This window comes from Vitis riparia, chromosome 4 (assembly GCF_004353265.1).
Source record: "Vitis riparia cultivar Riparia Gloire de Montpellier isolate 1030 chromosome 4, EGFV_Vit.rip_1.0, whole genome shotgun sequence".
In the NCBI taxonomy this organism is placed as follows: domain Eukaryota; kingdom Viridiplantae; phylum Streptophyta; class Magnoliopsida; order Vitales; family Vitaceae; genus Vitis; species Vitis riparia.
Genome location: NC_048434.1, coordinates 18,794,808 through 18,930,409, shown reverse-complemented (window position 1 = coordinate 18,930,409; position 135,602 = coordinate 18,794,808). Strand labels below are relative to the sequence as shown.

Below are 135,602 nucleotides of genomic sequence, written 5' to 3'. Positions count from 1 at the left end.
TATGTTTATTAAAAATTGAAAATTTCGAAAAATTGTTTAAAAATCAAATAAAATTGGTAAAAATGCATGCTAGAAGGAAAATGGTAACAAGTTTCTGAAATTGGGATTTTTGGTGACCTAAAACACTAAGGAAGAGTGAAGAGTTATGAAATTAAAATTAATTGAAAACCAGGGTGGAATTAATTTTTTTAAAAAAACGGGACTTTTGAAAATCAATGTTTGAAAACGTAGATAAAGAATTGAGAAGATAAGCGCATGTGCTTTAGGGTTTGCATGGCGAAGGTTGCCATGCACGGTGAGCCCTTATGCATGTGGGAGGAGGACACATCAGAAATGTTGTTAAGTATCTCAAATTCAATGGTTGATTTGGGTCAAAACACTATCAACATTTCATAATAGGGGTTTCTCTGACACTGCGTTGAGTCTACCTATTTCAATTTCTGCAGCTTGAGGGTTGTCCTGCTTTTCAATCAACTTCCCAATATCAACGGTTTGCATCTGCTACAACTGAATCTACACATTAAAGGGTATCATCTATTTTGAAAAACTAAGGTGTTCCTACTCAGAACTCCTGACTACCAACTTTGCCACTTGTGAAGATTCCCATACTACTATCAACTTGTCATTCACCATTTGCTTGCATTATCTTCGGTGTCATTAGTGAATTACCAGCACCTGAAAGTGAAGTAATGAACCCTCACTTTGAAGGAGGGCCTAGGTTCTCAATGAATTGCTACAGTTTGCTGCCTATTTTTATCTGGCAGCACACAAGTAACCCATGCAGGACTTCGTTCCAAAGGCTCATTTGGAGTATTAGAATAGACCTTATATTTGCTTCAATTATGATAACAATGCCCTTACTAGGTAGTTCTCCTTAAGGAATCTGATTGGAAGATGAGCTGGCTTTATTTCCACTTGATGGCTCAAAACTTTCTCTGGGTTAGTTTGTTTGTTTGTTTTTTTTTTTTTTTTTTTCATATTCAGATGAGGAAAACAATGAATTATTCTTAGCACTTCATAATACAAATATTCGAAGCTTCATTCACATCGGCTTGGGTGCCCTTGGTTACTTGTCCTTGAGTAACTGGGGCATAGAGAGCATGGAGTGGTTAGGGAGTGAGACTCATCTTCAACTATTTGGAACAACCGCACTGCATTTGTTTCTTCAATTTTGAAGTAGAATCCTTGTTAAAGTTGTTTATTAGAGTTGTGGTAGCTTTCTCACCCTCATATCATGACACGAAGTCATCTCTAATGTGCTTCAGGAAAACCATGGGAGATAAAACCAAAACTTTGGCTTTAGAGAGGTCGGGCAACGAGAACACAGGTGTTGTCACCAAAGTGAGCACTTGAGATTCAACGAAAAGGCCTAGGAGTTGCAGGCTTTGAAAATGACACACCCAAAGGTGGCCATGCACTCCTATGCACAAGTGGGAATAGGGTGGGAAAAAACTCAGTGGATAAATGATGTAGATAGGTTGGAGCTAGGAGACCAAAGTTGGGTGGTGTTCCAGGGGTGATTTGTCACGACCCAAATTTCGGGCGACCCAAAATTTGACCCGTGACCCCAGGTCAAAGGTTTGACCCTAAGGGTTCCTCCTATTCCACGTTGATAGTCAACCAAAACACTCTGGATTTTTTTTTTTTTTTTCACATACATCCCACTAGAATTCTCATAAACTACAATATCTCAAAACTACTCAAAACAACAAGGTTTAATAAATATTCATTATAGTCCAAAAATAAAAGTTCACAATTACCAACTTAATCAAAATAAAGCTTCATAACAAATCCATAAGTCATAATTACTAAAACAAATCTCAAAATCCAAAGAAACACAATAAAAGAAAATGTCACACTCCACTAGGCCGCTCCAGGAGCATCCTGAAGTCTTCCCTACCCCACTTGTGGATCCTCAGGAGAGATATCTGCATCTAAAAAGGTGTAAAAAGGAAAGGGTGAGCAATTCCACATTGCTCAATAGAATGCCTAACACCCAAGGGTTAAGGGGATTACTAAGTTCCAAAGAATACGAAAAGAACACTTCAACACAATAGAAACAATTCAACAATATCAATCAAACCACATAGTTTAATATATAATATTATACACAATTTCACAACATTCAACAATTACATGAATGCACATGAACGTGTGACACACATTCATACAATGCACTATTGTTCTCGGGTTTTCACCGAAGGATACGCGTCCGCACCCAAATACACTCCCCATTCGGAGTCTTCCCGGGGTAACTTTTGGGTCTTTCACCTTAGGGATCTCTCTCCCTTCTTAATTCGCCTCACACGGGCTTTCACTTTTCATCACTATTTCATTTTTTTTTTCCATTTCATACACTTTTCACAATTTTCATAATATTTTTTTTTCACATAACCATGATGCAAATGAATGCCAAAATTCCAAAGTTCCTCAATAATTTCAACAATTTCAACATTCCCCAATAATCCAATAAAATAATTTTCCACTTTAAAATTTATGAAAATATCCCAAATAAATATTCAAAAATTTGCATATCAATAAACTTGAAATTATACCACACTTACGGAACTTTTCAACCATTATAATAATTTCTAATATTCGAAATTAACTAATTTTCCACCATAAAAATTCCAAAAATATTCTAACTAATGCCCAAAAATTCACAAATCACTATTTTTTAAATTAAACCCTAATTTCGTAATTTTTCAACCATTCTAATAATTTTTAATAATCGAAATTAACTAACTTTCCACCATAAAAATTCTGAAAATATTCTAACCAATGCCCAAAAATTCACAAATCACTATATTTGAAATTTAACCCTAATTTTGGAAATTTTCAACCCTTCTAATAATTTTTAATAATTCAAAACAATTAATTATCAATCAAAATCAATTTCCCGCAATTACAAAAATTCCAAACAAATTCCAAATAATCCAGAAAAATTCATACAACACCCATATTTCCTACTTAACTCATAATGACAATATTTACAATTTTTTTCAAAGGAAAAACACATTAAATTTAAGTTTTAGGGTTAGGGTCCCCTACCACAGATCTAAGAATTCAGCCGTTAAAAATATGATTTGCCATTATAGGATTGTTCCTCTCGTCGAGTACAGCACCCTCTCAAAATCTGAGCTGAAACGGAGGTCGTTTGACCACCTAAACGGTCGGTCAAAGTTCCGGCAAGATGAAATTTCCCACAGTGCTGTCGCCGCCCCTTTCTCACACGATCTGCTACTGTTTCCCTTCCTTTTTACCAAGCCCATTTCTTTTCCTTTTAATCCACTTACCACTAGTCCACTAAAGCCCAGCCCAAAGTTCAAAACTTAATAACTAATTCCCATGTTTTCCTTTCTTTTTACAATTTTAATCCACTTACCAACAGTCCACTCAAGCCCGACCCAAAGTTCAAAAACCCAATAACTAATTCCCATTTTTCTTTTAAAACCTCATTTCATCCAAGCTCAAATTAATTCCTTTTCATTTTTGTTTTTTTTTTCTCTTTATTTTCATTTGGTTATTTTCTATTTCCAATTTCATTTCATTTTTTTTTATAAAACACACAATTTAATATTTTCTCAATTTTGTTAATAAGGAATTTAATTTAATTAATTAAATTTTTTATTAATTCTAATTAATTTTAATTAATTAACTTTTCATTTTCGTTTTCGTTTTTCTTTTCCGGAAATTCTCAATTACTAAAATCCTAAGAAATTTCCACCCTAAGGTTGACATGGCATAAAATTTTCAACTCGCCTAATTGACCAACACAATAAACTGAATTTCACCAATCCAAAACTAACACGTGTTCTTTAGGTACTTTTCTTTTTGACTTTTCAACCATCATTCAAAATAAGACTTTTCAAAATAGAAATGCTAACGTGGCATAAAATACTCGGTCATTACATGATTGGTGGGCATGATGATATGGGATAAGTTGACAGTGGTGGTTTTGGTGCTGGAGATAAATTGAAGGTGATGGGTATGGTGATAAACTTAGTGGGTATGAAAGATAGGAAAGTGGTGAGCTTATCGGGTGTGAAGGTTGGGGAAAATGGTTTGGCTTGAGATTTGGGTTTGATAGAAGGAGGCTTTGGATGTTGCTACTATTACAGCATGCACTGGTACTTTGCATGTGCAACGTGCTCTGAATTATGATCTTCAATGTCCAGGTTGGGCGGTAAGGAATGATGAGATGACTTGTGAGTCCAAGCATCATTGAAGGAAACCAATCATCTTCTGAAGAACACAACAAGAAGATTGTTTAGATAGTTTCCAGTGTTCCATCGAGACGGTTTCAGTTTCAGACAAAGGTGTAAGCAAATCTTCGTAAGAATCTGTCGACACTGACGAGACCATTAGCAAAGGAGGCGAGAAGATATCCTGCTTTCTCTTTTACCCAAATCCATTTTACATACTAAGGCTACAATGGGATCAACTTCAGCATAGTTGGTGACATCCTCCATCCATGGAGACTTGGCCATACCCATATGCTTCATTTCCTTGTTCAGTTGTTATTTGGAAACCCGTAGAAACCGGGGCATGAAGTTATAGTTGAGACAAGTCACCAGTAAGTCCAAACTCATCAGACTCCTCCACGTGAGCATGTTGTCTGCTTCGGGCCTAAATCCATTTCTTAACGAGAACTGAGGAACTTGAGTGGTTCTAACACATCCAGTCCTTCCACAAATAATAACAGTTGTGTGCATACTGGTTTGCGAATTGTTTCAGCAAAGTGCCAGAAATTCTATCCTCTTGCAACCTTAACCAGTGTTCTGTAAGTACAAACCACAAGTTACATAGCCAGGTGAGCCAATATTCCCAGGAAAACATGGGGTGAAAACAATGTAGAAGAAGCGGACTACAGTGCATTGTGGGTTTCTCCAATAGGATAGATTTTGCTTCTAAAGACAAGTGAGAAACTAGTCCAAATATGATTGAGAATACTTTGCTGGGAAGTTCAACTCTTTTGAATCACTGCTTGGTTTGCTGTAAAGAGTTTGTCTTAGATATTCTTTAGAATTCATGTTCCTTACAAGTCTAATGATATGCTCCAATCCTAACCATCCACCTCAAAAATCTTTTTTGAATGAAATGAACTAGAGTTCTCGTTGAATGTCACATGCATAGGTAGTAAGCTTGATGATCTAATGAGTTTCAAGAAATCCAGCTTTGACCATTCTGGTTCCATTTTCGCATAAAAAAAGGCTGAATGTTCTCAATTTCTGTCATTCTTTAATGCCCAATTGTAACTTCTCTTTATCTTTTTAAAACACAATGGTTATTGCCCTGAGAATTGAGATGTGGCCTACTCTCTTTGTGACTATGGGCTACTAATGGGTGTAAGAAATGTTTCATCCTCTTCTGTTGCTCTTTCAACTCACAAGTAACATCTAGAGTAAGGTGCAAGAGCGAAAGAAAAACAGAGCAACACAACTAGGAATAGGGGAAGTATATGAACCCAAACAGAGCATCATTAAAAAGATCAAAACCAATGAATCATCAAATGAAGTTCCATTTCAAATTGAAGGTACTCCTATGGTTCCTTGAATACCAGCTTCTTAATGGTGAGATTTGCCCGGAGAATGGATGTTCTTATGAGGAACCTCACCGTGTATATTTCAGTTTGCACGGCCTTAGCCGAATGTACTTTTGAAGAGACTCCAGCATAGGGCACAGTTGCAGGAGATACAACTGAAGTGGCTCTAGTAATGGTTAGAGATGTCTTGGTGAAGAAAATAAAAAGAACAGGACTATTGCAGAAAACGGAGTGCAAACCAGAAAAATAATGTTAGAAAATTCTGGATTGAAAGAGTGGAAATGTGTTCTTTCATTCATCATCTGATTGTTTTACATGTGTTTTTATATCTAAATTTCTAGAATCTAACTCTAGTTACCAACTAACTAACCATAGTTATAGTTACATAGGTTAACTAACTTCCTAACTAAATTTGGTTAGCTTAACACTCCTCTTAAGCACAACCTGGAAAGACAACAAGGTTGGGCTTGGTTAGCAGATATTGAAACCTGAGAATAGACAGAGGCTTAGTGAACAAGTCAGCCACTTGTTCTACAGAAGGAACATAAGATACCACTAGTTTTTTATCTAGCACCTGCTCACGAACGTAATGAACATCCACTTCAATATGTTTCGTTAAGGAAGGAAATACCGGATTAGCAGCCAATGCACTAGCGCCTTGATTGTCACACCATATGATAGGTGTATTGACAAAAGAAATTCCAAGTTCTGAAAAAAAAAAAAAAAGCATAGCCATGCTACTTCAATTGATGCATGAGCGAGGACGCGATACTCTACTTCAGTTGAGGATCTTGCAACCATGGATTGTTTACGGGAGTTCCATGTGAGAAGATTAGTGCCAAGAAACACACAGTAGCTGGTTGTAGAGCAGCGATCATCAATTGAACTAGCCCAATATGCGTCTATGTATACTTGAAGATGTAGAGATGAAGTCGGAGTGAAATGCAGTCCATGATGAACTGTACCCTTGAGATAACATAATACTCTCTTACACGTTGTCCAACAAAGCTTAGTAGGTTGCTGCAAGTATTGATTGAGTTTGTTTACAACAAACGCTATGTCCGGTCTTGTGTGAGTCAAGTATTGGAGAGCACCAATGGTGCTTCTATAAAGTGTGGGATAAAAAAATACAGGGTTGGAAGTTGCATGAAGTTTAAGGGTTGCACTCATGGGAGTAGGAACTAGTTTAGTTGAATGCATATTAGTCCTAGTGAGAAGATCAACTGTGTACTTTGATCGTGTAAGATGAAAACCAATTGTTGTGTGAAGAACTTCAAATCCAAGAAAATCTTTCACAAAACCCAAGTCTTTTAATGCAAATCTATTATGAAGATCTTGAATAAGAGTTTGAATAAGTGGAGCATTGTTGCTTGTAATAAGTAAATCATCAACATAGACTAACAACAAAATAAAATTGTCACTGTGCTTGTAGATGAATAGAGACGTATTTGATTTGGAAGAGATGAACCCCTAAGTATGGAGGACTTTCTTGAGCTTGTGGAACCAGGCACATGGTACTTGTTTAAGACCATATAATGCTTTATGTAGCTTACAAACATGTTGGGGATGAGACGTGCTGACAAACCTAGCTGGTTGGGAAATATAAACAGTTTCTGCAATTTCTCTATATAGAAAGGCATTGTTGAAATCAATTTGATGAATCTCCCAATTATGTGTTACAGCTAATGTAAAAACGACTCGAATAGTAGAAGCTTTAATCACTGGACTGAATGTATCAGTAAATTCCACACTTGTATATTGTTGAAACCCTTTGGATACTAGTCTAGCCTTGTAGTGTTGTATGGTACCATTGGAATTATATTTGACACGAAAAATCCATTTACTGTCTATGACATTCATGGATGGATGAAAGAGAACGAAGATCCAAGTATTGTTTCGGAATAAGGCTTGGTATTCTTCAACCATAGCTGTGTGCCAGTTGTGATTTTCAATGCTTGACTGACAGTGGTAGGAAGTTGGTCTAAGGGTGAAATGGAAGTAGACAGGTAGGTAATATGATCTGGGTGTAGTTTGGGTTTAAATATACCCACTTTTGAACAAGTAGTCATGGGATGAAAAGAGAGAGCAGAAATAAGAGGTGAGGGTATAGAGAGGGACATTGGTCTTGATGTAGCTGGACACATAGAAGGATGAGAAGAGGTCTGTGACATGGTTTGTAAAAGAGCTATATTGAAATATGTAGATGAAGTATGTGAAGTAGGACTGGAACCATTCATTGGTAGAGATGAATAGGGAAATGCTTTTTCATCAAAAATAACACTTCTTGAAATATAAACTTTCCTGGAAGGATGCAAACATAGGTATCCTTTTATGGGAGAGACTATATCCAATAAAAGTGCATTGAGTAGACTAATATTCTAGTTTATGGTTTTTGTAAGGTTGCAGATACAGATAACAGACACAACCAAAAGTCTTCAAGAATAAAAAATCAGGTGAAGATTTAAACAAGAGTTCATATGGAGTCTTACTATGTAGAATTGGAGTTGGTAGTCTATTGAGAAGGTAAGTTGTTGTAGAGAAGGCATGTCACTAGAAAGTAAATGGCAATTGAGATTGAGCCAACAAAGTCAAGCCAATTTCTATAATGTTACTATGCTTTCGTTCCACCTTCCCATTATGTTGATGAACATAAGGGCAAGGATGACAGAAGAGAATGTCTTTCTTCTGTAGTAGAGATTGAAGGGGATGAAACTCTCCACCCCAGTCAGTTTGTAGACACTTAAGTTTGGTAAGAAATTGTCGATAAACTAATGCTATGAACTACAGGACAATTGATGTTGCTTGGGACTTTTGTTGCATGGGATAAATCCAAGTATAGTTTGTAAAAGCATCTACAAATGCAATATAATATTTGTACCCATCACAAGAAGTTGTATGTGCAGGGCTCCACACATCCGAAAAAACTAGTTCAAATGGAACCTGTGTTTTATTAATAACAGTAGGGAATGGAAACTGTTTTCTCTTGCTTAAAGGACAAATAGTACAAAAATTGAGTTCATTTTGGAGCTTGGACTTAATGTCTAGTCTGTCAAGTACTAGAGACACAGTTTTGTTGCATGGATGACCCAATCTTTGGTGCCATAAGTGTCAAACACCCGTGTTGTTGTCTTTTGCACATCTTGTAGATTCAGTTTTATTTACTTGCAGGCTATATTCAATAGATGGAGTAGTTGGTTGCTTGTTGATAGTAGATGGAGTAGTGGCTAAATGAAGTAGGAACACATTTGCATCTTCAGAGAAACCTACAAACTGTCAGTTATATGAGACCTTGGAGATATCCAACTAATATAGGCCTTCCTTAAGGCTGTCTTGGAGTAATATCTCTTTGGACTTCTTGTCCTTAACAAAACAGCAATGAGAGTCAAACTCAAGAATAACATCATTATCTTGAGTGAATTTAGCTACACTGATTAGGTTCTTAGTAATTTGAGGTACATAAAGTACATTGGTAAGATGTAATGACTTGGAAGATTTATATGAGGGAAGAGAAGTATGACCAACACTAGATATATCTAGTGTTTGTCCATTTCCCACCACAACATTACCTGTGCCAAAGTAGTGATTAGAGACATCAAGAGTATTGGAATCAATGGTCATGTGGTGAGTAGCATCACTGTCAATGAACCATGAAGAGTTTGATTCAAGATCCGGAGCAACAATATATGCATAAGGAGATGTGTTTTTTGAATCATGTTGTTGTTGTGAATTCTGAATTGGATATGATGGTACCAACAGCCTTGTTGATTGGAGCCAAAATATGTGCTCTAATGGCACATATTCCATATGATTTGTGCATCAAATGACATTCAAATCACCTCTAAATCAATGCTAAGGCCCTAGCCATGAGGTTAATTTGTACTTTAGAGACTAATCTCAGGTTCAAGGGAAGAAAATGGTGCAAATTGAATCACTTTAGATTTTGAAAGATCAAGAAATGACTAAATGAGAAAATAAGTGAATCAAGACTCATGGACCACAAGGAAAGGCAAGACGAGGACATCATGAGTTTGGAAGATGAGAAATGACCATTATGGAGTAAGAAAGAAGGCAAGAAAACATGGGAAATGAGGCATGAAGCAGGATTCAGCTTCATGGAAATTCAGAACTCAAAAATCTGATGGTAATATATACTCTGACTTTGAGGACAAATTTGGAGCACTTTATGGAGTTCATTTTATATATGCTATATATCATTTCGAAGATTGGGAAATCAAGAATCCAACACTTCAAACAGTGTGTAAATCAGAGCTAAAATGAAGAAGTTATGGTCATTTGAAGACAACTGCACCAAGCTGATGTTGATTGAGAAAATCTTGGAGGTTTTGGTAGTTTATCAATGAGAATTTGATGTAATCGATGTGCTCTAGCTGCTGGTAATACCTGAGATCGCCATATTGTGTAATTGTTCCTCTCTAGTTTCATCGAGATCGGATGAAGAGTAAAAGAAATTTGTCCCATAAGAATTGAAGAAATTGTCGACGAGTTTCTTACCAGAGATTGGGGTCCTTGTGAGGACACCTTTGGTGCAGAGAGATCGATGTGATCAGTCACCATTTTGGATGTGTGTCAATGGAGCTCTGATACCATGTCTTGTTGAAGAAAATAAAAAGAACAGGATTGCTACAGAAAACAGAGTGCATACCAGAAAAACAATGTTAGAAAATTCTAGATTGAAATAGTGGAAACATGTTCTTTCATTCATCATCTGATTGTTTTACATGTGTTTTTATATCAAGATTTATAGAATCTAACTCTGGTCACCAACTAACTGTAGTTACTAACTGACCATAGTTATAGTTACATAGGTTAGCTAACTTCCTAACTGAATTTGGCTAGCTTAACAGAGAGTGACCCATCTTAATTTCTCAACTATTCCACCAACATTTGTGTCCCCTGGGAAGCAAACTAATGAAGTGTTGACAACCTCACACTTTACATACATATCTGCTAGTGCATTCCCCAGTAACAAGCCCGATACCCTATTCTGATTGATAAATCCATCAACCCACTTCCCCAAATCAAGTGTATCAAAAAAACTAAAGAGAAAGAACAGAGACCAGAACATAGGAGAACCAGAGAAAACAACAAAAAGCAAATAAACAATACAAGAACCAAGAAAAGCCACATCTCATGCTCTTTCAATGGGCTTGGACTGGTGAGAAAAGTACTAACAGATTCAAACAAGAAAAAAGGCAACCAATATCCCCAAATAAGGCAAAATGAGACAGAGTTTCACTGTGTTCAAGTAATACTAAAAAGAACAGTGATTGAAACAATAACAATGAGCACATGAACAAATAAAAAATCAGCAAAACTCATATGGCCTCTGTCATCCACAAGCAAGCAAGCAAACAAACAAAGCCCCGAACAACAAGAGGAGAAAATAAAGGATAATGGAAGTGAAGATGAAACAAGAGATACACCATGAACTTACCTGAGAGCTCCTCCGAAGCAAAGATTGCTTGACTTCTCAGTGCTCCTCCTCCACAGCTCCTGCCCAGCCAGAGAATCCCTCTTCTCTCAGACAAAACTTCTCTTCAATCCTCTTTCTATGAACTTTTCTTCTTTGCTGAATGCTCTCCTTCCTCACAGCTCAGTTCATTCCATATCCAACTCAAAAACCTCTATACTCTAATCTTTCCCATTCTCTCTAAAACCAATCGAAAATCACCAAGTTTCTCTCATCTCTCTCCACTCTAAAACCCAGAAAGTCCCAACTCCCTTTTACTTTTCGTTTTCTTAGCAGCTCCCTCACATTTTTATGTTCTCTCACATCTTCTTCTCAAATCTCCTCTTAACTCACTCTTTAAAGCCCAGGAAAGTCGGTAGGCTCACTTCCTCTCTTCACAGCTCAATCACCACTATAAAGAATATCCCTCATCTGTCCTAACCAACCTCCTACTCTGAAGAAATTGTCTCTTGCCATTCTCCTCTCAAAAACGTGCTCCAAAAAGGTGGGCCCAAAAAGGTCCTTGTACAAGATTGAAATCAAAGACAAAAGGATGGCTAGGATGAGGACACGTGTCCTCATCCCAACCAAGCTGCCCAAAAGAGCCCTGTACATAAATGATATTTTGGAGTTAAGAAAAAAGATACGCAGATGTGAGAAGGCTTGATGCTCAAAGAAAATGGTATTTCTAATAAATAATTTAAAAATATAGTCAGATTATTATATAATTAGAATAAATAACTTTTTTGTTTTCTTTTTTATAATGACTTAGGTTTTTTAATGTCTAATTTTTAGTTTTATCAAACAATAATTTTTAATTTTATTTGGAATCATTATTATGTTAGAAAAATAAAATAAAATGAATATATTTTTAATAATATTATTTCTGAATATTTATTTATTTCTTTGCATAGGTAAATATAATCTTAATTGAATATAAATTTGTAAATTATATAGATATATTTTTAGAAGTACTTTACTGTCATGTAAAAGGTATTTTTGTTAAAAAAAAAATGGAAGAAAATTGAAGATTATCTTTCTAAATGAAGGATTATTTTAATCCTTTCAAACAATGACACTTTTAATAATAATAATAATAATAAAGCAAATATTGTATTCATAAAATGAAAAGTATTTTAAAAAATAAAAACTAGAAAATGTTTCTCATCTCAGATGAAAAGCAATGTTAATTTCCCATATTGAAAATCTCAAAATTAATTAATTAATTTCAATAATTTAATACACATAGAAATTAAACATAATTAAAAATTCTAATTACTATCAACTTATCAATTTCCTAATTTATTGCATAATATTCATTATAATTTTTTTTTATAATCTAGTTTGGTATTACAAAACACAAAAGTTAAAAGCATTTTCCAAATAGCTTTTATTCCAAATGCTAGTAAGTGTCTATGTGTTAAATACATTAGGAAAATTCATAAGAAAACGGAAAGAAACGAAGAAATTAGAATAGTCTCACTTAAAACCTGTTTTCCTTTAGTTCTTATTTGCTTTTTGATAGAACCTTCCTAGACATATACTAATTACACAAGTAAATGACCTAGGTTCTATTGTCTTAAACTTAGTTTTGATACCATTATTATGAAATGATACCCACAATAATAATTTGAAAACAAAATAATAAAAGGAAAATAAAACATTAAATAAAACAATTGATAAAAGTATTTACATGGCAAAACCCTCATAATTATGAGGAAACCTTACTGGGAGAAAATCGAAAAAATATCCATAATGAAGATAAAACGATAACCTCTCTCAATAATATAAAAGCTTATAAAATGATGAAATCTCTTTTTTAGATGAATAGTGTAGGGGGTGGAGGCTTTTTTTTTTTTTTTCAAAAACTCTCCCACTTTGACTCCTAACCTATGCAGGATGATTTCAACCTTGACATGAAATTTATAAAAGGATAGTATTTTTAATTTTTTTTAGTTTCATTAGTTTTACCATTTGATTTGATTCATGAATGAGTTAAGTTTAGTAAATAATATAAATGAATGTCCAAAAATATATGTATAATTTGATTTTTAGAGCGATGCTTAGTTTATCCATTACCATTTTTCTCTCAACTAGTAAGTTGTCCATGTTTCCAACAATAAACAAATTTATGATAATTGTGAGCTATAAAAAGTAGATTTTTCATCAATTAAAATTTTAGATTTTAATTCTCAAGTGTGACCTCCAAATTGGTTAGATTGGATATGTTAGATTTTTTTTTTATATCATATTAGATATATAGTATCAAAAAACATATAGAAGAAAAAGACTTGGGTATTAAATTTGTAGGTATCAAATTTTGCATGTCGATCATTTAAAGTATAAAATAAAATTCAAGTTATCAGACATTACACTATCATCATTTACAAAAGATAATAATAAAACATTCTATTGATTGATTTAAAAGAATGGATAGAGAAAGTGTTAAGAAGGAATAAATGAGTTTTAGAGTTGATCAAACCTCAATTGATCAATGATTGGGTGAAACGGTCTATCAAATGTTTCAAACTATGCCCTCCTACTTATCTTGAACTTCTTTTATTCTTTTTCCACCTTACTCACGAGCTAACCATTCCAATATTGATAGAGTTTAGGGTTAGGGTTTCTTTGGTTAGCTCGTGCTCTCTCCATAAAACTCATATTTTCATTGTATTTGTGATTCTTTTGATAACTAGACTCTACCTGGTATCTGATTTACTAAATTGTTTATTTTTTTATAAAAATGATATGATTAAGGTATAAAATAATGATAGTAAATTTTGTTCAAACAATGAAATTAAAGTACATACAGGGTTAGTGTTACCCTGCCCCCAATTGTACTTTTTTTTTTTTCATTTTAATTGAGTCGGTCCGTGAATGAATAAATGATTGGATATGTCTCAAGTGAATAACTCGAAACAAATTGAAGGAATGTCTAAGGTGATTTAAGATATATCAATTTACCAATCAGAAACACCGAGGTAAAATCCCCCACAAATAAATGCGCGGCACGCTGTGATTGGTGAAGGCCACAATATAAATATCGACTCAGTAGACAGCCGCCCGTGAGAGACGCGGAGAAGATGACTTTGGGTCTGATCAATGCGAACCCAGTGGTTCACGCCAAGAAGGAGAGGGTCGCTCGAACCGAAGACCTCCATGGCGACGATGCCGTCGATCCTCTTGAAATCTATGATATCCTTTTTCTTCTAATCTGAATTATGTTTTTCGTCTGTCTTCTGTTTGGCTTCCGGAAACTAAGGGAAATTAAAATGAAATGAAAACTTGATCCGGAAGGGGGAAAAGAGTAAAGTCGAGCCTATTAGTTGAATTAGGTTTACTTTCTCGGCTACCAAACGGGGCGAGCCTGAGGTGTCGTGTTGTTTTACTGTTTGCTTCTGACTGTTAACCGAGGTTCTTGATCAAAGTTGTTGCGATCTTTAACTAAAATCAATACATTTTGTAAGGGACATTAGAGATCCGGAGCATCCGTATTCACTAGAACAGCTTAGTGTGCTGTCGGAGGAATCCATTACTGTTGATGAGAAGCTTGGGCGAATTTTGTGAGTATTACCCATCTCCATTTTTTTACGGTACATAGTACACTCAAAATTACTAAAATATGAGCTTTGTTTTAGGCGTAGAATGTGTAGTTGAAGATTTTTTTTAGCATTATTTTTTTTATGTTAGCATCAAATTACAATTCTGTTTAAAGAAATTATTTATCACCACTCACGGTTTGATCCATGATCCGAAGAAAGTGCCTGTGAAGTAGCAGAGTAGAAAATAAATGGCTATAACTCTTAACGCTTGGGAGAGATTGATTCATATAGTGGCTATTAGTTCACATAGTGTTAAAGAGATACAGAAATTCAAAAAAAGAAATGAAAGGGAAGGTAAATAGCATCCCTTTATGTTCATTAGATTGATATGTTTGTGATAATCATAATTTTAGGTCGGTTTTACTTCAATGATTTAAAGCTCCATACCAATTACCTTATCAATCAATATTGATCATTTCAAGACGAAATAGGACCCAAAAGATCCTTTCTATTAATGTATGTGGGTAAAATTTGGAGAGGAAATATGAAAAAGAAAAAAAATGTGTTCAGAGTTCTGTTTCCATTTTAGAATGTAATCTGTAGAGTCACAAGTGTTGCCTCTGCTGGCTGATACTGGAAATGCATTGTTGAGTGTCTTGATTTCAGAGGTTAGCCAATGTTGAGTGATATTTATAAGCTTTCATAGTAATTGGTTGCACGAGGACCAGAGAAATCCTAGCCCTATTATAATCATCAATTATTCTGTTTTTTTTTTTTTTTTTTGGCCAGATAGTTCTGAGCTTCCAATGAGAAATCTTAATCATTTTGAGGTACTAAAGTTCCATTGATTTGTAGGATAACATTCACTCCAACAATCCAGCATTGCAGCATGGCGACAGTAATTGGCTTATGTCTGCGAGTTAAACTAAAACACTATTTCCCTCCACATTTTAAGGTCGGTTTTTGTATCTGCACTGTGTTCTTTGTGAAAAGGCAGGCTAGAACCTATACTAATTGGCTCCTGAGTAATTGAGTCACTAACTTATCATCTTACCAATTAAGGAAGCATATAGCCTTCTTTTCAACTTAATTGTGGTGTTCACCACATAACACATCTGATTTCTGATTCATCTATATGTTCAATCTTACATCTCCACATTTTAAGGTTGACATCAAAGTATCTCCTGGATCTCATGCAAATGAAGAATCAGGTAATGTTGAAAAGAGCCTAGCCTCTGCTTTGCAGCAGACATAATACTTCCTTCTAGTTTTTGTTGGATAAAAAGGATTGGTATTTTTAATATTTTTAGCAAATCAATATTTTCATGAGGAGAAAGTCCTAAGGAGAACCTAGACATACCTGTTGGTCATTTCATGTGGCCCACATGCGGGGATGGAAATATTTCTTTTTTTTCCTTTTTTTCTTTTTTGTCTTTTTTATTCTTTTATTTACGGAATAAATGGCAGTGAAACTTGTCAGCACATGTTATGCATAAGACATGTCTCATAGACCCAATTCGATCAGATTGGGTTTTCCATTCTCTCCACTCTCTCTCTCTTGTTTTAGGCAATACAGAGAGCAATAGTAAAACTATCTAGAAAGGAGGAAAAGATGTATATTAATTCGTGTATTTGATATTCTTAGATCCATCATTTTCCCTATAATATCTTTGCTTAGATCAATGTAAGGGCACATTTCAAACTTCTTGAATAGGAGCCCCTGGAGCGTAGCTCAGCAGCAGTGCCCTCAGACAATGAACCAGAGATCACAAACTTGAGCCTCCCTAGTATTTAATTGGTGTAAGGTATTTGCCTTGCAGTAAGTTGGAATACATGCTTCTCCATTGAGGTGGATTCCCATGATCAAAAAAACAATAGTGGGCAAGGAGAGTTTACCTTCTTTGGATGCTCTTATCATTCCAAGAATATTTAGTATGCAAAAAAACAGTTTCATCTTCCTCCTTACTAACTGCTTTCCCTCATTCCCCTCTTTAGTCACCATAAAATAATTCTGTATCATGCTATTTGTGGATTTTGTAGTTAATAAGCAGTTGAATGATAAAGAAAGAGTTGCTGCTGCCTTGGAGAACCCCAATCTTCGCCAGCTTGTGGATGAGTGCCTCTACTCCAATGAACTCTAATCAAGTACTGTTGACCCATGTACAGTAATAACTTCCTGCAGGGTAATGCTATCAGAGATGGTTTTGGTTTTTTGTAATATGAATTTGATTTGCTGAAAGTTGGGTTTGCTTTGCGAGTGTCCTTTCTAATTATTAGTTCCCATGGATGCATCTATGAAAATGGAGAAAAGCAACCTCATTCCATGAAAGATATATCATGCAACTTTTGTGGACCTAGCTGTATCATTAGATTGGTAGGCCAATATTTAGATGGATGGTAACCCTAACAGGCAATGGTACCTGGAATAATTCCAATGGAAGGTTGTTTTTCATGTGAAGCTTTATGATGCATGATAATTCCCCTTCTGGACTTGAGTACATTTAACTTTTATCTTTTTTATAATTTCATTTTTCTACCCTATCCAAAGAGCCATTTAGAAACATCTGGAAGTGGATCAGCTTGACAATTGTCTTAGAAACCAAACTAGTTTTGTTGGAAATCCAAACTAGCTACAGCCTACACCATGGCTTTTATAATTCTCTTAGGACCATGTATTTGAACTACTAAAGGCTTCTTCAGCAAGAGAATCAAAATCATCAGATTTATTAATTAGAGAAGAATAATCATTTGAGTTTGTTCATATTGAAGGGGAGGGATATAAGACCACAACCAGATGCACTATGATGATAAAGTAGATGCCTTCTCATAGTTTATAGTTAGATGAGAGCATTGCAAATAGACATTCATTCACCTCAAGAAGGAAACTTTATTCCAGTTCCTATTAGAAAATTTCATACTAGAATCTGTATCAGTGGTATCAGTCTGGCTTGTAGTTTCTTTTTCTTTAGTTTCTTACATACTATTGCAGGCATTAGGGAGGCTCAATTAGCTAGCTGGAGGTGCAAGGGGCATTGTTTCTGCTCCTGAATACCCATTAGTAACATGGCAGGGCTTGCTATCAAGTCCCCAGTAACTGGCAGTTTTCACATCATCCTCTGCCATCATCCTCGAGAACTCTTCATGGTCATATTTCAGTGTGGCTTTTCCTCCAAACTCACCTGGAAGGTTCTCCACGTCAAAAAGTGACTTCATTACCTCCAGACTCTCTTTATTCTTTGGGTAAACAAATTTCACCTTCTGAAATGTTTTTGGATCGAGGAAGTACTTGACAACCTGTAGATACATAAGTGGAGTAAATTCACCGGTAAGGAAACCATTGCTAGAAAGCCACATTAAATTATATTCATGCCATAAGCCATAGGAACTTTATCCGAGAAGAATTTTCAAATAGCCTATGGTTAAATCTCATGTATCTTACATCTAGAAGAATTTACTAAAATATTCGGTCATTTCAATAGAGTAATTAACCAAGATGTATTCAAGGCAGGAGTTCAGACCTTCCAAAATGCCACAAAAATTCTGGGAGGATTATAGAGGATGCATATTGCAAGTCTCTCAGGGTAGTGGTTCTGTAAAATGTTGATGATATCTCGGGCTGTCTTGACAGGAACATTGGTGTTCAATGACCATCCTGTAAAGTCTATCAACCATGACATTTGTTCTTGACCCTCCCGTAAGTTAAGAATACTATTCTCTATGAGATACACTAGATGGCGGATATTATTTTCTGCTGATGTTGTATTCTGAAGTAACAAACAAAGGAAAGAAAGTAACAAGTTAATACACAAAGCTAAGTAACCAAGAGATCAACACCTAAGGAAAGAAACTAAACTTCAAGCACAAACCTGCATCCCTGGCCTCATTATAAGGACTGTCCTCCCGAGTCGATCATGAAAATCAGCTCTGGACACTTTCCCAGTCTCACCTTCATGCGCTACCTCATGCTGGTAAGAACATGGATGTATACTGTTAGTGCAGGTTTTGATGGATCCAGCTCACTACAAATATAACGTAAAAAACATACTACAGTTAGCAGCCCCAGATATCACAGCACACTTAGTGAATTTGCACGTGCCAAGTATTTAACTAATAATCAGAATTTCTAAAATTTCAAGATTTCTTTCTGTCCGTGTGTGTATCAAGATTTCTTCCTGTCTGTGTGTGTATGTGTGTCTGTATGAAAAACTAAAATTTCAACCTATATTAATATAATGTATGAAATTTCAAGAAATGGGATTTCATCCAAATTCTAGTCAGGGTTGAGTTTGGTCCAAGACCACACATCTTTTGCCCAGTGAGATCGTTGAGCTGATGTTTGGCTACTGTAGACTATATCATGAGTGCAAGAAGACAAATGCATATGATGCAAGGGCTTTGAAATGTAAGTTGTATTTCTCTTAGACAAAGCATTAGTGAGTTTAATATACATTTTGATGTGAAATCACAGTTTGATCAAAACTAGAAGGGTTACAAGTTTGGATAATGATTCACATGGAGCCTTCTGGAGGTGCATATTAAGTGTCTAGAATCCGTAACTTCGGTTCTCAGAGTAATGGTAGCACTCTGGGTTGTTCTTCATTCTTTGTGTTATTAGAGAACATGTTCCAGTTTTGTGTAATTTAAGGTCTAACAAAATGAAAGAGGATTGATCTAATATTTGTTTTCTTCCTAAAAGCTATCAGCTGAAGCTGAGAAATCAAAGAGTTACAGAATACAAATGTAAATAAACCACAAGCCTTAGATAGGCAGAATAGTCCTATAATGCACAGAAACTGCATAACTTAAATCACCATATAAGGAAGTGTGAAGAAGTTTCTAATAAAGAGACTACAGGTTAGTTCTCCTTCACAGATTTTTGTATGAGATGTTTTTTTTTTTTCAATGGTCATAATCTTCCTTTCCAGTAGATTCAACATCAATTAGATGGTAGTTGGGTACTGTCTATTACATATCTAATCATGTTTGGAATGGTTTGTAGATTATGAATGGCATCAATGAAAAGTTATGTAGTGAACGAGGATTTGCAGAAAATGAATGAGAATTTATAAAGCATGGTTTTCAGTTCTAATTTATTACTTCCAGCCTTTGCTGGACATACTGCATGCAATTGATCATTATTCTAGGCCTGAGGTTTATCACATAGCACGACATGCCTTAATAAGTAATATTGAAAATTCTCTGCTTTTGAAGCTTCCCCTGCATCCAGAACAGTATACTATGGAACAAAGAAGATAGCAGCTCAGTTCATAAAAATAGAGCTTATAAATTAACAATTACCTTGAGTGAAGAATCAGTTTTGATAATCCGGCAATAACTTAAATATATGAACAAATTAAATCAAATTTAAAAGAAAAGGATGGAAAAAAAAATCAAAGAATTGACAAATATATTTTTATTTTTGCATCATTATTAAAAAAAATAAACACATTTATCCAACTTACCCAACGGATCTCCTCAGGCTTATAGGTTGCCCTCCATTTGAGTGTCTCTTCCAACATTTTCTTTGCCTTGTCAACATTCCAGTTCCGAGCTTCCAAGTATCTCATAAGGCATGCATCAGTGCAGTACTGTAAGCTACGCCCAGATAGAGGCCCAAGAGCAGCCCTGAGTTCACTCACCTGGTTGAAGAATAAGAATTCAGTGTCAATTTTCCAGTCATGCCATCTAAAACGATCTCATTATAAGGAAGATACAAAAGGAAACAATTACAAGGTTTAATTTTTCTGTCACTGTTCTCAGAATTCCCTCCTATGTGAACTATAAAAAAATTGTGAGAGTATTTCAAGTTCTTTCTACTACTATGATCGATGGAAAGATAAAATTTTACTAATGTTACAAGCCAGTTTTGAATCTTTTGATGCCTATTGACTTCTACAATATACTGCACAGTTATAATCAGTCACTAACTGAAGCATATTAAAAAGGAAACAAGAAAAATTGCCGCAGACCACCTTAACAGAGCAAATCCGCATCAAGAAAGGACATATTTCTGTTTTATTTGATCAAGGCTTCTCATTACCTTTGCACCTCGTTGCAAAGAATCGTTTTCCTCGTGATTATGAGATTGCCTTCTGCGAAACATGGTGATTGAGCCCAACCTACATCAAAGAATATTAAACTTGGCTATGTAGAAAGTTTGAAGACACTTTTCTTCTCTTTCTTCTTCTGTTTTTTTTTTTCTTCCCCAGAAAAACCAAATAATTAAGGATGTACAATAACCACATTCAGAGTGATATATTTTCGCCACAAATCCACTGCGATTCTTTTTCTTTTTTTCTTAATATTAAAATTGATAAACAAACCAGGATAAGGTCACAGTGATGATTTCTATTACATCAAATTCCCAACAACTGCTAACCACTTTTTCAGAATAACAGCAGGATCCCAATTAAGCGGCCGTCGCTACCAGCCACCTAATGGCTGCAAAATTTGGATGAACAACTGAAGGTCACATGACTCACATGAGTCAACTTATTCAATTTATTCTATTTATAATTCAAAATTGAATTATTCACGGTATTCTATCTTAAAATGGATCAAGAATCCTTTCCATAATCAACAAATTCAATGGCTTTATTTATTTATTTATTTATTTTATCAACTTATGAAATTTGCATCTCTATTGGTTAAATATATAGAATATGTTCAAATGATCTCAATCATCATTTGCTGCATACTATGATCAGCAAGGAAAAATGGAAAAAAAATAAGCGATCAGAATTCAGATCTTCCAAAACCAAGCTCTACCAAAAAGCATAGAAAGGTTATTTGAAAATAGAGATAAAGAGTTTCGAGAACTGTATAGTACATTACTGAACCGGCTGCGCGATCCACAGAGGAAAGGAACAGAAAAGATCTAATTTCGACTCTGAAATTTCCAAATATCAAAAAAGAAAAAAAAAATCCGACAACGATAGAAAAGAAAAAAAAACGCATCACAAAGATAGCAATTGCGAGTAACAGATCAATGACAAATTCGGACATGCGGATTGGATGATTAGAACAAAAGCACATGGATGTTGTGGTTGTCGGAGATGGAGACTTTGACTCTCGGCATACCTGGAGAAGCAGGAGAGTGATGGAAGGCTCTTCTATTCCGACTATGCTTCAGCCTTTCAGACAAACAGAAAGGCGATCTTTGTATGGACGAGAGCAATAGATGCGTCTCCTTTGTAGCTGTCCTAAAATAATTCGGCGTTTAACGCTTGTACGAAATCTGGAGACGCGCGAGATATCAAGGTGGAGGACAGAGTTTAGTTTACTTTTCCTTCATTTATAGTGGGAAAGGCGAACAGGGTGCTCAGACAACATTGTTGGACTTCTATTTTGGTGAAAAGCTTGGGTACGTTTGAAGACTTTATAGTCAAATCTCCATCTGATGACGTGATTATGATGTTGCGAAGATCATAGCCGTTGAATTTGTTTGGTCACAGTGGAGATGGCCATTATCTTCGATCACTATCAGAATTCAACTATTCATGAGCCCTGTTTGGTCATTTTGACCTTGGAATGGGAATTCATTCACTGTTGCTGTATTCCCTAGGCTTGCTTAATTAAAAAAAGTTAAAAAAAAAAAAAAAAAAAAAAAAAAAAACAGAGCCGACCTAGGCACCTATGGGTTGCTGACTGGTTGCGTTTGTATTTACAATGTAGACAGGGAATCTGTACTTGAAAGGTGGCTGGAATTGAACCATACTATGAATATGGTCTCAGAATGAATGTCATTTTATTTTTCAAAAGTCATTCTTCATGTAAATTTTAGATTTACCAAAAGATTTTCCCAAGTCATCAGGGCTATGCCCTAGGAGGCTGGTTAATGAACACTACTAAACTCCCGTCTTTGCTGACTATTTCTTCCCAAAATGGTCGTTTTTCTCCCTCATGTATTATATTTATATTGTTTATATCAATTGCTTTTCCTGATTTATTATATTTATATTATGTATATTAATTGCGATGAAAAACAAGTCCTGACGTGATCCAATGTGGGACCACTGCTTTGAAAGTTATACCGCTGCCACTCCACTATGCATCTTCTTTCCCAACCACGTTCAAAGGCTGCAACCCTTGAGTAAAAAGTTTGAGGGAGGACCAAAAAAAACAATTATTATCAAGGTTGACTATTTTATAGGACAATTTTATTATTAAATATATTTTTTATATTATTTATAAATAAATTAAAATTATCTGAATTCTATGATGATAAATATAGGTTTACAGGTAATCAATAATATATTTCTTAACTTTAAAAAATTATTATTCACTTTTGAACAATAGTGACCATTTAAAAATTTGCTACTTTTTTAAAAAAAAAAATTAAGATTTTTTAAAGAAACTTGTAAAAAAATAATTTTTAATATCTCATAAATAAAAATCATATCCTAAAGTTATTATATCGTTTTATATATAAAACATACAATTAAAAACTTTGTTATTATAATATAATTAATAATTATTTTTTATGAGTACTCATCAATTGAATAATATATAAATATTCAATTGATTAGCACACCTATTAAATAGAATAACTCACAATTATTCAATGGGTAATATAGCACGTGAAAAAATTAAATAAAAATAAATTAAATTATATTGTAATATATTGTAATGATGGTTTATATCGTAAGTATAATGCATTTATATCGTACTTATATTTTATTACAAAATTAATAATTTTAAAAATATTTATTCATACCCTATTGGTATTAACACATCGTATCAATATATTAATAACATTTATTTAGTGTTTTGAAATTATTTAATAATTTTCGTATATATATATAAAACTATCAAATTAGTATTTCATTGGTTTCAAAATATAGGTATGTTGTAAAATATGGTATGATCATACAAAATTATCATTTTTATAAAAAATTTCATAGATTTCCTAATTAGGTTTTATTGTAATGTATCATAATGTAAGTGTATTTATATTGTAATTATAACATACTTTTGTTGTACCTGTATTTTATAATAAAAGTAATAATATTGAGGATCACTTTTTATACCTTATTAATATTCAACATATCAAATGTCACGCCCCAAGACCCACTCCAAGGGCGTGACGGTCATTTCACACCTCAAACCCGAAGGCTTAAAGTATAATCTGACCCAAACAATCATATTGTAACTGGATGTTACCAATTACCAAATACCTGTTCAGAGTAGCAGAACAAAATCTAAAATCCTCAAATTCAATTTCCAAATAACTTCCAAATATCAAATGATCCAAATGAACATAACTAACAGTTAAAACAAAATCCAACATAAAATCCTAAGTCAAATTCTAATGATGACTATTCCTCAGCCTAGCCATCACTCCTCACCCGAACTAAGAGTACCTGAAAAATTTTCAACAATTGGGAATGAGCTCACAGCCCAATAAGGAATATTAATGCAATTCATGGATCAAATATTTTCATTTCAAATAGGAGATATCATTTTTTTTTTCATCAAATATCAGAGTTTCAACAATACTAATATATTCAAAATTCAACCAACCATTTTCATATCAAATTCAAACACTTTCACATAAGATTCAATCAAATCCATTCAATTTTCATTACTCTGGTTATCAAATATCAAATGCCCAATTAGGTGGGACTTTTCAAATGGGTGGCTAGCCTCAAATTGTTCTTGGTGGAAGGAACCAAACACTATTAGTACTAGTAACCTCTAACCAAACCCCTAGAGGCTGGGGTCCAAATCAATTACATTCCCACCATGAAATGTAAAGGTCAACTATTATATCCCGTTGACAAGGGCCAAATAAACCAGAGTGATTTTTTGTTCAAGTATGCCAATTTACACAACATAATATCTCCATATTTTGTGTCATAAATAAAACAAAATATTACAACATAATATTTAGTGCAAAACAGTTTGATCCATGCATGGTAACAAAATATCATTTTCTTTTCCACAATTCAAAATAACATATAAAATAATTTAATTTTATAAATATTGCATTAACTTCCCTTACCTCAAAATATGCAAAGACCTTGAAGGAAAAATAACCCTGAAAAGTCTACTCCTCACCTAACACAATAAAAAGACCACTATTACTATTTACCTCAAAATATAAATCTGATAATCCTAAAATTTCTAAATGTTAAGATTAATATTTTTTTTATTAACAAAGTAATAATTTAATTACTCTATTCCTTATTTAATTATAATTAATAAATTCCCAATTTGTTTCTAATAACACATTTCTAATTTAATTAAATTACAATTTTATTTCATTATAAAATTCTATATATATATATATATATATTTTGCTAAATCTCTCATTCTGTTTATTACAAAAAAAAAGAAAACCATTATTACTATTATCTTATTTATTAATCTAAAACTAAATATTATTATTATTATTATTATTTTTAATTAAACAATTCAAAAGCAAACTCTCGGGTACACCAAAAGAAAAGCAAAACAAGGTTTTTTTTTTTTTTTTTTTTTCTCCCATTGCCATCATCATGATAATGAATCATTATATATATATATATATATATATATATATATATATATATATATATATATATATAAGCCTCCCTCCATCCGGGCACACGCCCATTTTTTTTTTTTTCTTTTTTTCCCTTCCATCCCATACTGTGCACACGCGTTTTCCCTTTTTTTTTTTTCTTTTGTTTTGTTCCATGCTTCCAGTAGCACAGTACACGTACGCCATTTTTTTTTTTTTTTAATTAACCCTAACCTAAAATCGAAACTTTCCAAGGAATTATTATTATTATTTTTTTTTTCATCTAATAAAATTTAAGATCTCCTAAATTCCAACAATAAAATCAAAATCTTAAATTTTTATTATTTTTGATATTAAAACGAATTAAAAATAAAATAATCTAACCCTAATCTAGATTTGGGGTTTTCCAAAAATATATCTAATGTGTTTGAAATTAATCAATGAATCTAAAATAATAATCTAGGGGTTAGATTTTTACCTATAGAGATCTGTTCTTCAACCCTGAACTCTGACTCCAACCTACGTTCTCTAGAATTCTGCGAACAGAAACTCTATTCAGAAAAGAACAGAAAGAATAAAATTTCTAATTTATACCTAGGGTATTTATTCGTAAAATTACACTTTTACCCCTCTTCCTTTTTATTAAATTAATTAATTAACTAATTTAATTATTATTAGTAATTTCCTAAATTACCCTTAAAAGAAAATGCTTGGGCGTTACATCAAATATATTAACATCATCCATTCGATGAATTGAGGAAAAAAATTTTATTAAAAAATTAAAAAAAAAAAAAAAAAAACACTATGCAAAGGAAAAAAATCATATAAAATTTTTAAAATTATTTTATTACAAAAATAAAAAATGATTAAACCTTATCTATCATTTTCTTTTTTTTTTTAGAGAATCTGAATGAAAAATTAAACATTTTATCTTCCTTGAATTTAATACAAAAACATAATTTATCAATTTAAAATTATAATATATATATATATATAAAAGCATCATTTTTATTATATAATTATAAAACTTAATTTTTTCTTAATAAAATAAAAAAATTAGAATAAAAATAAAAAATGTAAAAAAAAACAATAAATGATATTTTGAAAATATTTTTTAAAAGTATTTTTGTTTTAAACGATAAATTTAAATAAAAAATTATATATAATTGTAAGGGTTAAACCCAAAATTTTGATTTAAAATTTGAATATCAATAATTACAATAAATGTGGGACCCATGTACCATAAATGTATCGACAAATTGCTTTAAATGCTTTGAATTTTAAAAGTTTTAGTTAAATGACAGATTTGGTATATTAAACCTATTAAAGTCCTCCCCAAGAATTATTAGAAGAGACCATCTTTTCTAGTAATTGTTTTGCCCAACCCACCTTATTAGGTAATTCTCCCAAAGTTTTAAAGCCCTAACGTTTTGTCGTCTTAGACACGTACCTATTTGGTACTTATTTTTAAAAACTATTTTTTTTTACATTAGTTTATTTTTATTTTTTTATATAACTAAAGTAATAAATACCACCATATTAATGAAAATAAATATTAATTAAATATTAATTTTGACTTTTATTAATACTCGTTAATAAAAACCATTATTTATGAATTCCATTAATATTCATTAATGAAAGTCATTTGAAAAACCTATAAAAAAGTTTCTCATCTCCGATAATATGCATCCATGAGTAATAAAGAAATTTCTTATTTTCTCTCATTCTTTGTCTTTCATTCTCTCAACTTTCTCAATTTTTTTTTTTTTTTGTGATTTCTTCTTCCCTATAATATATTATTATCAAAGTAATATATAATTTATCTTTACTATTTTATCTGCGTTGCATTTATCCTTATTTTACAACACATTATCAACATGAATTGCTCTGAAATTATTTGACAATGTCGAATCTCACAAAACTCGAATTTGTGGCACTTGACATTTTGAGAAAAGAACTATCTATTTTGGATCCTTAATGCTGAAATATATCTTGATGCAATGAATCTTGAAGCTACAATCAAAGAGGAAATCAAGCATCCTTGCAGGATCGCGCAAAAACGTTGATTTTCCTTTACCATCACCTTCATGAAGGTTTAAAAATGAGTATCTTACGGTAAATGACCCTTTTACTCTATGAAGTAATTTGAATAAAAGATATAACCACCAAAAAACTGTAATTCTCCCAAAAGCTCGGTATGATTGGATGCACCTGAGGTTGCAGGATTTTAAAACTATTAGTAAATATAACTCCGCACATTTCAAAATTAGCTATCAATTAAAGTTATATGGAAAAAAAAATCACAGAAAAAGACATGTTAGAGAAAACTTTTACTACGTTCCATGCCTCGAATGTGCTCCTGCAGCAGTAATATCGAAAGTGTAGATTTACAAAATATTCTGAATTAATATCACGTCTTCTTGATGCTGAACAAAATAATGAGTTTTTTATGAGAAATCACCAGTCTCGTCCAACTGAATCTGAACCATTCCCTAAAGTGAATGCAATATCGTCCCAAACTCGTGGACGTGAACGAGGACATGGTTGTGGAAAAAATCCCTGATAAAATGGTTCTTATAGTAATAATTCATCAAATTATCATAAAAGGAAAGCCCCATTACACCATCAGAAGTGAAATAATATTGAGGTAAAACAATAAAATGGGAGGTGTTTACAAAATAAACTTCTTAAGAACCATAAGAATAATCATTATAGATATGGTATGAAGGGGCATTTGTCGCATACCTCTTGTACGCCTAAACATTTGATCGACCTTTACTAAACATCAATAAAAGTAAAAGGAAAAGAGATAGAGATGAACTTTATCGATGATGATGGATTTGACCTAACCTACTATGACATTAATTTCTTTGGAGGTCCTAGTGAAAAAACAGACCATTTAATAAATGATGAGAAGATTAACATTGATTAATGTTACTTTATATATCAAATAATATAGTATTATGTCTGATATTTACATTTGATTTTCTTTTCTTATTTACATTATGCTTTGTTTTTTTTTAATATTATTTATATCTAAAATCCATGTGTTATTTGGTCTCAAGATAAATGAGGATGATGTATGTCTCGTAGACTATGCAACCATGCACACAATTCTTCGAGATAAAAGATATTTTCTCGAATTGACATTAATAAAAGCTAATGTAAGTACCATATCTGGTACTACAAATTTAGTTGAAGGCTTTAGAAAAACAAATATAACACTACCAAATGGAACTAGATTCCATATAAATGACACTTTATATTGTAGCAAATCTTGAAGAAATTTTCTTAGTTTTAAAGATATCCGTAGAAATGAATATCATATTGAAACTATGAATGAAGATAATATATAATATCTTTACATTACTTCCATTATATCTGGGTAGAAGCTTGTAATGGAAAAACTCTTGGCTTTCTCCTCTGGGTTGTATCATACAACTATAAAGCCTATTGAATCATAAGTTGTCGTGAACCAGAAGTTCAATGACCCAAAAGTTTTTGTCCTTTGACATGACAGGCTAGGTCACCCAGGGTCTTCAATGATGCGTCAAATAATCAAACACTCACATAGGCATCTACTAAAGAACCAGAAGATTTTTTTGCCAAATGAATACTTATGTGCTGCCTGCTCACAAGGTAAATTGATAGTCAAACCATCTTTTATTAAAGTCATATCTGAGTCACCGGTCTTTTTAAAAAGAATACATGGGGACATATGCGAGTCTATCCATCCGCCATGTGGACCATTTCGTTATTTTATTATCTTAATAGATGTTTCTACTAGGTGATCACATGTTTGTCTCATTTCTACACATAACATTACCTTTGTTAGACTCTTTGTACAAATAATCAGATTACTAGCACAATTTTCAGATTATTCAATTAAGACAATATGTCTTGATAATGCTGGCGAATTTACTTCTCAAACATTCATTGACTATTGCATGTATATGGCTAAAATCTATGATCCAACATATTCGGGAATCATGTGGACTCTCCTCTATCAAAGGTGACCCAACAATATTATTTGAAGATAATGTTGTATGCATTGTACAAATAACATAGAGTTATATTAAAGAAGATAGAACTAAACACATTTTACCAAAATTCTTTTTATACACATGAACTCCAAGAGAATGGTGAAATTGATGTGCAACAAATACGCTCAAGTGATAATCTAGCAGATGTATTCACAAAATCATTGTCAACCACAACATTCAAGAAGTTAATACACAAAATTGGAATGCGCCAACTTAATGATATCGACATGAGGGGGAGTATGCTTGTAAAAGGGTGTTAGTGTACTATACCCTTTTTCCTTTCGTCCAAGTTTTGTTCTACTGAGTTTTACTGGTAAAGTTTTTAATGAGGTAGTCCTAACATACTAGGAACAACTTAAAGAATTATAAGAATATTGTACTATTTTTCCTTCATTAAGTTTTTCCCATAGGGTTTTTTACTAATAAGGTTTTAATTAGACATATTCTTCAATGTGATGGACATACAAGGGGGAGTGTTATTACTGAAGTAACGAATGTCACCATATTAATTATAATAAATGTTAATTAAATATTATTTATGACTTTTATTAATATTTGAAAACCATTAATGTTATTTATGAGTTCTATTAATATTCATTAATAGAAACATTAATGGAAACCATTTGGAAAAGCCTATAAAAAGGCTTTCCATCTAATATGCATCCTTAAGTAGGAAATAAATTTCTTACTTCTCTCATTCTCTCTATCTTTCTCAATTCTCTTTTGTGATTTTTTCTTCCCTATTATATATTATTATTAAAGTAATATATAATTTATCTTTACTACTTTATTTACGTTGCATTTATTCTTATTTTACAACATTTTTTTAATATTTTATAAAACAAAATTTTATTTTAAAATCTAAAATATTTTTAATCTATTTTTAATATTTTAAAAATAATTTTATATTTAATATTTTATTTTTAATTATTTTATATATTTATGTAATTATTATTTAAAACTGTACCAAAATAGAATTTGAAAACAACAAATAAATAAGTTACCAAATGTTTTAAAGTAATAAATTATATGTAAAATAATATATAAATTTTGAAATAATAGAATGACAGCGGTCAAAGTCTATAGTTGCCAAAATTTAATGTTAATATAAATATATAATGTTAAAATGTGAATAAAATTAAAAACTAAAATTTTATTTCATTATTGAATGAATTTTTTTACCCTTAAACAAAAATATTATAATTATATTATTTAATTAAATTAAAACCATTAATAAATTTATATATTATTTTTAATGATTGAATATGTGAAAAATATTAAAAATAAAAACTGAAACATCTTTTTATAAATTTTATTTTTTTAATTTTAATAGAATATGTATTTTATATTTATCAAATCATATTAGTATAATTTCATAAATGGACCATCATCCAATAATTTTTCTAGTAAGCTATATTTGAAATTTCTGAAAATCCATTACTTGCACTAAAGTTTTTTTTGTAAATTAAATCAATTAAGAAACATTTTTAAACAGGCACAAGATATAAGCTTATAGATAACGCCATATATAATTAGTCTACCTCAAAAACTTCCGTAGAAAGCACGGCAAGCACCGTCATACGTAGTGCACCGTCAGAATCGAAGGGCGGATCCAAAGGGAACCCCAAGAAACATAAAAGGATGACTTATTCCACGCTCCTGTAAACTCTTGAGTCGGAATGAAATATGGAGCACTGAACGCGTATCATGAATCACGGATCGCGATGAATTATTTTTGTTGTTGTGTTATGGCTGTTCTTGGCCACCTATATCGAATGTGTGCATTTGGTGGTGGAATGGAAGTATGGAACCTGGAAAACGACTGGAAGCTACATTTTGTCAAAGCGCGTCTTAGTCAGTATCTAAAAGTAGTAACTGGGTGATCTCCATATTCCAACCGTTTCCACGTTGCCATGCCAGGTGGCCTCTTTCCACTGGGTCAGGGATGCTAATGGCATCGTGGTCTTAGGTACCGTCCCTTTCCTTCCGTTTTCTATTTATATATATATCATTAAATAAATAAATAAAATTCTATTTTTTAATACATATATAAAATAATAAATTATTTTTCACAAAAATTTATTCCTAAAATATTAGATAATTATTATTGAGACGTCATTTGTTTTGAGTATATTTGGCTCTATGTTAGTGAGAGCCCTAGGATTCGAATTTGGGTCCAAGCCTTAGAACGTTGCCCTTCTGGTACCATCTGAGCTACTAGCCCCGATGGTACCAAGAGGGCAACGTCCTAAGCCTTAAGGCTTAAACCCAAGTTCGAATCCTGGGAAGGTCACTCTGTGATGCCCCTAACTAGCACAGAATCAAATATATTCAAAACAAATGATGTCCCAACAATTATTATTTTATTTTTAAGTATACCAGATATTTTTTAAATGCTTCTCAAAATGTGAAGTTATTTTAGAACGAATTAAATATCATATGATGGCAAGTCATGAACCCGTCCGAAAAAGTGGATGATTTCAAGGCTTAAAATCGTACTGAAATAGGGAGGCTCAAAGTGGGGAGCCAAAAGCCACCAACCCACTACCATCCAAACACGAGCATTTATCCCCCACGTATCCAGAAAAAGCATAGCATTAGATTTCTTACCCAGTCTAAATTAAATGAAGTGGGGCATATCCCAATCACCTAAGAAACCAAGACACCTTATTGATGGCATGGAATGGTTTCGTGTCAACTCGTCACCACTGTTCACTAACATCAATGAGAAGGAAGGTACTTGGTTGTGACATGCTGAACCCAGAGTCAAAAAGCTAATCATGATCATTTCAAGTTCAACACATTTACCATCTTAATTAATTAAAATCACAACATTTAAAAATATATCTAATATTTTTATTTTTAAAATCAGAAATAATAATAATTTTTATATAAAAAAAATATAGGCTTATATCATATTCTTAAAAGTTCTTTAGGTTATGTTTGGTTCTCGAAAAATTTAAGGAAGAATGCAGAGGAAGGAAAATAAAGAAAAAAAGTAAAAGAAAAGAAAAAGTAAAAAAAATAAAAAATAGAATTAAAGATGATTTTATTTTTATTTGCTATTTCAAACTCATTTTATTTATTTTAACTTATTAAGATTAAATAATTATAAAATATATAAGTTTTTAACTAATTTTAATTATATTTAATTTTCTTTGAAATATTTTATATAACAACCAAATATTAGAAAATAATTTTTCTTAACATTTTTTTTTTTTTTTTGTACTTTTCGGAACCAAACATAACCTTAGAAAATTTAAATTTTGATAAAAAGAGAAAAAAGAGAACAAATGGAAAAGGAAAGATGTAGCTAGAACTAAGCCAAAAGGGAATACATATCATATCTTGAACCTTCCACCTAGAAAGAATAGAGCCAAGCGAGTCATTTTCATCTTCATTTTCGATGGAAACATATTCCTCCACTATGTGATCGCATTTGTTTCTCTCTTGATTTAGGCTATCACACACTCAAAGCACAATCTTTATTCTATGAACGACTAATAATGAAGTCGGTTTAGTTAGATTGGATTAATGAATAATATTGTAATTTTAATCTTAAAAGTCCAACACAAGGATCATGCTAGATTTACGGTATGATTTTTCACAGCTTACCATCAATACAAATTTTAGAAATTTTCAGTAATATAAATAAAACTTATTTATTTTTAAGTTTTAAGATTATAAAATGTGAATGAATGATGGTGAAATATCAACTCGTCGATGTGGTATAAAAAGAATAAAAAATAAAAGTTAAATTATAAAGCTTCAAAAATTATTTACTCTTCCTCGAACAATCTTATTAAGTTGGACCTATATAATCTTATACTTTTGGGCAAAGACGAATTTAGCAGGCCTCAGAAGAGGATTAGCCCAAAAGGAGTGTGTGGGTCGCACAGGCCTCATGAAATTAGCTGGACTGGGCCAAAAGGCCTTATGTTCTCGCTCTTACATGATTCAAGGTGGGCTAGCGAGGCCTGTTCCGCTTGAAGCCCAGACCAATCAAAATGAAAGGGCTTTCCAATCTGTACGGACTGCAACATGCGGAGTTAAATAATCGTCGCCACCCATTAGGGAGACTGGTTGAATCACCAGACGCGGAAAAGAGAAGTGAAAACCACCTGTCCTCTTTAATTATTGGTTTATTTTGAGTCGAGTCTGAGTCGGCGTGGATCCATCAAGTGTTGAATCAGAAATCATACGAAACCACAACAAGCGATTGCGTTAAATAAAAGTATGACGGAGACGTGAGCACAACTAGACTACCATTACAATAATTAAAATGAGAAGAGAAATACTACCGTCACAGGCAGATATACATCTGTGACCCAACTTCACGGTTAGATCTAAAAGTTGAGTTACCGCGATCTCAACCCCTGTCATCAAAACCAACGGTGTAGAATGAGGGCGATGGTCACCCGTCACAAAACCGAGCTAGAAAACTCGACAGACAGAAAAACGTGTCCCTCCTCAAAGAGTCAAAATCAGAGCTACAAGAATAATTACAAACTAGACCTGGAAACAAGATAGATATGGAGATTGGAAGAAGCTTCAGACTCCAAAGAGATTCTTCGATGAGGCTAGGCAGATCCAACAGTTCGCTTCTCTTGTCCGAGTCCATCACTGCGGAATGTGCACGAATCACCTCTTACGAGAGACTGTCGGAGTCAATGAGGCTAAGCAACGAGTGCAACAGCCAATTGCGGAGGAAGAACAACAGAACTTGGAGGTTTCTAAGCAAGGTCTTCTCCTCCAGGAAAGTCTCCGAAGACGATGCCCCGAAGGAGAAAACGAAGAAGCAAGCTTCATCTTCATGGCTTCCTGATCATAACCGGCGTTGGCCTGTGCAGGGATGGTAATATAATGTAAATCAAGGGGGCAAAAACGTAAATTTTCCAAAGCAACTCGTTTGGTTTGAGTGAGAGGTCAATGGAATTGGAATTCCACAGCCAGTCCTCAGCTTTTCATTTGGCTGACCTGGAGATTGTTTAAAGATAAAAATTTTGTCTTTTATTTTGCAACTCGTTTGTTTGGTGAATATTGTTGTAAAGATGATTTGGATGATTTGAATAAAAATTATGTATTAAAAAATGATAAATCATTACCCTAATTGCACATGGCGGTTGTATTTATAATTTTAATTGATTTTTTATTATTTACACTCTTTGATCTATTCCGACACGAAAATGTTAAGAAAAGTAATTTTATATTTTATATTTAAATAAAAGAAGGAAAATTGGTAAAATAAGTTTTAAAAAATCATATAAAAATAGTAAAAAAATATTGAAACCAATAAATTATTTGATATATGTTATTTTAAACTTTTTTTCATTTATTTTAATTCTTCTACATAAATATTAATTTTTTTAAGACATATAAATTTTTAATTAATTTTAATTATATTTATTTTTGTACTATAACCAACTATAACAAAATAATTTCTTTAATATATTTTTTATTCCTAAAAAAAAAATTTCACTATTTTCTTTTTTCATTTTTTTTTCGTGGATGTTACAAATAAAGGAAATATAAATTACAAAGAAGAATCCAATCGGAACCTTCCACCAAACCAAACTTTTAATGAATTACCAATTTAAAAAAAAATTAAACTTATAAAATTTAGACTCATTATAGATATCATGCCCCTTAACAACTATAAGTTATATTTATGATCTTTTATTAGGATGCTTTACTAATTTGAGATGCAAAGTAGCCAAATAAATTGTTATCTCTGAGTAGTTAAGCAACTATAAATTATATTTATGGTCTTTTATTGGGGATGGTTTCTAAAACTCAAATGCCAAGTGAGCAATTAATTGACTTGTGATATTATCTACTTATATTAATCCTAAAATGATAACTATTCTTTTTTATCTGTTGTCTTATGACTATTTTTTCTAAAGATAGATTCACACTAATTTTCAATACTTAACATTCAACTTCAGATTCTTGTTCATTTTAACTTGATGTTTTACATCAAATGGAAAATATTTTATTATTGATTTGGTTTAATTTTCTGAGTTTAATCAATGTATACTTAATTGGATAGTTCTTAATAACCTCATAATTATGAAACAAATGATTATATGGACCAACATGGAGGCATTGATAGTGATTTTAAAAAACCACATGACAAAATCTTTTACATGATGAGATGGAATGCAATAGAAAGAAAGGCATAGAAAGATTCACCTACTCTTAATGGTTTTAAAGAAATACCATCTTGATTCACAATTCTAAAAATATTTTAAAACTTTTTAGAAAAAATTTATAGGATTTGATATATATATATATAATTCATTAAAATATTTTATTAAATTTCCTAATCTATGAGCTAAGGTAAGACAAATTATATAACAAAGAAAAATTCAACATTAAAAGTGCTACATATTCTATTTTTAAAATTTTTGATTTTTAAATACTTTATCATAATGAAAATCAACTAAAGAATAGTTATTAACTTCAATTATGTTTTTAACAAGTTTTTCATATTATTTAGAAAGAAAAACTTACTAATTAAACTAAATAATTCATATTAATCAACTAGACTAGACTGGTTTGACTAATTGATTCAAATCATTTATCACTTTTTCAAGATTTTCTTGGATTTTGAAGCCTTTCTAAACCCATAAGTTGATTTTGAAGGTTTTCAAGATGTTGAACTAAGATTGAAACAATTTTTTCATAGGAATATTTTATGTTTGGGTTTGGAAAACTTTATGATTTTAAAGACTATGACCTTATGTTTTTCAAAGAGATCTAGAGAATATAAAAGGTTAAATCTCAAATTTAGATTTAAGTTTTTATACTTTTTTTTTAAAAAAAGATTAGTTTAGTCATTGACAAATATTTACCTACTTAACCAATCAGTTATTTTACCTTTTGTTTAATATATTCAAATTTGGGTTCGAAACCAGTTTAAGAGTTTTGAAATTTTATCATTTTCTATAGATAATTTTGAAAAAAAAAATATTTAAAAAAAAATTCTTAATTTTCACAATGGGATGTTAGGTAAATTATTCTTGTTTTACAAATAGTTAAAATTTTTCTAAAACTAAAATTAATACTTCTATTTCTAAGTCCCTTACTACTCATTAGAAGTTCCACCATAACATCTACCAAAATTTTCTCATCATAATTATAATTTCCAAATAGTTTGTAACTAAATTGAAAATAGCTTCCGACTATGATCAAACAAAATTATTTCTTTATAAATTCTAACCATATATAACATAATTTAAACAAGTGAAATTAATACTAACAAAAATATGCAAAAGGTTACCTCAAATTTAAGAAAGCATAAAATAAAAAAAAATTACCTATTTAGACTAATAAAGAAATAAAAAATATACAAGGCCACTCAGTAATTTATAAAAAAAAATTACTTAACTGTGAAGTTAGTATGCAAAGCCTTTTAGTATAGACTTCACAGTCAACTTCCATTTAATATCCCAATCTATATCCATCTTTAACCCATCTTTAAATTGAGTTAACTTCTACTTAATAATCATGTATTATCTAAACTCATCTAATAAACTTCTTTAATGTCATAATCAATCATCACCCAATTTACAATACGTTTATCTTATTTTAAAAATTAATACTACAAAAAAGAACAATTTAAGCATGCACAATTTATTTACAAATAGGAAAATAATAATACAAAAAAAAAAAAAAACACCACAAAACAAATAAGATCCGAGTGGATTCGAACCACCATCCTCTCAAAACCAGTATAATCAGAGTATTGAGCACTCCCATTTGAGCTTACGGACCTCGATACAGACGCACACGGCTACTTCCAATCAAACATTAAATCACCATTCTCTTAACCCGTAAAGTCATTAATTAGAGGGTGCGAAATCTTTGTTTATAAATCCAATGGCATAAAACCACATGGTGATTTAGAAATAATCCTTTATATAATAATCTCAACTAACAAAGATTAATGATCATCAAAGAAAATAAAACCTTATATTAATGATCATTAGATGAACCTCAAAACTCATCACCGATTTACAATAATACATTGTTTAATTTTAAAATTAATACTAGAAATAACGTTTTTTTTTATAGAAAAATACGTTGTTTTATTTTAAAAATTAATACTAAAAATAATATATTTTTTTCAAAAACATGTTATCCAAGGATTGAGCACTTAACAAACAATTTTGAGCTTAGGTACCCTCCTGATACAGACGTACGTGGCTCTCCAAATCAGACATTAAATCTCCCATTTAATTTTCATCACCTACACTGTTCCCCCCTCCAAAAATATCCCCGTCACTTTGTATAATGAAAAAAAAGGAAAATGTGGTGAACTTGTTACTATCTAACGAATATATTACATCACTACCATTAGCGAAACATTTTATTTACTTGACCGGGGAAAAAAAAAAAAAAAATACTATTCTTACTACAAAATTTTAAGGATAAATATGTGATTATAAAGGCAAACCTCGTAAAGCAACAGCTAATAAAAAAAATTATTGATGACCGGCTTAAGCAAAATGGGCCACGTAAATTTGTTGCTAGCAATGCCTCTCTTCTATATGACTGAAAAGGACTCCCCAGGGATTGAAAGGCGTAGCCTAAAACTTGAACCGGCCGAGAAGAGAAGAGTACATACATAAAATAAAGAAATGTTTTTTACATGCGAGGATCGGAAACTTCACATTCACAGTTACAAAAATAGCACGCTACGAAAAAGCGAACAGAAAATAAGGATGATAACAACTACGGTTTACACTTTAAATGAACAAAAAGGGTGCGGCGTTTGAAGACAAAAGAATAATACCAACAATTTTAACGGCTGCAAATAAAATCAAGAGAAATATTAAACGAACAAATTTACAGCGCCTCAATGAATACTACAAGGATTTGCAACTTTCAGAATGAATTCCACAGAAACAAAATAATAATGAAGCCAACACGGTAGTATAAATCCACAATTCACTCGTGCAACAGCAATAATTTCAGGCAAGCAAACAACGTAAATAAATCAAGACTTGCCAACACATCAGCAAATGGACATAAAATTCTCAAAATCTTAAGTATTTTCACCTGTGATATTCAACAAAAATCCTGCTGCTGGTAACGCCCTTCAGAAAAGTCAACATGGTAGTAAAAAATCGCCTCCAGATGCAGGGCTGATCACGAACCTGTCGCCTCGTGGCACCCATTCGAAAGTCAGCTGCCTCCAAAGCATCCCATCCTTGATAACTGTTCTCATCCAGAAGCAAATACAAACCGGAACTCCACGGAAGGATTACAAGCCAAATGATTCGGCGCTTCACATAATTATCCGCTACGATATACTTTTACATTGACTTGCTGAATTACAAGAATGCAAGTATTTCTCCCAAGGAAACCGCTGACAAAAACTTATTACAAGGGGAGATTACAAACTACTACACAATTCTGGAACACATAATACAACCTACGCATACTGTAGTTCTTAGCGCAAATTGTAATATTAGCAAAATTATAAAAAGCCAATGAACCAGATAAGAGGACACCAACGTTTACCAACTCGTCTATTGAGAAATTAAGTACTTGATTATTGCATGCATTAGTGGTAGAACTATTAAAGCCTATGCATCTAATTTTTTGGATAGATTTTTTGTGAACACTAGCATAAAGAAATTGAACTACGATGATGAGCAACATATTGCATGTTGAAATGGCAAAACGCACAGAACCATCCAAAATTCTTGAACACCATTTTTTGGGTTCTTTACCTCGAAAAATTGTGACGGATGTTGGCAAAATTCCTCAAAGCGAACTGTCAAATACCAAATACCATGCTTAATAATTTAAGTTACTTTCATCTTTAAAAACAATATTTTTAAATATCGAAAACCATGCAGGAGTCGGGGCCGGCAAAATCAATGCCCTTTTTCTGACTCAATTTATAATTTCAGGAATAAAGGCATTAGGGATGATGAAACGATCACAGGATATATATGTAGTTAATTGGTATTTAAAAAGAAAGGCTGAATTAAGGCGCCTTTTTGTGCTGCATCCCATAACTAAAAAGGAATGGGATTGCACAAGGCTAATTTATAATAAAACTCAACTTTGTATGCTTGGTAATATGTACCTTTAGCGCCTAGATCTCACAGGATCTGCCGTTGCTGCTGCTCAGATTTCCGTGTGTAGGAGGGATCAAGAAGAATAAACAGAGAGAGAGAGAAAGCAGGACACGGCACACCGGAGGGGAGAACCCGGGCAAATCCCCGTGCGAACCCCCCTCAAACAAAAAATATATTTTTTTATTATTGTTTGTGACCTGCCATGCAAGCGCACCTGCCATGGCAAAGGCCTGATGACAAAGAACAACCGAAACACAGACCAAATAAGTTAGGCCTTGGTCCCGATGTCTTATACATCTTTTTTCTAACAATCAAGAGGCACCTTTCCTTTGATTCGATTCGCATCCCCAGATTACATAAATCCATCAATATGTTGAAGACTCCGTCCCCTCAGATGCTCAGCAGCTGTATCATCCGCTATCACACCCCGAGTAATATCCCCGCGCCAATCGGGAAACGACTCCAAGTCAGAACAAAGATCTGATAGAGAATACGCCATCTCTAAGGACAAATATCTCAGATCGCAATCCCTGAAATAAACTCAGATAACAGGTAAATTTGAATCTACTATATTGACAAATCTTACACGAAAACGGAAAACAATAAAACATATGTAATAAAAATGCAAGAAAAATATGTAAGAAGCATCGATCTATGGCAAAAACACAAATCAGATACATATCAGATACCAGTATGTACAGAAGATAATCTCGATGACCTCGAATTCACCAAAACCGATATCAAATTGTAGATCGAGAAGCGATCTATATGATTAGACAAGCAGAGAAACAGAACTATCGCACAAGAACGATAGATCTGCAAAGCAAAACTTCGAGGCTGCAGAGAGGCTCGACCTAAGGAGATAAATATCTCAAGGTGGACATGAAGCCAGTTATATAAACAAACCCTAGACAATGAACGGTTGAGATTAAGGAGTTGACGAAAGATCGACGGCTAAACTAAAACTACGTGCGTCATTTGATACCTTACTTTTCGTGAGGCGGTTAGCTAGAAATCGACGGATCCTATGAGCCGGCTACTTTTCCACGTAAGTGTATGTGTTGGATCTGCTGACACGCGGATTGCGTTGTTATCACGCATCCTGGACTTTTACTGTCAACAATGGCTTCGTGAAACACGGCATCTTAAAAAGAATATCCACTAACTAAACCCGATTCCAAAATAACGCCAAATCTATTGCATAGGCATCCACGTCATAGTGAAATTTTTTTAAAGTAATCAAAACCATAATCATAAATTTTTAGGCTTAATTACGATTTTAAACTTAAAAAGTTTAAAGTCAATTTTGAATTTTATTCTAAACTTAAAGAGTTGAATTTGCATTTGAATTTTGAAATTTTATTTTAATTTTATTTATATAATTATATTGTTTTATTTTAACTATTTAACTTTATTTAAAAAAATATATTTATCTTTACTTAAAATTTTTCATATATATAAAATTACATTGTTTCATTTGAACTGTTTAATTTTATTTTTTAAAATAAATTTATTATATTATTTTTATTAAAGGTATGTAATTGGTTAATAAACTTATATGATTAATTAAAAAATAATATATGAAATAAATAATTGGTTTTTAATTTTATAAAAATAATTGGCATTATATTTAATATAAATTAAATATAATGGATTATATTTATTTTTTAAAAAATAACTCATATTTGCAAAAAAAAATATAAATTATGATATTAATTAATTATTTTTTATATACTATAATGTAAGTCATTTATAATATTAGAAATATACAAGTTCAAGTTAAATTTAAAATTTATCATATTCTCAATTCAACATATAATAATTTATTTATAATAAAAAAAAAAAGTATACAATGTGATACAAATGAACAATTAAAAAAAATTTCTCAAATTAAACTTTAAATTTAAGTTTAAAATCGTAATTAATAACCATATTTTAAAATTTTTTAAAAATAGTCAAAGTCATGATTACCAATTATGGTTTTAAGTTTAAAATTAAAGTCAGAATGTTAACTACGATTTTAACCATTTAAAAAAAGAAATCAAAATCATAGTCATTAACTATGATTTTATAATATGGATGTTTATGTGATAAAAAATATATTAAATTATACATTATTTTGGAATCGAAGTTTAATTTGTACCAATATTTTTTTTTTAATGAGTTATTTTTGGTCAAGTCTTACACTATCCCGTTTTTGAATGACAAATGGAAGGATTGAGAAAAAAAATCATCATGTTCTCCAAAAAGCAAATTTTATTCTCTTTCAAATTATTACCAACGATAAAATTTAAGGTTATAAGGAAAGAAAGAAAGAAAATTTAAGGTAAAAGTTAAGAAAGTTACACCTCAAACTACCATTACAGTCAGTCACCACTCCTAAATTGGAAGAGGCAAGAAGCAACCACACAACTTCCATAAGCTACAATCATTCAAAGCTAAGAAATCTCGTTTCTAGAACTAACAAGTCAATGGTGGCCAACCGACATGGCCTGCCTTTCAAAGGCGTTGCCTTCGCCAGTGCTTTCCCATAAGATCTCACCTCAGCCTTTGTCATCACCGGTGTTTGAAGTTTCATTTGTCTGAGCACAAGGGCGATTTTATTTATTTTTTTGTGGTTATATTAACATTTAGATTTCATGGATATATGGAATATATCCACTAATATCACAGAAATAGATCAAAAGGCATAAAAATGTTAAAAGAAAGAATAAAATAAATAATAGCGGGCATATTAAAATTAAATAAAGAAAATAATATATGATAAAAATTTTAATATTTTACAATAATATGGCAAAATTCAAAATATATTTATCTATTTAATTTAAATATATTTATATTTCTCTTTTATTTAATTAATATATAAAATATATAAAGAAAGCAGTGTTAAGAAAATGATCATGATAGTTTTATATTTTTAATAATAAATAAAATTAATTAATTATTCAAAATTTATTTTAATATTTTGTTTTTCCCACAATATCTATATGTATATGTGTTGTGCTTTTTTAATAATAAAAGGTAGAGATGGCCCGTTGTTAGATAGACTCATCTCAACTTGTGGTCTTGTTTCAAAACCTAACCCATAAAATTTTTAAATTTGATGGGGAAGAGGAGATGTGTTTATCATATTGAATTAAAAAATATCGGATGAAAATTTGACAATAAATGCAAAAAAATAATGACTTTATATATTGTATTAGCAATAAATGTTAGAAAAAATGGAAAGTTGGTTGGTCAATCTTTCTCCCCCATATGTAAGCATGAAATTTCTTGAAAATATTTATGATATTCTTCAACCTTTTAAACCTTGCTCTAGCCTAGAGAAGGAAGAAGACAAAGTGGAGGTTGAAGAAAACAAATTTCTTAAAATTAATGGAGAGGAGTAAAAAGCAAGTGAGAGGAGATGAGACACGTTGATCATACTGACTTCAAAATTATTGGTTGAAAAATTGATGGAAAATGCCAAAAAATAATGGAAAGATGATTGATCTATCTTTCTCCTCTATGGGTCGATTTTTCTTCTCCATGCATTATATCATTTATGATGAAACATGAAATTTCTTTAAAATACCTTTAATATTTCCCAATTTTTTAAACCTTGCTAAGACCTAGAGAAAGAAGACAAGGTGAAGGTTGAAGAAAACGAAGTTCTTAAAATTAGTGAGAGAAGAGTAATAAGCACATAAGAGTAGAAGAGATCAATTGTAACAAATTAAAAGAAGCAACGGCAAGTTCATGTGTAGTTTCAAATTACCAATGTCTATACTTGGATTCTTTTATAGGAAAAGGTTAGCCATATGGACGGTGATTGGTGAGATGTCTTCATTCTTTGAGGGAAAAGGTTGACCATGTGAATGATGAGATGTCTCCCATTTAAAGGATCAAGTATAGATGAGAGAAAATTGAAAAAAATGAATATAAACTCTTGAAAGGAAATCTCGTAAAGAGTAAAATTTTCAATTTCTCAAATTGGTGAGGCTTGAGACTTATTAATAATTTAAGACTGATTCATACTCAAATTCACCTCTTAATATCTATAATTTCATTCACTTAACATGATTAATACCTTTTTTGTAGAGTTTTTTTTTATGTTTCTTTTACAATTTTTGTCTTTAAGATATTCTCAAATATGGATTCAATTTATTGATTGGAATATTGAATAGAGTTTTTTTTTTTTTTTTTTTCAAAATTATCTCAATTAATATTTTTACACTTTTGATAGTATTTTGAAGTCTTTTAGATCAACCACTTACTATATCCCACAAATCTTGAAATCTAAACAAGACAAAGATTTGAATATATCAATTATTGAAATTCTTACATATGAATTTTGGAAATTGCTATTAAATTAAGTTATTATTTGCAATCACAATTTCAACAACAAAATTGTAACTTTCTTGATATCCATATATTCTTTGTGTTAGGATAGAGTCCATTAAAGTATGACAAGATATAACAAATATGAATTTATTATTTAATAATATTTCAATTTTACTTTTATCTATCTTTCTTCCACGCAATATACCTTATAAGCATTTTAGTTTGATATCTTTTATATTGTGCATGACTTGAGTGCATTAAAAGTTATACCAAAGATCCAATTTATTGGTTTCTTGCAAGTAAATGATTTGATTGCAATTGATTCGTGAACTTATATAATTCATTTTAGGTTGTAGTGCACTACCTCCTAATTTAATGAGATTCTCATGGTGTTGAGTCAATTTCAAAATTGGACTATGAAAGAGCTAGTATTGTCCTATAGGTCCCAATGGTCCCAACTTAAGCTCATATACCTTTATGATAAGGATTATGAATATTGGTTTAGTTTTTAGTTCACTTATGTGTATAATGGTGTCTATAGACTAAGCTAATTGATTAATTTCAGCTTATTGGGTTAATTAATCAATTAACACCCTTTTAAAGCAAGATTAAGTGACTCAAGCCTAAGGTTAGCTTAAGTCACTTAAGCTCAATAGGAAGCCTATAAATATCCCTTTAAGGGTTAGGGCTTCAAGATCTTAGACTTTTTTTTTCTCTTTTATTATCTCTCACACGTTTAAAAATATAATCCCACCATTCACCCTCTAGATCTCCATCATCAAAGTGCCTGACTTTAAGGAGGAGTCATCGAGCAAAAAAATAAATGGTTTATGAGATCTTTGGTGACTACCACGTATATAACAACCACATTCACCGAAAAGATTTGATATGAGAATATTCAAATATTGGTAAGCACTTTTAATTTGTAGATTTAGAACACATTTTTTGTTTTAAATGCTATTTTGCTTCCATTGCTAGGATTTAGTAGCCTTATAAAGTTTTTGTACGCACTTAATGAGACCTATAGCCAGTGAATAGAGTGATCTAGGATTCCTTATACTCTAGTATTCAAGTTTTGAACTTTTAGCCTTTCATATTCCTTAATCTTTTGACCTTGATATCACATGGTGAAACTTACTCAATTGGGTATTTTGTTGGTGCATGACTAACAATGTCCTTTTCAGCTAACTTCTTTTGAGTGAACGATGAACACACTTGCAACAAGGTGTGTTTGAATGGTTTTCTCCGGGCAAGCCTTTCCATAGTTTAAGTTAGTTTTTCAAAGAGATAGACAATAGTTTTTCTTTAGAGCTTTATCATACCAAAATTTTGATGTTTGATGGTTTTTTATTTTGACAAGTGAACAATGAGAGCACTTGCAACAACGTATGTCCAAGTGATTTTTTCAAACATGCCACTCTGAAGCTTAAGTCAATTTTTGAAAGAGATGGAATAGTTTTTCTAGAGAATTTTTTCATACCTGGATTTCGATTTTTGGTGGTTTTTTTATTTTAACCAAGTTGCAATGTTTCTCATGCATCTTTATTGCTTTAAATGCTAATAATTGGCCTTATGAATAATGGTCTTTTAAAGTTTGGTGTTTTCATCCATAAATGTTCTTGATATAATGGTTCGTATTTACTGCCCAAACAATGCTTGGGTAGTACTTTGGCCATCTAAGACCAAAATGAGAAAGGAATTCATAGCAGACGGATGCTAGGGTCCCATAGTGGCCCCTAATTCTCTTAGCTAGATCTAACTAAATACCAAACGGGTGATTGAGGGGAATTCACAACTAACTTGTGGAAAGGTTTTCAAATTTTGGCGCCAAAGAGACGTGTTTGTCGCATAAGGCTTAAGGAGACGCATCATTACAATGATTGACAGACCACATGCCTTTTAAAACGCCTCGATCAACGCAACCATTTTCAACCTATTTAAAGGCTTACTTAGCTTTTGGTTGTCACTTTCTCAATTTGGTGTGTTTGCTTTTGAGAGTAGGGTTATTGCTTATCTCACCATCAGTGTAGCTGGGAGTTTCGTTGATATCGTTGCAACTCCATCACCATGGAATACCATTGTTCCATTCAATCAAATTGAATTCTTCTTTTTTTCTTTGTTTTTTTTTTTTCTGTTCTTAGGTTTATGCTTCGTACTATTACTATAAACTCATGTGTTTGGTTGCTCGAACATTCTAAGGCTTCTATATTTCAATTCCTAGGTTTTAACTAGGTTTTTTTTTTTTTAATTTTATTTTATGGGTGGTTTTGGTTTGAATTATGAGGATTTTTCACAGCCAAGGCAAGGATTATTTAACCAATAACTTGTTAGAGGGATTTTGTCCGTCGAAATTGCAAGATAGTTTTATGTCATTTATAGAGTCAAACTTCTTTAGCAACAATAGGATGTCCGATTAGTGCTCTCGGTCTAGAAAGTGTTTAGTTAATCTATTTGCGCTTCTCCCATGCAGGTGTCTAGTCGACATTCATTCGTCCATGTTCATAGATAGAAGGGTTGTTGTTTCCAGGAGCGGTAGGCTAATGAGGCGGAACGAGGACTTCTAGATTGGAGCATTCCAAAACAGATTGCCTTGTAAATGAACTGTCCAAACAACAGTTTCAAGTTCGCTTTCAGATTCCCAACTTCATTGATATTCAATTCTTAGACGACTAGGCCTGATCAACAAACGAGTTTCCTCACAACTTAATTTACTTCACCAAGGAACACTTTGTAGTGGTACTCCACGTTTCTATTCTGTCTCTGCTCAAATAGTTCTTGCTCTTCTCGAGAAGTCCGCCAACTTATATTCATCTGAATGTTATCTAGATCCTTAAAGGTTGTAGTGTTCTAGACATGTTGTACTAGTTGGATCTCTTCCTTATAGAGATCTTGTTAATTTACACCCCCTCGAGAATGGTTCAACTTGATGATTCACACCAATTTTTTTATAGTTAGTCATTGGTTTGCCTGACTTTAACAAAGGGTGGGCAAAATGGCATGTCTTGGTGTCCAGATCTTGGGCTAGTTTAACAAAGGGTCCAGACTGCTTCTGTAGTCCCAACTATTCACTTGATTTACTAAGTATTGATTCTTCACCACTCACTTTTTTTATATGTGTATTTACCAATGTAACAATTTTGAATTCTCCATGTAAGGAAAAACGTGACCATGTGCTAGAATGGGTAGAGAAGTCTTATTTTGCCAGTCCACGTTCAATAAGCTGTTCGAGATTGACCCGACTAAGAGGAAGTTTTCTGTATTGGTGACGAAGAAAAACTTTAACAGTATACTTAGGTCATCCATGTCCATTTGTCAAACTAGTTTTTCCCCAGCTCACTCCACCTTCACTTGTGTTTAGCTAACAATTCCTATTGAAACACTTACAGTTTTATGAGGTTGCTCAACTTACAGATACTAAGGGGCGACAAACCCATTTGAACGCTCATGAGAGGCGGTGCCAAAAAGGCACTCTCTGTCATGCCTCGAATTTTGAATCTTATCCAGCTCAGAGAAAACGTGTTTGAGCTCAAGTAGTGATTTATGAGGAATCCTCTAGTACAAGCGAGCGAGGTCATTAACCTTCCAACTCATATACTAATCAAAAAGGGAAAATGAGAAAGAAAACATTGTAGTCAATCTTCGTATCGACTTCCATGAGAGACAACAAAAGAAACTGTTAGAGACTCTTCAACTTATAATCGACCCCCCATCTAAGAAAGGAAAGTCAAACTTTGATAGATGTACTCCTTCCAAATCCCTTGATATCGTCCCTATCCCTATGGATGATTCTCATCCGATTACCCTTGTGGTCAAGCTATCTGATGTTGACTTCAACATGTTCCACTCCATGGGAGATCAAATGGTGGTTTCGGGTGGTTCCATTTTGAGTCAACAACTGTGCCCAACTTCCACTAACGAGGTACCTAGTCAATAAGAGCTAGACGACATTTTAAAATGTTTCCCTTCTTTCACGGGTATGAAGCCTCTCGTGATTGATATAAATGACTTTTTCCCTGCCACACATAAGATCTTGGTTGAGGTCGATAGCAATCTAGAATAAAGCTTTACTACTCGAATTCCACATGGCACTCCGAATAGTGTCATTGAAGCGGTTATGACCATGCGTGAATATTGCCTTCCAAACGACAGAAGTGGTAAGTTTTATTTTCCAAACTTGTTACTTTCGTTCTTAGCCTTAGTGGTTTTACTAATCTGGTTGTTTGTTCGAATTGTAGCTGAAATGCATAATTTGATGAGGTAGCGTGACCATCTTTTCTAGAAATTGAAAGCATTAAAAAATGTTAGGGCCTACGTGGCTCAATCAGCATACAAACAACAAGAATTGCATGTAGAGCTTGAGACTGCCCAAACTGCTACTACTGCTAAGGCCTAGAAAGAGACTGAAGATGGTGCCAGTATGTTATGGAAGACAGAGCTAGCAAACGAAAGACTCTAAGCAAAGATCCACAACTTAAAGCTGAATAATGTTTCTATGGGACCTGCCAAGGCAAAAGCTAGGGGAAGAGAGCACCCAACTAAAGATTGATCTTGAGCAAGCCCAAGCCAACTTTGCCAAGGAGAAGAAGGAACTTGAAGTAGAGTACTAGAAGTAAGTAGACGAGATGTTTTTCTATGGGTACAAATGCTATATGAGGAAACATGGGATTATTAATGATATTCTCAAAATTCCTTCTGATGATGAGACAGAACCGGGTAATGAGGGCCTCATTTAGGATAGATAGGGTACTCCATATAGGAGTGTTGTTGAAGTTCAATCGAGCAATGTGGCCGAATAGTTATTTATTTATTTATTTTTAACCATTTGCATTTAGACAATTTTTGACTGAATAGGGTTAGGATATTTTTGTAACTACTTGTCATACTTAGACAATATTTTTTTGTTTAATTTGTTTTTCCAATGCTATATGGATTTTATGCAATCTATGCATTTTGCTTTTATTTGTTTGAGCCTTTTTGAAGGCTTTGTATTACCGTGTTGTTTGACTTTTAGCTTTTGCTTATAAGGACTTGTGTCGTTTGGCTTTGCCTCGTTTGTTTGTTATTTGTTCTTATTTATGGCCTTGTGTCGTTTGCCTCTACCCCTTGCCTTTAAATAGTTTGGTGCTTATAAGTATGTAGCCAAATTTTGGCTTTACTTATCCGCTTGTTAACGACTTGGTCGTGTGTTTTTAGTTTACTCGATCAATTTGGATACGATGCATTATTGTAAATGTTTGTTTTTTATTGATAGTGTTTTTTCAAATTTGCAATATTCCACAATCGTGGTGGGGGTATTCCATACATAGTTTATAACTGGTAGGATCTAGAATCTCTTACTTTTATGACAACATACGAGCCTTCCCAATTAGCTTGAAGTTTGTTGACTCCTATTTTCATTATGTTCTTGAAGACCCGTCTCAACAGAAGGTCTCTTGGATGAAATACTCGTTCTCTTGTTCTTTTATTACACTAAGCTACAATCCTTTGTTGGTAAGATGCTGCTTGGATCGCAAATGCCTTCTTTTCTTCATCTACCCAATCCAAGTGTATTTCCAAATCTTTATTACTATTTCTCGTTTCCCTTACGGTTGTCTTTATAGTGAACATTCCAATCTTCGTTGAGATGATTACTTTATTCTGTATGCCAGAGCAAATAATATGGTTCCAATGGGTCGTCGACTGGTTGTCTGATAGGCCCATAATACGCTTGATAGTTCATCCACTTGTTTTTCTTTTGCTTTTTCTAGCATTTTCTTGAGCGACACTAGCAAAGTCTCATTTGTTGCTTTTGTTTGTCCATTGTTTTAGGGAAATTTGGGAGTAGAGTAAAAAATTCTTGATTTTTAACTCCAAACAAAATGTGTGAAAAACCTGGTTGTCAAATTGCGGTCTATTGTTAGTGATAATTGCTTAAGGGATCCCGAATCGACATATGATATTTTTCCAAATGAACTTCACTACATCTTTATCCTTGATGTTTGCATATGTTTCTACCTCAACCCACTTACTGAAATAATATGTTGCTACAAGCCTGTGTTACTCCAGTTGGAATGAGCCTGACTATTACCATCACCCATTCGGTAAACGACCATGGGCTCAATTAAGGTATAGATGCGTACTTTTAGCAACGATCACACATTTTCACATAATTTTCATCATCAGTGTTCATAATGAGCCAATAATATCCTTGTGAATGTGCCCAATGTGCCACAAAGCGCCCCTCTGTGTGACTACCACATACTTCTTCGTGTAATTTTGCCAAAACATATTGTGTCTCTTGCTCGTTCAAACACCTAAGATATGGTCCTCACAATGACCATCTGTATAGTTGCCCATTAATTAAGGAATACCTGGCGACTTGCATCCAGATTTTGTGGGCTTCATTTGCATCATTTGGAACTTCATCCATTTGGAGGTACCTCACAAATGTAGCCATCTCGCCTAAATTTGCTTGATTGATGTCATTTACTCTTTCATGTGAGATTAATGGAATGACTTGATAGCAAATGGGTAGCAATGTGGTCTCTCTAATGGAAATGGCAGTTGAGATTCTAGCAAAGGTGTTTGCTTGTCCGTTTTCATTTTGAGACACTCAACTAATTTTCCATTCTTCTATCTTCTTTATCCAAGTAGTTACTAGGGCGAGATATCGAGCCATGATCATCCCTTGTGTCATATTCCATTTGGATATGCCTGACCACCAACTGTGAATCACTTTTGATTTCCATTTTTATCACCGACAAGGCTGGTCGTCTGCTCCACTAGTGAATATCTAGTTTTAGTGTCGACCAGGGCCTTGCGTACATAGTAAACAGACTTTTGTTCATTATGTTGACCTTGTTGGAATAGGGCGGCATTAACAACAAAATTCAATACATCTATATATATATGGGGCTGTTAAGGATTGGTGGCTCTGAAAGATACTGCTTTATAGCGGTAAAAACTTGTTCATACTCAAGCGTCTATCTTGATGATTTTGCCCCATGAAAAAGGTTGAAGAATGGCCGAAAACGATTGGTGAATCGCTATATAAATCAGCCTAGGGTAGCTAGTCAACCAATGAGTCATTGTACCTCTTTTTTGGTAGTCGGAGCAAGAGATTCCAGTATTGTTTTCACTTGCAGGAACTTGTTTCTATTCCTTTTTAAGTCATCACAAATCTGAGAAACTTCCATGTGCTTACCTCGAATGCAAATTGAAAATGTTCAACTTCATCTCATACTTTCGTAGTAACTCAAAGTCTTATCTATTGAAAATGGTATGTTCGGGCTTTACTCTTGATCAACATGTCATCGATGTAAACTTTCGTCGTTTTGCCCAATAATGGCTTGAAAAGCTTGGTCATTAAACAATGATATTGAGCCTTTGCGTTCTTTAGTCTAAACGACATGACATTATAACAATATGGACCTTGCGGATATATTGGTATATGATGCTACCTGGAGAATCATTACATAAAAAAAGAAAAATATGTAAAATTAATTTGAAATAACACATAAATAGAATTCATTAACTTTAAATCTATTTTTTTCATCTATTCTCTCAATCTTTCTAAGAAATTAATTTCCCCTATTTCCCCATCATTTATTTTCTAAAACAAATCAACTGAAAAAGGTTTTCATCAATGAAAACTCCTAACCATTTCCATACACTCTCCACCCCTCCTACCCTTTTTGTATCTCTGCATGAGGTACGACATACACGAGCAGGAAATATAGCTCAATATTCAGACGTTATTCCCTTAAAAAAATGCACTAAAACCATGATGTGGAGGTTGAGACACTCTTGCCAGTATTTAAAAATGCTTAATATTTCTGTATTGGAACCTTTGTGGGCCTTCATGTCTCTATAGTTACGCCAGCAAAAAGTAGAATAATATATTCACACCAAAAATGATCACACCAATTTGTTAACGAAACTTTCAAATAAAATATTTTATATGAAAAATTATTTAAAATCTTGAATGACTTAATTTTTCTATCAAAATGCAATAAAAATACTTTAATAAAATTAATAATTTTATGGGGTATTTTTAATTTTTTTAATAAATTAATATAAATATATTATAGGAAGCTATGATAATTTTAAATCATTTAAATTTGATAAAGAAAAACTAATATTTTCCGATAATTTGACCACATAAGGTTTTACCATTTCATGCTTTTTATATAAGGGGATCCTTTAGGTTGTCTTATTTCCATGAAAAGACTATCAATTAAGCTAACTCATCTAACACTACCTACAAGTGACTTGGTTTGAGAATTTTCAACACAAGTACGATTTAATTAAATCTAGAGCTACGTACTTATTAATTGGACTTCCTTGTGAAATACTTAGAACTCTCACTCCTCGTTTGCTTGCCAAATTGTAGAATTGAGGGCTTAATAATGGATGTCTTAAGTCAAAATAGTTTTAATTAAAAATAAAAAGGATCAACTTACAAAATGATTAAATCATTAATTACCCAAAATGAGGGGATAATTTTTAGGGTAAAAAAGAGGTCCAAAGGGCCCCCCTTTCCTTAGCCCAATCCACTACTCAAAAGGCATGAAGTTAGAATCACAATTAAGAGCGTAACAAAATGAATATTAAAACCTAATTTAGGTTCTAATTCAATATCACTTAAACCAAAGCTTATAAACAAGTATGTTCAAACACAATCAAAGAAAAGGAGTTTAGGACATTAAAAAACAATTACAAAGTCCAAAAAAAGTAGGCAAATGAGTGTGGCAACCCAAGCTCCAACTGCAACAAGGTTTTCTTCCCTAAAGCTCTCCCAAAGAAGAAGGAGCAACCCATGAACAACTGCAAAATAGCTTTTTATAGGTTCTCCAATGATGACCTAGGTAGTGTACCACATGGAGACATAAAAACAAAATGAGAGATCCAATGGAGGGGCTTGGGAAAATTATTACATGTTAGTGCCTCAAGACAATACTACATTATATATTGGACCTTGCAAGAGGAGTTACAGCCCATGCATACATCTATGCCAAATTACAAACATATGATATCACAACAGAGAATGCAAGTTGGTAAAATGTTACATATCCATGGAATTGTGCAAGGAAATTGATGCTCCTATTGGATTGTTGATATGAACCTCAATTGAGATTTCTTCAGAATATAGAGTAGGCTTAGGAGGCATTTCTAACAACTCAACCTTTCCTTCCAACATCTCCGAGGCTTTGCTCATTGAAGGGCAGTCTATCGACTTCATCTATATACACCATAGTGCAACTATAACCATTTTCTTTACAAACTTATTTTCATCTTCAATGGCATCTTCCAAGTCTATATTCTCTCCTTGATCATATATGTCATAAATCCATGATGGAAAATATATTTGACTCGAGTGCTCTGCATTTGCATTCACATTCTTTCTTCTCCCTACCATTTCCAACAATAACATTTCAAAACTATAAACATCAGCTTAATTTGTATGAGGCACCTCCAATGTTTTTATAGAACAATTCTAGAGCAATATATCCCAATGTTCCTTGTACAGCAATGAGAGATACTATACTTTCATTTGTTGAAACAATTTGGCAATGCCAAAATCTGAAACTTTTGGTGTAAAGTCTTCATCACGAAAAATATTGTGTGGCTTGATATCAAAATGCAGAATTTGCATGTCACAATCTTGATGTAAGCATTTAATCCCACGCCCCACTCCAAGTGCAATCTTATACAACCTTTCCCAGCTCAAAAGAGTGTTATTTTCTTCTTTAAGAAAAATAAACTTATCAAGAGAGCCATTGGGCATGTAATCATATATAAGTGCCCATTTTGATCCTTGTACACAAAATCCAACTAGTCTCACCACATTAACATGATGAATCCTTCCTATTGTAGCAACTTCATTGATGAAATCTTGTCCATTAGCTTTTGACATGATCAACACTTTTACAGCTACAATGTGACCATTTCGAAGTTTTCTTTTATATATAGAGCCAAAGCCTCCCTGACCTAACTTATTCGCAAAGTTATGAGTCATCTTCTTTATATCTTAATATGAGTACTTGTTAGGTTGGAGATTTTTGTGACTCCGTAGGAATTCTTCAATGTCTCCTGTGGAACTTGTAAACCAAATAGGCAAATAGGCACAATATCCCGAGTAGAGTTCTTCCTATGACTAAACACAAATCAATTGTCAAAGCAATGAATATTTTCAAAAAATAAACAAGATATCACAAATAAAGTTAAATCCATCCATATACAAGTGGTAGGAAAAATACATCTACCTTCGTACCAAGTAAAACATGTGGTAGTGTTGTTAGAGAGCCAAGTGAAGCAACTACTTTAACAATCACTTAATTCACCTAAAACAGATTTTTCACCAAGCTTTTACAGCATATTGTTGCTTGGGGAGCAATTTGATGGAATTACTAGTGGATTGAGTGGCAGAAAAAAATAATATGTTGTTGAATGCATAGGACTGGGGCCTTGGATAATAAGACCCCAATTTCAATTCAATTATTTTGACTTCTCTAGATGTTAGTGGAGTTGAATTACACTTAAATTAAGTTCATCCTAGTCAATATATAAAATCAATTTTGAAGCAGAATTTGAATTAACAAATTTAAAAATTGAATTCACATTCAAATTAATTTGTATGGTCAAACAAAGCAAATTTAATTTAGAGATCACTGAACATCCTTTGAATGAAAGAATTCCAAGAATTTTCATATCAACTCTTTATAATATTACTTCATAGAAAATTAGTAGTGGAATTTGGTAGCCTTACCAATAATACGCAGTAACCAGCCTCCTGGAAAGGAAGAAATGCAGCAAATTAAAAAGTGGGCCAGTATAAGTGAGCGAGACAAATAACAGTAAAGTACGAGACACTCGAGTGAAGAAAGCCTTACCAATCACCAAGCATTTGCAGCAATAGTAGGGACAATTATAAATTTTCATTTATTGTTTTTTTTTTAATTAATTTTTTTTTTTTAAATTCCCTAAAAGTACCTACTTCGTAACTTCCTTGTTTAAAATTTTTTTCAAATCTAATTATAAATATAAAGTAGGTGAGAAACCGTGCAAATTAAAAAATTAAAATAATAATAATAATGCTTTAATTATTAGAATTTAGTTCCTAATAAATCAACACATTTTAAAGTATTCCACCGGTGAAGAGCAAACCATCATTTTCCTAAACGCGACATTTTCAACAAGCTGTAAATACTATGATACTACTTGAAAATAAACCAAATTCACAACCTTGACAAAGTTTAAATCAAAAGGCGCATAGGTTCCCCCTTTCGTGAAAGGAGTCCATTTGCTTATTGGGCCTAGAATCATAGCCAATTGGGCCAAGGAAGCAATTCTAGCCATCAACACAAACCTATCTGGGCTTGCTATATTATAGCAAGTTATCTGGACCCAATTAATGGGAGAGCCCAAATGGGTCTTTATTGCATGTCGTACTTACTCTTGGGAAGTTTCTTAAGAACCACCATCAGATCTTCAGACATCATTTTTCCATGTTCGGACAGATTTGTGCAGAAATTTTAAAAACACTATAAAGAATATTATAGTGATCACTTTTATATTAATATTTCGATTTTATTTAAGTTTGAAGTCCACCAGGTCATTTGCACAAGAAAGATGATTACAAGTAGTATACTTCGGACTGACATTTTAATTAAATATGGATATAATTTTATTTTCCAATATGCTTCTTTCTCATGAATTTATTTATTTATTTTTTTACTTTGATACCACAGGACTGACATTATAATTAAATATAAGAAATATGTCCAACATGAATATAGTGATTATTTTATGTAATCAACAACCTTGAATATAGTAAATGTTTTGTTTTTCTACATCGATACGTAAATATTAGTCTAACAAAATAAATAATTTATTTTTTATTCTAAAAAATTGACAAATAAATAAACATGTCACATGGTGTTGTCATTGTTTTCTCTTGGGGTACGTAGCTAACATGATATTTTGTTAATTGTGACTTGCGATTAGCAGAGTAGGTAACATAATATTTTATCTCCTAAAGTATGAATACAATTTTGTAAGATGGCGTATTTTTCTATGCAATTATTTTCTTGCTAGAAACAAACTACATTTCATAGTTTTCCCTTTGGAATTCACTTCAAAAAAAAAAAAAAAAAAAGAATTAACTTCACAAATCAGAAGATGTATGATGCCTCATTAGCATTAAGCAAACTCCTCCCTGCATCTTGTTTTCTTACTTTTAAGTTCTCCCTTCCGACTCCATTTTTCCTACTCCTTTTTGTTGAACAGATCCAATTTTCAGTTTCTTATGATGATGTCTTTAGAATTGGAATACAGTATTATGTCGACCCATAGGCTAGCTTGGATTTAGCCTAGCCTAACACATTTGAGACCCAACATCATAGCCCAATGGGGTTGAGGAAGCAATTCTAAGCCCAACGCAAAGCTATTTGGGCTATAGCTTTTTGATATATATATATTTGATGCATGTTATTTAACAAAGAGTAAACTTGATTTAGTGATACTAGTGAGCGATCACGATATTTTAATAACTTATTGAAATATTTATTGAAATATATATTAATATTTCGAATATCGATAATTACGTGTATATATATCGATTTTATGTAAGTTTGAAGTCCACCAGGTCATTTGCACAAGAAAGATGATTACATATAGTGTACTAGGGACGTGTGTACTATTCCCATCCTAGGGGTGAATGATCATAATCGTACCTCACCAGCCTGAGAAGGCAGAGGGGTCGACAAAGCCAGCTCATGCAGACAAAACAGTCAGCATTTGTGGGCCATCCGACCTAACGACAAACTTGATGATGAAACGAACCTGAACTCACTCATGTTTGGTCTATTTAAAGGGGGTCACCTCAGCCTAGCCAATTAATACTCAATTCTGAGCTCGGACCCCATCACTCGCAGGTATGGTAGAGGTGTCCGTGCCCCTAATCTCTTTACTCCCTTCACACCCATTTGATTTTTTTCATCTGAATTTCACATTTTCTCGCTAGTTTATATATATATCAGCCATATATATCATTTGGAGCTTCATCAATATAATCTGTAAAGTTTAGATTTCCACAAAGTCCTCTCTTTTTAAGTGTGCTTAAGCTCTTCTAGAGCTTGAGTGCAACACTCCAGGTGTTTTTTTAATTGATCATAACACTTGAGTGCTTGATCTTAAAATCCTGTTTTATAATTAAATCAAACACCTAGTTTTCAATTCCCTAAATTCCCTAAAGTCTTTTTTTTTTTTTTTTTGTCATTTTTACAAGCCATTAGCTTTTTTTTTTTTAAACTTATTATACATACCTATATTCCCAAGGCTGATTCCGCAACAATCTTGAGTCTTCCAGGTGGTGTAAGTCACGAGAAAATATATAAAGTTCATCTAAACCAAGATGAACAAAATAAAAATGCCAACTTGATCTATCTAGGTCAATGCATTAACACTTTCCATGGATTATTTTGAAGGTGTAAATTTTTATTTTTTATTATTTCCTCTATAACGATGCCACTCTTTTGATTCCAAGACAAAAGTTAGCTAATGTAATTTAGGTTTTGGGGTTTGTTCTCCAATGAGATCTCTAGTCAATCAAGTATATTTAAATCTCTAATCAATCAAGTAAAAGCAGGATGATTAAGCCGTTGCAATGCCTCCCACTTTTCCACCATGGTAGTGTTCTTTTCCTAAGGCAAAGCCATGATATTTTATTTTCTTAAATATGGATATAATTTTATTTTCTAGCATGCTTCTTTCTCATGAATTTATTTATTTATTTATTTTTGAGTTGATGCCACTAGGACTGACATTATAATTAAATATAAGAAATATGTCCAACATGAGTATAGTGATTATTTTATGTAATAACAACCTTGAATATAGCAAATGTTTTGTTTTTCTACATTGATACATAAATATTAGTCTAACAAAATAAATTATTTATTTTTTTATTCTAAAATATTGACAAATAAATAAACATGTCACATGGTGTCGTCATTGTTTTCTCTTGGGGTACATAGCTAACATGATATTTTGTAAATTGTGACTTGCGAGCACCAGAGCAAGTAATATAATATTTTATCTCCTAAAGTATGAATACAATTTTGTAAGATGACCTATTTTCCTATGCAATTATTTTCTTGCTAGAAACAAACTACTTTTTGTAGTTTTCCCTTTGGAATTCACTTCAGAAAAAAAAAAAAAAAATTACTTCACAAATTAGAAGATTTATGATGCCTTATTAGCATTAAGTAAACTCCTCCCTACATTTTGTTCCAATGCATCTTGCTTTCTTACTTTTAGGTTCTCCCTTTCGACTCCATTTGCCCTACTCCTCCCTATTGAACAGACTCAATTTTCAGTTTCTTAAGATGACGTCTCTAGAATTGGAATGCAATATCATGTCGACCCATAGGCTGGCTCGGATTTAGCCTAACCCAGCACGTTTGAGACCCAGCATCAAAGCCCAATTGGGTTGAGGAAGCAATTCTAGGCCCAATGCAAAGCTATTTGGGCTATAGCATGAGGAATTATGCCATGACTAGTGGTGAATATCACTTTTAAATAGAGGCAAAAATGTGTCTCACCTTAATATAAACTAAGTGTACATGGTTACCATAATAAGCCTAACTAATTCCTGAGTACACTAATCCATGTTTTTCCCCTCTTACTTTCTCTAGATTGCTCAAACATCATTGGATCATCAAACATCATTTTTCCAGATTTAGACCCGATTTGTGTAGAATTGGTTGAAGTTGTAGCTCGACCAGTCCACCTTTTGCTTCTTCTTGCACTTGGATGATGGTTAAACATGGGAAAATACAAGTTTGAATCACAAGTTCAAACTCAATTAAGCTAAATGTTCTATTAGCTAGGTTGTGTTCAGGGCGTTGGGGCTCATTAGTGGAAGTTAAGATTCAAAACACCACTCTATAGTTCTTAATTGGTTGTTAAATGCTTTGATCAAATTTCTCCTAGTGTTTGATTTTTCTATAGCATTGAATATCATAGTCAATATTCAATTATGAGGGTGAATGGGTACATCAACTCAACTTGCCCACAATGTTTGATTTTTCTATAGCATTAACTATTATAGTTAGCATTGAAGTATGAGGGTGACTAGGTGCATCAACTTGTCCACAATGTTTGATTTTTCTATATATAATGTTCTGTAGCTAGTCAAGCACGAGGAGCTATCTAATTACTAGACATACCCACATGCTTATGAAAGGAGGAGGTCTTGCAAGTTGTTATCCTATTTAATAGGTAAAGGATTAGAATTATTGAAAATAATTGTCTTAAGTATGTGTGTATGTATTTTTTTATTATATTAAATACATGTTTTATATATTGTTACTAAATATTGGATTAAAACAAGAATTTCCTAAGTAATTAAAATGACTTCTCTTGAACTTGAATTCCCTTCTTTCCCATTTTAGCAAAAAAAAAAAAAAACTCCTTCTTATAGACGATAATTACTGCAAATTGTTAAATTGTTGGAAGATGCATGTTTTAGGGTTTTTCTTTGATAATTTGTTGCTACTAAATAGATTGAACCAATTTAATAGTCTTTTACGCTCTCCACCTAAGACAATTATATGTTATTTAATAGGGATTTAGGGTGGAAATTTCATTTCAAAGCATGATGGAAGGTTTTTGTATTTTTTTTTCAAAGAACTGACATAACTAAAGTTGATCTCAAAATCAAATCCAAAAATTTATTAAAATCAAATCTGAAATTTAAAGGAGGAAAAAAAATAACAAAGAAAAAAAAACTCATATTTGGTAAAAGTATATAATATAACCGTTACTTATGAATTTATGAACCTCCAAGCTAGTTTAATAGGTTCTATCTTATCTATACACCTTTCTCCACGGGTTATTAGGTATCAATCAATTATGTTAGTAGCATGTTACCATCTCTACTTCAAGTCATATTTATGTCTGGACATCTATGGATAGACCTTCTACCAATGCAAAGCAAGTGGAGTAGCAAAATTTCTTAGTCATTGTATGATGAATCTTATCATCTTTTTTCAACTCTAATTATGACAATGAATGACATCTGACACTCAGTCTCTCAAAACTTGACTAGTTCCTATGGGGCCAACGAGGAAAGAAATTGATTTGTGCATCATTTTACATAAGGGACTACAACTTGGAACCATGAGAGATCATTTTTTTTTTTTTGTAATTATATATCTTTCTTGATGCATCCACCTTCAAACTTTCAAATAATTCTCTTTTTGTGAGTTTCAATTGGAATTTTGTCTTTGTGGAATTTGCTACTACATTCCTAGTGAAACCTAAGTTGGTATCTCCCACATTGTCCAATTCGAAAGAGGATGCCTTTATTGACTAACTTAAGGCTCTCCAAAATCTGATTTTGATTTTATTTATTTCTTCATGAATCATATGATTAGTTCTTCTTATGAAATTTCTCTTAAGGATAAGGAAACTAGTAACTCTCTAAAGCACCTCATTTCTTAATACGAAAATTATTGGTAAAAAGGGAAATTGATGTTGTAAGCCTCAATTTCTCAAATGAGATTTGTTTAATTTATCTTAAAGCTAAATAAAATTTAATTTGACTTTGGTTTAAATAGAACTTTATTTTTTATTTTATTTTATTATATTTTAAGACTTTAAGTTTAAAGATAAGAATGACCTTAAAACAAAAAATGAGCCTAAATAGAAGCATATTATATAAAGATCACATTAATCATGAACCATTGATTAAAACATTAGCTAACTACATATTAAAAAAGAATAATAGAAAAGAAAACGATTTTTTTCTTCACTATAATTATGAGATGATTGTGAAATTTACATGTAATTAGGTGAATAATATCATAACTTGTTCTTGGTAGGTGAAACATTAATGATTGTTGTGCATAGGTTATCAGTTTTAAAATTTCATTGAAATTGTTTACTTGGAAAGGGGTGGTACCACAACTAAACATAACAAAACTATTTATTTAGAAAGGCGGAAGGAAAAACTTTATGGAGAGAAAACCAATCTATAAAAACAATCAATCGAGAGATCTGGATTTAGATTTTTCTTTAATTACTATCTTAACTAGTTAGAGGTTTGAGTGAAAGTTACCACTTATAATCACAAACAAATGATGTACTATATTTTCATCCACGTTGATTGTGAAATAGGATATATGATAACCATAAAATTATGAAAAATTTTATTTTACCAAAATATATTTTCTATTGTAAATTATAGGAAGATCGGGATTTAAGCTTTTAATATAATTTTTGATAAATTTAACTTAATTCCCCACTATCCTTTTCCTACAAAGCTTTACATTTAAAAAAGGCCTGAATATGACCCATCATAAAAGATAGTGCTTCATTTTTCAATTTGGTGGCCTTTATGGTCAGTGAAGAAAGACAAAACCAAAAAAATTTCCTTCTCCCTTTCATGAAATATATTACCTACTTTTCCATAAAGATGAAGCTTAGTTGAGAAAGTCATGACCTCTTCCCACATCTAGCCCATTCCACATTGATCATTGCAAAAGAATTTAAAGTGCGTCAAATGCAAGGAAAAACCTTCAAAAGAATTGACTTATTGGATATGAAGATATGAACTTGCAGTAGGGTAAAGAAGAAGAAGAAGAAAAAATGATAATTTATAGTTTTCATTATTACCTTAATAATTTTTAATAATTTTTTTTTTAAAGAACTAAGAAAATGTCCCAAAGTTTTTTTCATTATTATATAAATAATTTTTCATATATTATCAAAGAATAAGGGATAAACTCTCATTTTATTTTAATAGCAAAATAAAATAAAATTTATCAAAAAATTATCTAAGTGGTTTAACTATTAGTCATTGGTATCAATTATTTTTTTCTAAATTTATTTTAATTTAGTTTAATTCTTTAGAATTTATATTTTAATTTTGTGTCACTTTTTCATTGAAGAAGTGTATGTTTTGTTTGGTATATCTCCAAGTAATTTTTTTAAAGAATAAACAGGAAGAAAAATAGATAAATAAACTTATAATAAAATAAGTTTAAGTAAAGATTTTATAGATGACAAAGAAGAATTAATTTATCAAATAAAATTAGAAATACTAAAATAGTGGGACAAAAATTTAATAACAAAAATAGTTATAACGATTGATATGATTATAGTATAATTAAGTACTATAAACATTAAAAAAAAAATTATAAAAGCACAAAATAAGGAAAATAAATATCTTATTGGGCTGCCATGATCAAATTATGTCTCGTATACTAATAGAAAGTTGGTATCAAACTCCGTATCAAGCCCAACCCAGCCTGAGTAGCACATGATCCAAGCTCCGCCTATGGACCTTCCATTGGGCTTGGCCCAATAAAATAGAGTAGATTGTTCCATTGATTTGATGTTCTGGCCTAAATGCAGTTGATCTTAAACACATGGAGGAACCCTCAAACCCCTCGACTAAGACAAGCTTGTTTGCATCAACGTCCTAAGCCACCGGACTTTTTATTGTTTATGTTAAACAATATATACCATTTATTGAGAGAGTTTGAGTCCATTATTATTATTATTATTATTATTATTACATAATCTATTGAGTCCATTTTTTTTTTCTTTTCATTGGTTAACTTCTCCCACAATTTAATATTTTTCATGGTCTACTGTACACATGATCCATTCGTAATTAGTATTGGCTAAATATCTCATTTTAAATAACCACTAAATAAATTTTCTTAGCATTAAAAAGAGGTTGACCCTTTGCCTTCCGAGGATATTCCATTCGCATTAGAAATGTGATAGGCGTAAGGAGATGGCCAACCCTCCCCAAAAATTTCAATATTAATGAATTTTGTCTCTGGTAATGCATCCATATGAGACCTTTCTAAAGGTAAAGCCACTTGCTTTGTACGGAAAGGATGGTAGAGACTTAAGCTTAATTTTTTAAAATTGTAGTCATAAATTAAAGGCCAAGTTTTTAGTTGAAAATTCTTGCTTGCTTCTTAGTGCAAAGCAAAAGATTATATACTTTATTGAGTTATTGGGTAATATGATCTAGCTCAAGGAGCAACTTAATTTAGTTAATACATAACTAATTCGTCTTACTTCTCAATCCAATAAAAAGTGGTAAAGGCAAAAGAGAAAAAAAAAACAAAAGAAACTTTATATAGTCATAGTGGATGAGACTCTTATTTTCAAGTTCCCTAGATCTATTCTATTGCTATTTCGTGCAATACTCTCTATCTTGAATGTGATGGACTTTAGTTACTCTTACTTGATTGAAAGGTAATCTCTAGAGTTGTGTGTAGCTAAACTATAAATTGGGTTGTGAGAATATTCTTGGACATATTCATTAAATTATCATACATGAGAAATACATTACATGGGAACAAGAACTTCTAGAATCTAACATCAATTGAGCAATTGGTATAATGATTGTGTACAATCATTTATTCAATTAACAGAAATATAAATAAAAATGCTATGATGATGAACAACTACAATATGAATTTTTATCAAATTTACACATTCATGAGAATTTGAACATATAGACAATTATTTTACTCTACTTCTGAAATGATTGCCAACTCTTGTTGAAAAGCACTTCTTGGCTTGCTCAAGTTTGTCTTTGTTGGAGTTGTTGAAGCAAAAGGATTAGGAGGTATGGTTAACTTGCCTCCTTTTCCTTCCAACATTTGAACTACAATTTTCATGGAAGGGCGATCCATTGGATACCATTGAATACATGAGAGTCCCACAATTGCTAATTTCTTTGCAATCTCAACATCTCCTTTTTCTTCAATCCGAATATACAATTCTTCCCCTATATCCAAATGATTATAAATCCATTCTGGGAAGTATACTTGGCTAGTACTCTCCACACTAACATCAATGTTCTTCCTCCCTCCAACCATTTCAAGTAACAACATTCCAAAACTATAAACATCTGACTTATAAGACACATTCCCAAAATTCCTAGACAACACTTCTGGAGCAATGTAGCCTATTGTTCCCCTTGCAACTGTCATAGAAACTGCACTTTGTTCCTTGGAGCACAATTTGGCTAAACCAAAGTCAGAAATCTTTGGATTAAAATTGTGATCAAGTAAAATATTATGAGGTTTGATATCAAAATGGAGGATTCTTTGATCACAACCTTGATGAAGATACTCAATTCCTTTCGCTATACCTATAGCAATTTCTTGAAGTTTCTTCCAACTAAGTGAATATTCTTAACAACTCTTGAAAATATGAACTTTTCTAATGACTCATTTGGTAAGTACTCATAAATTAGAGCTCGTTTAAATCTATCAGCACAAAATCCAACTAAGCGAACTATATTAACATGGTGGATTGTACCCATTGTTGCCACTTCATTAATGAACTCTTCCCCATTTCCCTGAGAATTATTAAGGATTTTTACTGCAACAAAAACTTCATTTGAAAGTTTTCCCTTGTACACGGTTCCATAACCTCCTTGGCCTAATTTATCTTTGAATTGATTTGTAATCCTTTTAATATCAGCATAGGAGTATCTTGAGGGCTTGAGAGCTTCATAGTCTTCCAGAAACCTTTTAACCTTTATTCTATTCTCTCTTTCTGATTTATTTGAGCTATAGAGACGATAAAACATAGCAATTACTAACATAAGGAGAAAGAAACCAAAGATTGTGCCTGCGTACATAAAAAAAAGAAAACTTAAACTTTTTTTATTTAAATAAATAGATAGAATAACCAAGTTAAGAATCCTTATTTCTACAATAAAAATGCATAAATAAAATATTACCTGTTACCAATGTTTGCTTTGATACACCTGTAAAATATTAAAAAATAATAATAATTAGCTTGTTGTGCTCTTGGAATTAACAAGATCATGCTAAATTACATGCATATGATATGATTTTAATTTAATTTTATTATGGGCTTCAACCCTATCTTTTTGGGTCTCTTTCTTGTACTCTACATGTTCATTTTTTAGCTAGTACCAATTCTACCGGTAACTCCATTCCAACTTGTAGTGGAGATTAAAACTTACCCTTCTAATCTCTATTATGCATCTTAGTTAGACTATTATGTTTCATAATAACCTACTGCCATAATGAAGCCCTCAACACTAATTCACCCTATTTTATTACAAAAACTAAAATAAAAATAAAACTCTATCTCAAACAAATCTCTATCCTTATCCTATGACATTATATATAGTGAGATTCCAATTGGTGAATTGACACTTGGCAATTTGATTGACCATTAACATATAACTTCTCATGTTAGATAAGAGGGCAAAGGTATCCATGCATGTGGATACCCATTAAAATTAGAAAAATGATATTTATGAAAATTTTTACACAACTGTGATTATTGGGAGTTGCAACAAAGATGGATTACCTGGGAGGTTAGTATTCTCTACTTGGATACGAAACAATAAATGAGAAAATCATCTATTTTAACAATCTTTAGTAATTTTCTTTTAGTTCCTTAAACATCTCCAAAATCCAAAATGAATACTTGAATATCAATTATATTACTTTGCATTTTTACATTCACATCGTTGGTAAAGTACCGAGAAACGAAAAAAAAAAAAGTACTTATCATAAGTAGTTAGAAAAGAATCCATTATAAAAGAACTTTTAACATTGTTGTTATAGTTCTTTAATTTTTCAAAAAATTAACTCCAAAATAAACATTTAGCTCTTTGTCCAATTATTTCCTTATAACTTTTCAGGGCTCTAAAAATTTGAAGAAAGAAAAGAAACAATACAAAACTTTAGACCAAAAATTCATGATTGATAATTTCTTTACTCTTGTTACCATTTTTGCATAAAGACAATAATTTAAAAATGTATAAAATTATTTTCACTAATTAATTATTATTTCAAATTATGACATAATATAGACAAAAATATTTCGGTGAAAGAGGCAAAATGATTAGAACTTAAAAAAAATCCTCATGTAAATAGTAAGTAAACATATAGTACTTTGATTGGTTGTAATCAAATTGATCTTTTTTTCTTTTTTATTTTTTATCTTTCAGACTTTCAGAATCCCAATAAAAAGTAAATTCCATCCAAGATTTTAGTTCTACTTTCCATAGCTTAGAAACTCGATCAGTAGAATTTATCAGCTCATATCCTTTGCAATGGCTTTTTAATTCCAAAATGGAGTATTTGTTTATTAGATCATTGTAGAGGATATGAGGCGGGAATGAAAGATGAAAAGAAGATGAATAGGGAATTGAGATACATATAGTACCTTTAATACATTCAGTTTCTGGTTCCCTGCTATTACTCTTCTTCAGTCTGCATATGTGTCCTCCTCGTAGGCAGCTTCCACATATTGATTTCGGCCACTTCAACGAAAACGCACTTCCATTGAATTTATAATCCGTAAAGACATGATATCCAACTGAAGCGTTGTAAAGCCCGCGGCAAGACGATAGGTCCATATTTTGGAGAGGATAGAAGGAATCAACGGCATAAACTGGGTTACCAGGGATAGAAAGGCAAGGGATGAAGTGAGCAGCAAATGATTCTGCCGTTTTAAGTGAGGAACAATTGAAGAAGGTGACGTCCCCCTCAAATTTGAACTGGAAGGGGGACGAAGCTAAACTAAGGTTTCGAAGCTGTCTCGCAAGGCAATTATCCGGGTTCTGGACAATGATTTCCCTGGATTTGTAGATTATATTCTTCACCAAGAGCTTTACCGAAACTGGCAGCTCCAGCATGATCTGATTATTCTCAGTGCAAGATAAAACAAATCCCGGGTATCCACAGTGGTGTGGCTGGCCTTTTAGACGGAAGGGGAACTGGATGAGTGGACCCTGTTCGCCACAACGATTTGATGTCGGGCACTCACCTCGGCCCCCTCTCATCTCCACAAACAAGGTCAGAAACAAGAACAAAAATAAAGAGAGAGATCGATCCATTTTTATGGAAGGAAGTTGTGACTTTTGCCAAGAACAGAAATCTCTGGGATAGGAAAGAAAGTGGAAAGGGGGATACAAATATTGAGAGGAGATTAGCCTGAAAATTTATAAAGAAAAATTCTAGGAAGGAGGATTACTGTGGTGTTACATTTTCAGTCAATTATTTATGCTCTTTTACTAATAGATTTTCACTCTGTAAGAATGTCCTTTCACCCTGTATATACACACATGTATATGGTTATTTTCTCTCTTTCAAAATTTAAGTATTCCATTTAATTTGTACATACAATTTTCTATATGATATGTGATTGATTTTTACTTCTCAATGGATAGAGGATCTAGGAAGATAATAACTTTGCCATCACCTAGACTTTTTTATTCATGCATTTAGAATCAAGATTTGAACTTTTCAATTGATAGAGGATTTGGAAACTCCATTCCTACTTGCCATCTTGACTTGTATCCACACATTTAGAGTCAAGATTTTGAATTTTCAAATAACAAACCTGTAATAACTAAAGATTGTTGGATGACATTGATAAAAAAAAATATATATAGTCAATTGCCAAATTGACTCTAAAGTGAAAAATAGTACAACCATTCTCCCTAATTTATTTTGTAAGTTCTCCTAAAATCAAATTTTGATATGAAGTAGGTTATCAATTATAAGAAATCATGAAACTTAAAATATGAATAACACTGAAAAAACTACGAAACATTATTCTAGCAATTAGGACTTATAGCAAATGTTAACTCATTTCATATACGGTAAATGGTTATTTGCTAGCCCAATAAACATCCAGTGTCAAAAACATAAAATATTAAGTTTTTGTAAAGGTTGGTTACATAACATTTGATACCATAATTCATTATTTGTAAGGTTAATTTAGTATACATCATGATCTCTTAAAAACGTGCAGGAAAGTTGCTAACTCAGTAGTAAGATAATTTCTTTTATTTTTTGAAATTAATTCAAGATATTAGTACTTCTAATTAATTTTGGTTATACATCACGATCTTTAATTTTCATTATGTCGACATATTTAGAAGTCTCCCGTTGTTCTTAATCAAAAGTCTTTAATGATTGAAGTCACTAGACATGACTTGCAAAGGAATTCGGTGAATCTGATCATGAACAAAAGGTTGGTATGCTTTACCCTCATTTCAAGTTGCACCAAAATGGGGACCAAAAAAGTGGTTTAGCCCATTGGCTAAATAATTGCAACTCATTTCTCTTAAATTCAACATAAATTAAAATGGAAGAATTCCAACTTAGCATCTCTCAAATGTCATGATGTTCAAGACCAACATAAAAACATAAACACATTTTTACCAAAGCATACCACCTACTCTAAAATTTAATAATATTTCCTTTAATATAATTTCAATCTAAACGTACTCTCTTGCTTAATTTCTTTTGTATGTTTTCCAAAAAATCAAATTTTGATATGAAGTAGGAATTTGACTAGGAGAAATACAAATTGTAAAAAACTACAAAAGATTATTCTAATAATTATGATTAATATCAAATGCGAAGTCATTTCTATAAAGAAAATTTTATCTAACTTGGTATATATCGTGTATCTAAAACTTATAGAAGGCTCAAATTTTTAGAGAAGTGGTAATTTAACATGATACAATGCATAATTCATTATTCATATATTTATATAAAGTTAATTTGGTATACATTATGGTCCATTTAAGCTTCGAGGAAAGTTGCTAATTCAGCTATAAGATCCTTTTTATTTTTTATTTTTTGAAATTAACTTCAAATATTACTCTATCAAATATAGTGATTCTTGGTTTTCATTATGTGGACATATTTAGAGGTGTTTCCCTGTTGAACGGGCAATGCTTGAAGGTGTCAAAATGCAACTTGCAAAGCAGTAGAGTGAACCTTATCATGAACAAGGGGTGGCTATCCGTTACTTCAATGTGCAGTTATTCACATACAGAAAAATCAAAGTACTTGATTATGACGGTCAATAAGTCTCCTTTCTCTTAAATTCAACATAAATTAAAATGGAAGAATTCCAACTTAGCATCTCTCAAATGTCATGATGTTCAAGACCAACATAAAAACATAAAAAACATTTTTACCAAAGCATACCACCTACTCTAAAATTTAATAATATTTCCTTTATTATAATTTCAATCTAAACGTACTCTCTTGCTTAATTTCTTTTGTATGTTTTCCAAAAAATCAAATTTTGATATGAAGTAGGAATTTGACTAGGAGAAATACAAATTGTAAAAAACTACAAAAGATTATTCTAATAATTATGATTAATATCAAATGCGAAGTCATTTCTATAAAGAAAATTTTATCTAACTTGGTATATATCGTGTATCTAAAACTTATAGAAGGCTCAAATTTTTAGAGAAGTGGTAATTTAACATGATACAATGCATAATTCATTATTCATATATTTATATAAAGTTAATTTGGTATACATTATGGTCCATTTAAGCTTCGAGGAAAGTTGCTAATTCAGCTATAAGATCCTTTTTATTTTTTATTTTTTGAAATTAACTTCAAATATTACTCTATCAAATATAGTGATTCTTGGTTTTCATTATGTGGACATATTTAGAGGTGTTTCCCTATTGAACGGGCAATGCTTGAAGGTGTCAAAATGCAACTTGCAAAGCAGTAGAGTGAACCTTATCATGAACAAGGGGTGGCTATCCGTTACTTCAATGTGCAGTTATTCACATACAGAAAAATCAAAGTACTTGATTATGACGGTCAATAAGTCTCCTTTCTCTTAAATTCAACATAAATTAAAATGGAAGAATTCCAACTTAGCATCTCTCAAATGTCATGATGTTCAAGACCAACATAAAAACATAAAAAACATTTTTACCAAAGCATACCACCTACTCTAAAATTTAATAATATTTCCTTTATTATAATTTCAATCTAAACGTACTCTCTTGCTTAATTTCTTTTGTATGTTTTCCAAAAAATCAAATTTTGATATGAAGTAGGAATTTGACTAGGAGAAATACAAATTGTAAAAAACTACAAAAGATTATTCTAATAATTATGATTAATATCAAATGCGAAGTCATTTCTATAAAGAAAATTTTATCTAACTTGGTATATATCGTGTATCTAAAACTTATAGAAGGCTCAAATTTTTAGAGAAGTGGTAATTTAACATGATACAATGCATAATTCATTATTCATATATTTATATAAAGTTAATTTGGTATACATTATGGTCCATTTAAGCTTCGAGGAAAGTTGCTAATTCAGCTATAAGATCCTTTTTATTTTTTATTTTTTGAAATTAACTTCAAATATTACTCTATCAAATATAGTGATTCTTGGTTTTCATTATGTGGACATATTTAGAGGTGTTTCCCTGTTGAACGGGCAATGCTTGAAGGTGTCAAAATGCAACTTGCAAAGCAGTAGAGTGAACCTTATCATGAACAAGGGGTGGCTATCCGTTACTTCAATGTGCAGTTATTCACATACAGAAAAATCAAAGTACTTGATTATGACGGTCAATAAGTCTCCTTTCTCTTAAATTCAACATAAATTAAAATGGAAGAATTCCAACTTAGCATCTCTCAAATGTCATGATGTTCAAGACCAACATAAAAACATAAAAAACATTTTTACCAAAGCATACCACCTACTCTAAAATTTAATAATATTTCCTTTATTATAATTTCAATCTAAACGTACTCTCTTGCTTAATTTCTTTTGTATGTTTTCCAAAAAATCAAATTTTGATATGAAGTAGGAATTTGACTAGGAGAAATACAAATTGTAAAAAACTACAAAAGATTATTCTAATAATTATGATTAATATATATATATATATATATATATATATATATATAGTCAATTGCCAAATTGACTCTAAAGTGAAAAATAGTACAACCATTCTCCGTAATTTATTTTGTAAGTTCTCCTAAAATCAAATTTTGATATGAAGTAGGTTATCAATTATATGAAATCATGAAACTTAAAATACGAATAACACTGAAAAAACTACGAAACATTATTCTAGCAATTAGGACTTATAGCAAATGTTAACTCATTTCATATACGGTAAATGGTTATTTGCTAGCCCAATAAACATCCAGTGTCAAAAACATAAAATATTAAGTTTTTGTAAAGGTTGGTTACATAACATTTGATACCATAATTCATTATTTGTAAGGTTAATTTAGCATACATCATGATCTCTTAAAAACGTGCAGGAAAGTTGCTAACTCAGTAGTAAGATAATTTCTTTTATTTTTTGAAATTAATTCAAGATATTAGTACTTCTAATTAATTTTGGTTATACATCACGATCTTTAATTTTCATTATGTCGACATATCTAGAGGTCTCCCGTTGTTCTTAGTCAAAAGTCTTTAATGATTGAAGTCACTAGACATGACTTGCAAAGGAATTCGGTGAATCTGATCATGAACAAAAGGTTGGTATGCTTTACCCTCATTTCAAGTTGCACCAAAATGGGGACCAAAAAAGTGGTTTAGCCAGTTGGCTAAATAATTGCAACTCATTTCTCTTAAATTCAACATAAATTAAAATGGAAGAATTCCAACTTAGCATCTCTCAAATGTCATGATGTTCAAGACCAACATAAAAACATAAAAACATTTTTACCAAAGCATACCACCTACTCTAAAATTTAATAATATTTCCTTTATTATAATTTCAATCTAAACGTACTCTCTTGCTTAATTTCTTTTGTATGTTTTCCAAAAAATAAAATTTTGAATGAAGTAGGAATTTGACTAGGAGAAATACAACTTAAAATACAAATTGTAAAAAACTACAAAAGATTATTCTAATAATTATGATTAATATCAAATGCGAAGTCATTTCTATAAAGAAAATTTTATCTAACTTGGTATATATCGTGTATCTAAAACTTATAGAAGGCTCAAATTTTTAGAGAAGTGGTAACTTAACATGATACAATGCATAATTCATTATTCATATATTTATATAAAGTTAATTTGGTATACATTATGGTCCATTTAAGCTTCGAGGAAAGTTGCTAATTCAGCTATAAGATCCTTTTTATTTTTTATTTTTTGAAATTAACTTCAAATATTACTCTATCAAATATAGTGATTCTTGGTTTTCATTATGTGGACATATTTAGAGGTCTTTCCCTGTTGAACAGGCAATGCTTGAAGGTGTCAAAATGCAACTTGCAAAGCAGTAGAGTGAACCTTATCATGAACAAGGGGTGGCTATCCGTTACTTCAATGTGCAGTTATTCACATACAGAAAAATCAAAGTACTTGATTATGACGGTCAATAAGTCTCCTTTCTCTTAAATTCAACATAAAAGCAGAAGAATTCCAACTCAGTATCTCTCTCAAATGTCATGATGCTCAGAGAAACAAAAGTTGTGGCATTAACAGTCTTCCACACTTTCTTGCTTGCAATTTGTGCTGCTAATGGAAACCAGACATGCAGGCCTTCTTCTTGTGGAGATATTAAAAAAATTAGCAACCCTTTCCGATTGAAAGGTGATCCGTCTGGGTGTGGTGATCCTGACTATGAATTGGTCTGCGAAAACAATCGTACTATGGTCAACCTGGAGCATGGGAAATACTATGTTGCCGATATCAACTACGATAACTACACCATTCGGGTAGTGGATCCTGGGGTGGAAAAGGGCAACTGTTTCTCCGCTCCTCTCTATTCCTTGACAAGAGAAATATTCCGTTCTGATAAGAGAGCATATCTTTTGAATCCGCATGAAGCGACCAATACAACGGTTTTGATGAACTGCGAGCAGTCAATAAGTGATGGCAACTATATTCCTATCACTCCTTGCAACAGAAGCAACGTGACCTCATCTTCCTCACAAGCATATGTTTATGCACTAGTCGGCGGAGGAGACTCCCTGCTGGTGAATGATATCAAGTATTCATGCACCATTCGCAGGACTATTATTACTCAATCCTTGAAGCCCGGCAATCTTTCAATGTCAGATTTGCAAGAAATACTTCTTCAGGGGCTTGATATTTCCTTCTTGCTCTTCCGTTGCAAAAGCGAATGCCATATGAAAGGGCCATACTGCGATCTAGATTGGACCAAAAATACTGTAAAATGTACGAGTATGAAAAATGTTTTTTATTTTATCTTATTGTTTTGCTTCCTACAAAAAGGCTCTTCAGCTTGGCAACTAATGTTACTTGCTTAATTGGCTTAATATTGCAGGGTACTCTTTTGGGTATTGGTTCTCTGAATATTTGGAATCTTTAAGGGGTGAGACTCCGGGAGTCAAGTGTTTATCTTTTATGTTTTATTTCTTGATAAATTTATCTTTTATTGTCCTATATCTTTTTCATGTTAAATTTAATTTGTGTTTTTTTTGTTTATTAATTAACAGATCGGAGCACCTTTTCAAGCAACGGTAAGGCCTACTTAACAATTGTTTGAATGAAGCATTGCTTTGATAGTGTAAAATTGAATTTGAATAAAGCATGCCATTAAACTGGATTTCCAATTAATTTGGGAATAAATAAAGGACTGTTGTTAAAGAATCAAGATGTGAAATTATTAAAAGTAGAATTGTTGTCATGACATTTTTTTCCAAAAAGACAGAGGATTAATCACTTTTTAGTTAAATAAAAAAAAAAGGAGAGCCAAGTGGGTGAAATTATGCGGTTTAGTCAGTTGATGATTACCATTCTGGTCCTCTATTTTATTTTCTTCCTTTTTCGAGATAAATTATCATTATCTAATTGGTCAACATGCAGGATTTGGAGACAAAATGCATAAGATTAATCTTCAACTTTTACCACTAACATAATTTAATTGCTTGATTTCATCATGCAGGTGTGAGAGAAAGATACAACTACTACTACCACTATGAAACTGCACTTTACCTTGGTAAGGCTTCTAGAGTTTCTATTATCATATGATTTTCATAAATTGGATAATAATAATAATAAAGACTTGTTATGTTCAATTACATATTTAATCGCTATATATATATATATATATATATATATATATATATATATAATTGAGATTCTCATTTATGTAGTGATTGAATAATTTATTTTATTTATTGATGATAATCCAAGTAAGTAAACTACTACTTTATTTTTATTATTAACTGTTAGTATAATAAATGTTTAGATGAAAGGAGAAAATCTCCCTGTCAACTTGATAATTAATAATACACATAATTTATTTACGCACTTGATAATAGTATAGATGATTTTTAAATAGCTATAATAATAGGAATAATTTTTCTTGTATATCCATCTCTCTTGCTTTTCAATCCATAAATATAATAAAAATAACTCTCTTATACTGGTCTATTGCTCATCTTTAATATGTAATATATGCAAATCTTTTGTTTTTTAATTTAATCATTTTTTTAATCTTATTTTTGCAGGTTGGGTAATAAGATACATAGGTAAGTCTTTCAAATCTCAATAAATAGATTGCTGCAAAGGATACTATGTTTTTTTTTTAGAGCTCATTTTGCCTTAGTCTTTTAGAAGTTTTTTCAAAGAAGATTGTATAAAGGTGCCTAGTTTTATTATTCTACATTTGGTTGTACAAATATAAATTGGAATTCCATTTTTATGAAATTCAGAATTTTCATTTCAAATGAAATTATATATTTTTCTAGATTTGTTATATATTGAATTTTAAATTTATTTAGAGTACAACCAAATTGAAAATTGGGCATCCAATTCCATTTCCCAATTTTAAGCAACTAAACAAATTTTCTCTTTCATTCCGCACATTGATTGGAAATCTAAAAACATCTTTCTATTGAGTCAACCAATAAGCAATTATATGGGTGAAATGACTTTTTAAACAATCTTATTTGGATTTGATAATTGAATGTAAATGATGATACACCTTCCCCTAATGTTTTTTTTTCCGAATATTTTTAACATGTGATTTATAGGCATGATCATCATCGGGAGGGCCATACCTGGTATTTTGTGTTTGCTTGTCTATTTAATCTACAAGTTTCGACGAAGACACTTATCATTGGATGATGGTATTGAAGAATTTCTACATAGCCATAAAAATCTTCAGCCAATCAAATACTCATATTCAGAGCTAAAAAAGATGACTCATAATTTTAAGAATAAATTAGGTCAAGGAGGTTTTGGCTCTGTGTACAAAGGAAAACTTCAAAGTGGTCGCAGTGTAGCTGTAAAAATGTTAGTTATGTCAAAAGCTAATGGGCAAGATTTCATCAATGAAGTTGCTACAATCGGAAGGATTCATCATGTTAATGTTGTGAGACTTGTTGGATTTTGTATACAGAGATCAAAGTGGGCTCTTGTATATGACTTCATGCCGAATGGGTCTCTTGATAAGTTTGTTTTTCTTGACCAAGGAAACAACATTCCCTTGAATTGGGAAAGATTATACAAGATTGCACTTGGAGTGGGACGTGGGATTGAATACTTACATCAGGGATGTGACATGCAAATTCTTCATTTTGATATCAAGCCACACAACATTCTTCTTGATGAAGACTTCACACCAAAAGTTTCAGACTTTGGTCTTGCCAAATTATATTCAACAAATGATAGTATTGTATCCATCACTGCTGCTAGAGGAACCTTGGGCTACATTGCTCCTGAATTGTTCTACAAAAACATTGGAGGTGTATCATTTAAGGCTGATGTTTATAGTTTTGGAATGTTGTTATTGGAAATGGTAGGGAAAAGGAAGAATGTTAACACATTTGCAGAACATTCAAGTCAAATGTATTTCACATCATGGATTTATAACAGATATGATCAAGAAGAGGACATGAAAATGGGAGATGCCACTGAGGATGAAAAAATGTATGTAAGGAAAATGGTGATAGTTGCACTATGGTGTATACAAATGAAGCCTATAGATCGTCCTTCAATGAGCCAAGCATTGGAGATGCTTGAAGGAGAGGTTGAACTCTTGAAAATGCCTCCTAAGCCAACTCTATGGTCTATTGATAATCATGAGCAATTCATGGTAGAGGCATCAACTTCATCATCCAATTCCATGGGTACAATTACCTTAAATGGAAGGTAGTACTACACCATCTAGTTGCTTATTTTGTGTTCCAATAATAATGTGTGATTGTGTCTTATGTGTAAGGTTTCTATGAGATCAGTCTATGTAATAAGATGAAGTTTCTTCTTCAAACGATAGTTTGGTTCCTTGTAAGTGAGTCTATGTACGAGTAATAAAATATCATTTTAGATGTAATTTGAAAAGTCTTCTTGCTTGCCCTTAAAATTATCAAAGAAAATCCTCCATTTCCTTTTAAGTTCTATTTTTTTTCCAGGTATTCTACAAAAATAATTATTGGGGTTGTAGATGTTCAGGTAAGCTATTTTGTTATAAATTTGTTGCCAGTAGTAATATGGGCTTTCAAGGATCAATAGTGCCAATTACAACATTTCTTTTGTAAGTAATTACATATAGTTTTTGTTAGAGAAGTATCCTTGGCCTCCTCCAAAGGTTACAATTCAATAACATTCTTGGACATTGGATTGCACCATTCCATGTATGGTTCTTCAGATTAATGGACACTTTGGTTTCTCCATTCTTAGATTTCTACTCGTTGAAATTTAAAATTGCATTTTAATAGACAGAATTAACAAAGAAGTAACAATTTGAGAGCTTAAACCTTTCCATGGTATGTCTATTATTATAATTAATTATGAGCATAAAATTGTAGGAGCAAATAAATATTCAAAATTTTAAAATGGTCTCCTAAAACTATCACACTCCAATAATTTCTGTAATTCATTGTACACAAAGATAAAAATATCAGTAATTATGGGTATATCGGTACTTCAATTTTGCGAATATATCGGAGATATATTAACAGATATTTTGACACAAAATATTGGTGACATAAAAATTAATGAAAATTTTAAAAATATTAGAAAAAAACTCAAAAAAATGATATAAGGAGTAATATTTTAAAATATATATATAAATTTTATAAGTGTACATTTATTATTAAGTTTCAATATGTATCATTTTACAACAATATTATGATAGCATGTTTAATTTTAAAATATATTTAATATTAAAAATTTGATCTATTTTATTTTAAATGTATTCAATGATATCAAATTAATACTAAAATATGTATAATTTTTTTTAATATTTATAGTTTTTATATTTAATAAATATATAGATTATATAAAATAGATAGAAAATTATGGTTTTATATTTTTGGCAATAAATTATATCAAATGCAAAAACAAAATAATTAAAATTAATTTATTTAATAAAATAATCTTTAGTATTCCTATATATATATATTGGTGCACATTTCCTAATAAGGGGCACCATGCTCTAGTGGCTGCTATAGATTTCATTTGAGCCTTTTGTATTTTGATGCTTTATTTATTGAATATGACTTTTCAAATAAAACCAACAAGACAACTTTTCTAATTTTTCTTGGCACTAAAAGAAAGTTGGTCCTTACATTTAGAGGACTTCATTTCTTTTATCTTCATAAATGTGCAATGCCCTAGATGTGATAAGGCCATAATACTATATGAATTATGCTGATAATACCATGCATGATATTCCAAACATATTGTGGACCCCGCATTTCGGCTCAATGCGTTTCCCACTCGATGGCGAGCTCGATTTTTATTTGAAAATTTGATTTTTATTGATTATTTGAAAATGACTTGGAGTCGCCACTTATTTTTGTTTTATTTTTAAAGGGTAAACAAAATAAGAAAGAAAAACCCTAAGTGTGACTCCTTATTTCGGAAAAGGCGGTCTGTGAAAAACCGGATCGGGTTCGGGGGTCAGGTTACTTATCGGGAAGGTACGGTAAAGACCGTAGCACCCCTCTAAGTCCCTAAAGTCGGGTCTCTACTAATAAAATGAAGCTGATGTGGCAATGATGAGGAAAACAGTGAATACTCAAATCGATCATGCATATATGAGTATCTAAATATACATAGAGAATAACCAAAGTGGAAGTGGATGTGTACCTGATCAGCAAACGGCAACGCACTATCACAAAATGGGGTTAGTGCATAGTAATGAACATAAAGTGTATCACTCATATCACCCAACCAGATAAAGAAACACCAATATCATGCATGGTATTATTTCAAATTCACTTTTATTTTGATGAAAATTTATTTGATGTTGGGCCTCCACCAAAGCCCGTTTATTTTTGTATGAATTAATTTCGCAAATTCTATCATCAAGAACTACGAAAAATAAATTCACACTTATTTTAAAACATTTTGAAAATTAAAGAAAATTCAAAAGTGGCTTGCCGGAAAGAAAATGGCAACCAAATTTTATTGAAAATGGGGTTTTAAGTCCTAAAAACTCTAAGGATGAAAGCTTTGGGGACTTGAAGTTATTTGGAAACCGGAATTTAGGAAATTATTTACAAAATGAAGTTTGGGAAAATATTTTTCAAAATCAAAGAGGATTGGAGAAAAGGGAAGATGACACGTGGCCCTTGGTTGCATACTACAGATAGCCATGCATGACGCTATTTTGACACGCTTACTTTCCAAATTTGAAGCATCCAAAAGCTTGGGCAAAGTTTCAGCCTGATCTGCTCCAGTTCCTAACGGTTCAAATTGATTCCTACCGAAGGCATAGACCTGACCCTCAGCATAGAAGCAGAGTGTGCGCCATAGTCCAGCGGCAATTCATGTAACTTTGACACCCGGCAGAGTAGACACGTAAGCTGGTCTCAGCTGAACATGTGTAGACCCCCATTTAGGTCATTCTTTGCTGCAGCTGATTTTGCCACGTGGAAGAGCCCCAGTGAGCCACGTGTCGCCTCCTTAGTGGCTATAAGGGAATCAGCCTTGCTTTTTGGGAAGCAAATCAGAGGATGACACTTGGAGGAATGTTCTAGAAGGTCCCTGCAGGCTGTTAGCAGGAGCGGATGAGAGAGAAAGAGGCTGCAGGCTGGTGGTGGTGCTTTTGGTGGTTTTCTGCAGGTTGTTAGAGGGGCAAATCGGGGAGAGGAGGAAGATATTTTTTTGGAGGCTTTTCAGAGGGTGCTTTTTCAGAGGGGGAGATTTTTTTAGGAAGAGGAAGCTTTTCGAGAGGGAGGGGAGGATAGAGATTTTTAGAGGAAAAGAAGCTGTTACAGAGGGTGAGAGGAGGAAGGTGGCAAGGATCCTGGGGGCTGCTGGTTTTTCTGGTGGAGAGCTATGACAGAGAGAGGGGAGACTGGTTTTCTGAGGTGAACTGAGAGAAGGAAGGAAAGAGCTGAGAAAAACAGAGCAAGCTACTGGAGAGGGAGAGAGAGGAATAGCTGAAACAGAGCTTAGGAGAGGAGTCCTTTGCTGAAGGGATTTTGCGGGAGCTTGGTAGAGGCACTTGAGCGAGAGGGAAAAGGAGAGTTTCAGAGGGTGGAGGGGATCCTTCTCTAGGGGGCAGCTAAGTGTGAGGAGAAGGTTTTGGCTGGGGATGGAGCTTCAGAGATAGAAAAACCGAGGGCATTGCTTAGCTTGAGAGCAAAAAAAAAAAAACCAGACGAGAGAGAGAGGTGCTGGAGATGAGGGGATTCAGTATCAATGAGGCAGGAAGCTAGAGTGGGGGGTTTTTGAGAAAGATTTTTGGGCGGAGCATTGGAGATAGAGAGAGCAGCGAGTGGCAGCCCAGGATTTGGTTGGAGGAAGAGACTTTCAGGTATGGTTATTATTGTTTTCCCGTATATTTTCATCTTACAGGTATTCCCCTGTCTAATCCTCTGTAATTTTAACTTTGCTTGTTGGGTTATGTTGGTCTGGTGATTGTTGGTTTAATATTTGAATGGCTTGCTGCATTTTGTGCTCTACTCATGTAAACATTTTCTGTTTCGACCCACTGATTGTTGGATTCACGGATGAAATGGATTCAACATGATCGTTAAAGGCTTCATGTTTTTCTTTTCTTTTTCCCGTTGCTATCCTCTTGTTCCTCTGTTTTTCCCTGAATGTACATTCAAGGCTTTGATGTGAGGAAGAGACTTTCAGTTGGACTTGGCATTATGGAAAGATGGTTGATGAATCCAGTTTCTCATATTGAGTCATCCTGGATGTAAAGCATTTCTGTAAGGGATGGCCATCCCCATCCTCTGTTTGGTTGAAGCCGAGATTTGTCTCACTACTTAGCAAGATTGAATCAACCACTGGTGATTTTGAGGTGAGAGTGGAAATACCAGCACTTCTGAGAATTCATTTGAGGAAAAGAAGAATGTTCAGGCACCTAGTGTAAAAGATGACGGGCCTGCTATAAGGATTAGCCTTCCTGTGCCTCCTAAAGGACCTAAGCCAGTTGCCCCTATTCCAAAGCCTCATCAAGTTACTCAGAAACCAGAACCATCAGTGCCACAAGCTGAATCAGCTAAGCAGAGGCAGCCTCTGCTGATGATAATGCATGGGCTGGTTTCCAGTTTGCTGAACAAACTTCAACAGCAGGGAAAACTGCTCCTGCTAAACCAATCGAAGATAATACCCAGTCCACTTCTGGAATTGAGGATCTATTTAAAGGTTCACCTTCAATCATGCCAGCTGCCTCAGATAAGCTCCAGAAAGATGTAAAGAATGACATAATGAGTCTTTTTTAGAAGTCCAATATGGTGTCACCATTTTCTCTTCATCAACAACTTATCATGCTGGCGCAGCAACAGTCCCTTTTCATGTCTCCTGCAGCTTCCTCTGCATTGACAAAATCTAATGTGTTTGAAATGTTTAAGTACTCCAGATTTTTGAGACAGATTTCTTTCGGCTGATAAATTCATCCTGGGTATCATGGATGGAAGATGGTTGAAGACTTCCCGTGGTCACGTGCCTCCAGTTGGATCTGTTTTATTCGACCAAAAATGAAAGCTGCATCACAAATAAGCGGCATCCCCTTCCTTGGCCAAGATCACTATGGGAAGGAAATCTCTTGTTTCAAAATGGAACTCCAAAGGGTAGGTGTTGCTAATGGTCAATTTTGGGCGTGTATGTGGGTGACTTGGTTCTCAGCATATTGAGAGCAGCTCAGTATGATTGGAAAGTGTCTTTAAGGTGGGTCAGAACATGATGATAAGAGATGTGGCTTCTTCATGGGAAACCTTCAAGTTATGGAGGGTTTCTGATTCAGAGTTTCAGCTCCGCACTTCTCAAGGGCAGTCTTTAACATGCGATGATGAGCGGATAGTTTGAGGAATAAGGCTATTGTCCCCTCATTTGTCATACCTACTATCAGCATCCATTTCCATCCCATCACCTAATAAACCAATCATCATACCTACTGCCACATCCCTTCAATCTCTCTCTCATAGAAATCCAGTTCTCCAATCCCATTTTCCTTTCCCAAAAGTCATCCATAGCCTTCATTAAAGTTCCAAATTCACCCATCCACGTGCATGAGAATCGTGAAGACCTGACCATCATTCCTATATTCATTTCTCACTAACTTCCACTACCCGTTCCACTAATCAAACCCATAAACCCATATTCCCTCATACCCATAACCCTACACTCATCTCCAACAATTTTCTCTTGGATCCAGAGATTCTTAAGCCCACAATCAGTGAAAAGTCAAGGGTGCTGATTCTTTGTTCACCATCAAACCCAACATGATCTGTACATCCCAAGAAACTCCTAGAGGAGATTGCTGATATTGTAGCAAAACATCCTAGGCTCCTGGCATGTGGGAGAGAACACTTACTGTCAATGGATTTTCAAAGACTTTTACAATGACTGGTTGTCGACTTGAATACCTGGCTAGTCCAAAACACTTTGTGGCGGCATGAAGTGAGTCAAAGCGCAGGTGTTGAAACTAATCAGCTACCTAAACTTTCAGAATCCTTATCTTTGTCAACCCATGATGCTTCTTTGATTATTGACTATTCTTTTAATCATGAGAGCCAGTCATCACTGCAATTCACTGGTTTATCAAAAGGTTCAGAAACAGAGGTTGCAACTATGATGGCTGAAGCTAATTCCCAGTTGATAACTGAGTCGAATGTTTTGGTTTTGAAAGAAGCTACTTCAAACCTGCACATCTCTGATGCTCGTTATGTCATCTTCAGAAACCATCTTCAAATCCCTGAAGCTTTTAAGAATGGTTTGGGTTTTTGGAAGTTTCAATTCTAGTTTTTCATTAGGCTCGAAATATGCTAATGGTCCTGATGTTGAAGAGAGCCCTACACCAGCATAATCTTCTCAGGAGAATATTGAAATTACTAAGGGGCCTTCTCCAAGCAATCAAAGTGTAGCCTCAACTACACAAGAGGAAGATTATCCTGATCAACCTCAATCTCCTCCACATGCATGAGAAAATTTATCACCTCCAATGGGCAGTGTCTCATCTGGTGCAGTTCCAGAGCATGAAACTCACAGCAGCGATCATCTTTAGCACTTGCCGTCAGCTAATAATCACTTCCATGGCACCAGTTTCTGCTTCTACAGTGGGCTCCCAAAGAAAACATCCTCAGTTTTGTTGCGAACAGTTACCATATTTGAGAAATATCTGGGTGAATGCAGAGAATGTATAGAAGAGTTAAAACAATCACTCATAGATTTGAACAAGAACTCTGCCTGCATCGATCCCGTGCTGCTGCAGCCTTTTCTAAAGAAGCAATACTAGAAGCTTGCTCTTCTGCTTTATCCAAATAAAAATAAAGTTGTTGGTGTTAGAAGTTGTTTTTTTTAAGCTTATTGGAGAAACGAACAGAATACTTCCAGACTCATGAGATGGCAATGGTAGCAAGTACAACAATGTCAATGGCATGGTTTCTAAGGCTAGTATCATAGGCGGCATCTACCAGGCTACGTTTGATAAGGATATCTCTTCATTTGGAACTGAACCTGATCTTGGGAAGGTTTCGTCACCTGGTTCGAACCTGGCTGTTTAGAGTTTGCTCATTGGTAAGTCATCTTTGATTGGTGGAGAGGCATGGCTTCCAGCTCTGGTAGAGGCACTCATGATAGCTGGGAGAAAGCAAGGGATCTTTTGCCATTAAAAATGGAAATGTTTACTTGCTATGTAATGATCAGACAGTGGAGGATATCAAACTGATAAATGAAAATGATATAACTGTTGGGTTATCTGGACGTCCTCCATGGTTTTGTAGTCTTTGCAATACAAAGGCTACTGGTAAGCTAGCACTACTTCAATATGCAACAGAAGGGGAGCCCTCCATACTTGCTGTTTCTGAGTCCAAGAATAACGAAGAGATAGAAGCAGAGGAAGCTAAAATTTCAAAGGGTAGTCAAGCTGAATTTGATAAGGCAATTGACATCACGTTATGAGATGATGAAGCTCCAGATTTGAACCAACTGAGCACTGCAAGGATGCACCTACATAACTGACTCAGGGCTTACATTTCTTGTTAAGGGATGTCAATGGATGAAGTTCTTAAACATCAATGAATGCAGCAATATTAGCGATATTGGGGTTTGCAGTGTTTCAATCGCTTGTTCGTGTTCTCTTAAGACACTAAAGTTATTGGATTGCTACAAAGTCGAGGATGAATTGGTATTGTCCTTGGCCCAATTCTGTAAAAATCTGGAGACTCTCATCATTGGTGGTTGCCGGGACATTTCTGATGAGTCAATAAAATCATTGGCCATTGCTGCTTGTAGTCACAGCCTGAAGAACCTGCGAATGGACTGGTGTTATAATATATCTGAGCTGTCATTGAATTGCATCTTCTGTAATTGTAGGAATCTAGAGGCTCTTGATATTGGATGCTGTGAAGAGGTGACAGATGCTACTTTTCAAGGACTAAACAAAGGTGGAAGTAAGTTGGGATTGAAAGTTTCGAAGGCCAGCAACTGTCCGAAAATAACAGTGGCAGGGATAGGCATGCTTTTGGACTCATGCAACTCTCTAGAATACCTTGATGCGAGGTCATGCCCACATGTTACAAAGGCAGGTTGTGATCAAGCTAGATTACAGTTTCCTGAATATTGTAAAGTGAATTTTTTTTGGGTAATTTATCAGAGCCAGATGTCCTAATTTGAGATAAGCTCTGCCTCTGGTACTTCAATGGGTTATGACAACAAAAGGTGAGGGCATTTCTAAAGTCCCTGGAAGTCATGTGAAAGAGTTTGCTTGTGGAGGTTGGCATAGTACAGTAATCACAGATGCTGTCAATTACCCACATTTGGTTGGGGACTTCATGGACAGTGTAGACTAGGGGATACACATGTTCAGCTGAGACCAGCTTACGTGTCTACTCTGCCGGGTGTCAAAGTTACATGAATTGCCGCTGGACTATGGCGCACACTCTGCTTCTATGCTGAGGGTCAGGTCTATGCCTTCGGTAGGAATCAATTTGAACCGTTAGGAACTGGAGCAGATCAGGCTGAAACTTTGCCCAAGCTTTTGGATGCTTCAAATTTGGAAAGTAAGCGTGTCAAAATAGCGTCATGCATGGCTATCTGTAGTATGCAACCAAGGGCCACGTGTCATCTTCCCTTTTCTCCAATCCTCTTTGATTTTGAAAAATATTTTCCCAAACTTCATTTTGTAAATAATTTCCTAAATTCCGGTTTCCAAATAACTTCAAGTCCCCAAAGCTTTCATCCTTAGAGTTTTTAGGACTTAAAACCCCATTTTCAATAAAATTTGGTTGCCATTTTCTTTCCGGCAAGCCACTTTTGAATTTTCTTTAATTTTCAAAATGTTTTAAAATAAGTGTGAATTTATTTTTCGTAGTTCTTGATGATAGAATTTGCGAAATTAATTCATACAAAAATAAACGGGCTTTGGTGGAGGCCCAACATCAAATAAATTTTCATCAAAATAAAAGTGAATTTGAAATAATACCATGCATGATATTGGTGTTTCTTTATCTGGTTGGGTGATATGAGTGATACACTTTATGTTCATTACTATGCACTAACCCCATTTTGTGATAGTGCGTTGCCGTTTGCTGATCAGGTACACATCCACTTCCACTTTGGTTATTCTCTATGTATATTTAGATACTCATATATGCATGATCGATTTGAGTATTCACTGTTTTCCTCATCATTGCCACATCAGCTTCATTTTATTAGTAGAGACCCGACTTTAGGGACTTAGAGGGGTGCTACGGTCTTTACTGTACCTTCCCGATAAGTAACCTAACCCCCGAACCCGATCCGGTTTTTCACAGACCGCCTTTTCCGAAATAAGGAGTCACACTTAGGGTTTTTCTTTCTTGTTTTGTTTACCCTTTAAAAATAAAACAAAAATAAGTGGCGACTCCAAGTCATTTTCAAATAATCAATAAAAATCAAATTTTCAAATAAAAATCGAGCTCGCCATCGAGTGGGAAACGCATTGAGCCGAAATGCGGGGTCCACACATATGCATGAGGAATAATGTCTATTTTAATTTATTTATAAATTTATTTTGCTTGCTAGATTTCCGATGCTTCACTCCCATTAAATATAGCATATGGGGAATCTAGATTTTCTATGAATTGGTCAAAACCTTTGTGTGGAAATTGCAAAGCAGAAGATGGGAAAGGCGGGCTGAAGATGAGTAATGACACGGAACCTGAAATCAAGTTCATAAAGAAGCCAACAAAAGGTACGTACTACACAATATTCCATATCATTTTGAAAGCAGAAATTACGACAGAGGATATTAGCCCATGGTATATTCCTTTGCACCCTGATATGGTAATGGAACTTTTGACATAATTTCATTTTATCTATTCGTATTTTGACATAAATTACTCTCTATAGACAAGGATCATTAGGATTGTTTAATTTAACCCGGCCTCTTAACTTAATTAGGGTCATGTATTCAGTCTGGTACTTCTTCCTTGAGAATCTCCTCAAGTAAATGGATAGAAAGTAAGGAATTTGGGATTGTTTCATTTAACCCCCTTGACTCAGGATCATGTATTCAGTCTGCTACTTCTTCCTGAAGAGCCTCCTCAAGTAAACAGATAGAAAGTAAGGCATTTCATAAAAATATAGGTGACTTGATCAATAGCTGATATGCATTTGGCCGAAATGTCAGCATACAGAACCTCTTCTCCAATAAATGGTAATCAATATTATTAATGCGCTGCATTTGGGATAGGGTAAAAATAGAAGAGGATAAGAACATATACATAGATCATTTTGTAGCATTCCAATATATCCAATATAATTCAATCATAGCATATACTATAAAACAATACTAAGAATTCATTTGGTAGTAATTATAGGAAATGTTTTTAGCGTAAAAAGTGTTTTAGAAAAAACAAATGTTTGAAAAAATTTATGAAAAACTTTTAAAAATCTGGAAAATCATTTTTAGTATTTTCTAAAGAAGTAGTTGATGGGTGATTTTCATAAAAACACTTTTAGAGAAAACACTTTGAGTAAAACAGTGTCAAATGCATCCTAAGCCTCTTTAGGAAGAATAAAGTTCATCCCAATTAAACCACAACTACATGATATCTTTAGGAAGAAATAAATTTCATATACGATGTTCTTAAGAAAACAAAAAATGTACTATAATCCTATTTATTTGAGTTATAAATTGTGGTTTTGTTATTTCTTCTCCCTTGTAGTATTGGATGAGCTTATATGAGTATGTTTCAATTCATAAACATGGCTACGAAGAACTTGTAGAAACCACTATAAGGAGAAAGGAAACAATGACAGCCTTTTAAGCATCAAGAAAGACATATGATGTGGCTTGCCTAAAGCATCATATTATATCATGTCAAGGAATGAATTTGGATACATGAATGCTTCTAGGAAACCTTATCCTTCATATCTAACTCAATAAAAATGGGATGAGAAATACCATTAATTGAAAAGGAGAGAGTGGAAGAAAAGGAACTTAAATATGTTGTTAAGAAATTATAGAGGGTATGAGTCAAATGGCTTTGCTACCATGAAAAAAATAAAAGTAGAAAAATAGTAGAATTAGTGTTCTATATATATTTTTGCATGTATTTATTCTGCTATGCATAGTACAATTGAAGAACATAATAAAATAAATTAGTAAATCTCTTTGCATTGTTCCTTAACTATACTTTAAAATTGTCCTCTATATGTTTGATATTTTTTATGGCCTTCCCATTAATTGTTGTTAAAACAATAACTCCCACTTTTCATGGAAAAGAAGAACCATTATAGAATTAGTCAAGCTTGATCTATACGAATTTAATTAAGAATTTGTTGGTATCGTAGAATTTGTTGGGTCCTTCTTAACAATCCTTTTGAAAATGATGACATATATATATATATATATATATATATATATATATTGGTTATCTCCACCATGTTTAGTCCGTGTGATTAGCAGATTTTGGACACTATTCGTCCCTCATAAATTTTGTGGGGAAATTTCAAGCCAGTTTTTCCATGGAAAATAAGAAACCATCTAACCATCAGTCAAGCTTTTCCATCATACTTTCAATTTTTGTAAGATACATCAACTATCCCACAATTTTTAATGTTTCTATATTGACACCTTCCCAAAAGGTCCTTCTCAATAATTCTTTTAAAAATAATGGCATCCATTTTCTTATGGAAAACAATATATATGTGTGTGTTTGTATATATATATATATACACATAGTGTTTAGTCTATTTGATTGACACATTTTGGACATTAATTTTCCTCCCTCATAAATTTTGTGGAAAATTTTTCAATGCCTACTTGCTATGTGAAATAAGAAATTACCAAAGGAATTAATCAAACTTTTCTACCTTTGTTTATACTCTTGTTACATACATTAACTGCCCCACAATGTTTAATGTGTCTTTGTTGATACCTTCCTAAAAGATACTTCCCAAAATTCTTTTGAAAATATTACATATCGCTAAGAAGTTACTTTTTATTGTAAAAAACATGGTGAGAATAATTTTTGTGTAGTATATAACATTGTGCCATGAACTCCACTTTTTACCTCAAAATTATTTGTGGCAAAATATCACTTTCAATCATGAATTTACATTTCGTTTTTTAAATTATCGTAAGAATAATTATCATATAATATTTGACTTTCTACTATAAACTTTATTTTTTAGTAGAAAATATTTATAATAAAAATATATAAGCAAAAACTTACAAATTTCAATTTTTGTTCAATTTTTTTTTTCTATCATCTAATTTACAATAGAAAATTACTTGTTATTTTAATTATATATACACCACTTTTTCAATAATTTACAATAGAAAATATATTTTGGTAAAATAAAATTTTTCATAATTTTATGGTTATCATATATCCTATTTCACAATCAACGTGGATGAAAATATAGTACATCATTTGTTTGTGATTATAAGTGGTAACTTTCACTCAAACCTCTAACTAGTTAAGATAGTAATTAAAGCAAAATCTAAATCCAAATCTCTCAATTAATTGTTTTCATAGATTGGTTTTCTCTCCATAAAGTTTTTCCTTCCGCCCTTCTAAATAAATAGTTTTGTTATGTTTAGTTGTGGTACCACCCCCTTTCCAAGTAAACAATTTCAATGAAATTTTAAAACTGATAACCTATGCACAACAATCATTAATGCTTCACCTACCAAGAACAAGTTATGCTATTATTCACCTAATTACATGTAAATTTCACAATCATCTCATAATTATAGTGAAGGAAAAAAATCATTTTCTTTTCTGTTATTCTTTTTTAATATGTAGTTAGCTAATGTTTTAATCAATGGTTCATGATTAATGTGATCTTTATATAATATGCTTCTATTTAGGCTCATTTTTTGTTTTAAGGTCATTCTTATATTTAAACTTAAAGTCTTAAAATATAATAAAATAAAATAAAAAATAAAGTTCTATTTAAACCAAAGTCAAATTAAATTTTATTTAGCTTTAAGATAAATTAAACAAATCTCATTTGAGAAATTGAGGCTTACAACATCAATTTCCCTTTTTACCAATAATTTTCGTATTAAGAAATGAGGTGCTTTAGAGAGTTACTAGTTTCCTTATTCTTAAGAGAAATTTCATAAGAAGAACTAATCATATGATTCATGAAGAAATAAATAAAATCAAAATCAGATTTTGGAGAGCCTTACGTTAGTCAATAAAGGCATCCTCTTTCAAATTGGACAATGCAGGAGATACCAACTTAGGTTTCACTAGGAATGTAGTAGCAAATTCCAAAAAGACAAAATTCCAATTGAAACTCACAAAAAGAGAATTATTTGAAAGTTTGAAGGTGGATGCAGCAAGAAAGATATATAATTACAAAAAAAAAAAAAATGATCTCTCATGGTTTCAAGTTGTAGTCCCTTATGTAAAATGATGCATGAATCAATTTCTTTCCTCGTTGGCCCCATAGGAACTAGTCGAGTTTTGAGAGACTGAGTGTCAGATGTCATTCATTGTCATAATTAGAGTTGAAAAAAGATGATAAGATTCGTCATACAATGACTAAGAAATTTTGCTACTCCACTTGCTTTGCATTGGTAGAAGGTCTATCCATAGATGTCCAGACATAAATATGACTTGAAGTAGAGATGGTAACATGCTACTAACAGAATTGATTGATACCTAATAATCCATGGAGAAAGGTGTAAAGATAAGATAGAACATATTAAACTAGCTTGGAGGTTCATAAATTCATAAGTAACGATTATATTATATACTTTTACCAAATATGAGTTTTTTTTTTTTCTTTGTTATTTTTTTTCCTCCTTTAAATTTCAGATTTGATTTTAATAAATTTCTGGATTTGCTTTTGAGATCAACTTTAGTTATGTCAATTCTTTGAAAAAAAAAATACAAAAACCTTCCATCATGCTTTGAAATGAAATTTCCACCCTAAATCCCTATTAAATAACATATAATTGTCTTAGGTGGAGAGCATAAAAGACTATTAAATTGGTTCAATCTATTTAGTAGTAACAAAATATCAAAGCAAAACCCTAAAACATGCATCTTCCAACAATTTAACAATTTGCAGTAATTATCATCTATAAGAGGGAGTTTTTTTTTTTTTTTTTTGCTAAAATGGGAAAGAAGGGAATTCAAGTTCAAGAGAAGTCATTTTAATTACTTAGGAAATTCCTGTTTTAATCCAATATTTAGTAACAATATCTAAAACATGTATTTAATATAATAAAAAAATACATACACACATACTTAAGACAATTATTTTCAGTAATTCTAATCCTTCACCTATTAAATAGGATAACAACTTGCAAGACCTCCTCCTTTCATAAGCATGTGGGTATGTCTAGTAATTAGATAGCTCCTCGTGCTTGACTAGCTACAGAACATTATATATAGAAAAATCAAACATTGTGGACAAGTTGATGCACCTAGTCACCCTCATACTTCAATGCTAACTATAATAGTTAATGCTATAGAAAAATCAAACATTGTGGGCAAGTTGAGTTGATGTACCCATTCACCCTCATAATTGAATATTGACTATGATATTCAATGCTATAGAAAAATCAAACACTAGGAGAAATTTGATCAAAGCATTTAACAACCAATTAAGAACTATAAAGTGGTGTTTTGAATCTTAACTTCCACTAATGAGCCCCAACGCCCTGAACACAACCTAGCTAATAGAACATTTAGCTTAATTGATTTTGAACTTGTGATTCAAACTTGTATTTTCCCATGTTTAACCATCATCCAAGTGCAAGAAAAAGCAAAAGGTGGACTGGTCGAGCTACAACTTCAACCAGTTCTACACAAATCGGGTCCAAATATGGAAAAATGATGTTTGATGATCCAATGATGTTTGAGCAATCTAGAGAAAGTAAGAGGGGAAAAACATGGATTAGTGTACTCAGGAATTAGTTAGGCTTATTATGGTAACCATGTACACTTAGTTTATATTAAGGTGAGACACATTTTTGCCTCTCTTTAAAAGTGATATTCACCACTAGTCATGGCATAATTCCTCATGCTATAGCCCAAATAGCTTTGCGTTGGGCCTAGAATTGCTTCCTCAACCCAATTGGGCTTTGATGTTGGGTCTCAAACGTGCTGGGTTAGGCTAAATCCGAGCCAGCCTATGGGTCGACATGATACTGCATTCCAATTCTACAGATGTCATTTTAAGAAAATGAACTGTTCAACAAGGAGGAGTAGGGCAAATGGAGTCGAAAGGGAGAACCTAAAAGTAAGAAAGCAAGATGCTTTGGAACAAAATGTAGGGAGGAGTTTGCTTAATGCTAATAAGGCATCATACATCTTCTGATTTGTGAAGTAAATTCTTTTTTTTTTTTTTTTTTTTCTGAAGTGAATTCCAAAGGGAAAACTACAAAAAGTAGTTTGTTTCTAGCAAGAAAATAATTGCATAGGAAAATAGGTCATCTTAAAAAATTGTATTCATACTTTAGGAGATAAAATATTATATTACTTGCTATGGTGATTGCAAGTCACAATTAACAAAATATCATGTTAGCTATGTACCCCAAGAGAAAACAATGACGACACCATGTGACATGTTTATTTATTTGTCAATATTTTAGAATATAAAAAAAATTATTTATTTTGTTAGACTAATATTTATGTATCAATGTAGAAAAACAAAACATTTGTTATATTCAAGGTTGTTGATTACATAAAATAATCACTATAGTCATGTTGGACATATTTCTTATATTTAATTATAATGTCAGTCCTAGTGGCATCAACTTAAAAATAAATAAATAAATAAATTCATGAGAAAGAAGCATGCTGGAAAATAAAATTATATCCATATTTAAGAAAATAAAATATCATGTCTTTGCCTTAGGAAAAGAACACTACCATGGTGGAAAAGTGGGAGGCAGTGCAACGGCTTAATAATCCTGCTTTTACTTGATTGATTAGAGATCTTAGTATTGGAGAACAAACCCCAAAACCCTAAATTACATAAGGTGACTTTTGTCTTGGAATCAAAAAAGTGGCATCGTTATAGAGGAAAGGAAAAAAAATAAAAATTTACACCTTCAAAATAATCCATGAAAAGTGTTAATGCATTGACCTAGATAGATTAAGTTGGCATTTTTATTTCGTTCATCTTGGTTTAGAACTCTATATATTTTCTTGTGACTTACACCACTTGGAAGACACAAGATTATTGCGGAATCAGCCTTGGGAATATAAGTATGTATAATAAGTTTAAAAAAAAGGGTAATGGCTTTTAAAAATAACAAAAAAAAAAAAAAACGGACTTTAGGGAATTTAGGGAATTGAAAACTAGGTGTTTGATTTAATTATAAAACAGGATTTTAAGATCACGCACTCAAGTGTTATGATCAACTAAAAAAACACTTGAAGTGTTGCACTCAAGCTCTAGAAGAGCTTAATGTCACAAGCTGATTCAAATGAGCCTCCCCATGGCCTTATATAGAGTAAGGAAGCTTCTGGAGACTCCTAGAGTGGGAAGAGTGTGGAAGGTTCTAGAGAAGTCTGGAGGAATCCACACAATTCTACACCATGGTGGAAGACACGAAAGGAGTCCGGGGCTTTCTAGAGAAATCTAGAAGACTCTTGTATATACTTGTATATAGGCTTGTACCTAGAATGGTGTAGGACATTCTAGAATAGTCTTGAGTTGTAAGGAACCCTCCAAGGTTCCAGAGAGTTCCATTGGTGCCTATAAATAGGTGAGGGCCTCATTTGGCCAAGGCACCAAACAAGTGAGCATCCAAGCACTTGTAAAGGCTTTCTTGAGTTAATAAGAGCTTCCATTCTTTAAGGAGTTGCCTATCAAGCTTCTTAAGCTTTCGAGTCGCGAGTGTCTTAGCCGAGCAAGCTAAGCATTGGGGAGCAAGGCTGACTTAGCAAGATCAAGCGTCTTGGCTTGTCTAGGTGTCGCACGAGCTTAGTGAACGACTAAGTCCGTGACAAGTGGTATCAGAGCGCGGTTACGAGGTGGGCATACCAAAGGAAGCATGTCGAGCTCTAACGTGGAGGAGACTAGCGAGCAAACCCGTGGACGGGAGATGGAGCATACCGCACGGGGCCGAGGCAGGAAGGATAAGTCTCGTGACGCCTTAGCCAACATGGAGGCAAGGCTAGCCAAGGTAGAGCTAGCCATGGCGAACACCCGGGAAGGGGTGGACTTGATCGAGCAAGGCATGGAGAAGGGCTTAGAGGATCTAAGGGAGCAGATCCAAGACCTTCGCGAGGGCGTGCTAGGTTCACAAGTTCAACCGGTGTCACACGAGGAGTTCATGTCCTTCCAAGACAAGGTCATGACCATGTTCGCTAGTGTGGAGTCAAGGATGGAGGCCTTGGCTGCACCCATGGATGCCCGAGACCAAGAAATTCGTCAAGAGCTAGCCATCTACAAGACCGCAGTGTCAACACAAGTCATGGCCACTCATGAGGCGCCAAGGGTGGAGGTGCCCAAGCCACACACGTTCAGTGGCAAGAGGGATGCTAAGGAGCTTGACAACTTCTTGTGGCACATGGAGCGTTACTTTAAGGCAATTGCATTGATGGATGAAGCCACTAAGGCACGCACCGCGACCCTTTACCTCACTAATAATGCTACTCTATGGTGGCGTCGACGGTTTGCCGACATAGAAAGAGAGACGTGCACCATAGACACATGGGACGCCTTTAAGAGAGAGATCAAGAGGCAATTCTATCCCGAAGACATGGCTTACCTAGCAAGAAAGAGTCTGAAGCGTCTCAAGCACACGGGCTCGATCCGTGAGTATGTCAAAGAATTCTCTACTCTTATGCTTGAGATACCTAACATGGCCGAGGAGGAGCTACTGTTTAACTTCATGGACAACTTACAAAGTTGGGCCAAGCAAGAGTTGAGGAGACGTGGTGTCCAAGACCTAGCCACGGCTATGACGGTAGCCGAATCCTTGGTGGATTATAGAAGGGGAGACTCCTCCAAGCCCAAGCCACCACAAAAGGGTAACCAGGCCAAAGGTGGGAGAGATAAGAGGTCGCAAGGCCATACTTCTAAGGAAGGGTCAAGCAAGGGCCCTAGTGGCAAGGATGGCAAAGGCAAGGATTGCGAAAGGAGTTCACGCCCAGGACCAATTGCTTCCTGTGCGATAGTCCGCACTGGGCACGGGACTGCCCTAAGAGGAAGGCTTTAAATGCTATGATTGAGGAAAAGGAGCAGGAAGGCGACGCTAAAGTGGGATCGTTGCAGCTCCTAAATGCCCTTAAGGCCAAGCCGATGCCTAAGACGCCTCAAAGCAAAGGGCTGATGTATGTGAAGGCCCTTGTGAACGGGAAGGCCACCAAGGCCCTGGTGGACACAGGTGCCACTCACAACTTTGTCTCGGAGGATGAGGCAAGAAGGTTGGAGCTCCAAGCATCCAAGGAAGAAGGATGGCTCAAAGCAGTCAATTCAGCCGCCAAGCCATCACATGGAGTAGCTCGCGGGGTGACTATGCACATCGGCTCGTGGGAAGGAAGGGTCGACTTCACAGTGGCACCCATGGACGACTTCAAGATGGTGCTAGGAATGGACTTCCTACAGAAGGTCAAGGTCGTGTCACTACCTTTCCTACGCTCAATGGCTATTCTAGAGGAGGAGAAGCCATGCATGGTCCCTACGGTCACTGAAGGTACGCTCAAGACCCCTATGCTATCCGCTATGCAAGTAAAAAAAAGGGTTAAAGAGGGAAAAGATGACCTACCTCGCGACCCTGAAAGAAGAAAATGATGATGGGTCAGGAGAACCCATGCCTAAGGAAATCGAGGGGGTCCTTGATGAGTTCAAGGACGTGATGCCGCCCGAGTTGCCTAAGAGACTTTCTCCTAGGAGAGAGGAAGATCACAAAATTGAGCTGGAGCCGGGAGCCAAGCCCCCTGCTATGGGGCCATATAGGATGGCACCACCCGAGTTGGAAGAGCTAAGGAGACAACTCAAGGAGTTGCTAGATGCGGGGTTTATCCAACCATCCAAGGCTCTCTATGGCGCGCCGGTTTTATTTCAGAAGAAGCATGATGGGTCCCTACGAATGTGTATAGATTACCGGGCACTCAACAAGGTGACGGTGAAGAACAAGTATCCCATCCCGCTCATTGCTGACTTGTTCGATCAACTTGGAAGGGCAAGGTACTTCACAAAGCTGGACTTAAGGTCAGGCTACTACCAAGCCAGGAAGTGCTTATCATGTGGCCGACGCCCTAAGACACAAAGCCGAGCTAGCGTTCATGACGAGTCAGCCCCAATGAGACATAATGGATCTTCTAAGGGAGGGACTGCAACATGATCCAGTGGCTAAGAGCCTCATCGCCTTAGCTCATGAAGGGAAGACTAAGCGGTTCTGGGTGGAGGACGGCCTACTCTACACTAAGGGGAGACGACTCTACGTGCCTAAGTGGGGAAACATAAGGCGGAATCTGATAAAGGAGTGCCATGACACCAAGTGGGCTGGGCACCCTGGGCAACGACGCACAAGGGCACTACTTGAGTCGGCTTACTATTGGCCTCAGATACGGGATGAGGTTGAGGCCTATGTGAGGACTTGTCTTGTGTGCCAACAAGACAAGGTGGAGCAACGACAGCTTAGAGGCCTGTTGGGGCCACTACCCATAGCAAAACGTCCATGGGACAGCGTCACCATGGACTTCATCATCGGGCTACCCAAGTCGGAAGACAGTGGGTCGATCATAGTGGTGGTGGACAGGTTCTTTAAGTACGCGACCTTCATAGCAGCCCCGACTGACTGCACTGCGAAAGAGACGGCGAGGCTATTCCTAAAACACGTAGTCAAGTATTGGGGGTTACCAAAGTTCATCATCAGTGATCGTGATCTGCGTTTCACTGGGAAGTTTTGGACGGAGCTCTTCAAGCTTATGGGTTCGAAGCTTCACTTCTCCACAAGCTTTCACCCACAGACAGATGGGCAGACTGAAAGGATGAACGCCTTACTGGAGCTCTACCTAAGGCATTTCGTGAGTGCCAATCAGAAGGATTGGGCTAAGCTGCTAGACATAGCCCAATTCTCATACAACCTGCAAAGGAGTGAGACAACCAATAAGAGCCCGTTCGAGCTAGCCACAGGACAGCAACCGTTAACTCCTCACACTCTAACGATTGGCTACACGGGGAGAAGTCCAGCGGCTTTCAAGTTCGCGAAATGGTGGCACGAGCAAGTTGACATAGCACGCTCATACTTGGACAAGGCCGCTAAGAAAATGAAGAAGTGGGCTGACAAGAAGCGACGACACACGGAGTATAATGCCACATATTTTTTGCTGGTTAATCAAAATTTACTATAATACCCACGTAGAGGGAAAAATTCCTTCTTTTGTTTTTTGTTTATGATCTTGTTTTTTGTTTATTTTTTTATATGTAGAGATACAAAGGGTCCAATTCGGATTGGAGTTATATTAATCTTGCTTTGAGATGAAACTCAACCAAGGAACAAGTTGAAAAAATCATAACATGAAGAATAGCCAAGCATATATGTCCATAAGTGTAAAAACTTAAGGTGACATGAAGTCACTTATCCCTAGTCTCATATGGTCACCTAAAGTATAATTTATGTATTTTATTTTATATTTGTTGTGATCATTATCTATACACATGAAGAGGTTTCATAGATGAAAACCTAGTAAAAAAATGTTTTAATGTTTTTCTAAGGAATAGAGAAACAATAAAAAACACTATTTTACTGGGAATATGAAGAGATGTTGATGTTAGCATTTTTGCTTTTTGAGAGCCTATGAAAAATTTCCCATTTTCTATGCAATTTTACTAGGGGAAATCTTTGTTTACAACTTCAAGATATTGAATATTTTGATTATGTGCTTTTGGAAATATTCATAATGTATCCTTTCACTGTGATGGTGACTTTGAAGAAATTTTTTTTATTAAAAAGATTAAAAAATGGTAGGTTCTTCACTAAGATTGTATTGGCTATAGGTTGTACAAGCCTCAAGGATTTTAATTATTTATATTATAGCATTTCCTTAAGACAATTTACATTTTTCTGTGTGGTTCATTTGATTTCAATCAATGTTGAAATAGGGTCCACGATGATCGATGGGATGATCAACCAGGCTATAGTGAGTGATAATTCCATACAGTGCTTTTATAGCCCACCATGCTATGTAGTCAATCAAGTAAAAAGCATGATAATTAAGAAGTCATGGTCTTGTTGCTTCTTGATCAAGTAGAAATGTTAACATGTTACATAGAGTATCACTATAGGTAGAAATTGGCATGTGTCATTCTATGGAAAATATAAAATAAAATAAAATAATTACTACACGCAAAGCTTTGATCAATTATATGGACATTGAAGAGTGGGCTTTTGCAAGTTTCTAGGCCATGGAATTACTAAACCATTCATGTTCCGGTAAAATATTAAGTTGGTAGTTGTTAGATGCTAGATAGCCTATGGAATATTCCAAGGATTAGAAATAGTTAGAAAACAACCATCAAATAAAGTGAGTTTCAATAATAATTTGTTACTATTAGATGCTAAAGTAGTCTATCTTTGGATAAAAATAATATGGTACTATTATTTCCAAAAATTTAAACATTATCTGCATTTAAAGTTAGTACATTAACTTTTCATGGCTTATAAATGAGTTCATAAACAATATTCCACTATCCTTTCAATCCTTGTAAGATACATTAACTATCCCACAATTTTTAATGTTTCTATATTGACACCTTCCCAAAAGGTCCTTCTCAATAATTCTTTTAAAAATAATGGCACCCATTTTCTTATGGAAAACAATATATATGTGTGTTTGTATATATATATATATATATATATATACATAGTGTTTAGTCTATTTGATTGACACATTTTGGACATTATTCCTCTCTCATAAATTTTGTGGAAAATTTTTCAATGCCTACTTGCTATGTGAAATAAGAAATTACCGAAGGAATTAATCAAACTTTTCTACCTTTGTTTATACTCTTGTTACATACATTAACTGCCCCACAATGTTTAATGTGTCTTTGTTGATACCTTCCTAAAAGATACTTCCCAAAATTCTTTTGAAAATATTACATATCACTAAGAAGTTAGTTTTTATTGTAAAAAGCGGGTTTATTGCGAAAGGGTCTCTATCTTCCACCATCTCTTGTACCTGACTCTATAATTGTTATTTTCCCCATCCCTCAGATGACTCGGGCTTGTCTATAGGTAAGGTTCTTAGGCCTACTTCCACTGTTACTTGATAGCATCATCGAGAAGCTAGTGGCTCCCGTGTAGGTCCAATTAACTTTTTTCTATCAAGAAACTGATCATATGATGGTAAGTGGATGGAATGGATTTCATTTTGTGCAACCACACCTGACTTAGTATGACATTATATGGTATCAAATCTCCACAATGGAAAACCTCACATAGAGAGTGACCGGTCTAACTTCAACATGGAGCAAGACACCTCCTATGGGTATTATAGTGGTCCCGTTAAATCCAAATAGCACATGACTTGGACATTTTAGGGCAACCAATGAATGTCCCATTTGTCCGTAGGCTAACATCCGTAGAAGGTTAGTAGAACTTCCTGGATCAACTAAAATTCTTCGTACACTAAATCCACTGACTCCAAGAGTTAACACCAATTCATCTTCGTGAGACTATATCCCAGTTAAGGCTAACTGACGGGAAGGAAATGGGTTCATCAATTGGTTGGGCGCTTTCTAAAATGAATGTGCATTGGACCATGTTTACTTGTTCTCTTATCGTAGCTATTTTGATCATCCTTATCATCTGTTGCTTGAACTGATACTTATCATTTTTCGATCCCCCGTCAATATAATTAATCACTACACGTTGGGCAATAAGTAAAACCGGAGTTCTATTTAGTGTTTCTAGCTCTATGCCCTCTAGGTGTTCGAACATACTGCTTTAAGTGTTCGACCTTTACTAGTTTTTCGATCATGTAGTCCAAATGTCGACATTTTTCTATGGTATGCCCATGCTTCTTGTGATAGGGGCAACGTCGTCTCTGATCCTTCCTGGCTAAATCTGCATTAATGGGCTCTAGCCATTTGAACTCTAGTAGTTTTCGGATAAGTGACAAAACATATGAAACGATCAATAGGATAAATCGGAGCGACTCCCGTCTCTATTACCCTTGAAGGGAAGACCTCTGGCCACCTTGCCTAGACCTGTTATTGGGCGATTTGGGGCCTCCTTTTTTGCCACTATTTTTCAACACCTGGTTTGTGAAGAGGATTTTTTAGGAGGTTGCTCGAACATCATTTTCAAGCATTGTGTATTTGTGGTACCTCTATCCAGTGTCATCATTTGTCGAAAGTACATCAAATGGTAAAAAAGATTGCTCAAGCCATCATACATGGTAAACTTTGGTACCACAAACCCTTTAGGCAGATCGTAATTGATGATACAAGGGTCAAATGATGTGGATAACATGTCATCCAACTACCTACTTACTATGCCCAAGGAGGTCAAAGATTTGTGCGTTAAGGCAAACAACTTGGTGATGCCCAAATTGGGCTTTCGGGGCATCCGATACTCGTGGCCCCCACTTTGAGCCTCACTTGCATTTCTCCCTAACTGAACTTGTAACTTCATCTGCCCGATTTCTCCTAGTCACATGTCTCATTCTAGAACTCCTTAGTTCCAGTAAGGTTGGTGAACTACTAACAAACAATTCATCATTTGCTTACTGTGATGATTCTCTAGTGGCCAAGAGAGCTTTTGATGTTCGGCTTCGTATTGGCTTCAAAGTCATTCAACTAGGCATATAGTGGCTTATTCGGCTCACACTATGTCTCGAAGCTATCTGTGCCCAAAACTCTATTTTTTTTTAGTTGTGTTGTATGTTGAAACAAGGATTGCATGCACTACTCGTACTTTTTCTGTTTTCTTTTCATTTCGGTTTACCATGTGTTGGTGCATGGCTAACAATATCTTTGTTGGCTAGCTTCCTCCAAGCGAATGACAAATGTACCTATACCAAAATGTGTCCGGATGGATTTTTCAGACACGCTCCTTCAAAGCTTAAGTTAAGATATAGAAGAGACATGCAATAGCTTTTCAGGGAGCTTATTCCATACTGTATGATGTCTGGTGGCCTTTCATTCTAATAGAATTGAAACATTTTGTCTCTCTAATGCTTTACATGGGTCAATAATTAGTCTTGCAAATAATGACTTTTGGGTTTAAGTCAAGTGTTATGTTCATGATTACTCCTAGCATACACGATTTAGTATACTTATCACTTGCGTAATGAATATGGACGTTGTTTGAATAGCCCTTTGTCTGTTTAATACCTAGATAGGAGATGGATTTATGTTTGGATGGATGCAAGATCTCATACCATGATGGAATCGATCATCCACATTTGCCAAATGGGGATGTGTTCCAAGGGGTATGTTAGTCATCTACACTCAAAGCTTTTAGTTTGGTTCCCACAAACGGTGCTGATTGTTGGTGCACGACAAACAATGTCCTTTTTTACTAGCTTCCTCCGAGTGAACGACGAGTGCACCTATAACAAGGTGTGTCTAGATGGTTTTTTTGGGCATACCTCTTCAAACTTAAGTCATTTTTTAAAAGAAATGGACAATAGTTTTTCTACGGACTTTTTTCATACTTGAATCTCAATGTCTAGTGACTTTTATTCTGGCTAAGTTGTAATGTTTCTCATGCTTCTTTAATGTTTTAAATGTTAATAATTGGCTTTGTAAATAACGGTCTCTTTTAAAGTTTAACATTTTCGTCCATAAATGTTCCTGATATAAAGGTTCCTATTTATTGCCCGAACAGTGTCCGAGTGGTATTTTCACTGTCTAAGACTAAGATGGGAAATGAGTTCATACCAGACGAATGCAAAAGTCCTAAAATATTAACAATAATTTTACTAAAATAAACTTTTGTTTCATTAAACATAATAACAAACTTATATTTTTAATAAATTAATCTTACTTATAGTTCATAACTCCAATTCTTAATTAAATTACAAACACATAATTAATATAAGAAACCTAAATAAATAATAATTTCTAATATTTCTAAATTCTTATAATTTGACTTTAAGTCGAAGTGAAACTTCAATTGACAAAAATGAAAATTCAAATTGGCTATGACTTGCTTCTATGATAGCCATTCAACTAAAGATCATTTATTGCCCCTCTTATAGGTTGTGAGCAAGACATTAAGGTTTGAAAAATCTAAGGTATCAAAGAGATACCTACAATACTCCTAAGCTTTATCGTTGAAAGTGTATAAAACAATCGAGATTGTTCAATGAAGATATTAAGAATGATACCGATATACAAATAATGAGATAAAGAGACAAAGCAACTAACGTAGAATAAAAAGACCTCAATTGCACATGCAATATGATTGATTGCAATTTTTAGTAGGCATCTCTTCAAAATTGTAACCAACCCAACTTGTGCTCAATTTTGCATAATCATCCTCTCAGTTAATTATCAAATATTTATTAACATTATAAATATTTAAAGTTTGTTTGATAGTGACTTTAAGAAACATTTTTAAGGATAAAAGTGTTTTTTTTTTTTAATAAGCGTTTGACAAAATTTTAAAAATACTATTAAAAATCTAAAAAAATCACTTGTAGTTTTGAAAATTTTTGAACACTTGATATGCGATTCTCTTGAAAACACTTTCAAAAAAACACTTATTGAAAACACTTTAAATAAAACACTATTAAATGCACTCTTAATCCCCATCTTGAAGTAAAGTACTCTTAGGCTATGTTTGGTTGACTAGATATAGCATGGGATAAGATAAAAGAAAGGATATTATATCATATCTCATGTTTAGTTAATGATAAATAGGATAAATTATATTATCATTTATCTCATCGTCGTTTTTGTTTTTTTTTTTTTTTTTTTTTTTTTAAGCTTTCACATGAAATATATTAATTACATGTTAATATATGAGATATGCATATCCCATATATCAAAATTTTATTTTTTATTAATTTTTTATTTTTTAATATACTCATTTTACAAAATAATTTTTTATATTATAAATTAAGTTTATGATTAAAAAAGAAAAACTAAAAGAATATTTATAAAATAATATTAATGTGATATATAAATTATTTTTATATATTAAATAACATGATATAAAAAAATTATTTGTAAAGTTCAAATATCTTAATCATGAATATTATTAAACATAACAAATTTTTTTTTCTAGAAAATATTTGAATATCATATAATTTTTATTTTAAATACTAAAAATAATATATATATTTCATATCATTTTTTATTCACGTTATAAATTAAATATAAATATATTACGTATCTCATTAATTATTTTACTTTAAAATATAATATTCATACGATATATATCTAAGAATATCATATCACGTTAGAAATCATATTTTAGGCTTATCTAATGAGATATGATATTCTAATATATACATATTCTATCTTAAATATCATATCCCATTAGAAATCATATTTTAGAATATTCATATCTTATCTAATGAGATATGATATTCTAAGATATACATATTCTATCTTATCATTTCCCGTAAACCAAACATAACCTTAAGGTGCTTGTGCACTGTGGATTGGGATTTCTTATAACTGGTTTTCATATAAGACAGAACGAATCCAAAAAATTCAGAAGATGACAACTACTTGCATGTCAACGACTACAGGTAATTTCGGTTCGTACATATGAGAACCCTACTGACTAAATGTTGAAGTTATAGCTTTCAAATGAATTTAAGTTTATACTGTATATAAAAAAAAAAAAAAAATTAGACGATTGGATAATTAAACAGCTAATTTTACGCATTTCAACCCTATGCCCTTTTTCTATGTGGAAACAATGTGGAAACAAAGCAACTACCATAGAAAAGTTACTTCTGAAAGAGCGCTTCGTAGACATCAAAAAACTTTATTACGCCTCTCATTCTAAAAATAAATCTCTATCTTCAAAGAAATTTTTACCTGGACGTTTGAGAGAGGTAGATACCAGATCAGGCCAGGATTCAAAAGTTTGAGATGGCGCTACCCATTGCCACGGTACGACACCATCAGGCCACCTGCACAGACCGCTACATGGAAGTGACCCACAATGACAACCATAAAACAAGCATTTCAACAACCACCAGAAATCCCACAAAGGGCACATATAGCAGATATTCCTCCCAAGATATTTGGATTCCAAGAAGCATGTAGGATTTTGAGATGCCGACAACCATTTGTAGAAAAAATCACAAGGCTGTACATTCATCAAAATTCCATACCAATCCACTAATCATAAACTTCAGAAAATGTTAATCCAAATCCTTGTTGGGCTAGTATGGGAAAAAGTCTTGGTTATAACCTTATGCGTGCGTATCCTAGGCTCAAGCGAGAACAATAGAGCGCCACGTGATTTACGCATCAATGCAAACATAAAGTTGGATCACAGCATCCCCACATAAATCGGCCTACAGTGTGAGCAATACAACACTACCCACCGAGGATAATGCTACTATTACGAGGCAAAAGACCATGGATCCAACTTCTTAAGGAACCGACTGCAGCCAATCCATTGGAAGGTGAAGTTAAAATGCTAAATGCAGACGTAGACCTTTATGGCGTTAAGCACCTCCATTAGCTCCATTAGCTGGTTTGGTAAGCTCCACCATAGACAGCGCTGGATAAGGTCATCCTAACCTTGTACATATGGTAGATTTAATATATATTATTCTAATTTTGCTGTAAAAAAAAACAAAGAGCATTTTGGGAGAAACCGTCCGGCATGTGCGTTGACACATCTCTAGGATTCCTGAAAAGGAACAATCAGCCCAAAATAATAAGAACATCACGCTTAAAACACAAGTTTATATTTCCTGAAAAGGAACAATCAGCCCAAAATAATAAGAACATCACGCTCAAAACACAAGTTTATATACAGTATCATAAGATTTGAGCGGATTCGAACCACCATCCTCTCAACCCCAAATCCGGAATTGAGCGCAAGTTTATGCACAGGGACCGGGTACTAAGATCTGAGCGGATTTGAACGAACCACCATCCTCTCAACCCCAATCCCGGAATTGAGAGCAAGTTCATACACAGGGATTTGAACCTCCATCCTCTCAACCCCAAACCTGGAATTGAGATAGGAACAGGGTACAAATATTATAAGATCTGAGCGGATTTGAACCACCATCCTCCCAACCCCTAATCCGGAATTGAGCGCTCACACCAATTTGAGCTTACAGATCTATAGATTGAAGAAGCACTAGACAACAAAACTCAAATTATATCTAAAGAGACCATGTTTCTTATAACATACCTATTATAAAACATCCTTTTCTTACTTAAGTTTAACCGATTTTGCATTAAAAACCGAAAAAAATATGGTAATATGGGTTGCATTTATCATAGGATTAAAACAATTCCAACCAAAAAAATTATTCCACACCGGACAACATTTGAAAAAAATTCCAAATAACAACTGAATGCTTTAAGGGTTATTTTGCACTTTTTTCTGAAACGGAAAATAACAATAGTTTTATTTAGATACAAATATAGTAAAACTTATCCAACAATTTTTTATACTAAACATATTTATATAAGGTATTTTTTTAAGAATGACTTCACTTTTTAAACAAATTTAACTCGTCAATTGCCAAAATTTACTAATGTTGGCTTTAATGATATTTTTATCAATTTTGCTAAAAGACTAATTTAAACCAATTAAAATTACAAACGATAATTTCTTGAAAAATTAAAACCACCCTAAGAAAAATAAGATTAATGATTTTTTTTAAGACATTTTCAGCACACGAATCGAGTAAAAACAGATAAAACCCCTCGCGAAAAAGCTTACTAAAGTTTTGTAAACAATCTCCTCGCAACTGCCGAAATTAGAAATGGAAAACACAATTCGCTGCAATTTTAATCCACTGATTTTAAACCAGCTTCAAATTACCTTAAAAGCCAAAGTGTAACTTCAACGGCATCCATCCTTTAGCATTGAGCCAAACTCAAAAGCTATAAAACTAGCATTAAGGTAATTATAACCAATTGCAGCTTTAAACCAAAATTCCCTTGACATATTTCATAAATGGATCCAGAGTCGATTTATTGGTCAAAGAAACGTTTCCAGATGGGTCGACTTATCCTGCATAGGTTCTATAATTGAGAATATTGTAAAACAGGGCAGAAAACTACCAGAAAGAAAGCAATTAAAGATGAGGTTGTTGAGCACAAAAGACGTCGTATATGCATCTCACCTCAATTGATATAATTATTTTCAGCCCGTAACTTGGAAAGGAAACACAAATTGAAATCTTGACCAATAAAGAGCAAAGAGCATTACTACATTAAACATTATGGCAGAAACTGTTACCACATATTAAAGCTTTCACTGCAACACCATCAAACTCCATCAGACACCTGCCTTGAATTTTCCTTCTCTTCGTCACCAAACCATGTTTAAGTTACCTTGGGACTACTTTCTCGATATAAAACAGTATAATAGAAGTAACATAAAGAATAGAGTATTACAACAGAAGAAATTTCAGGAATGAAAACAGATCCATGTCAAACCTCAACTCATAACATGAATCTGCAAACAAAGTGGTTGGAGAAGATACAGGAAAGCTTTACAAAATGCTGTACAAGGTATCAAATCAATGGAATTGTCCATAGATTTAACAAGTACAAAGAAAGAACCGCATCATCCTGTGAGCCAATACTGTAACATTTAAATATACTGGTGCATTCACTTACGGTCTTATGAATTGAATTAAAAACAAAACAATGGAATCGCAAAATGCCCATGTTTCAGGTTTCAAATAGAAAAAGATCCCGTAAAACGAAGAACCTCAGTGTCTACGCAATATCATGAATTCAAATGATAAATAAAATTTAACTACTAAGAAAATTTGATCATTACGTGAATTGAAACCCTCTTAGAATGTTTACCTTGGAAAGGGTGATTCGGAAACCGTAACGCAGATAAAATCCCCGAAGCAAACTGTCCATACCAAATACTAAATTATTTTAGCCAAACTAAAAACCTCAGTTTCCGTTAGCCATAACGGGTGGGACCACAGAAAAAGCATCGAGGCATCGTGTAAATTATTTGATCTACTGCATGTTGAATGAGATATATTGTTGGATATGGCTTATCTATAGTAAACTGAATGTAACATGTGTACCTTTGACGATCTTCAGGGATGGATGATTCGAATTTCCTTTCGAATGGGCACGGACGAGTAGGAAGAGAGAGAGAGAGAGAGAGAGAGAGAGAGAGAAAGGGAAGGACACGCAGCACACCAGAGGGGAGAACCCGGGCAAACCCCCGTGCGATCCCCCCTCAAAACAAAAAATAGTGCATTTTTTATTACTGTTAGCGACCTGCCATGCAAGCGCACCTGCCATGGCAAAGGTCTGACGACCAAGAACATCAGAAACAAAGATCAGAACCTCACATCTCTAGATTACATCAAAGCCTTTATCAGCTATGAGATCTAGCTCCGATCAGATCCTCTGCAACAGTTGACCTTTACAAACATACACATCGGCGTCCAACGAAACCAACCCGAAATAAAGCACGTCGTGGTAGTAATATGAACCCTAGAACAAGCCATGCACCCGCACAAGGAACACAATCCCTGCAAAAATCGGTTTTAAATCAATCAATGATAAATAAAACAAAAGATTAAACGAAAAAAACAAGAAGATTGCCCATTTAAACCAGACAGATAAAGAGCACATACCGGTTAATACAGGAGGATTCAAATCTTGACGCCGGTACTACCCGATATCAAAGAAGAAAGAAACACCAAGAATCACCCATCAAAACATAGATCGTTATGCGATCTAATCGATCATGTAAGCAGAAACTGATAAAGACAACCGAAGGACTATAGATCTGCAAAACGAAAATTAAAAGACTCGACAGAGGAGGCGATAACGGGAAGTCCTGGGTTTCAGATAAGAAGGAACCAGAATTATATAAAGGAGCCCTAGGCAATAAGCGGTTGAGATTTAGGATTCCTGGAAAGATCGACGGCTAATATGCAACCAAGGGAAGGAGAGTCGGTGCCTTGCTTTTTGCTGGAACGTTAGATATCGACGGATGTTATTAGCTGGCTACAGTTCAGCCTCTTTGTGTGGTCAGGGATCTGCTGACACGTGTATCCCATTGATGAGAAGGTGTTGGACTTCTCTTCTTGATAAGATCGTGACTTGTAATACACGCCGCTTCCTTGGTTGGACGGTTTAGGCTTTGGTTCGGCTGACAAGTCGGTTAACTCATAGCATAAAAAAAACACCAAAATTAATTCTATTTTTTGGTTGGCTATAAACAAGGGATAAACAAAGGCCATATCATATGTATCAAAATATATATATATGGGATTAATTTCGTTCACACACTAAACCACCACAAATTTCAAATTTCATTTGTTATCATCCCTATAAATATTATATATATATATATAAATTTTAATATTTTAAAAATAAATTTTAATTTTTAAAAAATTGTTAAACATTCTTATTTAAATTATTTTGAGAGGAAATCTCACTAAATAAATAAATAAAATAAATTTACAAGAATGTTAATTGACAAAAATTGAAACTAATAAGCTCCCAAAAAATTTGAAGAAAAATGTGAAAAAAAAAAAAGGGAGAAAAAGCAAGAGAAAAAAAAAATTAAGAAAAATTAAAATTAAAATTAAAATCAATAAATCATTTTTATTTATTACTTCAAACTTATTTTATTTATTTTAATTTATCAATAGAAAAATTAAATAATTTCAACATGCATAAATTTCTAATTAATTTTAATTAGATTTAATTTTCTTTAAAAAAAATTATAATAAACATGATAAAATCATTTTTCTTACCATTTTTTTTCTTGGTACTTCTCATAAATCAAACATAACCATAGTGATTGAATGCATTTGTACCAAACTTCTAAATGAAATTAAGTCATATATATATATATATATATGGTTGTATTATAGTTTGTTTATTGGAATAGAATAGAATATGCCTATTTTAGTATATTATAGGATAAAAAATGTGATTGTTTTATTAAAAGGATGGTGAAAACCCCAATTATAATTTTTTTTTTTGTTTTAACAAAATTACCCTCGTCATTTTCTTATAAAAATAATAATTTATTTTAAAATATATACATATAAATACTTGAAATGATAAAAAGTATCTATGTAAAAAATAAAAAATGAGTTAATTTTTAAGTAAAAATAAATATGAGAATGATTAAATTCATAAATTTGGGAATTATTACATCACTTTTAACCAATTAAATTGACAAAATGTATATCATAAAATATCATTTTCAATAAGACATGATATTCTAGAATATTATATTCAATGAATATGATATCCTATCGTAAATATACAACAAGATTTGAATGTTATGATTATATTTAGTATGAAAATGAGAACAAAAATAAAATGAAATATATATTATCTTTCAATATTTAATATTTATTTAAAATAAAAATTATATTGCATTATAATATTTGTTATTACAAAAATGTGAAATTTCTTTTAAGTTTAACAATATTTATTATTAATTAAAATATTTTAAATTTATAAATAATATTTTTATATTATGTTGTTTAATATATAAAAAAATATTAAATAATACATGTAGTTTATTTTATAATTTTTCTTTTTTAATCACAAATTTATTTATTTTTAATCAAAAGTTGTTATTTTGATTAAAAAAAAAAGTAGTACAAAAAATTAAAAAAAACATAATAAAAAATAAATTTATGATATATATAAGATGTTTATATCCTATATCATAATTTAAGATTAAGACATCACATGTAAAATGAATATAAAAAGAAATATAGATAATATATCTCAACACTTATTTATCTCATGTTTAATTCAACATAAGATAGGATTATTCATAACTTATTTAATCACTAATAAGATATGTTATCCCCTTTCTTATTCTATCTAATATTATATCAGGCCAATCGAACATGGTCTAAATGATTTTAGTTCCATTTGGTACCAACTTCTAGAATTGATCTTACATGAGGAAGCTTCTCTAATGTTCATAAATTGCAAAATAGCTTTTCCTAATTCAAACTCTCATTTCTTTCTATTTAGTTTGCTATCTTGGTACCAACTTCTAGAATTGATCTTACATGAGGAAACTTCTCTAATGTTCACAAATTGCAAAATACATTTTCCTAATTCAAACTCTCATTATTTCTATTTAGTTTGTTGTCTTGGTAAAATTCATAAGTTTTCTGATTATCTTACACAACCTACATAAAACCTTCACAATTGGTTTACTCTGACTAAAGAAGACCCTCTCAAATCCAATGGTTATAGACATTACATTAGCTTTATAGATGCATTCTCTCATTTCACTTATATCTTTTTGCTAAGGCATGAGTTAGATGCTCTTCAAAGTTTCTCAAATTTCAAAACACAAGTTGAGTTGAAGCATGGTTATAAACTAAAGACTATTCAAATTGATTGAAAAGGAGAATATAGAGCTTTTTTTATATATCTCTTAGTGTCTCATAATATAATTCATAGAAATTATTGTCCCCATACTCATGAACAAAATGGGATTGCAGAGAGAAAGCATCATCATATAGTAGAAAACTCTATTAGCTAAATCTTCTATGCCTTTAAAGCAATGAGATAAGGCCTTTAGAGCTATCGTTTTCCTATACAATAGGCTACCTCCTTTAGTTTTACATTGGAGAACTCCTTTGGAAGTCTTGTTTCACTCCTCTCCAAACTATTCTATGCTAGTGTTTGGAAATTGTCATGGAAATTGTCACAAGATGCTAACCATGTCAAAAAAGATGGGATTTTCAACCGAAAGGTTTATGTTGCAACACTAGAGCCTAGTTTAGTTGTTGATGCTTTACAACAAGAACAATGGAAAATAGCTATGATAGATGAATTCTTAGCACTAAAGAAAAACAAAACATGGTCCTTAGTGTCTCTACCACATAGGAGAAAAATCAATTAGTTATACGAGGGTGCTCAAGGTTAAAGAGAATTCTGACGGGATAATTAACAAGCAAAAAACTAGGTTAGTAGCTAAAGGCTTTCATCAGGGGGTTGACTTCTAACTTTAATGGAACTTTTAACTCCATAGTTAAGCCAACAACTATCAAAGTGGTGTTAACTAGCAAGGAATTGGGCTATTAGGCAAAATTGGATTTTAACAATGCATTTTTTAAAGGAGACATATAGGAAGAGGTGTTTATGGAACAACCTCTTGGATTTGTGGATCCTAAGCAACCTAATTTGGTATGCAAATTACACAAATCCTTATATGGATTAAAGCAAGCCCCTGGAGTTTGGTTTGAGAAACTACGTAATGTTCTTCTTACCTTTGGATTCATCTCAACTAGATCAAATCAATCACTTTTTATTCAGTTTACTACTATTCATAAGATATTTGTCTTAGTCTATGTTGATGACATATTAGTTACCAGGTACAACAATGAAGAAGTTTAAACTCTCAATAAGAACTTTGCCTTGAAGGATCTTAGTGAAGTAGACTATTTCTTAGGCATTCAAGTAAGGCATACAATCAAAGGACCGTATCTCTCAAACCAAGTACATCAAGGATTTACTTTGCAATTGATAAACTACTTCATATCCATTTACCCCTCTATTAGAAAGGCCCCACTGCACTAAGACAAACCTTGAATCCCTTCCAATCGGCTTATACCTAGAGGTTTTTTTATCTCAAACATTAGATTTCAAGTGGCCCAACCCAAATCTGACCAATGCTTAACAGATAGGCTCAGGCTTTCTTCTTATTGAAGCCTTTGACCCAATGCTGCTCCTTCCATCCTTTCTTTTCTTAACTGATGTAATCGCTTTCAATAATGATGTTATAACATTTGAATTTCTCTTACATTCCTACATATGGATGACAAAGAAGATTTTTAAGTGTGTTATGCTAATTTTCTTCTTGTTTAGTCAATAAGGAATTTTTTTTTATACCTTTTATTTTTTTTAAAAAAATAAAAAAAAATCACATTTAATTTCAAGGGTCTTTGTGGAATCTTCCATGGACATACACAGACTTCCGAAATGGATTCAGGGGAGGTGAGGAAAATAGTGACCATAGATGGAAATTCGTTGCAAAACATAGGCTCATCATGTTTTCCAGTCAACCAAGAAGAAATTTGGAGAGATTTTGAGCAAAAAAAATCAATGTTTTTAAAGGCGTTTGTGGGGCGCGCCTTGAGGCGCGCCTTGAGGCGAGGCGCAGCGAAAACGCGTTGAGGCGTTAAAAATAAAGCGAAACACCTGAAAGGCGTACGCTTTTTTGGTGAGGCGTGATTGAGGCGCGCTTTGATCGCGCCTTTCACGCTTTTCCGGTGAGGCGTACGCTTCGTCGGATCTGATGTGGCAATGAACAGAGACTTAAAAAAAACCCTAAGTAATCCCTAAAACCCCAATCCCGACTGAAAACAAACCCAAAACGAAACCCTACCTCTTCCAGTCAAGCGGCGACGGAGTGCTCACCCTCGGCGGCGACCAATCGCAGCGATCTTCTCCGGCGGCAATCCCTCTCATCTCCAGGTATGTTGCGAACCCCCTCTTCCATGGTTTCTCCTTCTTCATCTCTCTCTCTGCGATCCACACGGGCGTCGGCTCCTCATCCTAATTTTTTTTTTTTTTTATCAAATCAGATGTGCGTGCTGTACATCTATTTAAGTTTTAAAGCCTTTTTTCTCTCTCACATTTAAATTCTCCCACAAGCTCACAGCCCACACTTCCCGTCCACGTTTTTTCTCTCTCTCCCAGTAGGTTTTTCATCTTTTTTTTTTTTTTTTTTTTTTTTTAATTTATCAAATCAGATGTGCCTTTTGTTAATAAGATTTTTTTTGAAGTTTTTTATATGATTGCTTACAAATATAATTAAAATTATATAAAAGATAATTATTTGTGAATTTTGAATTTTTTATTTCTGGTTTAATTTTAATTCTCACCTCAATTTTCTTTGTTTCATTATTAAATTCCAATTAAAATTTATGTGTATAATTTTTAAACTCATTTAAAAAAAATTGGTTTTTTTTTTTAAATTTAAACCAATTAAATTTTGTATTTCATTTTTAAATTTCTTTCAATTGTGCTTTGTTATTATTTTTTAGTCAATTGTATTATTATATAGAAATTTGAATATTATTATTGGTGTTTTTTTTTTTAGAATGAGTTCCTCCGATTCGAAAAATTCAAGAAAAGATTTTGTGTGGAAGTATGTTCTTGAAGTTACCGGGGAGCAATATTTAAGATGTAAATTTTGCAATCAAAGATGCACGGGAGGGGTGAATAGACTCAAGCATCACTTAGCCGGAACTCATCATGGTATGAAACCATGCAACAAGGTTAGTGAAGATGCTAGATTGGAATGCAAAGAGGCATTGGCCAATTTTAAGGATCAAAAAACGAAAAGAAATGAATTGCTCCAAGAAATTGGTATGGGTCCTAATTCAATGCATGAGAGTGCCTTGTCTAAAACAATAGGGACATTAGGGAGTGGGAGTGGGAGTGGGAGTGTAAGTGGGAGTGGGGAACCTATTCCTAGGGGACCCATGGATAAATTTACCACTTCACAACCTAGACAAACTACTTTGAATTCAAAGTGGAAGCAAGAAGAAAGGAAGGAAGTGTGTAGAAAAATTGGTAGATTCATGTATTCAAAAGGTCTCCCATTCAACACTGTGAATGATCCTTATTGGTTTCCTATGATAGATGCTATTGCAAATTTTGGGCCCGGGTTTAAGCCTCCATCTATGCATGAATTGAGGACATGGATTCTTAAAGAAGAGGTGAATGACCTAAGTATCATTATGGAAGATCACAAAAAAGCTTGGAAACAATATGGATGTTCAATTATGTCAGATGGTTGGACAGATGGAAAGAGTAGGTGTCTTATCAATTTTTTGGTGAATAGTCCTGCTGGCACTTGGTTTATGAAATCAATTGATGCTTCTGATACAATAAAAAATGGGGAATTGATGTTCAAATATCTTGATGAGGTGGTTGAAGAAATTGGAGAGGAGAATGTTGTGCAAGTCATCACTGATAATGCCTCTAATTATGTGAATGCTGGAATGAGGCTTATGGAAAAAAGGAGAAAATTGTGGTGGACTCCTTGTGCTGCTCATTGTATTGATTTGATGTTGGAGGATATTGGAAAGCTAAATGTCCATGCTACTACACTATCTCAAGCTAGGCAAGTAGTGAAGTTCATATATGGGCATACTTGGGTTCTTAGCTTGATGAGAACATTTACAAAAAATCATGAACTTCTTCGTCCAGCAATTACACGATTTGCTACTGCATTTCTTACTCTCCAAAGTCTTTATAAGCAAAAGCAAGCTCTTATAGCAATGTTCTCATCAGAAAAATGGTGTTCAAGCACATGGGCTAAAAAGGTAGAAGGTGTGAAAACTCGAAGTACAGTGTTGTTTGATCCAAATTTTTGGCCTCATGTTGCTTTTTGCATAAAGACCACTGTTCCATTAGTTAGTGTCTTGAGAGAGGTTGATTCAGAGGAAAGACCAGCCATGGGTTATATTTATGAGTTGATGGATTCAGCTAAGGAGAAGATTGCATTTAATTGTCGAGGTGTGGAGAGAAAATATGGCCCAATTTGGAGAAAAATTGATGCAAGATGGACTCCGCAACTTCATCGACCTTTACATGCAGCGGGTTATTATCTTAATCCTCAATTGCGGTATGGAGATAAGTTTTCTAATGCTGATGAGGTGAGGAAGGGATTATTTGAATGCATGGATAGGATGTTGGATTATCAATAACGTTTAAAAGCTGACATTCAGTTGGACTCATATGACCAAGCAATGGGTGAATTTGGGAGTCGTATTGCAATTGATTCTCGAACATTAAGAAGTCCTACAAGTTGGTGGATGCGTTTTGGAGGTTCAACACCGGAGTTGCAAAAGTTTGCTATTCGAGTCCTTAGCCTTACTTGTAGTGCTTCGGGATGTGAAAGAAATTGGAGCACATTTGAGTCGGTAATACTTCTATTTTTGTAAATTTTTATACATATATTTCTATGTCAATGTTAGAGAACCTTATTTCATTTTAACACATAAATTTGATACTTTTATTATTTGTAGATCCATACAAAAAAAAGAAATAGACTTGAACATCAAAGGTTGAATGCTCTAGTGTATGTAAGATACAACACTAGATTGAGAGAGCGAAGTCTACAAAGGAAACAAAATGTTGATCCGATTTTGGTAGAGGAGATTGATTCGGATGATGAATGGATTGCGGAGAAAGAAGATCCCCTCCTCCCCCTTGATCTTTGTTGGCTTCAAGATAATGAGTTATTCAGTGTTGATGCCATTAGAGTTGTTTCATCCAACTCCCAAGAGATTGAAACATCATCGGATCACATGGTTTCTTCACATTCCTACAAAAGGAAACATAATGAAGTACCAAGTAAGTACTCAAAAATTGAAGTCATAAATTTGATTAAATTTAATAAAAAAAACTTATAATATTTACACTTAATTAATTCTTTATGCTAGGTACAAGTGGAGGCAAAGGCAAAGAGAAGGAGTTGAATTTGACACCAATTGATGAAGATGAAGATTTACATGAAATGGGGATACATGATAGTGGACATTTTCCTACTATTGATACATTGGATGAGGATGATGATGACCTTGATGATGAGGATTTAAGTTGAAACAATTGACTCTAGTTGTTATTTTATGACTTAGTTATAGATTTTTTGTAAAAGTTTAGAACTATTATTATGGTTGACTCTATTTTCTATTTGATGACTTAGTTATGGTTTTTTGTTAAAGTTTGAAATTATTAGTATAGTTGAATCTAGAATCTATTTTATGACTTTGTTATGGTTTTTTTGTGAAAGTAGGGTACTAGTATGCTTTTTTTATTATGATTCTAATGAATTGTTTTCATGTTTCTATTTATGCTATTTTATTTTATATATTTAAAAATATTAATTAATTATATAATGTGAGGCTTAAAAAGCTTACGCCTCAACGCCTCGAGGCTTACGCCTCGCCTCACGAACACAAAAACGCCTCGCCTTACGCTTTCGCCTTTAAAAACTTTGAAAAAAATCAAACAGTAAGACTACAAAATAGCAAGAAAAACACTACTAGAGATTAAGACTGAAAAATAGTAACAACATTACAAGGATAACATGTAAGTTTCTATCTTTAAAAATAAATAAAAAATAGTAGTAACTTTCACATGAAATATAATAATTTTTATATGAAAAGTATGGATTTACCTTATGTCTTATATCTTTAGAAACAAAAAACAGGAAGTATATCAAACACATAATATAATCATCTACCCAAAACTACTACAGCGTGGATAGGTTCCAAGAAGAAAACAATATTGCAAGTGCAATAATCTATAAACCACAAAATATAAAACATCTTATTGGAAACTACAGTAGAGACTGGAGACTAAGGAAAATAACTTCCCAGATGAAAATATTGAAATTCATATGTTCAAATGTAGTCCAAATTGCATAACCTCATAAATTTCTCCAAATTGTCAACAATGGATGTGAACACATAACCCCAGTAAAATGAAGTATGAAAGAAAACCAGAAAACAAAATCTTGATCTGAATGGCATTACCACATTAAGCTTCACTGCAAAGCCATGGACCCCAGCAGAGCACTTGCCTCCATTTCCTTTTTCATCATGTCACCATGGACTGCTATAGAAGTCAAGGGACTAAACACCAATGCCAATGACCATACATAACAGAATATAGATTCAAATATTATAACTGGCTATCAAGAGTAGAAAGGATCCATGTCCTGCCTTGGCAGAAGCTTCAAGTTTCATTCTCCTTTCATGTTGCGCAGTATGAAATGAATCATAATGGGGTATTTTTGAATAACCACAACATGAATCCATGGGCGGAGAGATAGGTAATACATAATAGATATTAGTACATTGTTTAAATCCATGGCATCCTGTACAAAAGATTTTGAAATTTCCAAACTCTGTGTGTCATTGCTGTGCGTTATTCAGAAAGGGTAACAATCGGAATGGAATTTGAATTAGAAATGATAACCCAATGCCAAATTGAAGTGCATAGCCTGACAAAGTGGTAAACAAAATTCAGTATCCGATCAAAAATACGAACCTCGATGAAATGAAGGTCCTTTCACCTTCCAAAGTGTGATTATCAACTAGTAATGCAGATAAAATCCCTCATAGCAAACTGCCCATCATATTAGGATCGTTTTAGCTAAATGAAACTATATAAAAATTTAAATATAAGAGATAGTGTAGATTATAGAAGCTGCTGGATATTGAATGAGATGAACTGTTGGTGTATTTTCACGTTAACTGAACGAAATGTGATTGGTAATGTGTACCTTTTGAGATCGAGTTGATAATTCGGATTCCAATTTGAGTGCGCAGGAGCGAGTAGGAAGATATCAAGAGAAAGAAAAGCAGGACACGGCACACCAGAGGGGAGAACCCGGGCAAAATCCCCGTGCGATCTCCCCTCAAACAAATGATATTTTTTTATTACTGTTTGTGACCTGCCAAGCAAGGGCACCTGTCATGGCAAAGGTCTGATAACCAAGAAACATTCGAAACACAGACCACAAAAACAAGACCTTTGATTCAGATCTCTATGCTACATCAAATTCTCTCTGCATTGAAATCTCGCTTCGATCCGCCATAGTTGAGATTCTCTGAAGCATATGTCGGTGTTCCGCCGAATGATTCCAAAAGAAAAGCAAGCCATCGCGATTCTGAAATATTCGGGTTCAGTTAAAACTTGGCAACAGAAATCCAACGCGAAAAATAAAAATCGTATACGGATAGAGATCGTTTACCTGTCTTGCTAACAGAAATCCACAAAGATTAGCAAAACCAAAAATGGGCACAGTTGGGATGGAAGAAGGAACCCTAATAATACAGGTGCCTTGGACAGTAAGCAGTTCCGATTTAGGATTCTAGGACAGATCGACGGCCAATGCGTCCTTCGCTTTTCGCGGGAAGGTTCGTACGAAATAAAAATTGACGGTTGTAATTAGCTGGCTACAATTCAACCTCTCTGTGGTTGAGGATCTCTTTGTGGTAGGGGATCTGCTGCCACGTAGGTTCTTTAACCATTGGAGGATTGGCTCCTGTCGCTGGATCTTTCGGCTGAATGTCTTCAAGTGGATTAGTAATAATTACGATCAAATTAAGTGACTTTGGGCCATTTTATTCTTAAACTCCAAAAGTTCAACTTCTGCCCATCCAGCTTGGGTTGGGCCACAGAAGGTTTCGAATCGTAGTCTCTAATTTTGGGCCTATAACACATCATATGGATGTGAATCATGAGTGAGAGAGATTAAGGGCTTGTTTGGAAAAACAGCTTTCAAATCGCCATTCCCGCCTTCCCCCACGACAACAGAAAAACAAGAGAACACAGTACACCAGCACGCATAAAATAGGAGTTTCCCGTCTGTTTTTTTTTTAAATAAAAAAAATTATCAATCTAATCTCATGTTGAAAATATTTATCAAAATAATATGTCCATACAACATCAAATTCAATTTTATTTTTCTATTTTTTTCTTTTAAAACCACAAATAATAACTATGATATTAGTTTAAAATTTAAAACAATAATTACTAACTGTAGTTTTAACTCTCACCAATTGTGATTTTGTACACTCAAAACATAAAAAAAATTCATAATTCATGTGAATGGGCATGTAATGAGAAAGACTATATTAACAAATATTCTTAAAGATGGCCCATTTTCATTATTTTTTTTCTTCATAAAGACTATTTTGACATTAAACTATGAAAACAGTCCTTTGGAAAGGATACCCAAGGAGTGGGCATCCATCCAATCTCAACTTATAATAATCTTAAATTGATTAAACGCTAACTCTAAACTAATTTCAAGCTAACTAATTAATTAATGAAATCAGCCTAAAACATTTCAAAACAATTCGTTCTTAAAAACTTGTGAAATAAAGTTTTATTTTTAGACTTAATATAGTTTTTGAATTGATATTCAAAATAATATTTTATTACCTATATTAGGTTTGTTTCTTTGTATTAATTCTTTACGGATAACAATAATATCAATACAAATATAGGAACATAGGATATAACTTAGAAAAACAACTTAACAACCTACTAGATGTAAAATACCATTAATATAAGAACCTAGCAGGTAAAAAAATGTATGCAATTTTACTTAATGGAATGCACATACTCTATAAACTCCTCAATGATACTTAGAAACTTTTATTATTGAAATTTCATGACAAGATCTTTGACCATTGTTATAGCCAGAAGTTATTTTGAAAGAAAATCTTAAAAATTCTCAAACTTTTGATAAATGACTATGGTCTCTTAAGATTAATAAAAGCCCACATCCCAAACTATTAAATAATATCTATATATATATATATAGATATAGATATAAAACCCTTTTAAGAATTATGAAGAGTTTTCTAATTGTAAAATATTTTAAAAATCTTTTTACAGTCAAATACTAATTTAAAGATAATAGTTGTTTAAAAGCTTACTTAAAAACATTTCAAAAATTGTTTTTAGAATCAAACACAAATAGAGATAAATATAATGAAAAACAGATTTTGAATTAAAAATATAGTAGAAATCAAATTAAGAAATTAAAAAAAAAAAATTGGACAAACATAAAACAATTTTTGGATAAACAAAAAATAATTTTTAGAATTAAAAAATAATTAGAATATTTCAAAATATTTTAAAGATATTTTTTAAAATCAAATACCAATTTAAAGATCGTGGTAATTTTAAAACTTACTTAAAAATATTTTAAAATTTTATTTTATAATCAATCCATTTTAAAAATTCTTTTTATAGTCAACCACAAAATAAACATAATTAAAAATATTTTTTAAAGTTAAAATTATAGTAGAAATCAAATCAAAAAATAAAAAATATTTTCTTTCTAATTTTTTTACTAATCATTTCAAAAGTTTTAACAATCAATTATTTGTCCTAAACAAATATTAATTTAATAAACAAAATTATTTGTCCTAAACAAGCTATTAAGTGATTCAAATAGTTACTATCCTAATTAAAAATGTTTCACTGATTCAAATATTTATTATCCTAAATAAAAATGTACATGAAATTAATCAAATTATTTTAAAAACTTAAAAGCTTTTACTAAATGTTTGGTATATTTCTAATTACTCATATCTCAACCACTAACTCTTCTTTCTTTTCTAATTTTTCGACTCTACATGCTCGTAACATCGGTCACTTCTCTTCTAATTCTAATTCTTCTTCCATTATTGTACTAAATATTGCAACTAGAAGCGATTGAAGATGGCCACAAACATGCAAATCTTACATACACAGAGACTTCAATACACACATGCACTCGTTAATTTTATTTTTTTCTCTCCCTAAAAAAGAGTCTGTATCTATTCCGCATTGGAGTGATGTGGCGCTTTTTCCTTCTCTTTGACATCACTGCCTTGAGTCCTCTCGTAATCTTGGTTTAGCCACGCATGTGAGAGTATGTGGTTGATCAGAAAGAGAGCACTAACAAAATGAAGAGGAGGAATTAGAGAGAGGGAGAGAGATACCATTGTGATTTTCTTGGGCAGCCTCCTTATCACATTCGCCAAGAGATTGGTTCCCTCCATATATTCCCCCAAATCCTTCTTCATCTGATCTCGTGGCGTATGCCACTCCGAACGAAGTAGACATCTCGTCCCTTTCCACAGAACTTCAATGATAAAAATACATCAATGAACCGGCCTTTAAAGAGGCCACGAGCAACAAAGAAAATCAAAAGAAAAGAAAAACGAACCTTAATTTCTCTTTTTTCTGGATTTTGATCTTCTCCATGTCGTCCTGGTTCTCCGGTTCAGATTGCCGGAATCTAACACCACAGGTTCGCCGACCGACTTTGGAAGGCAGATGCGAAGACCACAAACCTGGTTGCGGGGCTCCAACTGACCGGATTGCGCGATGCATCATTGCCTGAACGAAATTTGGACTCACATTTATATATAGAAGAAGCAAGATGAGAACGACGACGCTCTTGAATAAAAAAAAAGCTACACGTGGCAACCATCTCCAATTCAACTTTACAACTCATCCGCGCTTTACAGCCTACCTTCTCGACACGTTGCACTTCAATTGACACGTGCTCATGAATTCCTCTATTAGGTGGCAGTATGTGAGGCCTTCAGCCTTTGCACCTGGCAATGGGCCACCCAGGCAATAGGCTCGTAAAATGAAAGCCCACGGGCTAATGATACGCCTTCTGGGCCGCATCTTCCAGAGATTAGGAAAGAAGAAATGGGTTATGGTGCAAATTTGGTAAAAGGGGTTTACTAATCTACAAGTCAGTCCATGACAGTTGAGATGAGATGGAGCGTAGCGCTTCATGACTGTGTCCACGCAAGGTGGGACCACCCGACCGTTGTAGCAGAGCATGACGTGAGCAAGCTCAAGCCCTGATCTTAAAGTGGGTTGTGATAAGGTGACCCGTAGGGCGGAAATAGGAGAGGCATAGCCTCCTTCCAACGGAAACCTGCTGTCACATTTTAAAACATCATTATCAGGTGACAGTATGATGACTTGTTTGGATTCTTGAAAAATCAAAATACGGAGACGACTGGGGGCCGGGGACAACGCCCCTCAAGTTTGCGAAGGCCGCGCAGAGGGCAGGCCTCGGAGTCGTATTCAGAATCAGGTGGAGACTGCAGAGCGTGTAGTTCTCGTTTGGGCACCACCACGGTGAATTTACAATGTAGCTGTCTATGCAACCCCTTTACTCTGATGGGCTTGAATTCCCAATTCCGGAGAAATTTGTACCGATTCCTCTGTTGTTGCCTATCTTTTTTCTTTTATCGTTGTTATATTTTATCTTGTTAGAAAATGGTTGCAGAGGAGAGTAGCGGTAGCAGGCATTTCCATCACCTGAGTGAAAAGGGCAATTTCAATTTACATTATAACCTTGTCAGTAATGAAATATCATCTGATTTGAAACTTTAGATTAAGACTCGGTTTGTCCATATTTTGGATTGAATACAAAGTTGGTGCAAAGTGGGTGGTCCAAAAGTCGGCAAAACCTGCCCTATCGAAGCATATGAAGTGGACTGAACTTAATGCGCTGTCATCTACACGGATACTCAAATTTTAGTAAATAGTGAGGGATGACTTAAATTAATTTTACCAATTCGGAGATGGGATTGGGGTGGGGGAGAACCATGGTTCATGTTCAGGAAAAGGGGAAAACCATGGATTATTAGATAACAATGCCTATAAATCAATGAACTGTGTTTCACACTCTTGAAATGCTGTGAACATAGCTAATATGGAGGGTCTGATAGATATGAGCGGAGCGAGGTTACACGATATGGCAGTCTAACATTAATGATTCAGGCTGAAAATTTTGTAGCAAGAATGGGTATTTGAGATGGGCAGTGTGGCAGTGTGGCAGTGAAGGAAGCCAAATGAAGAGATTGAAGAAGACGCATACCAACTCCAAAGTCCTAACAATGGTCAGCTGCTCAACAAAATTCAAAATACTTGAACGTTTTATTAGACCAGAATGGTCTCCATCAACAAAAAAGAAACAAAAATATCAACCCATTGGCCACCTTGTCATGGACTGCACTGGCCCCTTGGGTTTTCGAGAGAGGAGGGAAGCGATTGGTTACCTCCTTCTATGCTCTGCATAATGAAAAGGACAGCTATTAAAGCAATAATCGAACATTGAAAGCACAGTACACCAAGACTGGGAGACTTTGAATGGGAAGGCAGCCACATCTTCCACGCAAATTAAGGATTTTTTTCAAACAAATTGCCCTATGAAACAAAAACCTAAAGGTGGAGTAAGGAAAGTGACGTTGGAACAAGCCTGAGATTTCGAAGCTAGGAAAGAGGGGAGACTGGGAGGGTTACATAACAACGGAAAAAAGGTGTCTCTCTGTAGACGCTTAACGCAATACACCTACAGCTATGAGTAGGAGGCGTTTAATGGAAATCCCATTACAGAACCTGAGAGAAAATGACAGTGTTCTACTTTTGTGCTCTTTATTTATTATCATTACTCATTAGTCCCCGCAGGCAAAAATAGCAGAATCTGAAAACAATCTTTCAACCGCTGAAAATAAGTTTCTTCTTTGTTTCTACCTGTACAACTTCATTTAGAGATGGAAAATTAAATTAAGGCAGAGGGAAGATTTAAGAAAAATTATTTACAGAATTGCATAAATCCAAGGGAAAGAAACGTCTTTGCTTCATTTTTCGTTTCCCTTTTTTACAGATTGTTTTACTCTAAGACTCAAACCTGTAAGAAAATCCAAAAAAAAAAAAAAAAGATTTTAAAAGGAAAAACCCATAAAACTGAGAAAAACCAAAATCAAGCGGCAAAACTAACAAGCATGTATTGGCCCAAAAAACTTCAAAAGATCTATAACGGCGTGGATTTAATGCCAAATTAATAGACAAAGACTAGGGTCTATATCTGATCAGGAAGCTCCAAACAAGACCGTCAATGGCGAAATTGATTCTAAGTTGTTCCACACCAGAGAAAAATGACTGGGTGGAAGCTTTTATCATACTGAGGCGAATCCCATCAACGCCATGAAGAGACTGTGAGAAGTGGGACTTTGTTCCAAGCTAGAGAGAGAAACCCAGGTGCTGATTCTATGATAGCATACAAAGAACTGTAGTTGTAGTTCCACAGAAGAATCTTAGCCTGACTCTCCGCGTAATGGCTGAGGGGTACTGACTCAAAACCGCAACTTTCCACCAAAAACTTCCATTTCTCCTTGTCTTCCATTCGCTCTCGTCTAGTTCCTGGCTCCTCTGGCCCGATAACGCCTGCTATTCGCCGGCCGAGCAATAATCTCTCCACTTGAAGTCTGTCCGACGAGTCTCTGGCCAAGTTAGGCTCCAGTGAATCAAATATGGCCCTGTAGTATCTCAATGCGTTCTTGAACCGGTTGATAAAATCTACCTCGTTCAAGCAGGCTTCGTACTCGCCCAAAGTCATGATTTTCGGATTGAGGGATTTGGCCAAGCGGAGAGCGGCATTGACAGACACCGGGGTTTCGTCGAGGAGGTTGTACAACTGAAGCATGAAGTTCACAGCCAAAACCTCATCCGGATCAACCCGGAAGGTTGATTCGTTGAGCTCCTGAATCGGGGTCAGAATAGGCTCAAACTCAAAGTTTAGATCAAGAAGCCTCGCGAAATCACGAAGACGGTTTCCGGTAGCGAACAGAGACGACGCTGGTGATTTTCCAAGTGCCGGGGCAGGAATGCCGGAGATCCGAATCCTAGCGGGTTTACCGGCGGATCGTGTCGCCAAAGCTTGCAGAAGAGCGGCCCACTGAACCCCTTGAACGATTCCAAAGTCAACTATGTGAATCTTCCTCGCCCTTTCGGTGGCTTCAAGGATTGCTTGGTTCGCAGTTAAATGCGCAAACTTCGAATATGGGCATGCATCGTTCAAAGCTTTGTACGAAAGCGTAAACTCCTCAGAAGAGGTTTCGAACAGAGTGGGCCTCTTCTCTGCTTGATGAGAAACTCTGCTGTAGAGAGCTTCAGAGAAGTAAAACGCCACTCTCTCAGTCGGATCCCCATGTTCTGATACCGATTCTCTGAGTCGAATCAGTGATTTCACCGCTCGATCGGGTTCGGAGTCTGCAAGCCGCGCACAATCGAGTAGGACTTTCAATATTGGCGGGGCCGACTCCGTTTCTGGTGAACCCGATGAGACACCGGCGACGTCGTTCTTCTGTAGGTGTGCCGGTGGGGGATTGGCGGGCTTGGTGTCTTTTACAACTGCTGGAGGAGGTGGTGGCGGTGGGGGTGGAGTCGGCGTTGGCGACGGCGATGGAGACCAAGACGGGACCTGTGGCTGAAGAGGGGGATTGGTACACTTCTGGGCGTCAGAGAAAATGACTCGGTTGAGATCTGACGTTGGTGAAGAGGCTATGCTGAGTCGACTCGGACAACTGGTGAACGGATCGGCACCATATAAGGTGAGATCGGCATTATTTTGCCACGCGTCGCAACCAGAAGGAAGATTTGAGCTCTCCGTGGAATCACCGCCACCCATTAAGCTGTCCATCCACTCGTCCGAGTCGAACTCGCCACCACCCCCTCCACTGAAATCAGAAAACCTAAACCCAGTGGAATGGTGCTCCAAGTGCGCAAACTGAAACCCACCTTCACCGGCATCCGCCGTGCCGGCGACCTGAAAAGGATCTGAAAACCCCGCACCGGCAAGCCCATATCCCAAAGCCGGAGCAGTCGACATAGTGTGAGGGGTAGTGGTCCAAGGGTTTAGGCAAAAGGAATTGACACCTCCAAGCTGTTGCTGCTGCTGCTGTTGCTGTTGCTCCTGCTGTTGTTTCTGCTTTATCACTTGCTGAGCAATTGCCATTAGATTTCCACTGTCTGTACACATATATGCCATTCTCCGGCAAATCCACGCCGGTAAATTTCACTTACATTACCGGAAAAGACATACGTGAGTGAGTGAGAGAGAGAGAGAGAGTCTCCAGTGAGACCTGTGTGAGCATGGGAAAGTGGAGATATATAACGCTGGAAGTTGTTCTCACTTCTCACACAGATGTAAAGAACGAAAGCTCGGACTCAGGAGGAGGACAAATGTTGATTAAAGTCCCTCGAAATGAACCTTGGGGCCCACTCGTCTATTCGTTCTTGTTATTGTTGAAAAATAAATAAATAAATAAACTATTAAATTTTAAAAAATAAATTAATTAAAGAAAAATGAAATTAAAATTTTTGTTTTTTTTAAAACCTCAAATAGTACAGTCCTACAACTGCTGCTGCCATCCTACCCTCCTTCACTGCAATTTCCTCTCCAAAATGGATGATTGTGCGTCTTGCATGACGTGGCTGCCATACAATGGTGGGGCCCATAGAGCTGATATGACAACACCTCGTCATTAACGTACACGTGTACTGCTTTTTCTCCCGCTCAGTTCGGGGACCTTTGCACTAGTTGGGGCCCACCATACTCTGATCATGACACGTCGATATACGGCGCGTCGGTGTCGCCGTCTCCATGACGTCATGGCTGTGATCTTTTTGGGAAGAGCAAAATAATCCTCACCGCCCCTTTTGGAGATCCAGCGCCTTCTTCATTAAAACAGACTGCGCTCCTCCACACTCTCTCTCCTCACTTCCATCAAGCTCAACACGCTCCAAAATTCTGACACGTTTCCTCCAAATCTTCATTTTTATTTTTAAACATTTTCCCCGTCGTCCTATACCAGATGTCATCATAAAAATATCGAGAAGTTGTGTATTACCATTATGTGAAAAACGAAAAACAGAAAGGAAGAAAATAATGCCCAATCCCTCCTCCAACTTCTGATGCCATGGTTAGCTTCATTGTTGAATATCATTGTGCTTCCTCAGATGGTGATGATGATGGATGACTCATTTGTAACATCTCATTGATTCTGCAAACTGAATTTTCAAAGTCTTTTTGTTCTTATATAAAGAACTCGTAGAATACGGCACTGCATAATGGGCGGAACATAAGACGCATTAAAGTATCGATTAAATCTCAAAATCCCCTGAGAGTCAGTCGTCCTTGGTGAATGCAACAATGTAACATCAGAGAGTTGGCAGACAAGGATATCAGTAATTACTACTTTTAACGTTTTAAAATTGGGGTCAAAAGTCAAGAGGGAGACTGGGGTGAAAAGTTGGAAAAAGAAAAGGGAAAGGAGGAGAAGAGAAGTGGGGGAAAGGCGGGGGAAAAGAACAAGGTTAGAGTGAATGGTGGGTGATAGAGAGAGAAAGTGGAGAGAGAAACGACTAAGGAGGGAGTAAATGAGAAGAGGTATGGAAATGGGGGTGGGCTGCTTGAGGAGGGGAGTTGGGGCCCACCTGGTTCGGGAGTGATGAGAAAAAGTGGAGAAGTAGGGACCATGGGTGCGTTGTAGACCAACCGAAATGCAACAACCCAAAAAGCAACGGTGGAGGATATTTTGACGGGATAATATTTGCAAATCTGATAGCAACCACTCCTCTCCAAGCCCCACCCACTTCCCCCACCAATTCTTCCCTTTTGGCTTGTATTAAACTATTCCTATTTCATTTATTGCCTTCTTTCATATATATATATATATTTATAGCTATGCCAATTATTATTTTCTTATAAAAATAAACTTCCAAATTTTTTCCTAATTATATCTTTTGCTGATTCGCTTGAATTTTCTGATGTGGCTACATGCAGAAGAGAAGATTGGCAATTGAAACCCATTAAACGTGGTCAAAATTAACAAATTTTATTCATTCTAAAATTAAATTAAAATTGAAAATGTGAAAAATAATACTTGCTTTTGCAAGAATGAAACATAGTGACGCTGATAATAAAAAAAATGGTCGAGGCGCCGGGCGCTAAATCCAATTTGAGACCAATACGAGGAATGGAGTCAGCTGAGTGTGATCAAAGATGTGATAATGTAAATAAAAAAACCTAATGGCTATTATTACGAGGAAAGAAAAATACTAGAATTGAAAAAAAAAAAGTAGAAAAAAGAGAGACGAAAATGGAGGTCGTAGGCCGCCGTCATTGGTTGAATGATTTGACATCAAATCCAGGGGCGCTCATTTCAGCCGGGCTTATCTTGATTCTTATGTGGCCGTCACATAGGGCCCACGCCTTCCCCTTATCTTAACTTGTTTTCACACTCTCCAATATTTTAATTTGCTTTAAAAAACAACCCCAAACATGGTCTGAGTTTTTTAATTGAAACAGTGGTCACTTCTGAAATCATAGAGGGTTCTTGATCAACCTCAGATTAACCCAACAATGTCCAAACAAGAGTTAGGGAAAAATGAGATTAAATGGACAAGTTACTTGCCATGTGGTCCCTCCCAGCCCGCCCTGCTGGCTTGCTCCCTACTACGACAAATGCTAGAAAAAAAAATTAAATAATTTAATGATATGTTTTCAATGGGGGTTTTTATGTCTCTAAATAATTTTTATAAAATAAATAAAAATAATTCCGAAATCCTAAGCAGTCCCCGGGACTGTTTTTGGATTTGGGATGATACTACTTTGGGGGCGGTTCTAGGCCATATATTTTAATCAACACTATATTTTCTTTAGGTATATATATTTGAAATTATTAAATTATTGTGTTGAAAGTTGAAACGTGATGGATCAACCTTATTGTTGTCTTATCTTAAAATTATGAGTGAGATAATGACTTCTTTTTTCTCCATTAATCCCTCTTCAACGATGTCATCTTTCATTTGTTGTGTTGTAGATGCTGACCTCTCAACTGGACCACATTGTCTCCATAATCTCTCTGGCGCAGTTAAATTGCCTTTTAATTGTCTTCATTGTACAAGGCTCTCCCCATTATTTGTGTTGGTCCGACTCAATTATTTGCGGCATTTTTAGTGGGATTACGACATTTTCTATATGTTTTTTATACATACGATCCTCAATTAACATCTCTTATGATAATAATCATGCTTTACAACTTTGTTCAAACCTTGTAGAAAAAGTTGGAAAAAAAAAAAAAAAGAGGGGAGAAAAGAGAGGAAAAGAAAGAATGTGGAGGAAAAGCACATTTTTTTGGTGGGTGAGTAGAATAATTAAGCAGTTAAGCCATCCCATTTTGAAAACCTTCCCTCTCTTTTTCTCACCTCCTTTTCACACGTGAAGTGCCCCTAATCTGCCTGGCTTTCAGCTGCTCTGTCAGATTCTTCCAAATCAAAACTACTCAATTATGAGTATGATTAAAAAAATACCGTCCAAAATCCAAAGTGAAAAATGAACAAAGCTATGAAGGCAATCAAAAGGTGAAACCTTTTGAAAAATCCAGCAAACACATCCATCATCACCAGGATTATTGAAAATTTTCTCACGAAAAATGACAATTTTGGGGGAGGGGGGCTAAGCGGTCAAACTTGCTATGGAGTGTTGTGTTGATTCGAGGACTGCTTTAGTGGAAGTATTACTCGTATATAGTAGTAACAAGTAGTGGCTTTTGAATGTCTTTGGTTGGACTTTGAAGGAAGAGAGACGTTGGTAGTGGGTGTTACTGTTTCTTTTACGGATCAACTTGACTACTCATTGCGTCTTTTTTTTTTCTTTAAACCAAATAAAAAAAAAACATGTATTATTTTTTTTTTCAAAGAAAACGACTAGTCATTAGAACTATAATTAAGGTTGTAATTAAATAATAGAATAATGATTTCAAAAAATATACATATAAACGCCCACTTGATGTAGAAGATAGATCTCCCTTTTATCCTCTAATTGCAACGTTGAGTAATATAATAATGGAGGAACGGGTCAGAATTTTCCTGTCTTAATCTTTATAATCAATTGGTATGAGGATATTGTATGATTTAATGGGGGGGAGTAGTAGAAAGTGGGCCATGAATTTACCATATCACCTAGTACTCACAGCCACATCAGCCTGTGTGCACATGACAGGTTGCAGTTCATTGGCCGACGCACCAAAAAGTTTTCTTTTTCTTGCATATAATAATGGGACTCAAGGTGTAAATTCGCTTCGTTTATTATTTTTTGAGGAGGGTGGGGCCAGGTAATTCAGAAAAGGCAATTCAGAAAACAACTACACATATGGCAGTAACACTGCCCATTTCTCTGAAACCCTTCACCACCGTGACATTCACTCACTCAATAAAAAGGTATATATATTGTAATAGTTTTTCGTCCTGGAGTTATTTCTAGTTGGGACTACCCAAGGTGGCCCAACCCATTTATTGGACATGAACAGATTTAAGGCTTGAATCTGACCGAGCCTGGCTCAATGTGGCCCTTCCCGTTCTCTCTCTATCTAACACAGACAGGCTGAAGGCTAAGCTAGACTGAAAGGTCAGGTGGGAAAACTGTCGCATCACTTTTTTTAATAAAAAAGAAATTAAAATTATTTTTATTTTTTAAACTTCCGTTGTTTTTTCTCTTCCTAACAGCAGCAGTTAAATAGGGCAGTGAACCACAACATTTCTTACCGTGTCGAATGCTTGATACAGCAACCAGTTAATAGGGCCAAAAAAAGTGTCCTTTCCTTCATAACAGTGACAACCATAATTAGAATTACAAATTCTCAAAGTCTGAAATTTTGTAATTCTATGCTCTAGCACATGGGAAGTCGATGAAATCGAGTGACTGTGTTTAGGCTCTGCCCGCAGGAATCATGCCAGTGACTCAACCAAGAGCAACACAATTCTAGCATCTTTTTTCTTAAACATTCAGACATAAAATATAATCATCAAACTGACAAGGGTTAAGAATCATTATTCACTAATGCAAATCCAAAACCAGCTTCCGATTCCTAGATTTCACAGGTGCTTCAAAGTGTATCAGTTTTTAACACTGATGAATGCCACAATTATTGTCAATGTGCACCCATATAATTTATTGCAGTCTTGACTTTTCACATTTTCTCAAAAAGAGCAAACATTTCAATATACGCGTGCTTTAGGTGGGATCGACTCAATCTCATCGTCTAATGGGTTCATGTGAACTGGCCTGTAATCTAGCCGAACCTTCTCATTTTCCCAATATCTGCAATTCAAAGTGAAGTACACCCAAACTGTTAACTAATCCCAACACAACGGAAACATCTATCACAGTAGAGTGATTGAGATCAATGTCCAAAATATTAATTCCAATATAACTCCTGACTTTGATTATAGCAAATCTAAAAACAAACCGTTCAGAAAGAAACTGAAGAAAAAGAAAGCAGTAGGGACCAGAGAAACTTACCCCAAAGTGTGCCTTATCCAGTTCTCATCATCTCTTTTCTGCAAAATCAAAGCACCTTACTTCATTAGGTAGAAAAGTGGGCAATAGTGGAGGATGCCAACTGAAAATGGAACTAAACTAACCGTAAAATCTTCACGGGCATGCGCTCCTCTGCTCTCTTTCCTGGCCTCGGCAGAATGCATGGTGATACATGCGTTTATCAAAAGATTTTCCAACTCTATGGTCTCTGACAAGTCAGAGTTCCTGTCCCAAGTTTTTAGAAATAGAGCCCACAAGAAATTAGTAAGTTTTGGAATAATATGATCATCAATCATCTCAAGCGTAAGATTTTACCATATCAGACTCCTATCCTTCAACTGTACATCATGAAAGCTCTCCCATGCTTTGTCAATCAACTTACAACCTGAGAAACAGTGAATTAGATATAATTAAAAGGTTATAAAAGTCATGTGTCAAGACCTGAAAATTTCTCATAGAGAGTGGGAGACAACAAAAACTAGAAAATTAGCTGATGAGCATTGGATTACCTTCCTCTAATGTTTCTTGTGTGCGGAAGACAGCAGCATTATTTTGCATTACTCGCTGCATATTTAAACGGATTTTTGAGGTCGGAATTGAGCCATTTGAATTCCTTAGTTTGTCCAGCCATGCAATTGTCTTTTCCCCAGCATCCTTTTCCAAAGGTTTTTGTTTTTCCCCTGCCCAATATTAAGTCAGGCATTTTAAATTTCACTTGTTTCACAAATAATATAACTTTAATAATTTGACAAGAAACTTGCCTGGTTTATGGATCTCTGAAACCCTATTTGCACAAGCCCGACCAAAAACAACAATGTCAAGAAGAGAATTTGCACCAAGGCGATTGGCACCATGGACTGATGCACAGGCAGCCTCACCAGCAGCCATTAGTCCAGGAACTACTGCATCGGGATCATTGCCTTTAATTGTTAATACCTGAAGAGAAAAGTAGTCTAAGGGTTAAAAACAGTACTGTCCCTCATAGTAAAGCCACAATTTCATTTAATCCTTAATACCTCTCCATGGTAATTTGTGGGAATTCCTCCCATGTTATAGTGAACAGTGGGTAAAACAGGGATGGGCTCCTTTGTAACATCTACTCCAGCAAAAATGGCAGCAGTTTCAGAGATACCAGGAAGCCGTTCCTTCAGAACTTCTGGAGGTAAGTGGTTCAAGTGGAGATAGATATGGTCTTTCAGAGGTCCTGTTGAAAATCAACATCCAGTGTAGGAATAAAATAATTGATTAGGGAGTCCAAGAGGTGTATGTGGTTTTATTTCAACATATTGCTTTGCATGAAAAATACAATCATGCAAATATCATACACAAATAAATAAATAAACATGAATATTCCTTCTCACACAGGTATTAGAATTATATCATAGTGAATGGCAAGTCAATGATGAATTCAATCGTTAACTGATCAATAAAAATCAACCATTATCAGATGGAAAAAGTCGATCATCAATACAAAGGAACTAAGACCAACAAATTATGTACACCTAAGGGGAACCATAGCAGACAACAACCAATTTTCTAGTGCAACCTAATATTCCATGCAAACTGGAGTATCTAATGCTTACCAACTGAAGACCCCATGCTCTGATTTGACATTACTGAAAAAAAAAATTGCATGGCATTGCTCACCAAGATGATGGAACCCTTTTATTGCAGGAATGTGATCATACCTACACCACGACCTTCTCGGATTTCCATTGTCATAGATCTTGAAACAACATCTCTTGATGCAAGATCCTTCGCTGTAGGGGCATATCGTTCCATAAACCGTTCACCTTCACTATTCCTCAGGATACCACCTTCACCACGGGATCCTACAAATTACAGATAGAATTCAGAAAAAGGATATTTGACAACCCAAAATAAATTTTAATGCAATTAAAGTATAGAATAACCAAAAAAATATATCCACACCTAACATTGAATGTAATCATCAAATTCATCATATTTTTCATAAATTATAAATGTAGCACCAACCTTCAGTAATAAGGCACCCAGCACCATATATACCTGTTGGGTGAAACTGCACAAATTCGAGATCCTGCAGGAAGGAAGAGAAAATGAAGATCACTGTAGAAGCCTAGAAAGCCAAGTTCAAACAAAAATCCCTTTGAGATTGAGAGAAACAAATAAACCTGAAGAGGGAGCCCAGCACGTGCAACCATGGCATTACCATCACCAGTGCATGTATGGGCCGAGGTTGCAGAGAAGTATGTTCTACCATAGCCCTGAAATAAACACAAAATAACATCAGAAGATAAATTCTATCATTCATATGAGGTAAAATAGAGATAAAATCTTGATACCCCTGTGGCTAGAATTGTTGAAGCAGCTTGGAACCTATGTAATGTCCCATCCTCCATATTTAATGCAATTACACCTTGGCATGTACCTGAATATTGATACCTTGCTTCAGTGCTTAGCAGACTCGAGTAAATGATAAACAGATTAGAGATTTCTAATGTCAAGCTCAAGTGAAGGAGAGTTTCAACACTACCATCTCCTCTAATTAAGCTCTGAGTTTACCTGAATAATAATATATCGCAGCTTTCTTTGGGTTCAAGAAGGATTTTAGTATAAAAACTTTATCTTTCTTTTACCATGGTTTGATAGCTTGTGTATCTCCTTCAAGCATCAAATCACAGAAGAAAGAAATACATCTATTCATCAATTGAAGGAACCTCCAGTCTATTTGCATCAACTTACCATCATTATCCATTAAAAGATCCAATGCAAAGTACTCTACAAAAAATTGTGTATTATGTTTCATAGCCTGGCCATATAGAGTATGCAACAGAGCATGCCCAGTTCGATCGGCAGCACATGCACAACGATATGCCTGTCCACCTGCAGAAACAGTAACACAGAAGGAGCCAAGGTCAGATTATTTCCATCACAAGCCAACTTCAAACTCATATCATCGCACCTTTTCCAAAGTTCAGGCTTTGACCACCAAATGCACGTTGATATATTCTCCCATCTTCAGTTCGAGAAAAGGGTAAACCATAGTTCTCAAGCTCTATCACTGCTTTTGGTGCCTCCCTACACATGTACTGAATAGCATCCTGGTCACCTATAGAAATACAATAATCCAAGTGGGTTAAAAGACAGCCAAAATAAAAACCTTGAAACAAAGTAATTACAGTCTCACCATATGTAGGGGAGGGGGGGAATCAAAATCCTTAGCTCCTTAGTCCAAGCTATTTTGCTTCTTGTGGCATTAAATTTAGAATTTGGGATTTTGTTCAAAGTAAACCTCCAGTATATAGGAGGATGCAAAAAAAGAACTCCAAAAAAACACAATAGCTGTACTAGCTACACAAAATTCTTCTTAACCAATAATTCATTTATGTGAATAATCAATTTCTCCTAGCATTCCAAATTAAAGTAAGTGCACACCAAATAAAAGCAAAGGAATACATAATTTATGGAAGCATCTTACCTAACCAGTCACTTCCCTTGACAGTGTCATACATGTGCCATCTCCAGTCATCTTCGGTCATGTTTCCTAATGCAGCATTTATACCACCCTATATAAAGTTACACTAAAGATCAGCAATGAAGCCAAATTGTAATAAATAATTTTACATGGTGACTCAAAGTTGATGCAGCTGGATGCAATTACATCTATTCAATTAAAAAAGGGACAACCAGACATCAACCTAAGGCACAGAATCAGATATATAATAACAGAATACACATTCATGTATAACATCTCAAAATGTCCACTGTCTGGCTTCCATTATGTAAGTCCTCCTAACTGATACTACAATTCCAAAATCACTTAGTTAAAAAAAATTACAAACTAAAATACAACAGCAGTAGAGCAGATTTGCTAGTAACCCATGCTGCCCATACAATGATCTCTAACAGGCTAACAACTTATTTCAGCAGAAAGATTTATCCAAAATAAAGCATTATCTGGAAAAACTACCAAGGTCCTACTTGACAATTTTTTAATCCCATATGCAAGCAGTAGTACAGATGGAACATAATCCATTTCTGCAAAAATGTGAAACCTTTATAAGGGCCCAACAACTTATGGTGGCTATAAGAAAGAGGATGCATACTTATAAAATAAGTTTGCCAAAGCATGTTCCAAGAATAATTTGATGCTGTACCTAAAGCATTATCTTGAACTGATAAAGGCATGATTTTGGACTTTTGGACTCAAGATTAAAAGAACATGAAAAGAAGGCAAAAATTCCTGAATGCTTTTTGTGTAAGATACTGGAATATTGACATTGTAATGGTCAGCAACTCTTCCATGCCCAAAGACATAGAGTTCCTTGTATCAACCCAAATCTACATCACATGGGGATGTATTTATCTCTGACGTACATATAGCAAGGCAATAATTCATTGTGTCATCTATATTGATGACATCTGAGCTTTGTGTTCTTTGCTTTCCTGAATTTTTCAGAAAAGCATGTGGCTTAGCTTCTCTGGCCATCTCAAGATTTCACAATCATTTGAGGATAGCTGCCATTTTCTGTGGTAGATAAATGAAAAATAATGTGCGAACTCAATTTTCACATGCACCCTAATGGTATACTTCAAATATGCATACACATAGATATCAAGTACAAAGTGAAACAGTTATATCATAGAGAGGTTTCAAAGGATAAATTTGAGTCATTTTACAACAAATGCGATTAAACCTAAATACCAGGTGAAGGTATGGCATATTTTGCACACTTAGTGCAATATACCCCAACCTAATGAAAAGAAACTAAAACATTAATCTTATAAGCTAAGGCACTCATACCTGAGCTGCAACTGTGTGTGACCGAGTTGGGAAAAGCTTTGTAATGCAAGCAGTGTTGAACCCATGCTCAGATAGTCCTATGGCAGCTCTAAGCCCTGCCCCACCAGCTCCTACAACAACTGCATCATATGTATGATCGACAATAGTATATGAAGAGCTGTATGAGGATCGGTAAAGCTCAGTAATGCCAGCAGTATCAACCCCATGTTTAGATAGTTCTCCTATGGCAGCTTTAATCTCTGCCTCGCTAGTGCCTGAGGATCCTCCCCCAGTCTGGAACAAACAAAGATTATACCTCAGAAAGCAAACAGGAGGACAAATGACATCAAACAAATATTTTATAGGCTATAATAAATATAATTAAGAGCATTCACTCAAATGACGGGAGCAGTAAGGTTAAGAATAAAAATAAAATAAACTCAATTAGGACAAGCAAAATCAAATGAGAATTTATCAACAATGCCAGGATTTAGTTCAGGCAGTACCCTATCAATAAAAAAACTCCATTCAACCGAGACCAATGCTAGGATTGAGCTTAGTTTGGCCAACATAACAATTTTTTGGAAACTAAAGCAATGTTTGGTTTTTGAAAAGTAAAAAAAAAAAAAAAAAAACTCTGAAGAAAAGGGTTTTCCCCTGTTTGGTTTACCGTGGAAAATATAAAAGAAAATCAAATAAAATTAAAATTTGTTAGAAATTTATATATTTTAAAATTATTTAATCTTTTGTATTTTCTTTCCTTCCGTTTTCCTGAATATGTTTGGTGGGAGAAAATGGAAAGGAAAGAAAATCGATGGAAAAAAAATTAAGGAAAATAAAAAATAATTTTAAAATCAATAAATTATTTTTATACATTTTTTCAAACTCATCTCACTTATTTCCTTCTATTATATAAAGATTAAATAATCTAAAAATATATAAATTTCAAACCAATTTTAATTATATTATTTTGTATATTTCACGGTGAAATCAAGCATGCATCAATATTCTTTTTATTTCCTTAGTAACTTCCGGAACCAAATGTAGCCCTCTCTATTTTCTTTCCTTCAAATTTTCTGGAACAAACATAGCTTAAAACAATTGAATGTCCATATCATTTTTTTTCATCCTTTTTCTCAGTAACCAAACGGAGGTTAAACGGAGGATAAAAAAAATAAAAGGAAAAAAAAAAACATCAACCCAAACCTAATAAAATGAACAGATTATACATTAAAAGAAAAATCAATTCATAGATCTATAAAACCCCTTCAAAACTCTAAAGATTCGAACCACTAAAAGGAAACTAGGATCAATAGCGAGAACGAGCTGAAAATGAGAGAGAGAGGAGAGAGTACCGATTCAGTAGAGAAGAATCTGGAAATGTGAGGTTTCAGATATTCGCTGGTGAGGGATCGCTTCGAATCCGAAGAACGGAAGCGAAGGCCACGAGAAACGCACCGCCACATCTCTATCGTCTGTGTGTATCTCTCTCTCGCTGGCTGTGGCTTATATCCGGGAGACTGAGACTCTGAGTGAGAGGATGGAAGATCACAGAAGGCTTGATATATGAACAGCGATCGAGAAAATATTAAAGGAAAAGCCGCAGCTCCCCGATGGCTGATGCCTGTGATGCGGAGGACTGTTACCCTACTGCCCCTCTTTTTCCCATCTAACTACCAAAATGCCACTCGCATTTTGTTTCAATTTCTAGGACAACATATTAACTAAAACTAAAATGTAATTGTTGGAGTGCCTTCTCGAAGACCACTCCAGCCTGGAAAGGGGTAATTTGGGG

The 135,602-nt window shown here is 33.9% G+C and overlaps 7 protein-coding genes, 3 long non-coding RNA genes and 2 pseudogenes across 17 annotated transcripts; 4 read left to right on the top strand and 8 right to left on the bottom strand.

Moving 5' to 3' along the window:
* The first annotated feature begins 14,066 nt into the window (after positions 1-14,066).
* On the top strand, positions 14,067-17,009 carry LOC117913007 (protein AE7-like 1). The gene is made up of 5 exons (XM_034827846.1): positions 14,067-14,210; positions 14,473-14,578; positions 15,413-15,512; positions 15,723-15,768; positions 16,598-17,009. Exons 1-5 carry the CDS (start codon positions 14,099-14,101, stop codon positions 16,696-16,698), a joined length of 465 nt encoding a protein of 154 aa, XP_034683737.1. The 5' UTR covers positions 14,067-14,098; the 3' UTR covers positions 16,699-17,009.
* Positions 17,010-17,363: 354 nt separating this feature from the next.
* On the bottom strand, positions 17,364-21,879 carry LOC117913005 (phosphatidylinositol transfer protein 3-like). 5 transcript variants are annotated; one of them, XM_034827844.1, is made up of 7 exons: positions 21,638-21,879; positions 20,913-20,998; positions 20,530-20,676; positions 20,020-20,196; positions 18,424-18,522; positions 18,076-18,321; positions 17,364-17,851 (listed from the first exon to the last, which is right to left on the bottom strand). In XM_034827844.1, exons 3-7 carry the CDS (start codon positions 20,548-20,550, stop codon positions 17,564-17,566), a joined length of 831 nt encoding a protein of 276 aa, XP_034683735.1. In that variant the 5' UTR covers positions 20,551-20,676; positions 20,913-20,998; positions 21,638-21,879; the 3' UTR covers positions 17,364-17,563. The 5 variants fall into 5 exon arrangements, with proteins under 5 accessions (XP_034683735.1, XP_034683733.1, XP_034683734.1 ...); XM_034827842.1 differs by having other exon boundaries at positions 20,598-20,676; XM_034827843.1 differs by lacking the exon at positions 20,913-20,998 and having other exon boundaries at positions 20,598-20,676.
* A 16,124-nt stretch (positions 21,880-38,003) lies between these two features.
* LOC117912025 lies at positions 38,004-40,077 on the bottom strand. Its single transcript, XR_004650965.1, has 2 exons — positions 39,888-40,077; positions 38,004-39,728 (listed from the first exon to the last, which is right to left on the bottom strand). It is a non-coding gene; the product is annotated as an uncharacterized LOC117912025 (long non-coding RNA).
* A 22,911-nt stretch (positions 40,078-62,988) lies between these two features.
* On the bottom strand, positions 62,989-66,479 carry LOC117912328 (annotated as a pseudogene).
* A 5,302-nt stretch (positions 66,480-71,781) lies between these two features.
* Positions 71,782-75,645, top strand: LOC117912205 (LEAF RUST 10 DISEASE-RESISTANCE LOCUS RECEPTOR-LIKE PROTEIN KINASE-like 2.1). The gene is made up of 6 exons (XM_034826707.1): positions 71,782-72,521; positions 72,631-72,678; positions 72,803-72,826; positions 73,252-73,305; positions 73,820-73,840; positions 74,345-75,645. The coding sequence occupies exons 1-6, from the start codon at positions 71,789-71,791 to the stop codon at positions 75,466-75,468; spliced, it is 2,004 nt and encodes a 667-aa protein (XP_034682598.1). The 5' UTR covers positions 71,782-71,788; the 3' UTR covers positions 75,469-75,645.
* Positions 75,646-82,153: 6,508 nt separating this feature from the next.
* LOC117913298 lies at positions 82,154-83,776 on the top strand (annotated as a pseudogene).
* Positions 83,777-102,069: 18,293 nt separating this feature from the next.
* LOC117912568 lies at positions 102,070-106,192 on the bottom strand. The gene is made up of 3 exons (XR_004651024.1): positions 105,965-106,192; positions 104,170-105,859; positions 102,070-103,017 (listed from the first exon to the last, which is right to left on the bottom strand). It is a non-coding gene; the product is annotated as an uncharacterized LOC117912568 (long non-coding RNA).
* A 4,238-nt stretch (positions 106,193-110,430) lies between these two features.
* LOC117913522 lies at positions 110,431-114,104 on the top strand. Of its 2 annotated transcripts, none has more exons than XR_004651103.1 (4): positions 110,431-110,801; positions 111,430-113,260; positions 113,366-113,693; positions 113,783-114,104. XR_004651103.1 is itself a non-coding variant. In XM_034828517.1 (4 exons), exons 2-4 carry the CDS (start codon positions 113,087-113,089, stop codon positions 113,941-113,943), a joined length of 663 nt encoding a protein of 220 aa, XP_034684408.1. In that variant the 5' UTR covers positions 110,438-110,801; positions 111,430-113,086; the 3' UTR covers positions 113,944-114,104. The 2 variants fall into 2 exon arrangements, 1 of the variants encoding a protein (XP_034684408.1); XM_034828517.1 differs by having other exon boundaries at positions 110,438-110,801.
* Positions 113,324-116,357, bottom strand: LOC117913523. 3 transcript variants are annotated; one of them, XR_004651107.1, is made up of 4 exons: positions 116,101-116,356; positions 115,630-116,016; positions 114,878-115,472; positions 113,324-113,664 (listed from the first exon to the last, which is right to left on the bottom strand). It is a non-coding gene; the product is annotated as an uncharacterized LOC117913523 (long non-coding RNA). The 3 variants fall into 3 exon arrangements; XR_004651106.1 differs by lacking the exon at positions 113,324-113,664 and having other exon boundaries at positions 114,702-115,472; positions 115,630-115,800; positions 115,879-116,016; positions 116,101-116,357; XR_004651105.1 differs by lacking the exon at positions 113,324-113,664 and having other exon boundaries at positions 114,702-115,472; positions 116,101-116,357.
* A 2,266-nt stretch (positions 116,358-118,623) lies between these two features.
* LOC117913297 lies at positions 118,624-119,243 on the bottom strand. The gene is made up of 3 exons (XM_034828244.1): positions 119,077-119,243; positions 118,850-118,992; positions 118,624-118,755 (listed from the first exon to the last, which is right to left on the bottom strand). Exons 1-3 carry the CDS (start codon positions 119,241-119,243, stop codon positions 118,685-118,687), a joined length of 381 nt encoding a protein of 126 aa, XP_034684135.1. The 3' UTR covers positions 118,624-118,684.
* Positions 119,244-121,461: 2,218 nt separating this feature from the next.
* LOC117912886 (SCARECROW-LIKE protein 7-like) lies at positions 121,462-123,872 on the bottom strand. Its single transcript, XM_034827669.1, has one exon. It carries the CDS (start codon positions 123,706-123,708, stop codon positions 121,858-121,860), a length of 1,851 nt encoding a protein of 616 aa, XP_034683560.1. The 5' UTR covers positions 123,709-123,872; the 3' UTR covers positions 121,462-121,857.
* A 4,627-nt stretch (positions 123,873-128,499) lies between these two features.
* LOC117912845 (succinate dehydrogenase [ubiquinone] flavoprotein subunit, mitochondrial) lies at positions 128,500-135,399 on the bottom strand. The gene is made up of 16 exons (XM_034827594.1): positions 135,163-135,399; positions 133,829-134,101; positions 132,503-132,590; positions 131,987-132,133; positions 131,767-131,907; positions 131,367-131,452; positions 131,196-131,288; positions 131,038-131,101; positions 130,731-130,874; positions 130,059-130,246; positions 129,804-129,978; positions 129,552-129,722; positions 129,358-129,427; positions 129,147-129,267; positions 129,025-129,062; positions 128,500-128,823 (listed from the first exon to the last, which is right to left on the bottom strand). Exons 1-16 carry the CDS (start codon positions 135,271-135,273, stop codon positions 128,721-128,723), a joined length of 2,013 nt encoding a protein of 670 aa, XP_034683485.1. The 5' UTR covers positions 135,274-135,399; the 3' UTR covers positions 128,500-128,720.
* Positions 135,400-135,602: the final 203 nt, after the last annotated feature.

What these genes read in the sequence shown, in the direction of transcription:
- LOC117913522 (XM_034828517.1), top strand. Translation starts at nt 113,087, where the DNA reads ATGGGTGAATTTGGGAGTCGTATTGCAATTGATTCTCGAACATTAAGA. An exon ending in ATTGGAGCACATTTGAGTCG is followed by an intron (nt 113,261 to 113,365) that starts GTAATACTTCTA and finishes TATTATTTGTAG; the next exon opens with ATCCATACAAAAAAAAGAAA. An exon ending in GAAACATAATGAAGTACCAA is followed by an intron (nt 113,694 to 113,782) that starts GTAAGTACTCAA and finishes TCTTTATGCTAG; the next exon opens with GTACAAGTGGAGGCAAAGGC.
- LOC117912845 (XM_034827594.1), bottom strand. Translation starts at nt 135,273, where the DNA reads ATGTGGCGGTGCGTTTCTCGTGGCCTTCGCTTCCGTTCTTCGGATTCG. An exon ending in CAACAATTCTAGCCACAGGG is followed by an intron (nt 131,289 to 131,366) that starts GTATCAAGATTT and finishes TGTTTATTTCAG; the next exon opens with GGCTATGGTAGAACATACTT. An exon ending in ACAAGAAACATTAGAGGAAG is followed by an intron (nt 129,428 to 129,551) that starts GTAATCCAATGC and finishes ACTGTTTCTCAG; the next exon opens with GTTGTAAGTTGATTGACAAA.
- LOC117912205 (XM_034826707.1), top strand. Translation starts at nt 71,789, where the DNA reads ATGATGCTCAGAGAAACAAAAGTTGTGGCATTAACAGTCTTCCACACT. An exon ending in GAGCACCTTTTCAAGCAACG is followed by an intron (nt 72,827 to 73,251) that starts GTAAGGCCTACT and finishes TTCATCATGCAG; the next exon opens with GTGTGAGAGAAAGATACAAC. An exon ending in TGAAACTGCACTTTACCTTG is followed by an intron (nt 73,306 to 73,819) that starts GTAAGGCTTCTA and finishes TTATTTTTGCAG; the next exon opens with GTTGGGTAATAAGATACATA.
- LOC117913297 (XM_034828244.1), bottom strand. Translation starts at nt 119,243, where the DNA reads ATGCATCGCGCAATCCGGTCAGTTGGAGCCCCGCAACCAGGTTTGTGG. An exon ending in CAGAAAAAAGAGAAATTAAG is followed by an intron (nt 118,993 to 119,076) that starts GTTCGTTTTTCT and finishes TTATCATTGAAG; the next exon opens with TTCTGTGGAAAGGGACGAGA. An exon ending in TGCCCAAGAAAATCACAATG is followed by an intron (nt 118,756 to 118,849) that starts GTATCTCTCTCC and finishes GGCTAAACCAAG; the next exon opens with ATTACGAGAGGACTCAAGGC.
- LOC117913005 (XM_034827841.1), bottom strand. Translation starts at nt 21,592, where the DNA reads ATGTGCTTTTGTTCTAATCATCCAATCCGCATGTCCGAATTTGTCATT. An exon ending in CTTTGCAACGAGGTGCAAAG is followed by an intron (nt 20,197 to 20,597) that starts GTAATGAGAAGC and finishes TTCTTCAACCAG; the next exon opens with GTGAGTGAACTCAGGGCTGC. An exon ending in TTTTTGTGGCATTTTGGAAG is followed by an intron (nt 17,852 to 18,075) that starts GTCTGAACTCCT and finishes ATGTATCTACAG; the next exon opens with GTTGTCAAGTACTTCCTCGA.
- LOC117912886 (XM_034827669.1), bottom strand. Translation starts at nt 123,708, where the DNA reads ATGGCATATATGTGTACAGACAGTGGAAATCTAATGGCAATTGCTCAG.
- LOC117913007 (XM_034827846.1), top strand. Translation starts at nt 14,099, where the DNA reads ATGACTTTGGGTCTGATCAATGCGAACCCAGTGGTTCACGCCAAGAAG. An exon ending in CGATCCTCTTGAAATCTATG is followed by an intron (nt 14,211 to 14,472) that starts ATATCCTTTTTC and finishes TAAAATCAATAC; the next exon opens with ATTTTGTAAGGGACATTAGA. An exon ending in ATTTCCCTCCACATTTTAAG is followed by an intron (nt 15,513 to 15,722) that starts GTCGGTTTTTGT and finishes CCACATTTTAAG; the next exon opens with GTTGACATCAAAGTATCTCC.